This window comes from Dermacentor variabilis, chromosome 3 (genome assembly GCF_050947875.1).
Source record: "Dermacentor variabilis isolate Ectoservices chromosome 3, ASM5094787v1, whole genome shotgun sequence".
Taxonomy (NCBI): domain Eukaryota; kingdom Metazoa; phylum Arthropoda; class Arachnida; order Ixodida; family Ixodidae; genus Dermacentor; species Dermacentor variabilis.
Genome location: NC_134570.1, coordinates 141,523,572 through 141,630,266, shown reverse-complemented (window position 1 = coordinate 141,630,266; position 106,695 = coordinate 141,523,572). Strand labels below are relative to the sequence as shown.

Sequence of the window (106,695 nt, the reverse complement as noted above, 5' to 3'; positions counted from 1 at the left end):
TAGACAGTCTATAGACATTTGTCTATGAAGTCTATAGACTGTCTATAGACATTTCTTTAGACTAGTCTATAGACAGTCTATAGATTTATGGCCATACACTTTTTATAGACTAGTCTATAAAAAGTCTGAGTCTATAGACTGTCTATAGACATTTCTTTAGACTAGTCTATAGACAGTCTATAGACTTATGGCCATACACTTTTTATAGACTAGTCTATAAAAAGTCTGAGTCTATAGACTGTCTATACACAGTCTATAGACAGTCTATAGACTTATGGCCATACTTTTTATAGACTAGTCTATAAAAGGTCTGAGTCTATAGATTGTCTATAGACTGTCTATAGACTTATGGCCATACACTTTTTATAGACTAGTCTATAAGAAGTCTGAGTCTATAGTCTGTCTATAGACGGTCTATAGACTTATGGCCATACACTTTTTATAGACTAGTCTATAAAAAGTCTGAGTCTATAGACTGTCTATGCACTGCCTATAGACAGTCTAGAGACTTATGGCCATACACTTTTTATAGACTAGTCTATAAGAAGTCTGAGTCTATAGACTGTCTATAGACTGTCTATGGACAAGTGTATAGGCTTACAGTTCTACTTTTGTAGACTGAAGTCTATAGAATGTCTACAGATGAGATTTGTCCGTAGACATTTTATACACTTCAGTCTACAAAAGTAGAACTATATATACAGTTCTACTTTTGTAGACTGAAGTCTATGGAATGTCTATATACAAATGTATATAGATAGTCTATAGACATTCTATAGACTTCAGTCTACGAAAAAGAACTTTATAGTCCGATACACTTTTTTTCTATGACATTCTGCAGACATTTGTTAACAAATATGAATTTTTTTTTAATCTATAGGCACTCTATATACACAGACATCTTATAGACAAGTCTACAAAGAGTGTATAAGGCCATAACTCCATAGCGGCTATCTACAAGTTAGTTTACATTTTTGTTTACATGCGGTAGCAAAAAGTTTTGAATGTATTTATGCATGTGCACCTGTTCCTTTTCATCTGCACTTACGCATTACCGTTAGTAGATTAATAATGCTTTTGAACCAGCTGTACTTTCATATATGTTGCACAAACAGAAAGAATTTATATAGTGCTGAATCATGCAGTGCGAAAAATAAAACAAATGCGCCAGCAATGCATTCACCGTTTTTATTGCTCGATATAATAGATGAATTCCTTAAATTCATGTCCTATGCTATTATGGAAACAGATTAAATATTTACACTACTCCTTGGCAAGCATGGTCGCCAGGCTGGCCTTGACCTTTGTGTCATTAGTCCCAAAGGTGCTGCAGGTGTATGCTGCAAATAAGTAGATGCAGCAATATGAGGCAAAAATAACAAGTGTATATTCTTTGTGTGTTCATTAAGCAGCTTAATATATTTGCTCAAACCATCGAAGTCAATACTTAATGCGGTTTAACTATGACTAATGGCTGCTTGTCAATACAAATCAGCACCTTTATAGAATGTTTTATTGCATGGTATGGTGAACAATTAAACAGTCACAACTGCTGCTCGTTCCAGCAACAATATGTTCCCTTTTATGACACGTTCATATATGATGCATTATTGTACTTATCCCAAATGGTCTCTATATTTATTGCTGAAACGTTACCCAGTTGGGCTGTCTGTACATTTTTTTTGGCTGGTAGTTAAGTATGCCCGTGCAGAGGGATATTTTCAGAAGACGTGACTGGAATATTCACAGTATCATGCCTAAGATTGTAATTTATTTTGCTTAATACACATTTAAATGTCTTTCTCATACTTTTAAATGAATGGGTGATTGGCCATAACTTCAACGGAAGGCAGATGGGCTGATTGTATCGATATGGTCACTTAATTTGTTACAGGTAATGAGGCCTCTTGGGCGTGCTAACAGGTTTCCAAGTTAGGTATACCACATGAGCACCCGAAATACCACACGAGCACTTTGTGTCATGGCACGACAGATATGCACCTCCTAGGAAACAGAACTGATAGTATAGTTCGAATGAATTCTATTACAGTAAATTATTTAAGGTGCTTTGAAAGATTAAAATTTTTTGTAGGCTATCGAGGTTCAGGACGTTTAGTTAACGCAAAAAAAACACATATTGAGTAAGAAATGCCTTGTCAGTAAGCTTGACTTTCTTTTATTTTTCAATAAATGGAACCAATTTCCTTCAATTTTTATCAGGTGAAACGTTTTAAAAATATATTTAACTCAGAGATTCTCTGGAAACTTTGTATGACATATAACAAGACAGCATACCTATGTGGCCATTTTAAAATTTCCCGATCTTTTTCCAAGCCTTCCCTGGCTGTTCTCATGAAAATTTTCTGGCAATCTATGACGCCTGCAGCTTAAGTGCAATAAAAAAAATATTGTGGTTTAATGCTTGCCAAGTACTGCCAGTCCATAATATTTAGATAAAACGAATAACACGTCAGTCACTTGACATGCAGTGTTAGATTCAACTGACTTGAATCCCTTGATTAATAAAGCTGACAAGGGCTTCGGCAAGCTCGTAATTGATGGCCACACGAGTACAGCACGGAAGACACAGAGACACACGTAAAGCAAATGCAACAATGTGAGGAAAAACTATACAATGAGTTATACAATTAGTTATTTTTACGCTTCAGTAGTAGTTTTCAATATAATTAGCTCTCATCACTTATGCCTCTAGTTAACTTTGTTTACCTCTGACCACATGGGAATATTAATCAGTACCATTATGATGTTTCGTTATACTACAGTATGATAAGCAGTTAGACAACCGTAATGGTCGCCGGTGCCAGCAACGGTACGTTTCGTTTTAGGGCAGGTTCATGTGACACACAGTGTACTTATAAAAATAAAAGAAATGCGAGAATCCCAAACGATTCCTATAATAATACTTGTTGAAACAAAGATACCTGGCTGAACTGTGCACATTTTTCAGGTGTTAATACAATATGCCCGTGCCGAACGAACATGCTCAGCATACTGACTGCAGTTTTGAACAATCACGTTAAGATTTGCAATTTACTTCCGCTTAGAACAGTCTGCAATGTCTCTTTTCTCATACTTCGAGATGAATACATTTGCCACACTTTCAGTAGAATGCACATGAATGGGGTCGTACTGATCAGGTTACTTATCAACTAAAACATGTTACGATCTCTTAGGTGTGTTGATAAGGGTAGAACAAATGCAATGCCCACTGAATTATTTGAATAATCTGTGCGTTATCTACTTAGAAAAGACCACCAAATTGATAATCTGGCTCTTTTTTTCTTTTGTACAGAGCATATTGTATGCAGTCTGTCCAAGACGACGGCGCTACATGCAACAGTAATGAAAACCGGAACACTTATTACGCACGACGATGGCTTCATACCATGCACGATTAGCACAATGCGAATCTGCGCCAGCAGCTGCCTTGTGATTAAGAGCACGTAAACTACAGAACGCCGAAGCATCGGAAGCCGCTTAACGCTTTTCATATAGCTCGAAAGATAACTTCTGCTGCTAAATTGTTTAAAAAAGAGACAAAAAACAAATCTTCCAACTACCGTCAAACGCAATGCCTTCAGTTTGAAACGTGTAAAGGTGTTCCCGGAGCGACTAATTTATTGTTCTCTAATTTTTTCGGCTAAGTTGCGGAGCTGCAAGTGACTAAGCTTATCGCAGGTTTCATGCTCCAAAAGCGTTTGTGGTTGCATACAAATAGATTGGGTGAATCTAGAGATTTCTACTAGATATTTCTTCAAGTCTCGTGTTTTGCTTGCTGTAACTTCCCAAAATTATTTAGATTGGTTGCCAGGAACCTTAAAAATACTGCTACTTTTAAACTATGCGAAAACGGCAGCGCACACACTGCTGATGCATGCCCCGCAAACACGGCCTTTCATCCTAGTACGCTAGCAGTTATTCAACTATGCCTGTCTGTTTGAAAATTCTTGATGCTAACACAATTTCGAGATATATGCGTAAAGCGTGTCACGAGAATTTCGCTACACATACGGTGCAGCATTCCTCGCGGCCGGATCAAGCGCCACTAAATGAGATCTACCACACTGGCTGCCCAACACACACAATCCGCTTAGTGGTAGCTCAGTATCAAGTTAAAACATGGTGTACTTCCTTTTTTACGCACCTAAGCTATAATGATAAAATCAACAAGCACGAGCGATCGCTCGCCGTAAAACATTCCGTATAGTAGAAGCGAGAACAGGAGCGCGTTATCAAACCATGTCAACGACAAACCGACACTATACCCGAGTCGCCTGCGCTATGTGCAGCCGGTTCGCGCTACGAAATGCGCTCACATAATCATGAGGTATTGACGCAAAACGTCTTTGATAAAGCTTACCATTCAATGTAGTTGACTTGTGATGCCACAAAGAAGACACGCATACAGACACCAACGTTCAGGGAGACACCGCACACCGGTACAACCGTTTACGTGCCTGGCGCGCTCGTTGAGACGGCGCACCGCCGCGCATGCGCAAGAACTCCGAGCATGCGCAGGAGCTCCGCGCGGAGGGCGTGCGCGCTCGGAGGAGTGTGAGCGCCTTTTCCTCCTTCATTTTTTTCTTTGTCTCTTTCTCTCTCTCTGATGCGCCATGCGCGCCGGAACGGGTGGCTTTTCTTTTCCGTTATGCATTTTTTTCGTGGACGAAGGATATGCGCTGGCAGGTTGTAAGACAAACGCTGTGGGCTATCGTATCAGACTGGAACGCTAACATGAATGCGCTGTTTGTAAAAGCCGTTACGGTGCCCTTCAGACGTTTTAGACGCATTATTGTCAGCGTCGATGAGTAATACAGCGTATTTGTAGCATATCTTCCAGCGTACCGCTAAATGTGATGCCCGCACGTATGTTAGTGCTAATTTTCTGTTCCGATGATAGGTCAAAGCAATCAGTACAGCATTGAGGTACTCATATGCGTGGCTGCGCAGGCATACCGCCGGCGAAATACTGCGTGGGCTCAGAGAATTTGGCACCTATTTTAAGTGAATGAGAAACATTGATGAGTTTATAGTGCAGGATATTAGGCAACAAAAGTCGCCCGATGTTAGTGACGCAGCCGAGATATGAAGACAATGTGAAAAGTATCCGAGAATCGGACGACACACAACGCGAACACCACATGCGCGACATCGGTTCATGGCACATTCACAAAGTCCGCGTTGTCAGCTACAAACATTACGAATATCTTTGCTGTTAGCTTGATGCCTGTTTCGAATCCACTTGTATCTGAAGCTGGCGTTCATAACATATATTTTAACAATTGGATCGGCGTTTTGCTTCCGTTATTCTACTGCCGCAAAAGTGATGCGACAACTGTGAAGACTGTCTTGGGATTGCCGAGAGTGACTACGTAGATCATATGTGGTCAACAAATGCGGAGGTATACACTATGTGTATACTAAAGTCTACAAATAGGCTCTATAGCAATCTCAGCAGTATACAACTTTAGTGGCTTATATCAAATGCAGCTATGTATTATCCACCGGTACCTGCGCTTGGTTACAGCGTACACGGGTTGGGCCCAGATTAACGATGTTTGTCTATTGTTAATCTATAGACATGCAAGACCACGACAACTCAGAGGTGGTGAATTCACCACCTGGTCTGCGGGCTTTCGCCACTTATTCACCCCCTTTGCCACCTCTTCACCATCTGACCTTCACCACCTGGTCTTCGCGAAGTGTACGTCCGGGAAGCAGCCAGGTTTAGGGCCTTCGGGTGCCTGGAAGACCTTGGTGACTCGGACGGTGCCTGCTCCGCCGCGATCCTCGTTCGGTGCAGCTGCACCGAACGCAGACTAGCAGTCTGCACGGTTTGCCCACCGCGCCGGGGTTGCGGTGCCGTCGTGCATGAACCAGTGCCATATCATCGCGTTCGCAGAGGGCGGGGGGTATGGGAACTCGGAATTACATATTATCGACTTTCTTCTATAGACATTCAATACACCAGGAGTAGAGAAAAAAATAGAAACCTTGTCGACTATTGTCCATAATATAGAGAGTCAACAGACAAAGTATGGACAAAAATAAATAGAAACTGTATCGGCTTTCGCCTACAGGTAGCCCATATAGAGGGGAAGTAGACAAAGAAGAAACAAACTCCCTATCGAATTTTTTCTATAGACCGTCTATAGACTGCGAGTAGACAAAAAGAAATAGAAATCTTATCGACTTTCGTCTACAGAAAGTCTATATACAAAGTATATGGACAAAAATAAATAGACACTGTATCGACGTTCGTCTAAAAGTAGTCCATAGAGGGGAAATAGACAAAAAGAAACAAACACCTTATCGACTTTTTCTATTGACCGTCTATAGACAGCGAGTAGACAAAAAGAAATAGAAACCTTATCGACTTTCGTCTATAGAAAGTCTATAGACATAGTATGGACAAAAATAGATAGAGACTGTATCCACTTTCGTCTATAGGTAGTCCATAAAGGGGAAGTAGGCAAAAAAGACACAAACACCTTATCGACTTTTTTCTATAGACCGTCTATAGACTGAGAGTAGACAAAAAGAAATAGAAACCCTATCGACTTTCGTCTATAGAAAGTCTATAGACAAAGTATGGACAAAAATAGATAGAGACTGTATCCACTTTCGTCTGTAGGTATTCTATAGAGGGGAAGCAGATAAAAAGGAAACAAACACCTTATCGACTTTTTTCTATAGACCGGCTATAGACTGCGAATAGACAAAAATAAATAGAAACCCTATCAACTTTCGTCTATAGAAAGTCTATAGACAAAGTATGGACAAAGATAGATAGAAACTGTGTCTACTTTCGTCTGTAGGTATTCTATAGAGGGGAAGCAGACAAAAAAGAAACAAACACCTTATCGACGTTTTTCTATAGACCGTCTATAGACTGCGAGTAGACAAAAAGAAATAGAAACCCTATCGACTTTCGTCTATAGAAAGTCTATAGACAAAGTATGGACAAACATAGATAGAGACTGTATCCACTTTCGTCTGTAGGTATTCTATAGAGGGGAAGCAGATAAAAAGGAAACAAACACCTTATCGACTTTTTTCTATAGAGCGTCTATAGACTGCGAATAGACAAAAAGAAATAGAAACCCTATCGACTTTCGTCTATAGAAAGTCTAAAGACAAAGTATGGACAAAAATAGATAGAGACTGTGTCGACTTTCGTCTGTAGGCATTCTATAGAGGGGAAGCAGACAAAAAGGAAACAAACACCTTATCGACTTTTTTCTATAGACCGTCTATAGACTGCGAATAGACAAAAAGAAATAGAAAACCTATCGACTTTCGTCTATAGAAAGTCTAAAGACAAAGTATGGACAAAAATAGATAGAGACTGTGTCGACTTTCGTCTGTAGGCATTCTATAGAGGGGAAGCAGACAAAAAGGAAACAAACACCTTATCGACTTTTTTCTATAGACCGTCTATAGACTGCGAATAGACAAAAAGAAATAGAAACTTTATCGACTTTCGTCTATAGACAGTCTATAGACTTTATATCAACAAAAGTCCAAATCTATAGAAAGGAAAGGTCGTCTATGAAAAGTCTATAGACTTTCTATAGACAGTCTAAAGTCATTTTTGTAAGGGATGTTCACTCAGGTTATAGATTTATGAACTGCAGGAGGAAGCGTACGTGGTAAGAAACGATCGAGGAAAGATATTTTGTAAATAAAGCAAATATGTACATCTATTATGTACGCTGTCTGTTGTTTGGTTCTCATTACTGCACTTCTTTATCATCAATATGGGTGACGGGTGCGTTTGGATGGTGCCTGCTTCGTCGAAGATGAGCACTGGCCAATACGTGCTGTATAGCACGTGACGTAATTGAACAGCATCACGTTTGCTAGGCCTCGCACGTAGACTTGGTCGATGACGCTGCTCCCTCTCGATGCGAACCATTATCAACCGTGGTCAACAGTACTCCGGCAGCGGCTGCGTATGGCGGGGGCGCGTGGGCCCTATCTTGAAAGTAGTCAGCGATGGGGGTCAGAGTGCGCCGATTGCATATATCTTCGTGAGCGCTACGTTCTCACCGCTTAGTTCACGTTGAAGCGAGAGGCAGCACGAAGGCCAATTCGCTCGATACCACGGGCCCTATCTCGAAAGCGATCTCGTCTTACGTGACGGACGGAGGGACGGTTTTTTTTTTTTTTTTTTTTGTAGCGAAGCTGTCTATGGGGGGGGGGGGGGGAGGCTAGGCTCTGAAAAAAAAGAAATGTGTCCCCCGAGGTCTCTACAAAACAAAAAACATCATGTGGGTGGATCCTGGTGACAGTCAAGAAAGGGTCCAAGCTCAATGGCACATACCCCTGTGGGGTCGGGGACCTGTAACGCGCCCTTGAACTACCCTTGTCATACGTGGGACCCAAAGAGGTCCCAGGCACAAGGGTATGAACAAATGTTTCTTGAAAAAAATGTTTTGTACAGCTTTTTCAAAAAGTACTGTCAAAAAATGTTGGACTCTCTACTCAGGACGTCATGCTGCAAATCAAGCAGCAACTACTGGACAGTAAATCGAGGTCCACCAGAGCTATATTAGGGTTGGACCTCAAGAAAGCATTTGACAAAGCAGCACATTCAGCCATACTCAGTCGGGTCAGCAACCTAAACCTAGGAGAAAGGACATACAATTACATTCGAGACTCCTTAACGAATAGAAAGTCTACCCTCACCATGGGGGAACTCGGGTCTGAGGTCAGGGACATGGGCAGTTCGGGTACGCCTCATGGCTCCGTGATATCGCCCATGCTCTTTAAGCTCATTGTGATAGGGTTGTTGGAAGAGCTCGAGGACGTCGAAGGAATCAATCACTTCTTATGGTGGCGGTGGTACAACTTTATTTCCCAAAGTAGGGGTCCTGAGGGACACTCGGCTAGGTGCCAAGTGTACAGGGCACCTCCCACGACGGCACAGAGAGCCCGAAGCTCTCCGCCGCCGCGCGGACCTCCTGGACAGCCCGAAGTTGGTCCTGTAGTGAAGCACTTTTTAGCACTTTGTCCCAATGTTCCTTGTTCTTGGTGTCACTCGATGCACAACCACACATCCTATGGTTCAAGTCTACACGTTCACTGCAATGTTCACACACATGTTGTCCGTCGTAGTCTGGGTCGATGTGCTTCATGCGCCAGGGGTTGGGGTATGAGTTCGTTTGGAGCAAAAAGCGTAACGCGTGACCGACTGGCTGTGCGTTAATTTCTTATCCGGTAGGGGAAACTCTCGTCCGCCTCGATAAAAGTGCTCAGTCAGTTCGTTGTAAGTGAATAATCGATCCCTGTACACGATATGTGAGGTAGCGGCGGAAACCGGTGGGACGCGGTCGATGACACCTCGCGCAGCCTCGTGTGCGATCTCGTTGAGATTCCGCAGGCCGCCCCCTAAGCTGCCCATGTGTGCCGGGAACCATACGATGGAGTGATCGGTGATGTTACGTCCGCCTAAGATTCGTAGCGTCACAACTCTATACAGCGACTCTAGAGCAATCACTGCTTATACGCGGATGATATTACCATATAGATCTCGCAAGGCAGTGGTGGAGAGATAGAACAGAAATTACAGGAAGCGGTAGATAAAGTGGAGGAGTACCTTATAGGCACGGGGCTTGAATGCTCTCCAGAGAAATCAGAGCTTCTCCTTTACAGACCTACCCGCAAGGGCAGGCCGCCCCAGGAATACATCAAGGAGAGAGATTACGAGAAGATACAGATTCGTACGAAGAATGGCAGCGCCATCCCCATCGTTAAACAAATTAGGGTCCTGGGACTCAACATTGAGTCGAAGGGAACTAACGGCGAAACTCTTAGAAAGCTCGTAACCAAGGTCACTAACACCATTAAGTTGACCAGGAGAATCACGAACAGGTATCGGGGAATGAAGGAGGCTAGCATTGTTAGGCTCATTCACTCTTTTGCTATAAGCCGCATCATTTACGTAGCTGCGTACCTTAACTGATACAAGGCAGAAAATTACAAAATCAGTGCACTCGTAAGGGAAGCTTTTCAGCAGGCCATAGGCTTACCCGAAAGCACCTTAGAAGAATTGATTGAAGCTCAGCAGACAGCTCAGTTGGAAAGACTTGCCAGCACCCGGACTGGCAGAAGTATACTCGATAAATTACGAATTGATTACCATAACCACCAAGGACCCAAGGTTGCATGGCCAGAGAGATTAGAAGCAAGATTCCAATCCCAAATATACCTAAAAATATGCACCCGGAATTCAATAAGGGCCGGAGAACGAGCAGAGCTAAAGCTCTATTCAAACAGTATGGCAATGACGAGAAAGCGCTATTCGTGGACGCCGCGGAGTATTCAAATCACCAAGCGTTTACAGCAGTAGCAATTAATAAAAAGCAAAAAAGCATACGCACGTGCTCAATCAAAACCACGGTATCTGAGGTTGTGGAGGAGGTTGCCATCGCTGTGGCTATCGCTTCTCCCAAATATAGGTACATAATTAGCGACTCTCAATCGGCTATACGAAATTACGCCAGGGGACGGATATCAGCTGAGGCTGCAAGAACTCGAAACAATAAAGCTAAACTCATATCATCTGAGGAATTTCACGACAAGAAAATCATCTGGTTCCCCGCCCATACAGCGTGCGAATGCACCACAGCCCCCAACCTTAACCAGTCTGCCCATCATGTTGCGCGAGGACTCGTTAACCGCGCCCGATTAGGGGGGAGGCTCTGACCGAGGAGGAGATGTAAAGAAAGGATAGGGATAGACTATTCTCATTCAGTGACAGTACTCAATTATATAAAAAGACGAGGTGTATATATCCTTCTAGCCCAAAACTGGAAAGGTCTCACGCGGTTGACTGGGGGCACCTTCAAACTAGAACTTAGACGAACCCGGTACATCTTAACTGCATGTTTTCGGAATTATACCCTGATGCCAAATGTAAATTATGTGATAATAGAAGAGCCACCCTAGATCACATACTCTGGGATCGTGCAATAGTTCAGAGGAGAATTGCAGTCCTCCCGAATGGACTATAACAGAGGCGCAGTGGAGAGCCGCACTGACTAGCTCAGATCTTCAGGACCAACTTTGGGTCATCCGGCAAGCCCGGGAGGCTACAGAGAGACAAGGTCTCTCTGCTACCCTTGGCGCAGCCTAGACCCAGGCCATCAATTGCAGGATAATTAATAAAGTTGTCACACACACACATACAACCGCGCAAACGCGAAGTGCACTGCACGCGCGTTCGTCGTCTTCTTCCTTAGCTGGCTGCGTTGTGCAAAAAAACTATCATCATCAGCAAAGGCTCGAGCGTCGTCGTCTTCTACAGCTGATTCCGTTGCGCGGCGCATCATTCCAGCGTAGAAGGACGGAAGGAAATCAACATTATTCAAGGTCCTGCAGGCCACGAGAGCTTTGGGCTCTCATGGAGTGGGCGTCTCCCACGACGGAGCCCGGAGGTTGAGTTTCCTGGCGGCGTCGTGGACCTGCTGGACGGCCCAGAGTTGGGGAGCGAGTTCTTCGCTCCGGATTGCTTTTTCAAACTTGCGCTTGTCCGGTTCGGAGTTTATGTGAGCTTGCGAGCACGGCCAGAGTAAATGATAGACGTTAAGGGATGTATTGCAATTGCTGCAATAAGACTTGTCGTGGAACTCAGGCATGTAGTGCTGTAGTCTGTTTTGCGTGGGGTATCTGTCTGTTTGTAGCATTCTGGGTGTAACCGCTTGAGCCCGAGTGAGCGTGCGGTGTGGCGTGCTGTACTCTCTAAGTTGTAGGTAGTAGTGTTTAGTGATTTCATTGTATGTAGTGGGGGCGTCCTTGTTCTCCGATTGGTCGGGTGAAGCCGCGCGGTCTGTAAGCGCGCGCGCAGCCTCGTGTGCCGCCTCGTTAAGGTTGGGGACGTCGCCGATCTTTGGTCCTAAGTGTGCCGGGAACCACTATATGACGTGGCTCATAATCTGTTTCTTTGTGACAATTCTGAGAGCCTGTGCACAGACCGTGCCTTTTTGGAAGCTCTGATAGCGGATATGGAGTCGCTGTAGATGTGAGAAAGATTGTTGGTAGAATTTGTCTTTTGTCGTCGTAATGGGGAGGGGGGGGGGTCTGCGTTTACGGGGTATGAGCCATAGGCGGTATGAGCCATTGTCTTATGTAACGTACACATTTAATAACAGAGGTGATACGCGAATGTGTGTGCGTACCTATATCGCCACGACGACCACAGATTAGAACAATAAATATGTTCGTACCTTTGTCAGTATTCTTGTTTACCTCTGTGTCGTGCACTAAACATCTTCGCTGGTCATCAACCTTCAAAGAGTGTAATGGCTCGTGAATTTTTCTTTTTGTTGGGTAGGCATGGAAATACGTACTCATCAGTGACGTAGTAACGGGGTGGGAGGTTCCAGGTGCCATTTGAGGGGGGAGGTGTCATATATGTCTGAAGACCCGCCTCTTTCCGCCGGCTTGACTGGGCGTAAATGGTAAAGAATGCTCCGGTAACCAGCAGCCCGAGCTCATGTACCCGATGTATACTACATGTGCATAGTGCCGCAGAATTGTCGGCTACAGTTTACCAACATCCTACATAACAATTGCGCGAATGTGCGGCCTAAACAATTTTATTCGTTAAGTAGTCGCTAACGTTTCATGTGCCCGCTTGTGTGGTGCGCTCATGCTTGGAGCAGGCGTGGCTGAACATACAGCCGGCCGATGTGGCTCATAGTCCGCGCTGTGAAGAAGAACAAAAACAGCAGCAATAGAAGAGTCCTCCTGTGGGCGCTGAACGAGCGCGCCCGGCGCTCGCGTTTACGGCGAAGCGTGCCTCAAGAGCGATGGTGCAAAGTTAACAGGTGTGCCCGTCGACCGGCGCGAACGGACTGCAGTACTTTGGCACTGCGGGCAGCCCACTACGGCAGTGCCGAAACAAATATGAAAAAGTGCGCCAGTTACGTCGATCTCTCTATACTTTCCATTGCGAGTGCAGATCAACAGTAGCGCAAGCTTTCGCTGGCACGGGCTTCATTGCGGCCTTTTCATTTCTTGCATGGTGACGCCAGGAATCGACGCAAAGTGTGCTCTATTCCGTTTCCAACTTTGTGGTGGTGCCGCTACTCGTATAATCGCATTTGCCAATAGCAGGAGAAGAAGAAGGAAAAAGAGAGAGGTATTTATTATGATAGAAAAGCTGGGAGGTCACCTGATTCAATGTTCTGACCTGCTACTCGGCGTTGGAGGAAGGGGAAAGGGTGTAGGAGGAAATAAAGAGAGAAGGCAGGGGTGTTAACCAGGAATGCGTCTGGTTGGCTACCCTACTCTGGGGGACGGGAAAGGGGAAATAGGCAGTTCAGATAGAGGAGGTAGGGGAGAGGGAGGTCACGCAGAAGAGGCCCACATAGAAGTTCCGTGCAGCGCGCTGCGAAGCCACTAGCGGCGCACGTATGTTGAAAATGAAGCGCGGAACATATACAATTGTTAACCCCGGCTATTCAGAGAAGACCGAGGGTACGACGGCGGCGACAACAATTCGATTAGTTCCAGAAGCCCTGCCACTCCTTGAATAGCTTCGGGGTTAAACAAGTCCCGGCGTGCTCGGCCATGCTGTTGCCTGCTTCCGAACGCACATTTTTTTTCTAGACGTGACCAGTGCATGTAGTCTCAACGCTTCTGCTGTGCTTGCGATTGTGTGTACCGCGAATCTTCATTGCCCCGGAACGTGGAGTGTCATGCCAAGATATTCCTAATAAGTGTTGCGTGCCCGATTGCCGGTGCAATTACAAATCGGGGCATAAAAATCATGTCTTCAAGTTTCCGCAAGATGAAGAAGCACAGAGTGCCTGGATTAGGGCGATACCACGTGCAAACTTCATTGTATCGCCGCACTCCAGGGTAAGATGTTCAGAACTTCTTTAAATCGTTACTTTTGAAAAATACGGGCTATGCCGTCTACCCTACATTGAAAAAGCCAAACTGTTCGAAATGCAGGAACGCACTGACAGAAAAAGGGTACGACTTTTTGGACGGTACGACCTCGTGAAACAACTTGACAGGGGAGGACATCTCTATCCAGCTATATTTACCGTCAACGCTGTCGCACGCAACTACGTGGTTGTTAAGCAACTATCAGCGAAAGAGGAATTTATTAATCTTCCGAACCAACGTTGTTTAGTCACTGACCTCACGCTTGAACTGCTTGTCAGTGATGATTCCTCAGAGTTCGACGCCTGGGACGATGGACACAAATGTGAATTTGTGTTGAGGCACCTTTTGTGGTGTAGCACGAATATTTTATTGAAGAACTACTGCTGCAAGATGAATGACAAAATATTGGATGTCAATGCTCAGGCCAGGAATAGAAAATCTGAAACTCTGCACAATAAGGCAGCTGTTTCCTTGTAAATGGCTGCACGAATGTTTTATATCCCATATCTAAACTTATTTGAGTTGTTGTAAATTAGTGCACTGCGGTTATTAGTGCGTCGAAATCGAAATTATCAGTTTAAGCATAATCGAGATTGAGATAAGTACATGAGTCCCCAATAAAATTGTTCAGACGCAATTGTGAAGCTAATGGAGTGCGTTACATTCATTATTGCCGCGCCATAAAAAACATAAGTACAAAAATAAGGAAGGAAATGTTTTTATGGATTCAATTTATTCGAAGTAATAGGGATGAAGTATGTGGTTTAATAATAAATAACAATAATATCAATAATAATAATAATAATGCACAAAAAATGTACATTACAAAGACGACAAAGCGCGACGCTATAAAAAGCTGCTGGCATCAATACCTACACAAGCTTTACAAAGCTGCTTTCTATCTGTGCGTCTAAATAAATGCTTTGTAAGGTGTCTGCTGCTCATTCCGCAGTTCCGTTTCGACTAAAGAAAAAGTGTAGAGTAGTCAATGGAAGCATACTGCTGCTAGGTGAACCAAGCCGCCATCCCTTCTTTCAACCACTATCCCCAAGCGCGCCGTCGGCCTCTTCTCCGTGACGTCACTCGCCGAGCACTCAGGCCTTATTGTGTAGGGGTTGGATTTATGGATGGATGAAAGGTAGGAGCGCCCCTGGCGCCCCCTTTGAAACGGGGTGATGGCAGTTGCCACCATGCTCAGCTTATTATTTTTGTTTAACTGTGTTGTCAGTTATTAAAATTCGCCAGTTTCTTTAAATAAGTCTTCCTACACTTTTAACCTTATGCCACCTCTCTGCATTTGAGCCGCCAATCCTCCAATCGCTTTTTGCTAACTTCCGCCGCATATTTATTTACATGACTATTGTTATCTCTGAACCCTAGATCCTCAGGAAACGTGACTGTGCCCGCATCGACATCGGAATGGATACCATCCCATTTTAGTATGAGGTATTCTATTGTTTCGAGGTTATGTTATGAGGTGCAGCGGTGGCTCAGAGGTAGAACACCCGCCTCGCGTGCAAGAGGTCCGTGGTTCGAATCCCGGTGCCGCGCAATTTTCCACCGGAAAAAAAAAGAAAAAAATCCGCGTGTTGATAAAATTGCATAAACAGGCCTGGAGTGTCGCCTGATCCCGGTGACCAGAACCGGTAACGCACTCCCTCACCAGAGCAGGATTGGCCACCCTGGTGCAGTACTTGGCCACAACCTCCTATATGAACACGACAATCAAACCCCGGCCCTCAGTCCCCAGCAGCTGCGAAGCAACTGACCACGGCGGCGGTCAGACCTGCGACGCTGCAGAGGGTGCTAAGAATCCCTGGCTCCGGACAGGCCGCCATTGGAATATGAACCTGGCAACGTTTAACGCTAGAACGTTATCTAGTGAGGCGAGTCTAGCAGTGCTATTGGAGGAATTAGAGGGTAGTAAATGGGATATAATAGGGCTCAGTGAGGTTAGGAGGACAAAAGAAGCATATACAGTGCTAAAAAGCGGGCACGTCCTGTGCTACCGGGGCTTAGCGGAGAGACGAGAACTAGGAGTCGGATTCCTGATTAATAAGAACATAGCTGGTAACATACAGGAATTCTATAGCATTAACGAGAGGGTGGCAGGTCTTGTGGTAAAACTTAATAAGAGGTACAAAATGAAGGTTGTACAGGTCTACGCCCCTACATCCAGTCATCATGACCAGGAAGTCGAAAGATTCTATCAAGACGTGGAATCGGCGATGGGTAAAGTCAAAACAAAATACACTATACTGATGGGCGACTTCAATGCCAAGGTAGGCAAGAAGCAGGCTGGAGACAAGGCAGTGGGGGAATATGGCATAGGCACTAGGAATAGCAGGGGAGAGTTATTAGTAGAGTTTGCGGAACAGAATAATATGCGGATAATGAATACCTTCTTCCGCAAGCGAGATAGCCGAAAGTGGACGTGGAGGAGCCCGAACGACGAGACTAGAAATGAAATAGACTTCATACTCTGCGCTAACTCAGGCATCATACAAGATGTGGACGTGCTCAGCAAGGTGCGCTGCAGTGACCATAGGATCGTAAGAACTCGAATTAGCCTAGACCTGAGGAGGGAACGGAAGAAACTGGTACATAAGAAGCCGATCAATGAGTTAGCGGTAACAGGGAAAATAGAGGAATTCCAGATCAAGCTACAGAACAGGTATTCGGCTTTGACTCAGGAAGAGGACCTTAGTGTTGAAGCAATGAACGACAATCTTGTGGGCATCATTAAGGAGTGTGCCATAGAAGTCGGTGGTAACTCCGTTAGACAGGATACCAGTAAGCTATCGCAGGAGACGAAAGATCTGATCAAGAAACGCCAATGTATGAAAGCCTCTAACCCTACAGCTAGAATAGAACTGGCAGAACTTTCGAAGTTAATCAACAAGCGTAAGACAGCTGACATAAGGAAGTATAATATGGATAGAATTGAACATGCTCTCAGGAACGGAGGAAGCCTAAAAGCAGTGAAGAAGAAACTAGGAATTGGCAAGAATCAAATGTATGCGTTAAGCGACAAAGCAGGCAATATCATTACTAATATGGATGAGATAGTTCAAGTGGCTGAGGACTTCTATAGAGATTTATACAGTGCCAGTGGCACCCACGATGATAATGAAAGAGAGAATAGTCTAGAGGAATTTGAAATCCCACAGGTAACACAGGAAGAAGTAAAGAAAGCCTTGGGAGCTATGCAAAGGGGAAGGCAGCTGGGGAGGATCAGGTAACAGCAGATTTGTTGAAGGATGGTGGGCAGATAGTTCTAGAGAAACTGGCCACCCTGTATACGAAATGCCTCATGACTTCGAGCGTACCAGAATCTTGGAAAAACGCTAACATAATCCTAATCCATAAGAAAGGGGACGCCAGAGACCTGAAAAATTATAGACCGATCAGTTTACTGTCCGTTGCCTACAAAGTATTTACTAAGGTAATTGCAAATAGAATCAGGAACACCTTAGACTTCCGTCAACCAAAGGACCAGGCAGGATTCCGTAAAGGCTACTCAACAATAGACCATATTCACACTATCAATCAGGTGATAGAAAAATGTGTGGAATATAACCAACCTTTATATATAGCTTTCATTGATTACGAGAAAGCGTTTGATTCAGTCGAAACCTCAGCAGTCATGGAGGCATTGCGGAATCAGGGTGTAGACGAGCCGTATGTAAAAATACTGAAAGACATCTATAGCGGCTCCACAGCCACCGTAGTCCTCCATAAAGAAAGCAACAAAATCCCAATAAAGAAAGGCGTCAGGCTGGGAGATACGATATCTCCGATGCTATTCACAGCGTGTTTACAGGAAGTATTCAGAGACCTGGATTGGGAAGAATTGGGGATAAGAGTTAATGGAGAATACCTTAGTAACTTGCGATTCGCTGATGATATTGCCTTGCTCAGTAACTCAGGGGACCAACTGCAATGCATGCTCACTGACCTAGAGAGGCAAAGCCGAAGGGTGGGTCTAAAAATTAATCTTCAGAAAACTAAGGTAATGTTTAACAGTCTCGGAAGAGAACAGCAGTTTTCAATAGGTAGTGAGACATTGGAAGTGGTAAGGGAATACATCTACTTAGGACAGGTAGTGACTGCGGATCATGAGACTGAAATAATCAGAAGAATAAGAATGGGATGGGGTGCGTTTGGCAGGCATTCTCAGATCATGAACAGCAGGTTGCCATTATCCCTCAAGAGAAAAGTGTATGATAGCTGTGTCTTATCAGTACTCACCTACGGGGCAGAAACCTGGAGGCTTACGAAAAGGGTTCTACTCAAATTGAGGACGACGCAACGAGCTATGGAAAGAAGAATGATAGGTGTTACGTTAAGGGATAAGAAAAGAGCAGATTGGGTGAGGGAACAAACGCGAGTTAATGATATCTTAGTTGAAATCACGAAAAAGAAATGGACATGGGCAGGACATGTAGCGAGGAGGGAAGATAACCGATGGTCATTAAGAGTTACGGAATGGATTCCAAGGGAAGGAAAGCGTAGCAGAGGGCGGCAGAAAGTTAGGTGGGCGGATGAAATTAAGAAGTTTGCAGGGACAACATGGCCACAATTAGCACATGACCGGGGTAGTTGGAGAAGTATGGGAGAGGCCTTTGCCCTGCAGTGGGCATAACCAGGCTGATGATGATGATTCTATTGTTTCTACAGATTTACCACACAGACTACATGTGTCTTTTTCTTCGTTAATGTTTTTTTATAGCTCCGAGTTGTAAGACATCCTGACCTAGCTTCAAAGAGTAGGGCACTGCCTCTTGAGTTATCATAAAAGGCTTCCTTCCTGGTCTGCTCTTTCCAGTATCGATATAGTTCAACACTGTGCTTCTTTTCCATTAAATTTATCCGATTATTACCTTCCGCGTTTTTAACCTGTCGTTTAATGCTCTGTCTTTCTCCGTCCTCATGTCTGGCATAATTACTGGTTAGCTTCCTAGTTCTTTTCCGCCGTTGTGAGTCAACGCTCTTTCTGTATAGATATTTAAATACTTTAGCTGCCCACCTGTAATCGTCCAATTTCCTCAGGCGTTTTTCGTATAGGATTTTACTCTGAGCTTCCCGTGCTTCGAACGATGCCCAGCCCATATTCCCCTGTACTGCTTCGTTTGTGGTTTTCCCGTGGGCACCTAGCGCTAATCTTCCAACAGCTGTCTGATTTACTTCTAGCCTCGACTGAACTTCTACCCTTAAGCACAGGACCGCATTCCCGAAAGTAAGCCCTGGCACCATTACTCCCTTCCAAATACCCCTCAGTACTTCATACCTGTTGTACGCCCACAATGCCCTATGTTTCATTATCCCGGCATCTCTTCGCCCTTTTGCTATGAGAGACTGTTCGTGCTTTTCCGTGTACATCTTATCTTTGTTTACCATACCCCGAGATATTTGTATTCGGCCACTCGGGGTACTTCATGGCCTTGTATTGTAAGCTCCTGATCACTTGTACGTTGAAAAACGTCCCACCGGACTTAGCTGCACTAAAACAGAAACCTAGAATCTGCTTCGTCTCCACAGTAATTAACCAGAGTTTGCAAGTTTTCCTGGCTATCTGCTAACAGTACAATATCGTCCGCTTACATTAAACCCGGTAGTCGTTGCTAAACAATATTTCTGCCTAATCTGTACGACAGATGATATCCTAGATTGCTTCCTTGTAGCCTTCTTTCCATACTTATCGTATAAAGCATGAACAGCAGCGGTGATAGAGGACAACCTTACCTTAATCCTTTGTGTACCTCGACAGTTGTCGGGCTCTTAATTCCTTCCCATGTTATTTCAAAATTGTTTTCTCGATATATTTCCTGTAGGAAATCAATTACCTCATGACCGATACATTCAATTTTAAATATGTTACATAGGAGTTTCCTGTTCACGTTGTCGTATGCACCGCTTATGTCCAGGAAGGCTAAATACAGGTCTATTTTCCGCCTTAGCTATTTATATGCACTGGGTAAGCACGAACAGGCTATCATCTAAGCGCCTACCGCTTCTGAACCCGTTCTGAAGTTCTCCGAATATTCTATTACTTTCTACCCATGACTGCATTTTTAATTTCACCGCCTGCAACGCCAGCCTATATATAACTAATGTTATCGTAATTGGTCGGAAGGATTTTATGTTCGTCTTATGGCCTTTCCATTTATAAATCAAATTCATTTTACTCTGTTTCCAGCTGTGCGGAATTTGCTTATTTCTTATGACTGCCTTCAATGCTTTTATCAGCGTTTCCCTGTTTCTTGGGCAAAGTTCCTTAATCAACTTGATTGGAATTTCGTCTATCCCTGCGGACGCGCATTTTGGAACATTTGCTTCCGCCTTTTTCCAGTTAAGATTGGTCAGTTCTAAGCTGTTTTCTATTGTGCTATCCTGTGTTGCTACCTCATTTGGGGCGGTTACCCTATCGTATTTCCTAAATGACTCAGCTATAACTGAACCAATGTAGTTCACAGCATCATCTCCTCTAAACATTTTCCCTCGGCATCGTGAATCTGTTCCTGCTTTCTGTGATTCGCTTTACCCAGCCAGCCTATATGGTTCCAGAATTTTCTTGACTCCCCTTTAGTTGCATCGCGAACTTCAGCCAGCCAGCAATCAGAGGACTGCTTTATTTCAGCCTGGACGAGAACCTGCACTTGTTTCTTTTGTCGATAAGATTCCCATTTTTGGCCTATTTCCTCTTCGGATAATGCACCCTCTTTGCTTCTCTGTGTTCCCGTGATGCCAACCGTCGTTGTTCGATGGCCACCCTAATTTCCTTATTCAACCAACTTCGTGGCTTCCTCTTTCCTCTCCAGCGGTTTACTCCTTTTACTTCTTTTATTTTTGTACAAATGAGTAGTTCTAGCTGATTATAATCCCACATTTCCATGGGATGTTTCTCTATTGCTGCCTCTATGCCGGCCGCTATTTGCGCTATTTGTTCGTCATTTAATTGTGCGTACTCTTTTTGACTTCCCTGCATTTCTCTTTTGAGCAGGGCGCCCAGCTGTAGACTAATACGCTTATGATTACTTCCGAGGCTGTACTTCCCCTCTTCGTCTATTTCCATTATTCCGAGCTTGCTCCCCCTGCGACATTAAGCAGTAGTCAATGGTCATTTGCCTGTTACAGGATTCCCACGTGATTTGTCCCTCACACTTAGTTTCTCAATTTACTAACACTAGGTTGTGTCGCTCATAGAAGTCTAGCATCAACTTCCCGTAACAATCTGTGTATCCATCCAGATCCTCGATGTGGCCATTCATGTCACCCAGCAGAATAATATCGGCACCTTCTCCAAACTGCTTTATATCGTCACTGAGACACTTCACTAGATCCTTGTTCTCTTGCCTGCATTTGTCACCTGTTCCTAAATAAACTACTCCTAGCCATGTCTTTTTACCGGCAATTGTACCTGATACCAAGACATGTTCTTTGCAAGTTGACTTGCAAAGAACATCACCGGGTGTTGGATGAGCTCGCGCACGCACGCGGAGGGCCTGAGCAAGTCAAGGGCGTTCAGATAGGCCAGGCGCCCTTAAGAAAGACACAAGTGCCTTCACAGCTTTGTGGGTCGACGAGCGATAGGGGCGGTCTTCAAGTAGCACCTGCACGGACAACGGCCGATCGTCCAGTCGTCGCAATAGGATAGATAATGTTGCTCTTTCCGACTGAAATCGATGACAGTGGCACAATAAACGTACGATGTTCTCGTCGCCGACGCAGACGTCGCACGCAGCACTGTCGGTCATTACGATCAAAGTAGTGTACGTCTTCGTGAAAGCCACTTCCAACCACAACAGGTATAGAAGCGATGCGTCACGTCGGTGCAGCCCGGGTGCAGGTCGGAGCTGGAGCGAAGGGTCCAGTTCATGCAACCTGGTGCGCCTTATATTTTGAGTGTTCCACTCTGTTAAAGAGAGCTGGCGTACCAGGTGACGAAGCTACCTTGCAGCGTGTCCTGGAAAGAGGAATCGGTACGCTGTGTTGTTCTTGGCGTGCCTCTCGAGCAGCTTTGCTTCATCATTTCCACTGGTCCCGCAATGGCCAGGTATTCACTGGAAAATAATTTTGTGGCCTTTCTATTTGACGTCGTGATGAAGTTTGACAATTTTGTATGTTAGCTGTGCGTGAGCTCCACGTCGGAGAACTGATTGCATGCTGTGTAAAGCCGTCTCGAGTCGGAAAACAAGGCCCATGTACCAGGACTCTCTGTGTCAATAAATTGAAGCACTCTACGCACAGCCGCAAGTTCTGCAGCCATGGACGTCATGACATGTGACGGCTTGAACCGCATTGTTATTCCTCTCGTCGGTATAAACACAGCACCACCAGAACTGGTCGATGTAGTCGATCCGTCAGTATAGATGTGTATATGGTTACTATATCTCTCGCACAACAGGAGTAGGCTCAATTGCTGTAGTGCGGACGGTGGTAGATCGGACTTTTTCATGATGTCCTGGAATTATGAGGTGTGATCCAGGATGGCACAAACACCCTGGAGGCGACACCAAGCAGGCCACAGGTGTGTACCCTGATATAAGTGAGGCACGATATGCGCTGAGAGTTGTGCTAAATGACGTGCCGGGTCTTTCCATGGTCAGTGCGGCGGTGTGGTGGCAAGGGGCCCGGGCACTGTGCCTGACATGTGCACGCATTGTCTCGACTGCGAGGTGCGTCGTAATTGAATAATCTTGAGCAATCGCAATGGTTTCAGCCGTTGATGTAATTCGTGGTAAATCAAGGCATATCCTCAGAGCTTCGGCTTGAATGCACTGAATCGTAAGCAAATTGGTTTTGTAGGTGTGTGATATAACAGGTAGGCTCTACCGGAGGAACCCAACAAACAGCTGTAACATGGATTGTGAAAACACACTCCAGTTCTTTCCTGCAAAGAACCTGAACAGACGACAAATAGCAATCAGTCGCTTTTTCACGTGGTTCACGTGAGGAGTCCTGGACAAGTCTCTGTCAATCATGAACGCATGAACGTAGCTATAGCTACGAACCCAGAGGTATATCTTGCCGCCAAGTCCTATTGCTTCTAACGCTTTAAAGATGGCTGCAAGGGCAACGTTATCGTAACCTCCTTTAATGACTAGAAACAAGGAAGACAAGCGTTTACAGGCCTTCTGGAATTCGACGTACGTTACCAAGTCGACAACGTTGTCTACAAATGAACAGCCGCGCCTGAACCCTGTCAGTGTGTTTGGATAAATTTCACAGTGCTCTAGGTACCACTCTGGATGGGTTAGAACCCCCCATCCTTTCCATTACTTTTCCTACACAACTAGCAAGGGCGATCGGACGGTATGACATAATGTTCAAAGGCGACTTGCCAGATTTGAGAAGCGGAATCAGACGACTTGGCTTCCATTCCTGGGGAATCCGTGGCAGTCTGCCACGAGTTGTTGCGCAGGAACAGGCGTGCTTTTCGAGCTCGTTAACCAAGGTTGCACAGAGCGCCATATGCAATTCCATCTGGTCCTGGCGCTGAGGAACGCCTGCATAAAGCAAGTGCAGCCTCTAGTTCCTCCAGAGAAAAAGGGCACTCCATGCGGGTATCACGTTAGAATGTTGAATGGTCGTGAGCGTGCATTCCCGTGGAACTTGCTTCACCGGCAACTCTCCTATGGAAGGATTATGCGCCTTCACTCTCTTTGCATTGTAGGTAAAGAGCCAAGAAATTAAATGGCTGGCGCTGTCCAGGGGTTGCACGGAGACCACGAACAGTTCTCCTTATAAGACACAGAGGCTTTCGGGGATCCAGAGTCTCGCAGAAAGGCGTCCATCGTTGTGAAACCAGCTTGTTACGACGCTGTATTTTCTGTGTGCGTCTAGCCAATTTCAAATCATAAATGGACTTTGTGCGCCTTTATCTACGTTCCGCACGCCGGCGAATTGCCCGAAGTTTCTCTAACTCGATCCTGGTGTTCACAGCACCAAATGTAGACGGGAAGACGACACCGTAAGCGCTTGTGGTGTCGTCTTCTCGTCTCCTGTCTCGTCTACGTTTGGTGCTGTTAACACCAGGATGAAAAACCAACAAGCCCAAGCTGTTATACTAACTCGATGTCGAATTCGGTACGTGCGGGGCTATTCAAAATCGCATGTGTGGCATGCTGTAACGTACCTTTCATTGCATCCCCTAGGCTGACTGGAAAGCCACCTCGACAGCACTCTTTGAAGATTTATTTAACTGTAGGCCAATCGATTTATTTGACGGCTCCGGAGAACTTGTAAAGAAGTGCTTTATGGATCGGAATGGAAGGAGCTCTGTGTCATAGCATTGGGGCTTGCGCAGTGGGGAAGCGGTGGCATTTTCTAATAGGGTGGGGAGATCAGTGTCACTCACATGCTATTTACTGTTCGTTTGGGTTCAGGGCTGCCCACAGCTCAAATACTGCACGCCGCGGTAGTACCTGCGAGGATTTTTGTGAAGTCGTTATTGGGCATTATTAGACTGTCGGGCTTTGATTTTGCAAATGCAATCTTGCCTCTAAAATCGCTAATTGAAACCTCCTTAAAATTTATTTTGTTGCTTGACAGCCATATTTTCCACCTTACCACACCTGTATTGGCTACCGAGCGTCTGACAGCAGATGTACGAGTCCGCTTATCACAAATTATCAGCGCAGCACCCCGTGTTATTTGGTGCAGAAAAAAAGCAACCTGTATACCTGCTATATTCGTGATCTCTGGCAACGAAAGCGAAAGGGGGGGGGGGGGGGGACATGCGTGGTATCCAAGGCGGCTGTGCTGGTGCTGAAATATAACCCCTCCCCCTCCGGCCTTCCCTGGAAATTTGCGATATCCGGGCCTTCCCGACTACACCTGAAGGGCGGGGGGAGGACAGAAGACCTATAGGCCTCAGGTGCCAGACGACCTATAGCTACGCCACTGGTACTCATTTAAAAAATCGAGAATATATCCATTTCCTTTATTTTCCTCAATTACCTGTTGCATAACGAGACTCGACTTAGGCACCCCAGTTCATGCGATAAGACAGTACACAAGTTGCCTGCTCCTCAGTTCACGTAGTGTACGTACATGACACCTACACTTGGGTGTTCCACATTCACCGTCATAGCGGTGAATGGTGCCGTCTAGCTCTGGTGGCTAGAGTCTAGCTGTCCGAGGGCTACATCTAGCACAAATACACTACACCAAAGTATAGTGAACTAGAAGCCTTCTAGTTCACTGTAACCAGAGTACGGCCACCACGGCAGCCCGTATTACGTACGTAACGCAAATGGGCTTGGCTCCCACCTGCGAAACGTTGCCCGTTTGTCTCGTCCCTTATCACTTATACTTATTCTTTCCACATTTAAATTCATAAGTTGCAGCACCTTGTACTTTCCCTCTTCATTACCTTCATGTGGTTGTAAATAAAAAAGAAGAGCTCCTAATTGCCGTATTCCTCGCTCATACCAAGACTTTTTATTTTTACCTTATGAACTCCACGCAGAGCTTTTATTTTACTTTAGTTAGAAGTGGTGAAATGTTCAGTATTCAACTTGATAGACTGCGGTCGTCTTTCTCAAATATTTCTAGTCAATTAGTTTAAGAAATGTCGTTCTTCGAACACCTCTAAACAAGAAATAAAGAAAGACCAAAACAATCAGATGGTCAAAAGTTGACAGATAGCTTCGCAGTCAATTTGCAAAGATACTGCTGTTGGCGTCAGTGGGGAATGGTTTGCTGCATCAGTTAACGGTATAAGGCGTGTGGGTACCATGAGATTACATTGTCCCTAGACTCGGCCTACATTACAAACCGCATTAGAACCATTTCTAGAGACACACATCATGCACTACTACCAACATGGCCAAGTCACCATTTCTGGATAAGTTCTCCATGATCGGCCCAGTTTTAGTTTGTCAGACAGCTGTTCAAGCATATTAAGGAAAACAGGCAAATAAAGCAGTGCTTTAAATATTGTGCAGATCCAACACAGTGTGTAAATGTTACGTGAAGCATTCTGCAAACAGGTGGCTATCTAGCCTTGTTTCAATTTGAAGTGTGCTACAAGATAACATGCATCTGTGTAAGGCAAGTGATTGTGTGGCACAACGATGGCATGATAATGACCATCGAACGACAATAAAGGCAGCATGGCAACTACGCCCACAGCATGTCATCCGGGACAAGAACCTACCTACCACAAAGTGCTTGGCACGAGGCAAATAAAGCTTCACATTCAAATGAAACAAGTGCACAAGGATTGCATGGCACATTTTTCTGCTATACCAAATAATTTCTATGGGTGGGCAGCGCAACCCGGACGAAGGACGCCAGGAAGTACTCAACATGAGCGCAGACTAACAACTGGTTTATTATTTCAAGCAACGGACTATAATATACAGAAAATGTAAACACGGGTACAGTGACATTTGCAAGGGTGTTAGCCTATCTTGCCATTCAAAAAATCAGTTTCTTTACCCTGCAGAGTGATAGAAGCCTGGCTGACTCATGTGCCCGAGTTCACATGCATGAAGTAGGCCTCTACAATTTCGCGATTAATTTGATGCATATTTTTATACAATATTTCCGTTTGTTCAAACATGGGTTTGCATGAGCGAACTCTACAATGTGTGGCCAGATTAGAACCTGTTTCATTCCTGATCGCACCTTGGTGCTCCCTAAGGCGGATGTTAAGGCAGCGTCCCATCTGCCCAAAGTACATTTTGCCACATGAAAGTGGAATGACGTAGACAACTCCCACCGAGCATGCCACAAGCTGCCCCGAGCGTTTGACGCGGCATGTAGCTTTGGACGCCTGTTTAGGTCTATTGACAAGATTGCAAATCTTGTTTAAGGAGTTCTTTGCTGAAAAGATTACTTGAACACCATATTTCATGGCTGTCTTTTTTAACCCATGCCCCATATGATGTAGATAAGGGATGACTGCTCGGTGGGAGTGGTCTACGTCATTCCACTTTCGTGTGGCAAAATGTACTTTGGGCAGACGGGACGCTGCCTTAACGTCCGCCTTAGGGAGCACCAAGGTGCGATCAGGAATGAAACAGGTTCTAATCTGGCCGCACATTGTAGAGTTTGCTCATGCAAACCCATGTTTGAACAAACGGAAATATTGTATAAATATATGCATCAAATTAACCGCGAGATTGTAGAGGCCTACTTCATGCATGTGAGCTCAGGCACATGCGTCAGCCAGGCTTCTATCACTCTGCAGGATAAAGAAACTGATTTTTTGAATGGCAAGATAGGCTAACACCCTTTTAAACATCACTTTACACGTGTTTACATTTTCTGTATATTATAGTCCGTTGCTTGAAATAATAAACCAGTTGTTAGTCTGCGCTCGTGTTGTGTACTTCCTCTCGTCCTTCGTCTGGGTTGCGCTGCCCACCCATAGGAACATGTTCAATCACCAACTCGCCCAGCTTGCCGTCTTAAACCAATAAATTTTGTTGTCCAGCCAAAATGACTGCAGGGCAATTGCTTCTGCCAGCCAGTGAATGTGCAGAGGTTGCTTCAATTGCTTCATACTGCCACATCTGCACCAGCCTGCATTGCTTAAAAGCAAAGTGGGAGTGCTGAAACAGTTTCTGGAGCAGGCTGAAAGGTACAAATGCTTGTAGCTGGAACTCCAAATACAGAGCAGCCTAATATACCGAAGGATCTGAATTTTGTAGCAAAATTTTTACAATATGTTTTAGGATTAACTCCAGCAGTGCTTTTGAAAATCCCCGAAAGTTATAAAACCCAACTTCGCTAGCAATGCTTTTATATTCAATGATTAAGGTCCCGAAATGCCTCAACTCCTGTCGACTATAGTCTAAAAATCAAGCATACTGAGCCAAAAAAGAACAAACACAACCACTATTTACAAACAGGTATACGCAAGCCAGCTTTAATTATCATACAAGAGCGCCAACAAAATAGTAGCAGCAGCAACAGCACTACTGCCAGCAACAGAAAACTTTGTATGCATATATTACACTATGTACAGCTTTTTGCTTTCTGCTGAAAGTCCATAAATTAGGGGGTGCATGCTGATAGTGACAGAAAAAGATAAAAGGACACTGTCCACTTTCTCCATCCCATTTCCCACACACGTGCAGTCTTTTTCACTATAGTCCTCTTATTTTTACTTCACACCAGTGCCGGGAACAGTTCCGACAGGGGGTCCTCCCAAGGCGGAGAGTCGTCAAAAAGGCTGTCCTCCCGGAAGCTGCAGTCGCTCAGTGGAGACACTGCAGACTCGTAGCCGGTCTCTGTGCTGTGTGCCGATGGACTGGCAGCCATGCTCTTGAACATCTGTGGCGACAATGACAAAGCCTCTTGTGGAAGTCCAGGTCCCTGCGCGTCACTGCTCTCGTCACAAGCGAAATCCAGATTGAGGGGGACCGAATTGGGGCTTCCAGGAACCGGGGAAGGGCAATCGTCGATGACAACCACGGTGTCCTCAACCTCAATGACTGACGCGGGGGACACTGGGGCCATCACCGAGACTGGGGTGCGAGAAGGGGCAGCCAACGCTGTCACTGCTACTACAGTTGTTGAGGCATCTTCCACGGCAACATCAGCTGTGCCTGCGCTACTGCCATCTTCCTGTTTGTAGTAGACATGGTCGAAGTGGATCAGTTCTTTGATGGAGTCCAGCTCTTCTGGTGAGGCCCCCACCATACGTGAGGAGGCGCTCCGTTTTCGACCAGGCGATTGCCTGGGCTTTGTTGTTGTTGCTGCCGCCGTTGGAGCAGCAGCAGCAGGAACAGGCAGAGAAGGGACGTCCTCTGAGAGGGGCATGCCTCCTTCGAGCAGGTTCTGGCTGCACTCTTGGAGCAGGGCGAAGAGGTCATCGCACTCGTCATCAGCTGCCAGAAGCCGAATTGCATCATCCAGAGAGCAAGAGCCCGCAGCGGAACCTGGTCCTGCTGCAGAGGTCCACTGATGAGCGATGCATACTCAATGGAACCGCTGCTTGCTCTGGTCTCTGGTGATGAACACGGCTGCATTGACCACAACAGGTTGGAAGGAAAGAACAAAAGAGCAAAATTAGGCAACACCAAGCAGGTTAAAAGAAACTGCACACAACATAGCCGATCATGCCGCTATACAAGTTCTTAATGAGTTACTAGCATTGCTTCAATGCAGCTACCACAGTCCCTGCCAATATAAAGAATATATGATATAACTCTGATATGAAAGGCAGCTGAAGATTGAACTGCTTCCTCCTGTCCCTAACATAATTAAGATTGGGCAGCTTGGAGAGCCAGCTCAGAAAAGCATGCCAGGCCACATAAACTCAAGAAAGGAAGCTCTGATGTGCTGACCACACTATCTTATGACGAAGCAGGAATTTGTCGAAGCTCATTGCCACTTTTAGGAAACGACAATGACAACTCTAGTGTAGACTTGAAGAGACTCTAAAGAAATATTTTGGCAATTTGGACTGGTAGGTTCTTTCACATCACTACATGATTAAACAGAAAAAGTGTTACGTCCAAGTGAAAACACTAATGACAGGCGTTAGTGTGATGCTGCAAACTTCACAATATTTTCCCATAATTACATCCCCTTTGTGAAAGTATAGTCCAATGTTTTCCAGGTTAGAGCCTGCTTTGCGAGGCTGAGAATTGCTACAGCAGAAGTGCAACCTACTACTCTAGGTGAGATTTACGTGTTTTTAGTTGCCTTTCAAAACAGCACTTAAAACTGTCACCCAAAGTTCACCTTACTCAACCTGTCTGCACGATTCAATTTTATTAGGAAGCCGAAGGGCTCACTGTTACGGCACTATTTCAATGAACAGAAACAACAAGCTCGAAGTCAACTGGATTTTGTATCTTGGCAATTCCGTAAAAACAGTAACTGTTACCAACTCGCCTAAAAATGAGTAGACTTCTAAGCTGTGGCATCATTTCATTCCATCTCTATGGCGTTTCGTTGTGCCATAGCAGGCAATGACTACAACGATACAACCTGCACTATCTTGTACTGAATGTGAGCAAGCTATTACTTAATTAGCAGGTGTACTGTAATGACAGGCAGCAAAACTGCATCTACCTGCTGTGAGAAAGCCACGTCCCTTGCACAGCTCTAGCAACCACAACTAATGCACAATGTAGCTAAAAAGCATAAACGATAATGCCACAGCATACAGACAACCACACCATATCTAAGAGGTCACACTCCAACAACACTACAGTACCAGGCCTATCTGTCTACTCACCTCGACTTTGATAACTGGTGGAGCTTCAGATGAAGTGGTGGTGGTGGATGTGGAAATGGGTGCAGGAAGTTGGTTGGTAGGCTTTGCCTCGAGCCTTTCAACAAGTCGCTTGTTCTCCCTCTGGCATTCTTCCAGCCTTTGACGCAGGAGGCGGTTCTCCTCCATCAGGGCTATCCTCTGATGAAAAAAAAAAAAAGGAACATCAGTTTCTACAAGGGTAATTATTACCAAATATGAACTGGCACCCTCAATATCAAGTGGTGCAATAAGTATTAATTTCACTATGACCTTTGTAAAGCTTAATGCAGTGAAAATTTGGTGCATTATGTAGCTGTACACAGATTCTAAATGTAGGCCTATTACAACAGCATAATGAATAGTGGCACGTGAAATACAAAGTGGTGCTGCTATTTGCTGTCCATGGCAAGAAACCCTTTCCAAGTGAATTGAAGGATTGGTTGCTCAACATTTACGAACCACGTAATCAGACAGTAACCCAGCTGCACAAACTTCGACATGCAGATGAACTGGAAAACCGTTGTAGTGCTGCAGCACAAGCACAAAACCAAATGCACACATCTTAACCGTCGGCCTGCTCACCTTCACTAAGCTCAACGTAATTCACACAGGGTCATGTGAGCACTTACAATCCCTAAAAGGTGACAGTAAGTGCAAATTTACTGATGTGGAATGCGCGCTGAAGAGAAGAAAAAGAAAATCCACTTACGTCTGCCTGCAGTTGAGTGACCTGGTCCTCGAGTTCATCCATCCTTGCTTTTTTTCGGTCGCGTGCACTCTGCGCTGCCACACGGTTCTTGAGTTTCCTGGGGGCGGCCAAATTTGCATCGTTGAGCACTCAAGCATCCCTTCCGATATCCACCATAACAAAAAAGGAAACGAGAAGTCGGGGTGAAATTTCGCGTGTGCATAATGTCCAAAATGCTGTTACGAACAGACTAGCCAAGAGAGTGTTCACACTGCTGCGCGGTGTTTAAGATACGCGATTAGCTGCGTTAAATAATTATGACATTAAGGGATGGCACTGAATGCAACATCTCCCAACGCTCTTCGAACCGCACACATCGGATATTCGTAATGCAAAAAAGAATGAGGGACTTCACGTGCCAACACCACGATCTGATTATGCGGCACGCCTGAGGTTCTTTAACGTGCACCGAAACCTAAGCACACGCTGTTCTCGCCCCCATCGAAATGCGGCTGCCGTGGACGAGATTCGATCCCGCGACGTCGTGCTTAGAAGAATTAAGGACCTACGGCGGGCTACTCGTATTCTCGGATGTCTGCGATGTTAAACCATCAATATACAGGTGAACTACTGATGGCAAGCTACTATGAAAAATTCCCCTGGGAGTCAGCTGTGTTGATTTTATTCAGGCGATGAACTTGATGCAACGGTGTCCATTTATTCGTGCCGCGTAGCTAATCTTAATACGAAAGTCAAAGACCCGAGGCACAGCGGTTTCGCCATCTCGCGAATGTCAGGTAGCCCGCAACTACAGTGGACCAGAATGCTTCTAGTGCACTATACCCGCAAGCCTTCGCGTCAGAGACAAATCACGCAGCCTTTTCGCGGAACACAATCCGGCAGTAGCGGCGGAAGCGCCGACACACTGGCTGATGCAACAGCCGTCGGCGCTGTCGCCATGGTTACGGTGGTCACATAACAAACGCCGCTTGACGTCACAGATCAAGCCACGACCCCTGCCAACGCGGCTCTCTCCATATCCCGTCGACGTGGCGACGCCGAGGTAGGCGCCGACACAGCAAGCGATTAGTAGGCGGTTTAAAGCATACTCTGTTCGCGACGAAGTCTTGTGGATACGGCGCAGAAATCCGCAAGTGGAATAAGGACAGCATATTATACCGATCAAAATACATCGATCGAGGAAACATAGGCGAACAGGTTCGCGAAAGTGAGATGGAAGGGGCGCACTAGACTGCTGATGGAAGCGAAAGGAACGCTGGTAGCGCGCTTGTTTCATACGCCGTTTGGGAAAAGAGCGCTCCCTCAAACGGACCGGAAGCAAACATGTTTGTCGTAATGGGGCGGAACATTCCCGGCGCGGTCGCAAGCGATCACCATTCCCACGGCAAGGAAAGATCGCCACTCACCTTCTCATGATCTTTTCCTCCCGCGTCAAGTGGTCGAGCCGCTGCCTTTTCCTCACGGGCGCAGCGGTGACGACGGGCTCCGCGACTTCCATCTCGGACTTGACGTGCCAATCTCGAGGTGCGATGATTGTGGTAGCTGCTTTCTCCAAAGAACGGTCGCGAACTGCCGTGATCACGATTCTCTTGGGAACACCCATGTTGATGCGGGGTACGAGGTTGTGGGACGCAAGCACGTCGAACACGTCAGAGAGGCATCACTTCGAGTAGGTACGACACAAACAGAGCCGATCGCTGCATAGCCGAAACTACGCCAAAAGTCGTGAACGCCCTACGACACCATTCCGCTGCTTCGACGAGAACCGGACTGCCAGCAAAGCGGCGAAGGGATCGTGGCGTTGCCGGATTGGACGGGCCGCGACTTCTAGCACGCCCTCCGATTGGCTCGCGAGCGAGTGATGTCATGCAGCTGCGGAAAGTCGCGGTTTGTTTTTGTTTTTTCCGCGCTTCAGAGATCGAGTACCGCGCAGTTACTGAATTCTGCTGATGCAAGTTGACTGCGACAGTTGCTTCAAGTCGCACCGCATGCCATCGACGCAACATTCTGCATCCATGAATACGTGTTTGCGTCCTTGATAGCAGTAACACTTGCAGGCAGACAACAAAACACCAACAAACAACTTTTATTTTCATTTACGTGTCAGGTCACGGCTGACGCAACAGCTGTTGCAGAGAGGGGAGAAAGTTCACAGCCACGTGAAGCGCAGCTGACGAAATTCTGTGAAATATTGGTTCCGTATGGACAGACCGAGGCGATGTTTACCGAAGCTTAAACGTAGTCCAGTTCTTCCGGGATGCCGAACTGCTTGTTGAGCACCGACTCCTCGATGAAAAACTTGTTCTTTACCCAGGACTTGATTGAAAAGATGTTATCTGCAAATATACAGTGAAATGCTTAGGAGTACCTGGCATACGTATCACACTTGGCAACCCGCCCCAGAGGAGGCGTGCGAACACGACGATCTCATCTCACTCTGCCGGGTTATAACTTTATCGGCTTTAAACTGCGATTACGCTTGTAACTGGTTCTGCTCTATGTGACCGTCAAGTATTTATATGTGCCGTTCTCATACCTTTCTTCTAACAGCTCACACAAATGCGCTAAAAGCTCGCGCGCGCATATGTCGCATCGAGGCGAGATAGCGGACTTTCTTGTGCCGCGGGAAATATGTCGTCTTACGGAAATTGTTTATTCAGCCTACGAGCGGCACAGTTTCCGGCGCGCTTGAGCTATCCACGCATCCTCCAGGGCACTGGACCACGATTACGGAAGCGGAATCGCGCGTGCGTGCGTCATATCGCGGAGAGATGGCCAAGTTCCTCGTCTCGGGGGATGTATCGGCATTACGGAAGTAGCTTTGTCTCGGCCTCCTAGGGGAGAAGCTTCCGACGCGCGTCAGTCATTGGTCGGCAATCTACACGACTTCAAAACGGAATGAGCTGACGTGTTTTTAGCCTCTATGCATCCTCGTATTTTTCCGCTGTACAATAATTCCATAGCATTAATTACAGCTGCAACTAGTCAATCGAATGCAAAAATCAACCTTCCATCCTAGCAAAGGACATTGCGAAACATTCAAACAACAATTAATGAGCGAACTTCTGTGTAATTTGAAACACCACATAACAATGCATCAGTCAAAGCACTAGGCATTCACTGCTGCCCTATGGAACAAACTGCACAAAGGTTAGCTGAAATTGATTTATGTGTTTCCGAATAATTTCAAAACCTACTGACTCAGACTGCAGCGTAGATTGGTAGAATAAGTGGATACTCACTTACCAATATTTTTACAGGCTATTTACTGAATCGCACTTATGTGTACTCACGCTTACTGCTACTTGTGCCCACTTGTACTCTCCAACACTCACTAGCGGTGCTGTTCATATAATAGTTCAAAAATATAATGTTCAAAAACAGTTGACACTTACAGGCACCCACTCATGGTTATAGTCGCTTTCACTCAAACTTGCAGGTACTCAATTGCACCCATTCATTCACAGTCACGTCCATTCAGACCCTTAAATACTCACTAACACACTATCTCACACCTGTGTTTGGAGCGAGTATGAGACGGTGAACTTGTGAGTGAGAACATCAAATGGACCAAAGAAACTGCAGGTCACAAAAGAAAATACTGGCAATTAACCCCTGTAATTATGAACCAAAGGCGAGGGAGGGTATTTTGTTGTGTGTTAACCTAGTGGACTGTCAATTTCCACTACTGTTGATTGGCTGGAGCAGTACAAGCAAGAAGGAAACTGGATGGAAGTGTTTGCCTCGTTCTTGTTTGCACCCCCGCCAATCAGCACTTCAGCAGCAGCCAAAATGGACAGCTCACTGGGTGGACAATTACAGAGTATGGCCACACAGTGTCATTATTTGATTACTCTTCGGACAATGCTCCTCGAAGACCATCCCCTCATACCAGGCGCAGTTAATGTCTCTTTGCAGTGATTTTTATTGTGTGGATTACAGAGCAAATGGGAGTAGCTGGTATTCTAGCAGACGTGAAGAGAAAGAAAGGAGCTGTGCAGGCCATGTAATGCATAGAGCAGATAATCGCCTGTCTACTAGTGTTACAGAAGGGGTGCCATGGGAAGTGAAATGTGGTCACGGATGGCAAGAACTAGGTCGTGTGATGAAATCAGCAAACCTGCTGGCATCTGCTCAAGCCACTAACGCAAGACAGGGGTAACTTGAGATTCGCCAGGGGAGGCCTTCGTGTTGCAATGGGCATAAATTAGTCTGATGGTGATGTGAAATCGAACATGTTACATAATGGGAGTAGGTACCATTTTTGCACGGTGGTAGTGCCAACCTCATCTTAAAGCTTACATAATTTTTCACGCGCATGAAGTCTCTGCTCTTGGTAGATGTGAGGCTTTAGGTAATGCGGAACGACTCACTTAATCTCGCACCATATATTTGCACCAGCGAGAAAGTCTACTCCTAACCTAACCTTTTTCATCCGTATACCTGCCAACTTGTTAACTTTAAAATTCGTACAAAACTCACATTTATGACTAGGAGAACGGGCATGTAAAATGTAACTTGGGCATACACCTCTTGTGGGATCCATATGTACATATTTTATTAACAATGTTTACCTTTCAATGCAGCGTAGAAGCAGCAGCGAACTAGGAACAGCAGAGGCTGACAAGCAAGTCAGCGTTTTTGATCACAGTGACTTCTTTGGCGACTTTGCTGCAGCCAATTTCACCTGCTTCGGAAATTTGAATCAATAAACTTGCTCGAAGCAAGTATGCCTCTGGTATACGGTACCTTGTGCTGCTACAAAAAAGGGCAACACAGGTTCTATCACAATTGCTTCTATGCATCTTGCTCCTATTATGTGCAGCCTCATCCCTCAACATCTTTAAAACATTTCAGCAAGCATAATCTATTTTTCGTAAAACATGACAACATTCGTCAAATCTTAAAAATAGCCCGAATTCGTATAATATTTGAAAAAAAAGTTCAGGAGAGTTGGCAGGGGTGCATCCACGAAATCTGAGCACATGAGTACTTGCATGTTCCGCCCTCACTGAAATACAGGTGCCACTGCTGGAAACCAAATGTGCCAATTGTACAGTCAACCACACAATGCCAAAGCCACTGTGCCCAAAAAAAGGTGACTGACCCGTCCATCGGTTGGTGGCCTCCTTGGCTACGACTGTCTGCTTCTTGATCTCCTCCAGAACCTCGGGGTCGCAGTCTTTGTGCTTCTCCAGTTCAGCTGAAACCTCATCCCGGCTGCGCTCCAAGTCACTCAGTTTGGAAATCAGTTCCTCTCGCTCAGACTGCATTGATATTCCATGTGTCACTCGCTAGACCAAAGAAACAGCCTGATGATGCGAACTAAGACTAGGGCCGGTATAATGTAAGGATCGCATTCACTCAATTGCCACTCATGCACCACTCTCAATCTCCCAATCTTAACCTAATCAGAGCATGGTCAGACCATTGACGAGTAGAGCATGGTCAGACCGTTGATGAAGCACAAAAGGAAAAATGAAACAGAATGGTTGCACCTTTTTTTATTGGGGGGGGGGGGGGGCAGGGTAGTAGCGACTAGACTGTAATTGCAATGAAATCATTCTTGCGACACCTTGTGGTCATAAGTTCAGGTGCCTGTCGTACGTATCTTGAGGTCCTATTTAGGGGCCGTATTCTAGGCCAATGGCTTTTGAGGGTATAACTTTTAGTGAACACTAATTGGCTAAGCCTGAATGACTGTCAGTCGATGAGACATCATGCCGAATGCCATGTCATGTGAAAGTATCTGCCTGGAAGTGAGCAACCTAGAACGCAGCCCCTGTGAAGATGTTTTGTAAAGAATGTGCCCATTATTCAGACCTGCCAGAGACCAATTTGATTCACAGACCCTTAACACCTAAACAATCTGAACACACTTCAGATGGACACATTTTGTCTGTTCATTCAATATTTTAAGTGGTCACTAGTAGCTGGATACTGAAAGCACGCACTTTAATTCAAGTTGACTTGCCTGCGCTGCACCTAGTGGTTGGACATCCAATTATAACCACATGGTCTATTGTACGAGATTTATCAGTTTTTAATTACTCCTACTATAAGTATTAACATCTAACAATGCAGTACATGTGCATATGAGTTAATAATATTTAACAAGAAGACTTAAAGGAAATAGGCAAGTGTTATTCTTGCGTGCATGCTGCCACCAAGACAGCCAGTATCTCAACTAGGTCTGCAATACATCTAATCAGTATTATGAAGTGTTGTGAAATAAGGAAGTGGAAGTGAAAACAACATAAGAACCTAAGGCAATAAAAATTAAACAGATTGATGACCTTTTTTCATTTGCCCCTAAGAGCTCCTTTGATGCATGAGAAACCTCAGATAACATAGACTGCATCAATAACTGTTAATTAATTTAGTTGTATGGATTTACGTGCCAAAACCGCTTTCTGATTATGAGGCACGCCGTAGTGGAGGAAATTTCTACCATTTAGGGTTCTTTAACGTGCACCTAAACCTGAGTACAAGGGTGTTTTCAAATTTTGCCCCCATCAAAATGCAGGTGCCGTGGCTGGGATTCAATCCCACGACCTTGTGCTCAGTAGAACAACACCATAGCCACTGAGCAACCACGGCAGGTGATCAATAACTGTTAGAGGGACACTAAAGAGCAACACTAAATCAGTTTAAACTGGTAAATTGTAGTAAAAGCTTCATTTACATTTGATTATTATTAAAAAAAATGAAAGCCAAACTTCCCCTTTCTTTAATTTAAGAATAAACCATAGCTCTAGCAAATCAGTTTGATGATGGTGGAAAAGACACAAGACCATGTGAAGAAACGACGGGACAGGAAAGAGCATCTTTCCGATCCAGTTTAGTTTTTCTGCATGGTTTCATGTCTTTTTCCCTGCAATATGTAAGGACAAACCAGCCCAGCAACCAGCAGTGATCAGTCTAATGTCACGGAATTCGAAATATATTCTCCTAAATTTTAAGCCATTTCGTTGCCAAAAGGTTTTTGCACCATGCTGCATAGTCTTTATGCCTGTTAGAATGCACTGTAGTTCAGGTACCTTTTTATTTTAGCGGAAAGCAATTAGCTAGGTCCGAGTAGACTGTCAAAAAACAATGATGGCCTGACAAGCTGGTGTGGGAAATTCAAGATGGCATCACCACCAGTCTCTCACGTTTATGTATTTCCTGGGTTACCAGACCTCCTCCTGGAGAAAGAGTGGCTGCTTTACCATTGCAGAAGTGCAATTCATTATTACAGCTTAACTTTACACTTCTCTCTGGTGCCCCTTTAACTACCAGCAACTATTACCTCATTAACAGCATAGGAGGCCACATTGGAAGTTGCCACTCACCGAATCTTCCCTTCCCACTTGAGCCTTTGCCAGCTGATTCTCCACAAACTTGAGCTTCTTCTGCACATCGTCCACTTTTGTCTTCAGCTCATCTAATTTACGCTTTCTCTGGAAAGAAAATGTGCATTTTGCTGCTGTGAGCCACAGTTTATTTACTTGCTTTCACACTCTCCATTGCCCAAAGGCTTTTGAGAGAGGCGGCAAAAGAACAGATATGACAATTAAAAAATAAAATTATGTGGTTTTACATGCCAAAACTACAATCTGATTGTAAAATCTGAATCAAGCCGCAGCGAGCGACTCCAGATTAATTCTCACCACCTTAAGGGCTTTAACATGCACCTTGTTCTTGCATTTCGCCCCCTTCGAAATGCCGCCGCTATGCCCGGGATTTGATCACGTGACCTTGTGCTTAGCAGCGCCGCAACACCAAAGCCACTAAGCAATCATGGCAGGTAGATATGATTATTAGTGGCTGTCTTGAATTTCTTGGTGTTATAGATGGCAGTGACGGAGGCAGGGATGTGGTCCCTGCCTACTGAGGTTCTTTGTGCATATTAATTTGCTCCAGTCAGGTTGCAAACGTCTGAACACCCAAGCGACAGGAGCAACTGTGGCGTGGCCTTATTCAGTTTGCTTACTCAATATGCCAGGTATCGCTTGTATCTATAATTAAACAAGTTAGAAAAGGTGAGCCAGAAATGAGGTCTCAACAAGAAACATGAATTTCAGAAAAAAGTTAATTGTGACCAAAGTAAATGTCTAAAGTAAATAGCAAGGAAACCTGTGTTACACCTATTATTTTTTTTTATTTCCAACTAATGTCATTAATGTTGAACTTGTGTAGCCTTAAGTGCAAGCAATGTTATGCAAAGTACATTACTTTTTCACACCTTCTATCATCCCCCATACAACATGTCATCGAGAGTAGTGCTCTGCTGTAAATACTGGCAATTTCCCCAAGTTCAAGCTTTTTATTTTCATGCTGTGAAAGAGGCCAGACAAGTGCATTATTATCAAAAGACTGAAGCCAAGGTTCACCAAAGTGTTGCTTACATAGCGAATGAAAATGTCGGTAAGCACAGAGTTATCACTGGGGAGCCAAATACAGTCAAAATACATCACAAAGCCTCTCGCATTAATCTAATACTGGGACATATCACATTAGTGTCCCCAGAGCAAACCGGCAGCCATGTACTCCGAGTATCGCTGATAACTGTACATCATGCAATCACTACGAGTACATTCTTATCGAAATGCTTGAAACTGCAAAAATAAATCCCATCATCAAAGTGTTGCTCACACTATATAATCACTGACAGTCGCTTGATGTATAATAAAGCGACCACAGTTACTGTGAGGGTGAACTTACTTAGATTGGCTTAGGCAGGGCACATGAGATGTAGACAGGTACACTTTAGTAGAATGACTTAAGTATATACCTCACGGTCTCTACAGCACAATGTCACAGTTTACTCTAGATTAACAAGACTCACCGTACTGACAGCTTTGCTTGGGAACGACCAGAAGTAAACTGATGTGCCGATCTTTTCAGAGTCCACCAGGCCGTCATCCACTAAAGACTGAACAACATCTTTAACTGCCTGCGCTATGACGCCCTTTTCTTTGGGGCCAATCTTCTCGAGGTCTTTCAGTTGAAACACATCTTTCTGCAAAACAAAAATTAAAAAAAAACAAAAAAAAATGCAAAATAGAACGCCGGCCCAGAAACTACGCTTTTCAAGGCTTTAAACAAAAGCTAAGGTTAGCTGTGAAACTGCAGCTTTGAGAAACGTTATAGCGGGAGGCTTCGTATTAAATTTGACTACCTGAGGTTTGACACGCAGATAAATATAGTACACGAGCGTTCTTTTCCATTTCGCGATCGAAATGTGGCCGCTAAAATATGTAAATGTTCTCGTGCAAGAGACAGTGATGATTCAATTAACTTTCAAACAGCTGCTATCGACAAATAAATAAGCAACTGAATACCATGTTTCTAAAAGACCAAACAAAGTTAGGAATAGTAAATGTACGTACTTCTTGTGATCGTGATTAACTCAAACTGAACGTGCGTCATGAATGCGCTCACTTTTTCATAGAAGACTTGCAGCATCCGCTGTCTCTTTTCTTCAGCACTCACACCTTTTCTCTTGGACTGTAAAAACAATAAAAAACAATAGCAATGTGTTATAACATCGAAAACACTTTAGGTTTCAGAGTGCGTCACTACAAAACAGAAAATCACACACCTAAACGATAATAATAGAAATCACGAAATTTTTAATGAGCACTGCACTATCCTAGCAATAAACCTTACCATTGCAGCCGGCAAGAATGCAATTTTTTTTTTTTCCAGCACAAATGATGTCGTATCAGGTGCTGTCGTGTGAAACAAATTTACCGGGCAAGTCAAGACAAAGTGAACGTCTGCTTGCTCAAGCTCGGCGCGTTAACTGAACGCGTTATAATTAAATGGATAATATTCTAAATAACTCTTAATATTAATACACATTTACGTCGATATTGCTTTAACTTAGCTTATTGAAGAATTTTTGAACAAAGTATAATCAAACTTTGGATTGCAAAATACTTTAGAAGTCAGCCAAAGTCAACAACGTACCGCAGCTTTAAAAAATGGCGGCTCCCATGGTACACGCCGTCTGCACATGAGGAAAACGGGTTTGCAACATAACGGCGCTGGTTGAATAATCTATTCATAGAACACTGCCTCCTAAATATTCAGAAAGCTAAGGTAGCGTTTTGGCTAGCCTTGGATCATACACGGGCACTATGGTCGACGAGATAAGGCAAACTTTGAGGAGTCAGCAGTGCGGTGCGTTTTAACATTATTAGGATTACCTCTTTGTAATGTTGGTTTCAAAGCCCACTAAAACCATAGCACGCACTTTCATCAAGCCTTTGCTTTCACTTGCAGCTGAACAGAGAGAGCGTCGAAAAAAACTTGTGGACGACAGGCGAGGGGCATCAGTCCCTTCTACGAAAGAGTTCGAACCCGTAGCAATCGAAGAGGTAATGCATAACCGCCTAATGACGTTAGTTGGTCTGGCATATTTCTAGGCTACAAGCACCTTTCATGTTTCTCCGTCTTTGCAGTTTGAAGCAATGCTGAAGGATTTGAAAGCAGAAAGAAACAACACGCACTATTTTAGGAAGCTGAAGAACTCGCTGGCGGTGGGCGACGAATACGTCAGTAAGTTCCTCAGGTAAATCACCCCACAGGGCCCTGCGTTGCTGTGCTGTCGCACGAGGAATACGAGTCAGCTAAAATCATTACGAGCAGTACAGGAAAGTCAAGAGCTGTGTAATACAGTCTTTGATACACTTGGGGACAATTTAGCGTGCGCAAGGCCGTAGCACGATGGGTGGCCGAATGAAGGCATTGCGCCTTTTCTTGAGGTCACTGGGCATGTGATGTAGGCTCTGCCTGTGTTACGTGCTCAACTCTTTTGCCTGGACTCTGTACAATATTGTTTCGTATCTCAATACCGGGAGCCCCGTGTCAGTTTTGAACTCTGGGACCTATTTCTCTATTATTTTACCTGGCAGTATCACTTCTGCCAATTAGCCCACAATGCTAAATATATCATTTTTTATATGCTGAATTTGTTAGCTCAAAACTCAGATTTTAGTGTGGGAAACACTGCAAAACACATAGTAGTGTTCTTGACACACTGACGGGGTTTCATTTGCGTATAAGGGTGTTTCTCATAACTTGAACCAAAGATTTCAAAAAAGTGGTTAACCACAGCTGAGTGAAACTAACGGCATATGGTTTGCCGTCATGTGGCGCTCCTCAAGATACATACATGTGTGTGTGTGTGTGTGTGTATATATATATATATATATATATATATATATATATATATATTCTGCTTAATTAGTCGAATAACTCGGATCCATTGTTCAAAATTTTTAATATTCACTTTGGGCCAAATGCATTTCGTTACTTTGCAGAGGTGGTTCAGATACGACCAATTCAATTTCTTGTGGGAACATACATGCTGCGCAGTGTCTTTTTTTTTTTTTTCTGCGTTTAATGAAAGCTCGCGAAATATGAAATGAAACCACATAACTGCACTCGTGCGCTGTGGTATTGCAGCGCTCTCAACCGTGCTTCTAGCCTATCGCTTGACCGGGACGACGGTGCTTCCTTTTCGTGTGCCACCGTCAAAGATGCTGACGTACTGAAACCTGTGACGCCTTGAGTCCCGAACTCTCACTTCACTTCACTCACGTTTCTTTCGCTCGAAGCACAGTTGAACACGCAGCAATACGATAGCGCATGAGTGCAGCCACATGGTTTTATTTTATATCTCGCTGGCTTTCTTTAAACACCGAAAAAAAAAAATATCGCCACGCAGCATGTACAGTCTTCGTCAAAAAACTTGAACCCGCTCTGAACGGCCGGGGAGCAGCTGCGCCTCGTTATCGCGGCGCTGCCACCGTCGGCGCGCGCCGCTGCTCGCTTGCGTCGAGGACAAAGAAAGAGGGCAAGAGAAGCAGGTCTCTTACTCTCAAGCGTCGTTTGATAACATCGCTCGTGAAAAACTAGTGCGGTGAGCGCGGCGCGAACGCGACGGTGACGAAGCGGAAGCCACCCGACCGGCTAGCCTGCCGTCTGCAGCGTATGCTGGATGAGCGGGCGGGCGTCTCTGGCGACCGCTGTCAAACGCAATGGCAATGCGGTCAAATTTCGCAATTCCGAGTATCGTAGTCATCAGCTAATATTTTTCGGCACCAAATTAAAGGAACAACGCTACGAATAGTCCTGCGCATGCTCGAACACGGGCACTTTGCGAGGATCGTAGCCAAGATCTGTCTTCAGCATCATCATCATCAGCCTGGTTACGCCCACTGCAGGGCAAAGGCCTCTCCCATACTTCTCCAACTACCCCGGTCATGTACTAATTGTGGCCATGTTGTCCCTGCAAACTTCTTAATCTCATCCGCCCACTTAACATTCTGCCGCCCTCTGCTACGCTTCCCATCCCTTGGAATCCAACAGCTGAATGATAAATAACGTACCACAATGGCATCTCATATTTGTAATCATGAAAGTCACAAGTAGCAAATTAACCAAGAAAGCACAAGCTTCAGGGTGACATCTGCATCCCTCGACGAAATCACAGAGGGAGCATGCCTTCAAAGCATTGATTGTGGCTGGGTCTGTGGTTGCCCAAAACAATTACAGCTCGCCCATGTGTTGGACTGTAAACTAACCAAGGCTTCTGGTTGAAAGGACACTACATATAACCCATTTTTTTTAAACTGCCTGTGAAGCCCTTTCTCGTAGAGATGAATGATACCTCAGTAAACTATATCCACAATACTTCTTCCAGTGAACCAGTGACAGCGACAGGATTGCCGGTGTGACGAGAATGCCACTATGCGAGAATCCTATAATCTCGTGGCCCTGGTCTACTTTACGCATTTCAAACGCGTGATGCCCACTGCGAACTAGATGAACTCACACTGGCCTCATGTGTGCATGAAAGTGGGCCCTAACAACAATAAGGCATTGTGCACTGAGATATAAAAAAAGGCGAGGTAATGCGCATTTTCCAAAATGCCGAGAGAATGGGTCTAACCCAATTAGCTATGCAGGCAGGGCAAATTTCTTCTAGTCCCGAAAAGTTTTCATAATTTCGCTGTGGGTTTAATCAAAAAACTTCGACGCCAAACGCACTCGTGTGGTCATTGCTTAGCGGAGAAGTGCAGTCAACGTATTTAAAATATTGTAACGGTGGTTACAGGCCCTTTCCGAAGAGAGCCTTTGTAGTTGAAATTACTGTTTCCGGTCTTTTCTGAATGAACGATGATTGAATTGCCTGCATATTACAATAAAACCTGGAACAACGCTAGACAGCACTGAGAGGTGTCAGTTTATATTTTATCTTTTGTTTTCATCTCACTCCGAAACGCATTCAACACATTTATCTAAAAGCATAATGCAGAGGCCTTTGAATGTGTAGGATAAAATTGTAATAGGTAACTTCAATGATTAGGACCATTTTCATAGTATAATGCGCTGCATAGAAGCCGGGCAGTTTTACCCAGGCGAGCTCATTTACTCGCACCAAGCGCCGTACCACAGCGGCCGCAAGACGACCTCGCAGCTGGCAGAATGAACGACGCACTAGTTTTTCACGGGCACTGTTATCAAACAATGCTTGAGAGTAACAGACTTGCTTCCCTCGCCCTCTTTATCCTCGGCGCAAGCAAGCAGTGGCACGCGGCGGCAGCGCCGCGACAGCAGAGCGCAGCCGCTCCCCGGCCGTTCACAGCGGGTTCAAGTTCCTTTTACCAAGACTGTACATTGCCATAAAAAATTGGATCGGTTGTTTCTGAATCTCCTCTACAACTTAACAATGCACTTGGTACTAAAGGGAATGTTAAAAATTTTGCATAATCTATCTGAGTTAATTAATGAAAGTAAGTGGAATATAAAAATACTCTAAGAAGTACCACATGATGGCAAACCATGTGTCGTTGCTTTCATTCGCTGTGGTTAACCACATTTTTTTGAAATCCTTGGTTCAAGTTACGTAAAACACCCTGCATATCTCAGTAAGACACCTATTAATTAAATACTAAACTGATCCATTACTCAAAAACCATTCTTCTGTCACTGTGCTGCTGAGCTAGAGGTCGCGGGTTTGATTCTGGTGGCAGCGGCCACATTGCAATGGGAGTGAAATGCAAAAATGCTTGTGTATTTAGATTTAGGTGCATGTTAAAAAATCCCACGGGTTCAAAATTAATCCGAAGCACCCCACTACAGCGGGCCCCATAATCAGAATTAACTTCACAGACCATTTCATTTTTGTTTTAGTGCAAATGTACTCTCTATGACCACAAATTGAGGTGAACAAGTTGTTTTAATTTCATTTTATGTGGAATAGTGTTTGGGCTTTGCAGGATTAAAAAAAAGAAGTGAGCTTGTCATCAGAGAGTTGCAGTGGAGCCACGGATTTCCCTTCAATTTTTCATTTTCTGCTCGTGTGTGCCCTGTCAGCATGTTCCACAGCGCCTAAAAACATGACCACCATCACTTCCACCACATCTACAATTTTAGCCTACTGCGGCCTCGACTTGTTACCAGAGTACATATTTTCTGCCCCAATTCATGAAGGAACTCGTGACGGGGGATATTCTTGCGATCAGGCCCCTTGGAAATATTGATAGGGAAGATTAACATGTTACTTACTAATAAAGCATTTCTGTGGTTTATTTTCTACCTTATTATGCTGGATTTCTTTATGCAAATAAAGAAAAGGAAGAATTTTTGTGTTCCTGATTCGAAAAATGGCCAATCGGCAAAAGTTTAATGCAGCAGTCAAAGTCGGGCACCAATCTGCTTCTTGTGTGTGTGTGTAAGTGTCCGCTTAGTGGACATATCAATTTTGTCTGCCGCTGAAGTTCTGATTGACTCGAACTACACGTCAAAAGGAGGCAGGCGCTCCCAGCCAATCAGAACTTTAGCAGCAGACAAAATGGACATGTCCACTAGGTGGACACTTACAGAATACCGACCAGGCTTACATAAAAGCACACTGTAGTCCATCATTAAGTCAGGTTAGAACTGCAAAGTATTCCTTTAATATCCTGTTTTCATTCTTTGGTGGAAGAAGCTTAATTATTACTTGAGAAATAGAGGGCCAAACTTTCTTTTTGTGAATTTAGTGCTTAAACCGTGGTGTCAGTGTGAAATCTTTGATTTCAACATATTTTCCCCTATCTAAGCCATTTTGATGTGTGAAAAGTTCTCAGTACCTACAAGGCTGAGTGTTTTGTCCCTTCAGAATGCAATTTAGTCATTCTTCACCCACAAAATGTTACCTAGAGCTTAGCTAGTGCACTCAGAGTCCATAAAATCACAACAAGCTGATGTGGGAAATTCGAGGCAGTAGCACCACATGTATTTCATTTTTTGCATCTTTTCTGGCTTATACGATAAAAGTGGCAGTTTTGCTACCACAGAAGCATCATTTGCCAATGCAGCTTAGCCTAACATCGCTCTCTTTCATGAAAGGTATTATGTAAATGTTTCATGAAATACCCTTCGTGAAAGGTATTATTTATTTATTTATTTATTTATTTATTTATTTACAGATACTGCTGTCTCAATACATGAGACATAGCAGGAGTGGATACACCAGACACAAAATCAAAACAATGTACAATGAATTTGAAATGTAATTACAAAATGTGGTTAGACAATTCTTTCAGAAACTCTTCATTAGGTTTTTCCCGCAAGGAACCAGCTAGGTTGTTCCAAATTTCAACAGTGCTTGGAAAAAACGAATACTTAAAACAATTTACAAAAGACTGGAAAGGAACAATATTAAGTGGGTGTGAACCGGCGCGTGGCACACCCAGTGGGATGACTGAGGGAAGTCGGGGCATGAATGCAACTTTAGCCGTGTACAATCTTATGTAGCAAAGTGATGCGTTCAAGTGTGCATCGATGAGCCAAGGGTTCTATTGATAATGCGCATGTGTGAGATGAGGCAGAGAAGTTGCGGTCATATCGGCGAAAAATTTACCATATTGCTTTCTTTTGTATGGCTTAAAGCTTACTAATGTCAAGTGCAGTGTATGGTGCCCATACCACGGAGGCGTACTCTAGTAATGGTCTGACGAGGGATTTATATGCTGTTAATTTGCAGTCCTTAGTAGAGAACTTGAGGGTTCGCTTTAAATATCCCAGTTTCCTAAGTGCCCTAGCGCAAATTGTTTCAATATGAAGGTGCCATTTTAAATTTTGAGTGAAGGTAACTCCAAGGTATTTGAAGGCATTCACAGAATTTAGGTGGTGCCCATTGCAACTATAACTGAAACGTAACGGCTGCTTTTTACTAGTGAAAGTCATTTGTACAGTTTTTTGCTAATTAATATTCTTTTGCCACACGTTGCTCCAACCACAAAAGGACGAAAATACATTGTTAAGAACCTCTTGATCTCGTCTGCTGGTTACTCTGGTATAGAGCACGCAGTCGTCAGCGTACAATCGCAGTTTCACTGGTGTGTCCCTAATGACCTGTGTGACATCATTAATATAAATAATGAACAGCAGGGGCCCAAGGACTGAGCCCTGTGGTACCCCGGAAGTGACTGTGGTTGACGATGACTGCGCATGATTAAAAGTAACATACTGAGATCTTAAATGTAGCCAGTCAGCTATCCAGCCAAGTATTTTGTCATCTTTAATAATTTTACTGCGCTTAAGAAGTTTTCTGTGGCACACCATATCAAACGCTTTGCTATAATCTATGAATATGGAATCAACCTGACCTCGATTATTTAGAGCCGAAGCGATGTCATGAGTGAATTCAATGAGTTGAGTAGCTGTAGAAAAACCAGAGCGGAAACCATGTTGATTCTGCGACAATATATTATTAGTAGTGAAATACTGAAGGACATGTTTGTGAATTATGTGCTCTAAGAGTTTGCAACAAGTACATGTTAATGAGATGGGCCTGTAGTTGGGAATTAGTTGCTTATTACCCGATTTAAACACAGGAATTACATTGGCGATTTTCCAAATGGCCAGTACAGTACATGTCTCTAACGATTTACAAAAAATTATGGTTAGGTAATGAGCATCCCATTCTGCATAGCGCTTCAAAAACGTGTTTGGTATACCATCCGGTCTCGCACCCTTAGTAATGTCGATGTTCAAGAGAAGGCTATAAATGCCGGTATAGCTAATTTCAGTTCTTGGAAATGGAGCCATTTCCTGCATAATACCAATGTCGGGGGTGTTACCATTGTCATCTCGAAACACAGATTTAAAATAGCCATTAAATGCCTCCGAGATTGTTGAAGGGTCCGAACAGGACACTTCATTTATTATGAAGGATGATGGGCAGTAGGTAGCAGGGTTGGTGGTTTTCCAAAACTTCAGTGGATTATTTTTCATAAAAGTTTATATAAGTTTATAACAGCTGTGTCTTACCAGTAGTCACGTACGGGGCAGAAACCTGGAGGCTTACGAAAAGGGTTCTACTTAAACTGAGCACGACACAGCGAGCTATGGAAAGAAGAATGATAGGTGTAACGTTAAGGGATAAGAAAAGAGCTGATTGGGTGAGGGAACAAACGCGAGTTAATGATATCTTAGTTGAAATCAAGAAAAAGAAATGGGGGGTATGGGCAGGACAAGTAATGAGGAGAGAAGATAACCGATGATCATTAAGAGTTACAGAATGGATTCCAAGGGAAGGGAAGCGTAGCAAAGGGCGGCAGAAAGTTATGTGGGCAGATGAGATTAAGAAGTTTGCAGGGACAACATGGCCACAATTAGTACATGACCGGGGTAGTTGTAGAAGTATGGGAGAGGCCTTTGCCCTGCAGTGGGCGTAACCAGGCTGATGATGATGATGATGATGAAGTGGATTATTTTTCATAAAAGAGGATAATGTGGTATTGAAATAGAACTTTCTAGCTTCACTCATTTTGGCTTTTAGTTCAGATTTAAGTAATTTATTTAGGGACTCCCCGTCATTATTGTGTGCATTCCGTCGTTTTCGCAGTCGCTTAATGCGATGTTTGAGTTGTATAATTGGTCTGGTATACCATGGGTGTGTAACATGGCGTTTTATACTCTTTTGAGGAACAAATTGCACTATTACACTCATTAACTATACTATAAAATTGGTTAGTCAACATATCAACACTGTAGTGTTCACTACAAGACACAAAATCATCAAAACATGATGCAAGTTTAGCAATAATAGAAATGTCGTCAGCATGCTCAAAATTCAGGACAGTTTTAAACGTTGGTCGTGCTGGTACACAAGCAACATTTAGATGAACAATAACAGCCTTATGGTTAGAAATTCCGTCAACAACACGGCACTGATATCCATTCTTTACCAAGTCATCATTGACAAAAACAAGATCTAAAACAGAATCTTCGCGCGTTGTATCAACAACCAGCTGCGATAGATCGAAAGCTACTGACATGTTAATTAACGAATCACAAATTATCCTATCATGGTCAGTTGATGATAACGAATGCCAATCTATAGCGGGTGCATTGAAGTCACCGGTTGTACCAGTTTAGAACAGTTTAGCTTTTGTCCGACAATATAATCACTGATAGCCGAAAAAATGTCAGGCGCGGAATTTGGGGAACGGTAGATAGCACCGATAACAATAGCAAGACCAACAAGTTTTAGTTTACACTATATTGATTCAACATTTGGAAGTTGAGGTAGTAAAGAGAATTCAATACCACTTTTAATAAAAAGTGCTACTCCGCCACCACGGCCAGAAGACCTGTCTTTTCTTAGAACCGTGTAACCAGGAGGCAAGAACTCATGATCAAGAATGGATTGGTTAAGCCAAGTCTCAGTCACACATATAATTGATGGAATATGACATTCAATAAGCCAGTTAAAGTTTTCAATTTTATTAATGAGGCTACGTGCATTTCAATTCAAAAGCGTGAAGCATTGCGCTCGAAGCTGTCAATCATTGTCTACAGCGGTCAAGCGACGGCTTTCTCTTACGATAGCTTTTTTGCTATCATCCCAAGAGTACCGAACGTTGTCCACCAACAGGTGATCATAGTGCAGCCGGGCTTTTTGCGCTTACAACGACAGAAAGCTGAGCTAGTTGGCAAGGATTCATTATGCAAAAAAGTCAGCCTTCGATTACTTTCCATAAGGAAGAGATTAAGTGTCCTAACAGTTATCTCTCACGTAAACCGGCACGTGTACCCGACTGACACGTGGTGTTACCATTCCTGAGCATGCGCAGTTGAGTTTTGTGTCTTCTTCTTCTTTCGCCTCAGTGCTCCCTTCAGTTGATAGCCGGCGTTCGTGTTGTCCACTTCTCTACTCTTGTGTCCTGTCTGCACGCCTCACTTCTTTTTTTGCTTTTTGCGCATTTTTCCTTATTTCAGCTGAATTCTGCCACAGCTCCTTGCGCACCTGCCTCAGGCGAACAGAGAAGTCTTCATTTATAAATATTTTTGTGCCCTTTAACTTTCTTGCATTACTTAATATAGCGACCTTAGTTCTAAAATCTAGCAACTTAATAATTACAGCTCTTGGATTATTGCTCTTTCGCATTCCCACCCTATGACATCGTTAGATATCACTGCACTTAATTTCTAGTTTCGATGTAATCAGTTCAGTAACCGCTTCCAGCAACTCCTCTGAAGATTCGCGGGAGCCTTCAGCAAGACCGAATAGAAGCAAGTTATTTCTGCGGGACCAGTTTTCTAAATCGTCGTTTTTGCGATCCAATTTATTAACCATCTCTCGAAGGTCAGTTACAGCCTTTTCAAGCTCAGATACGCACACTGCAACATCAGCATTGGTGCAATAGACTGCTCTATACCAATTAATCACTCTTCGAAGGATGCAACCCTAGAGGAAAGACCCGCTAGCTCTTGGCTAATTTTTGTTTGTCCTGAGAGTAATTCGAGTAACATTTTTTCAATGTCGGGACCAGGGTTAGTTTCGACATTACCGCACAATAGCAACAGCATCTTTAAGGAATTTATGAGCGAAAGAAACACATTCATGAGGACTACAAGGGGGTCCGGCAGCAGCAATAGAAAACGATTGCCACTTCTATAGCTCTTGAAATTGTACTTCCAGCTTACCTGCAAAGCAGAGCATAAGATTTTGAAGCGAGTGCATTCCATACTGCTGCTGGACCCACTGAAGAGTAGCACACGATGCGATGCTTTTATAGGCTCCGGTGTGCTCATAGTTGTCCTGGTACCGTGCCACGCGCAGTTCGACCACGCATTGACAGTCCAGCAGATATGGTGGAAATCAGGTTTCTTTGCAGCATCCCTGCAAGTAACTTCGCCTCTCTACAGGCAGCCTGTGCCATGCCATTATGGGCCCTACACGGTGCGTTAAAGCTTTTTGAGGGTGGAAGAAATTTGGCGCACCCGCATATGTTTCAACCACATTAGTCAGCCTGCCACATATAGACTATTTTCATGGTTATCCTGTGGGCGTTGCCATGTTTGATCATGTGGTAATGAATCCATTATTTGCGTCAGCTGCCTCTGTTGCCTCCATGTTTACAATTGATGTGCATGATGCCTGGTGTGGCTCAGCAAACATCTGTTCTGGTGTATATCGTAGATGGTGAATGGATGGAGGACACAAAGCTTTGGCCACAGCTTCAAAGGACATGTAATCACTTTCAGAGCTCATTATGCCTTGTCCAAACAGCACAAGCAGCGTGTACGGGGCTTGTATGAGAAGTGAGGCTAGAATTTATTCCAAGCTTTATGCTTGTGAATTTAAATCAAAATTGGCGTATTTTGCTCTTCGTTCTTTGTTTGGCTAACACTTTGAATCAAGGGCTTGTCATGTCTCTGACTCGGTAAAGTTCCTCGGTGCGGTCACTATCTGATTGTTTTTCTGTCTAATCGCTCGTGGGTGCGCTCAGTTTGCGATAGATTTGTTCTTGCTGCGCACAAGGCTTCAAACATAGATGTTCTGTGCTTTGTAAAAGCTTGCAGCAAAGACATGTTATCGCTAGTCACTTGCTTACTTTGTGGACTGTCACAAAACATTCAGCTTCAAACATTTGAATGTTGTCTGTGCAGTTGCTGTCACCCATGCTTTCAGCACGTTGATTCAAGTAAGCACCCATTCACTTATTCTTGATAGGATGGTGATAGAGTGGGCACAAGCTTGTGTGTGAGTTGGGGTACTTGGGTGTGAACGGCACTGCTCCCTGTGTCGGTACTCACAACACAAGCAATTCTTTCTTTGGAGGTCAACGATACAATGCTGGCAGATGAGTGAATGCTTCTGTCCTCGAGGACAGTCATGCATCGTGAAGTGCCAGCAACGCAGGCACTTCTTATGTAGCAGCAGTCTGTGGACTTGGTGACACAGATTCATTCCATTCCTTAATATGCCAATCACTATTTTTACAACCAACTACTGCACACATCTTCCCTCTACCATTCTACATTTTGCAGCATAAATGGAATACAATGCATTAGGAACACCCAGTTGCATTTCCGACAGCTGATCACCAAGTCACAGGGCAGAAGCGGTAATGGTTTCGCATTCATACACTTTCGTTGAGGCAACATGGAGTACGCCGCCGAAAGCGCCATCTCGTTCCTCTAGAGCAAACTGTGCCATGAAAAGGGTCTATAGTCAGAACACCGTTCAAGAAATTCAAGCACAACTCTAATCCTTGCTATCGCAGCCAGTGCTTCGCCCTTTTGGCAAAACTGACAGTTCTTTAAATGAATTTTATTGATTTGTAAAAGTAAACCATCTTGAAAATTCCCTCCTGATTCTGGAAGGCAAACACGGCAGGTGCAATGCAACGCTTCCTTTCTTCCAATTTTATTCTGTTCTTTTTGCCCACAACCTGTGACTGGCTGATTTTATGATGTAGGCGGGATGCCACTGAAAGTCACTTAGAAAGTGCATGCAGGAATTTAAATGGAGCAGGGTGTCTGAAAGTACCTCTCTCCTGACTTCTCATCTCTTGTAACTTTGTATTGAAAACGATGTGCAGTGCGAAGATAGAAAAAAAAAATAGTACTATAGTGGTTCCCGGTCTATGTTGCATCAAATTTCAGCACATTCCTTATTTTCATGTGTGTGTTCGGTATGTTTAGTATATTCATTTCTGTAGACTTTTTTATGTGTTCATTATGGTAACTTATTTTTACACAAATTGCTCTCAACTCACTGTCAAATAACCACCTTGTGATTACTCAGTTTTTCTTGGTTAATTTCAGTATTGATATGTTGTTTGCATTAGCGCGTTTGAACCATCTACACCAAGTTAGACTGTTCAACCTTTTCTTTTTTCCTCTGCATTTACCTTTCTCGTTATTGTTGTATATAATGGGGACCATGATGTTTTGCTGATGTCCTTGGTCCCCCCTTATGTATTACTTTGCAAGGTGTTTTTAAGTGTTAATAAATGATGATGTTCAACAGCTGCTTAACATTTCTTTGAAAGTCACACCATTGAAAGCCCCCAGTGTGCATATTTAATGTTTCTGTCACTACTGCACTTTCCTGTCAACCAGGACCAACAGTGCCTTGGACCAACTTCTGTCGGTGGTCCTGCGCAGCTGTGAGGCTTCGTGCCAGCTGGAAGCCCTTGCATGCCTGACCAACCTGGCCTGTGGTGACCACAAGGCCACTTACCGAGTGTTGCGCTTGGCTGGCCCTTATCTGATTACATTCCTCAACGGTAGCAACCCTTTCCTGCAGGCAAGGTCCTTAGCATCTGAACTAGTACAAAGCTTTGTCCTTATTGTTCAAAATACGCATTTGCAAACTAGCATGAAACATGAAGTCAGGAGAAGCTCTTTTTGTTTTTGCATGTGTTGAGGTGAGTAAGGCCGTATTAGCTATGCTGGTTGAGGAAGCATCATGCATTAGATAGAATACTGTAGTGAAGAGGACCAGTAAGCCAATTACAAGTTTGGATAACAGATATACCTGTCGTGTTACCTTCTAAGCACGACCTTGAATGAGCATGAATGACCAGGACCCATAAAGGGCCTTTTCCTACTGCCCGTGGCCACATTCTATTGGGGTCAGAATGCAAAAGCGCTTGTGTACTTTGATTTAGGTGCATGTTAAAGAATGCCAGGCCCCTACTACGGCATTTATCATAGTTCATGAGTTGTGTTAGGACGTTTAGCTCCATAATTTAAATTGACTTTGATCCTGAAGATTGTTGCTTTTGAGATTTATGTGATGGTTTTTCTTTTTTGTTCTTGAACAACAAGCAAAGAAATCTGTATGAACCTCTCCCAAGCAATGCACCCCTGGAAAGCCAGATGCCTGGCTGGGGGATGGGGGTGGGAGCTGCTTGTACTCGTCTCATAGACTGGTGGACTATCATCAGTATCATCAATGTAATTTCATAAAACTGTCATTGGATGACGTTGCCTGTTGTAACTTTATAAATTTTTTTTTGTCTCTCTTTTGTAACATTTCAGGCATTGAGGACAACCGTAGTCCTAACACCATAACTTTTAAACCTTTCAGATGCCGTTTGCCATCTTCTACAAGACTTTTTCTTTTTTTCACTCTGAACCTCCCACGTGTGACCCAATAAGAGCAAATGTGACGGTTGCTGAGAAAAAAAAATGGCTCGGGCCCCGCCTGTATGGGCTGTGTTCAAGTCATTCTGACCTGTCAGGGAGGGATAATGGAAGATTCAGAACAAAACAGATTGGAATAGTTTCACGTGGTCCCAGACATGGTTTATTTTTTATGAGAGCACACACAACTGTGTATAATGCATATGCCACAGAGAGCTTCCTTATTCCTTGAGATGTGCTAATGATCTGGCATTTCTTGACTGTGTGTATGTTTGCTCCATGATGTACTCAAAACTAGACTAGGGCCTGTACCTTCAAAGTAAGTATATGAAGTACACGATTCCTCTGGCTGTCAGTGAGGCCACAGAACTCCATATTAGACAGGGAATGATATAATTTTTTTCTCAATTGGAAGTTCCTCTGTATGTTGTCGTAAGGAGGTAGTCTTTGCAATAATTCATCCGGCAGCTTCCTTTCATCTTTGCGAGCAGAAAGCTGCTAATCAGGTCAATCCGGCCAACCTCACCTTCGTCGCTTTTGCCAGCATCTCGTATGTTCCTGGAAGCAATGTCCTCTAGAAGTCTTTCTGCTGAATGTGAAACTTATTCTTGTAAAGTGTTGTGCAGAGCACACTCGAGATCTATGAAGCAGCACATGTGGAAGGTTATCTCATGAGGATCGGTGCCGGGTGTTACTGCAGGTTTGTTACCATTCTTTGCACACGATTGTGACAATGCGCTAATTTCACACATTTCACAAATTTGTTAACGTCACTGGACTTTTGAGAAAAGATACAGAAAGAATTTATTTGCACTTCCCTGCCGGCATGGCCACAGGCTCAACCATTCTATTCGTTTAGATGCATACTTGCTGCTTCTTTTGTCGTAGAGGGCTGTAGATGGGCACATTACAGAACAAATGCACAAGGTTTAGCGAAATAAAACAAGAAGGGCTAGTTTTGAACACATCTGCCGTAATTAATGCATTTGTAAAATGTACACAATTGTGTATATAGCATTCCAAAAGTTTAAGCTGCTTTGGTGGAACCTCTTTATTGGGCTTTTGCAGTACAGAAACGAACATGCAAAAATAAAAGAAAAAGTGGAGTAAGAATTAAACAGAAGTTGGGAGAAATTATGGTACCGCCAATTTGGGTATTCTGCATCTCAGTGGTTGTGAAACTAAAAAATGTAGTTGCGATTTTGAAGGCAGAGAGAAACTTCACACCTCATGCATATGTCCCTACTTCCGGTGTTAGAATGAATGTGCCCTGCTCAGCGATAGCAAACCTCACCAGGTTACACTGTCGCAATTCTTGTTCACTTGAATAGAGCACCATGTGCCAAATTTGATAAACAGTATGGCATTTATCACCTTGAAATGCAGCAGATAGAGCCTGTCTTTTTTTTGAGAAGCATGATCCTCTCACAGTTTCTTTGATATTCAACCTAGCTTTGTTATTCAACCAGTACAAAGCAAAGAAAACGTAGACAATTCTCAGCTTTGGCCATGAGGCAAAGCATTGGCAGTGATAGCAGGTGTGGGAGTGTCAGACATGCTCTTGGGACGAAGGAACAAGAACACATTAGTGCAAACAGTCACAATGGCATTTATTGCACCTTTTATACACTAATGCCTGCTAGCCGAGTTGCTATCGACAAAACATGCTGATGGGTGCACAACAAATAGAGGAACTCCTACTCACCGCGACCGGATAGCAAGCGGATATGTTCACCCCATGCTGGACACCAACACCTAGTCGTTCACGTGTGCAGTCACACGAACAATAGCACATTCGAACGAGGCCTTGCGAGGCGGTTTCGCAAAAGCATGGAGCAGTGCACACGCTGAATGTCCGCACCGCTTGCCGTCCCTGACAAAGAGGAAGAGCCTACTCCCTGTCACGCCCAACTAACCCCGCTGTTAGATGGTGTTAGCAGTGCAACACTTGTGCCATCTCTCGTAATGCGCTGCAACCAGACCGACTGCCGCCGGCAATAAGCTACACGGAGAAGCCGCATTACACAAGCCACGAGAGCCATGCAAGGAAAACAACATCAAGGGATGCGTGAGAGTCGAGCGCCACCACACAGGGTAGTATTAGAATAGTACATGAAGGCTGGTAGTTTAATGGATAGTATAAATTGCAGTAAACATTCAATTGCTAACTAGACATGCATGGTGTCAAAGAAACTGAAAGGAATATGATGTCACACAGCCGCCTTTCGCAAGCAGGCATTCCATGCTGCTGCTCTCTTTACCATTTCACTTTGCAGTGCCTCCAAAACTCAGCGGCTCACTAGGCCTCAAACACTTGGCATCTGGGAAGAGAGTGCAAATTAAGGCCTTCTCGCATTAAGTGCTTGCCTTCGCAGTATCAGTGGTGATGATGCTGGAACGTTTGGGTTAGGCCTGGAATTGGAATCTGGCAATTGCTTGGCCTATAGTGCCTCTTTCAAGGTGAATAATTTGTCACCACGTGTCTGAAGGTCCACTCTCTTCAAGAAATGCAAAGGAAGGTGCAGTATTTCTTTTTTGAAAATGTGGTGGCCTTTTGGAAGCACCAGACATACGCTGTTGTGGAGAAATCTTCTCCTCATGGCATCAAGTAGAACATTTAGCTCTGCAGTATAACATCGGCAGGACCATATAAAATGCTCCGCATCACCCAACTTGCTGCAGTCTGCACAAAGCAGGAAAGGTGAGATTCTGGTCTTAAATGGCCACGCTGGCATGTATGCCAAACCCATTCTGATTTGAAAAAGTAGTGTGAGCAGATTATTCTCTTGATCGCAGAGGGCTCATTCAATGGCATAAAAATTTTTCGAAAATAACAGTAAATGCCGTCATTTGTTAGGTGGAAAATTTTTAGGTAGTTTCACTTTCTTGGGGCTTGATAGCACTGCACTTGCGATGGAATCAAGTTTCTCATTTTCGGAAAAGGCATTGTGGGAACGTGTCCTCTAAAGTTTGACCATCAATTCCTTCTTTTTACGTCTCAAAAAGCCTAGAGATTGTAGGCAGACTTTGTTTGATGGCAGATCACACAGTAGCTGACAAAGTGCGTGCTTTGAGTTAGCAGAAATCACCACATTTTATGCAGGACATCTTTTCATTTTCAGAAGTGCAGCTGTTATAGCAGCTCCTTCTGTGATTGTCAATGAAACTTAGCTGTCTAGCTGTCCAGTCCAGCTAAAGCCGAGGGATGGAATACAAAATGGACCGGCACAACTACCTGCATCTATGCTGACTGACCTGTCCATGTAAACTTGCAGATGATTCTGGTATGCTACTTCCAAATGTTTCAGCACCAGTGAGCAAGCCTCCTCAGAAGGAGCAGATCGCTTAGAAAGTAGTGGAGGAACAGTGAGGTTACACATAATGTCTTCAAGTATCCAGGGTAGATCGATTCGCTGGGGTCAATTAAATTGTTGAAAGCCAAGGACCCCAACTGTATTCAAGGTCGTATAGAAATGCGAGCAAAGTCAAGCACAGACCCTTTAAAGCATGGCTGTTCCAGCGGTGGACTCATTCAACCGAAGGCATTGTTTTGTTAGGGCCCAAGAGGCTTGAAGGCAGAGATAAAGAGGCTCTATTTCATCTACTACTATTCTGCTTGATGCTGATATAAGAACACCTAGAAATGAGACCTCTCCTGTGGATAACTTCCAAGCATTGGTATTGGCTTTCCATCGCAGTCGTCTCCCGGCACGAGACAAACGCTGCCAGAGGAGACACCTCATCAACATTCAAACGCTCGTGGCAAGTTCAATTTGGCATGACTTCCTGCAGGATAGTCTTTTATTAATAGATATTCACATTAGGCATCATCTAGGGAATACTTTATACATAAAGTACTAGAAGAAATGTTCAAATTTCACTTAGGGGTGTTCGAATAGTAACACAGCAAAACCTCGTTAATTCAGATTTCACGAGACGGAAAAAAATTTTCAATGAGCGTATCAAGAATACAAGAAACAAATGCTTACTACGTCAACATGGTATTATTTACTGACTGAATGGGCAAATTCTCTTTCTATTTTGCACAAATGCAGTGCGAAAGCTGCAGTTCTCGTCATCTCCTGATTGACTAGTGCTTGCAGTAGTGAAGGCCTCGCGACTTCCTTGGCAGCATGGCTGTGTCTTCATCTGAAACATGCATTTCGGTACTGCGTGCACATCCTGATTATTATTTCGCCAGTGAGCTGGTCACGGATTGTCGGTCCATCGCGATTTATCCAGTGCTCTTCATCCTCAACAGCTTTGCACAAAGTTAAAATGAAACTATTGTTTGCTGCAACCACTATGGACGAAACCATGGTTGATGTCGGCGTGATCATGAATGGAAACTGCACCATTCTGAAGACACGTGACCATGGTGGTCTCTCATGAGCGGCGGTAAATGCAAGAATAAAGGCTTTAAAGGCACAAATAGGCAAGAAGCGTTCCAGTGTTGCGGTCATTCATGTACGATTTCCACTTATGACTATGGCGATGTGGACTCCAATTTGTTTAAGTTGTATGCTAGTGCCGTGGTTGCTCTTTCGCGTCACACATTTGCGGAGCTCCACACTTGCCGATCTAAGTTAACCAATGTGCGGCCAAGTACATCTTAATTAGCATGAGTTTGATTGCGTTAAATAATGCATATGCCTACTGGGATTTGAGGACAAGTCTGAATTATTCAATTTTCCAAATTAATGAGGGTCAAATTAATGTGGTTTTACTCCATTTAATACTGAATCGAATATGAATCAAATAGCACCAGAGGTAAATCATATTGAACATTGAATACCTTTTGAATATTTTCTGAGTAAAAGGTGGGCTTTTCCAGCTATATCGCAAAATTATGTTTATATTCTAATATATTAATAATATATTAGCAAGTTATTATAATATTGGTATTAATAATTAGTATATTAATATTATAATATTAATAATATTAGCAAGTTTCTGTCAAAGCATCGCACATTGTAACACATTGTTTATTAAAAGCTCTAATGGAGCATTCAGAACAAGTGAGCAGTTTGCTCACATACCCAATATTCTTTGGAAAGTGCAAATGATTGCAGTCCAGAAGGAAAGGTCTTGCTTCCTGAGCAGCGTATAGTGTGCTGTATAACTTCTTGCATTTTGTCTACTATGGTTGGCAGAATGAACTTTATTGCACTATTTATCTAATTTTATGTTTGATCGTGTACACTTGAGTATTTAAACTGTCAAAAGAATAGTCAAATTTATGAGTGCTGATCAAATGTTTTCACATTCCTAGTTGCGCTGGCTTTAAAACTAATTGGTTGTTCTGAGGAACATGCCTGTATGAAAACCCGTGGTTTGTTATGCAATGCAATGCAGGAACAGTCAGCCTGGTGCCTTGCCAACATTGCCATGGATTGCGACCAGTGTTGTGACCTGCTGAGGTGCCAAGGCGCAAGTCACGCCTTTGTCAAAGCACTCCAGGTTAGCCACTGCATACTGTCCACCTGCTTATAGTGAACCAGTTTCTGTTTTTGAGGAACTTTGCTCGCACACAGGACTGCTAGCTGACGGAAGAGTAAGAGCAGTGAAGACAAATACTTTGCTAAGGTTTTAACAGGTTTAGCTTGTGGTCTCCTCACTACACTCACGGCGCGCACGCTCCGATTCCGCGCGCGCCGGACGACCACCGCGGGTTCGAGCACTCCGAGCCGCCACGCGTGCAGGGCACCGCGTCCGCGCCCGCTCCGGTCCGCTCCATGTGCCGACGCGCAGCTGCGCGCGTACGCGCCCCGCCGGCCCCCAGCTTAGGGGAAGGCGAGACCGCGCGCGCAGCAAGGGAGACCCAAGGCAAATCTCTCTAGAAGTCAGAATATTAAGGTTGGACTCAATACAGACGCATGTTTTAACATCACGTCCGAATCTGAAGCTAATTAATACACAAAACATGGCGAAATGGTCGCCAGTGGCCGCTACCGGCGCACCGCGACAGAGAGAGAACAAAGAACCCCAGCAGTAAGAGGCTGCCTATCCTTCGGTCAGCGCCTGCCATCGCGCGCCCCACAGCAGAGAAAAGGGAAATAGAAAGAAACGACAGACGAACAGACGGGGGCACGATCGGCAGACGCTGCCTCAGGACATCGAGACGACGGAAGAGTGTGCGCGCCCGGCGAGGCCGGGACCCCGACGAGCCGAAGTAACCATCGGCCGGCGGCGGACAAAGGGGGCCGCCGCCGGCAGAGAGGAACACGGACGCACCTTCAGACGCCCCGATGTGTTCTCCTCGGGCCCCGTCTTGCGCGCGCTTACCCGGAGCGCACGCAAGCAGGGCCCGAATCCCGCCAAAATGTCGGCCAATATAGAAAGCCTGTTGACCTTCCCGTGGGCGGGATGACAGCAGAGTGACAGTGTTTTATGACCCGCTGCCACCCCGTCCAGGCAAGGAGGAGCGGGACACGGAGCCCCCGGCAATACAACGCAATAGACCTCAGACTCTGCCCAGGCGGCGCTGCGGAAAAACCCGTCACCAGCGCCCCCATCGCAGCCTCGGCGCTAACTGAGTAGTGCAAGGAGAGCTGTCCGCAAGCGAAGGTGCATAGGCCACAGTGGACTTTCATTTGTGTTGAGGCACGGTTTCCTAAAAATCAAGGACCTGGAAAGCTTCTTCCGCCATCCACGCTTCGGAAAGGAAGCTCAGCAAGGCGAAGTACGTGTACAATATAAAATAAAGTCTCAAGTGTTATTTCGGCGTGCTGCAAATCGCAAGTACAGAGAGCATCAGGTTTGTTTATAGGCATATCAGCATAAAAATCTAAGCATTTCAAATTGGTTTATATTGAATATGTCTTGAACACAACACTTAAGTATCTCTTATATTTTTATGCATCTTATCGTAATGTTTTTTTCTCGCAATTATTTACAGAGAGCAAATGCTTCCATAGCCTTTTCAGGGCAGCAAACAGAAAATGTTTTCCAAGGCAGCAAGCAGCGTGCGAACATAACGAAAGTAAGCTTCCTATGGTGCCTACGCGCTGCATCTTTCTTTCTCGCAGGAGCTACAGCATCGCTCAATACCTTAATTTGAACTTTTCACAGACGCTTCGAGCAACAAGCGCGTACAAATAAATGTAAATAAACGCGACATTATTTTTTCTTTGCACACGTGCGTTACTTCGCAATTACTCATCCAGTGCTCCTACAGCAACTTCATTGCTCACATTTGAAAAACGCAGTCGAGCAGGCTCAGCACGTGGCGAAGCGTGCTTGTTGTATCGGCGCAGAACATACAAAATACCGAAAGTAGAAATGAGCTCGCGATTACAACGATGCTCTAGAGCAGGATCTCGAATTCATAAACGAACCAAAATGTTTGGTTAAGCTGACCTGCCAAATCTCTCCGTTCCACTTGTTGAGTCAAGCGGAGGCGGACATCTGTTAAAACTGTTCTGTGGTTAAAAGGTGGAGATATCGATGGCACATAAGCAGGATGGTTCGCAACGTTGCTTTTTCTGTTACGAACAAAGTGGCGGCTGCAGATTCTTGAGTTTTGTTTACCACGGTCCTCCGTCAGGGCTACGCAACACAATTACAGAACAAAATTGTCGCACTTTCTCGTGCAAGCCGCTGTGTTGCGAGGAATGCAAGTAATCCGATTACACAACAGGTTGAACGGCGCGTATCCAGCGCTCTCGCCTTTCCCCTTCATACGATCGCGATGGAAATCGGTAAAACTGAACGTTGTTATTCCGTCCTTCACGTTCATGGCAATTTACAACACAACAGTAGCGTCGATTGCGGCGTTTATTCGTAGCGCGCGGAGCTATCGCGGTTGCCGTCCTTTCCGCCATCAGACTGAAGAGTGAGCCAGCAACCGTTTTATGGCAATTCGGCGGCGCGCCCGACTAGCGTAGAAATTCATAGCTCTCTGTCTGGGTGTTATATGCGCAGAACACTCGCAATATGGACCAGAATCGAGTTAAATCGTTGTTTCGCAGTCGCTAGCTGCATAGGCACCTTAGCAAGGGAGTCGGGCTCCGCACTACTCAATTACTGGCTCTTCGCAACGGCAGGTGGCGCTACGCGTCTTGCAAAACTCCAGAGTCTGACGTCCATGGCTCCACACAACCACCGCGAGAGCCCGAAAAACTCCGCGAGAGCCAGAAACCCCACATCGTTGAGGGGGGCAGCCGGAGTGACTGTCGAAAAGGCGTGCAAGACGCTTGTTGTGTTGTTCTTTTGTCGGGCTCGGCGACGCGGCCGCAGCCGCTTTGTGTGCGCGCGTCTGGCGGCATTTCTGTGAACGCGTTCCATTTGGGGTGGTGTGTGCGTGTGTGTGTGAGTGCGCCCGTGCCCGGGGCGAGTGTGCGTGCGCGCTTCGTTGGACGCACAAGCCGGTCGTGGTTGGACGCCCAAGATCGCCGGTGGCATCCCCGACTTTGTGCCCCCTACTCGCCCCCCCCCCCCCCCCGGGAAAGGCGAGCGAAACCCACTGTGGCCCGCGACGCGAGACCCACCTCGCTTCCCCCGGCTGTCAGGGGGGGATGTTTTACGGCATCGGACCTATCTAAGAGTAACGGGATAGGGTTGCGCCGGCGGTCCTGGCCCAATTCCCTGAGCGCAACTTTGGACCGCCGTTTGTGTGCGTGTACTGCCGTGTGTGCATTGGTGACCGCCTCGGTGGGGGTCGAGGCGGACGGGAGAATGGGGAGGCTTCCCGCGTTTTCCCGGGCGCCACCGTAACTCTTGCGCGTTGTGCGCGGGCACTTGTCTCCCTGACTTCGAGGCGCAAGGTGCACCATCGATGGCTGCGCAGTCCTCCACGAGCGGCGACCGTCGCGGAGACTCCGCTCTGCAGCATCTAGGGCCAAAGGCAAAAGAAAGGCTTGAGCTCGCAACGGGACCTGGTTGAGGCCGGCCCGGCCCCTCGGCGGAGCCGGACATCCAAGAGGAACCGCCGGCCGGGTCAGACGAGTGCTCGGCGGCAGGACCGGGCTGCGAGAAGTGTGGCCACCTGGACGTGCCAGCAAGATGGGGCGCCGCCCCTGACTTTCTGCAGCAGCGCCCCATGGAAAGCGCAGAGGCGGGTTCGCCGAGATCGGGAGGTGAGCCTGGCGCCCCATCCATTCCGCGGGCACACGGTGACCGAAACGAGCGGCTCGGCGGCGGCGCAGTTCCCCCTTCCGGACGGCGTCCGCTGTTGCCGGCTATGTGCCACGCCGGTCTACTCTCAGAGCCATTTCCGAGGTTCTCTGCACCGGGCTCGAGAAAGGGCCCTTTTCGAGGCTGGTGCTGGCGACCGCAATCCGGCACCAAGCGGCCCTCGGATTTGGCGGCCCTGTGCCGGCAACGCATACGGGAGAACCCTGGGTTCGCGGCAGTGGTCGGTGCGGCGACCCCGACGGCGGCTATCGAGGAGAATACGGCACCGGGCGTCAAGACCAAAGTGACGGGCTGCGGAGCTTCCCCCGCACCACCGCGTCATACCGAAGAACTGATGCACGAACTGGGGCGGCTTTCGTGGCCGTGACCGGGCGTTGCGCAGGGGAGCGTGGGCACGAACATAGCGCTATGAGACTCCCGTGAGTGCCGTTTTCCTTGTTCGGGCCGCCATTATTATTATCATTTTGTTTTGTTGTGTTATCATATTGTCTTTTGTGTTTAACTTTACTATAATATACGTGTTTCTTTGTGTAACTGTAAATAATCTTCGTTGGGGTGGAACATTATTACCGTTTCCCCCGCTCCTGTGTTGCTGTTTTTGTTTTTGTTTGTTTATTGGCGTGTGTGTTTTGCCTTTCGTGTATGCTGTGACTCATAATAATATTATACTGATGTAACTTTATAACATGGTTTCCGTTCGTGTTGTCTTTGTATCTATCAGTAATTATTCTTTTTTTTCACGGCTATATTAACATAGACATGCATTGCACTGGTTACGGGCAATTACAGAAATTTGGGCTGAGCTGAGGTTTGCACGCGCCCCGCTAGTCTGACCACGTCAGGCTGGTGGGAGGGCGATTTAGGAGGAGAGAGTGTAGGGACTGCGTAGCCCATTTCGTTGCAGCGCCATAGCGCAGCACATTTTGGACATAGGAGCCACAGCGCGGCAAGGTCGCTTTCGAACTTCGCGCGCGCTGTCCACCGCTTTCCCTCTCTCTCGTTCCTCCGAGGGCACCGAACGGCAGCGGGACCGTAAAACCATTGTTTTACGGTCCCGCTGCCGGGGAAACCGGGGCCCCCGAATGGCCCAGGGGCCGTTCGGGGGCGAACTCGGATTGGTCTGTTTGGGTGGGGACCCGCGTTCCCTCTCTCCTGGCGACTCAAGTCGACCGAGGAGCGGCAACGCAGGGAGAAGCTCTCGGACAGCGAAACAGTGCGTACTGACTTCCGATTCTCCCGGTCATCCCTTTGGTTGGCCTGTCTTGCCGAAGGTCCTCGACCCGAGGCGGTTGCGTGCCTATTCGCTGCTCCTGTTCTGAAGGCTACGCCAAAGAGACGCGGCTCACTTGACGTGCGCGGTTGTACTGCGCCTAGTCGCCCTCGGAGGCTACTCCAAGCTGAAGGAACGTTGCCCTGGTAGCACTGTTGTTGGGAGCCATCCTCCGTATAGCGGCGTGTTACCGCATTTTTGAGATACTGAGTGTCACCCCTTGACTTGCGGGAGCTTCGGCTCACGAGTCCCGCCCCGATACGGGTGTAACAGCTATCCTGAACGCCAAGGTGGTCGTATATTAAATGCCTTCCTTGTACTCTGGGCTTTCTCCTTGCGGCGCTCTGTTTCGCTCCCAAAGGAGACTGAATGAGCGCCTGCTTCGGGCACACGCAGCTGAGCTGATCGTCACTCTGAGGGGCTCGGATCCTCGGACCCGCGCGGTGGTCTAGGTGACTCCCGGCGGAGCACCGCTATAGGCGGAGACCACAAGCTGCACAAATATATACACAGACCTGTATATAACAAAGTTGTACTTGCAGCAACAAAAGTTATTAGTAAATCGCAAATTTGGTCAAGTTGAGGTTTCTGTGTTTTAGCAGTAAAACCTAGTTAACAGGTTCCTAGAACAGTCCCAATGATTGGCATCTTGTTAGTAAGCATTAATAGACAGAGTCCGGCAAGAAACTTGGCAGACTGGAACTGTGGGCTCAAAAGCACTCGTGCATGCAGTAAAAATCATGTCCAGTGCAAAATTTCGGCATGAACCATGGCCACTGTTAGCGGCTACCACCACATGGTGCCCTGTACACACATGTACCATCATGATCACAGCCCACCGTCACTAGGCTGCCATTTTGTTGGTTTACAATGGTGCAGTGGATCAGAAGACCAAGATTGCAGTAACCCCATTTGCCATATTTGTTTGCAATAATGACAACACATTGCAATGGTAGCGCGGTAGCACCAATTCTTTTTGTCATTCTCAAAGGGCTCATCATCTTGCTTTGCATTTTCCAGGGGCAGAATTCTCGAATTATCTCTTTCAGAGGTACAATCACTTTCACGAGATTTTGCGGGATTTGATATCGAATGTGTCGGTGTCTGTGGCCGTCAGTACTCTCCATTCAGCGACAAGCATGCTGTCTTGGCACTGTGCCAGGAACACTGTCACCAGCAGGCGATGATGTGTCGCGTCACGTGAATCACCGTACTGCATCAGTCGGGCAGTGGGCGCAGGAATGAGAGTGGTGCAGCACAGCACAGTGATCTATTTAGTCAGCTTTACTGCCAGCTCTGCAATTGTATATCAATGGAGTGGAGATGTGATTGCAATTACCTTTTGCAGGATAGCACAGGACTGTCATCAAATGCAGCAGGATTTCATTACACTTGTTTTTTCTGCGAATACACATAAGCTTAGGGGAATAACACCATGCATAAAAAGGAGGGACAGAAGTAAACATATAGCAGTCGATCGTGCAGCAGTAGGTGCATGTACAGCAGTAGCTGAGGGTTCTTGCTGTTCTTTGGCGAAATTATGTTGCATGGTGTCATTCCCGTGCATTGCAGTTTTCTTAGCTTAGTTGATCTCAAGTGTCACTCTTCTCCCAGTGGCACAACCTGTGAAAAGGGGACCCCCTCGGTGTGTCTTTCTCGCGTTCTGCAGTACTCAGGGTTTCTTTATTATCTATTATAATTATCAATACTTCGCAATGCAACACTTAATTTTGACACACTGGGCACAGTGTGACGCTCTAAGAATACTCTTTGTTTTTCCTTACTGCAAAAACTGAGGGACATTCTCAAAGAATCCTGAGTTGCACTTGTCTTTTGTGGACTGTGTTTAATGTGATGCAATCACCATGGTCATCAAGAGAGATGTAGACATATTATCTAATAGTCAAATAGACATGTTGTTTAGCATATTGTCAGCATTGTAAAGCACCTTTACTGCATGTTGCTGTGTGAGATGCAGAAGTCCCGTGTTCTAGAGTTAGAGTGCCAGCTTGTACGTCAAAAGCACAATTCAAATGGGTGCATTAAAAAAAAGTGTTTTGTTTTTCTTTCAATTTTACATGTTGATAGTAGAAATACAGTGAAATCCTGGTAATTCAAAATCTCATAATTCAAATTGATGGATAACTCTGACTGCTCTGTTAGTCCTGGCAGGTCTTACGTATTTGAATAGAGAAACACTGCCGCACAATTGATACATGTCCAAAAATTGCGCAACAGGTTATTTTTGAACAAAATTTGGCACTCCCAAGGGCTGCTTTTCAGACAAGCCTAAGCCAAATGCGTAGGTTCGATTTGGCATTAGCTACTGTAATCTCACATGCCATAAATATGATGAGAAAAGACGCGTGGGAAGCCGAGACCAAACCAGAACAAGCAGCGCAGCGGGCACCCTCCTTTTCCGTATGGCTTAAAGAAAGCATGGAGGAAATCGTAGCGTGTGCTTTGTCACATTACTGCGCGTGCTTGATCACATTACCACACATTTGATGACATCGTCTTCAAGATTGGGCATGCGGGACAACCGTGTGCATCCCGCCACTAACATTTGCTGCTCACCCTCGCATGTTTTCTCTTGCACCCACAGCAAACAGTGCACGCCACACAATCTTATCGCACTTGGCCTTTATACTGAACCTAGGCTTCTTCTGCCACATGTTATCGCACGCCGACGAAGGAAAGATAATGCTTTCAATATAAACCCAGTGACGGTTTTAGCTTTGTGCGCTGTACCGCACAATTGATTGGGCACTGTACTTAAAGGGGCTCTGTGAGGGAAGGTTCGAAAAATCACGGTAATGGAGGTGAAACCTTTGTTGCCGGGAGGAACGAGGCTCTTTGCACTTTGAGTCACTCTATTTTAACACAATGATGAGAGAAGTGAAAGCGACCAAGTTAGATGAACACTAGAAAACATGTAAGTACCGCATACTTGTCTAATACTAGCCAACCAATAAAGTCCCACGGGACTGTCCCACACCACGATAAATAATGTTTGTAAGCATTCACCCTGTGGATGTCATCGTACTTTCGGTGTGTCCGTAGAGTCTGCTTGACGATGACGGCAGGGACATGCATGGCATGGGCGGACGGGTCATGCGTAGACTAGGATCGAACAGCAGGGTAGGCCTGGCACAGTCTGTTCTCAGACAACCATTGGAAGCCCCAGGGCTGAAATTAATCTTGGTCAGAGTACAGCGGACCGTGGCTAGCCGAGGAATCGCCAGGTAAATGGAGTCGCCTGGCAGCAGCTGGGCTTTGGGACCCGAACCCTACGAGCTCTTGCGGCCTGGTACTGCTTGCTTCTCTCCTACTCCACGAGCTTCTCCCAGCACTTCCTTTTCCTTTTTCTAGTTCTTCACATGTTAGTTTGCTATTGGTAAAAATAGTTTGATTGTCATTTCCGGTCTTTTTCTTTAGCTTACGTTCACCACATGCCAGCATCATTGCCACTTCGTCTTTGTAGTGCTCGCGTCATTTCATCTACGCACCGCACAGCACCAACGACACTGCACACCACATGAGTATACCGTGCACAACATGACAAAAGCCCCCCCTGCCCCCTTTCGAAAGCTTTTTATTAAAAAAAACCCGAAAACTGCTTGAAATGTGTGCGAGACAGGGAACACAAATGTTTCAGCACCATGCAATATACGCAGAATGTCGCATAATGGCAGTATGTCAGTTCACTGCACTAAGCAAGCAAGATAAGTCATTTTGCTTTCCATCAGTTGCATGTTGTTGTCTTCTTGTTGATGTCTGAGGGAAATGATGGAAGTTGTGCCAGCCAGTCATTTTTGAGGCTTGATATTTAAATTTGCCTATCGGATGCTCAATATTGACTGTGTCATGGTATCTGAATGTTCTTTTCAAGTAGTTGTGGTGACCCAACCTTGTCTCTATAGTGCACTGCATTTCGGAAGCTCTGGAGTAGCGAACACTGCCGACAAGCGATGAAACCTGAGAAATTACTTGTATTTGACTCCCTTTGTATAGCTTCAGCATATTAATGTGAAACAGTCTTGTTTTGCCTCTCAGGACCAACCAGTAGTCGTGGTCATTCTTCTTTCCTGTAACCTTTCCAATGCATAAGTAACTTGTTTTTGCTGGCTGAGAGTAGTACGAGCGCCCAGTCACCAACTTTGAGTTGTCGTGTCTTGGCACTTCGGCCAAAATACTTTTGCGCATTTTCCCCGCAGGGGCGTCTGCGTCAGCAGGCGTTTGGTGTGTTGCGACACCGTGTAGCCGTGCACGGCTTAGCCGTGTCTGGGGAAAGGGGGATCCTGGGGGTTGAGCCGATGCTGGGAGTTTGGACCTTTAAGGCCCCCCGGCGGAGGCAACACACCCCTTTGGCCTCCGCTTCGCACAGACGGCACCACCGGACTGACCCACCCGGGGGAAATCGCTAGTTGCCTTTTCCTGTCTCTCTCTCCCTACAACCTTCGTCTTTTCCTTACTTTCCACCTTTCCTGTCTTCTTCTGGCTTCCTTTTATTCCAATTTTTTCAGGCAGCAAGGGTTAACTTTGTGTGAATAGCCAACCTAGGTTATTTCATATTTGGTTATAGTGGTAATGTACAGCTGGCATTTGCAGGCTGTGTTTGACAGGTCCTGCAGCGTCCCCTTGTAGGACTCCACAGTGGGTGGCTGGCGTTACTGCCGAAGTATCACATATATTTATGGATAGCTCCTTTCCTCAACTCCCTGATCGCCCTCAGAAAAGAGGGCGTACCGATGAAGTTTTTCAGTTTTTCGGACGCCAAGTCCACAACTTCCCACGTTTCCATGTAGTTCACTCGGAAAAACCAGGCAAACCAGTGCGCACCATTTCACCTTTTCTTGTATCGAAGACTTTGACTGATGATTTTGGAGCCGGTTATAAGGCGACCAGGATGGCAAGCGATGATCTCCTCCTGGAGCTCCACGATAAGAAGCAATACGAGAAACTGCCTAAGCTAGTGTCATTTGGGGATAACCAACTAACAGTAACCCTGCACCGTACTATGAACACCACCCGCGGCATTGTGTCGGACGATGACTTGCTGGAGCTGACTGAGGCTGAACTCTTGGAGGGCTTCAGTGAACAGAATGTAATCAATGTCAAAAGAATTAAGATGAGGCGAGATGGCAAAGAAATCCAAACCAAGCACTTGATAATCACCTTCGGATCAAGTGTCCTGCACGAGTCAATCGAGGCAGGGTACATCAAGCTCCGTGTTAGGCCATATGTGCCAAATCCGCTCAGATGTTTCAAATTCCAACGTTTCGGCCACAGTTCGCAGAGCTGCCGAGGCCGTCAAACCTGTGCCAAGTGCAGTGCCCATGAACATACTTCTGAAGCTTGCAAGAACACCCTCCATTGTGTAAATTGTGAAGGGGAGCATGCCGCATACTCGCGGTCGTGCCCATCCTGGAAAAAAGAAAAAAATTGTGACGATAAAAGTAAAAGAAAATATTAGTTTCAAGGAGGCACGCAGGCGGGTATCCTACCTGCCCAAAAACACATTTGCCGAAGTGGCGCGTCAGAGGGCAGTGCCACAACAGTCTCTGGCGGCTGTCCGACTCACACCCAGTGAAGCGGCAGAAACGCCATCCGCCCCCCCCCAGCGGCTGCAGCTAGCGCTGCTACACCAACCCAGCAGAAGGTGCCATCTACCTTCGGGCAGGTGACCTCAAAGGCCTCGTCCAACATGCCGAGGCCTTCACGCCAAACAAAGCGCTCGGAAGAGCGCCTGTCCAGCGCCTCGCAAGAGGCGATGGACACAACCACCAGCAAGACGGCGCCACCAGAGCCTAAGGAGCCGCGAGGCACTCTCAACAGCTCCAAAAGAGACAAAACTCCCGTCACAGCGCCTGAAAAAGGCCCGTGAGCTAATCCTTCTCTCTTAAACACACAACACCCAACACATTTATCATAATGGAAACACAAATACTACAGTGGAATGTACAAGGACTTTTACGTAACATCGACGACATTAACGAACTGTTACACAAACATAATCCAAGGTTGCTGTGTATTCAAGAGACACATCTGAAACCTACAAACACTAATTTCCTTCGTAATTACTATATCTTTTGAAATGACCGCGATGAGGCTACCGCCTCTGGCGGTGTAGCAATAGTAGCCCACAGATCTGTCGTTTGCCGACCCGTTGCCCTTAACACGCCCCTTGAGGCAGTGTCAGTTCGGGCCATTCTTTTTTACAAATTAGTAACAGTGTGTTCCATTTATATAGCGCCAAACCAGCATCTCGAAAAAACAGACTTTATAACCTCATTGACCAGCTCTCCGAGCCTTACATACTCGTGGGAGATTTTAACGCCCATAACCCGATGTGGGGAGACTCACGATGCGACGCGAGAGGTCGACTCATTGAAAATTTCCTTTTAAACTCCAGTGCATGCCTCTTTAATAAAGAATTGACCTGCTATAATCCACAGCATAATTCCTACTCCTCAATAGACCTGTCTATGGGTTCTGGTTCTATCTTCCCTGATTTAGAGTGGTCTGTAATTAAAATCCATTTGGAAGTGATCACTTCCCATTAACTCTAAACCTAGTAACACAACATGACTCCCCTCCGCCTGTTCCTCACTGGAAACGAGCCGAGGCTAATTGGGAATGCTTTAAGGCATCCACCTACATATTACCAGATTTTATAAGTGATTTTAGCATAGATCATGCCGTATCATATTTTACTGCTCTTATCATTGATGCAGCAGAGAAATTCATCCCTCAGACAAACGGCACTTCATTGAAAAGACGGGTCCCTTGGTGGAATAATGATTGCAGAGAGGCACGGAGGAAACAAAATAAAGCTTGGGGCAAACTACGTGAATGCCCTACCGCCCAAAATTTTGTAGAATTTAAACGGATGAAATCCCAGGGAAGACGAACGCGATGACAGGCAAAGAGGGCAAGCTGGCAGAGGTTCCTTTCAGCTATAAATTCATATACTCAAGAGGCGAAAGTGTGGGACGGGCTTAGAAGGCTGAACAGACAAGAAATTCATCCGTTGCCCCTAGTAAACGATGAAGGCAATAGCTTAGAAGATCAAGCTGACGCACTCGGGGAACATTTTGAGCAGATTTCCAGCTCAAATCATTATTCCAAGGCATTCCTAAAGCATAAACAAATAGCAGAAAGTGAGGCCATCAACTGCAAATGCAGACAGAACGAATTATATAACCAGCCTTTTAACATTGCCGAATTGACAGCTGCTTTGGCTGCATGTCGGAGCTCTGCACCTGGACCTGACAGGATCATGTCCGATATGCTTAAACATCTCCACAACGATACTCAAATAACGCTACTCGCACTTTTCAATGCTATATGGGCTGCCAGGTACCTCCCATCTAAATGGAAAGAAGCTATTGTTATCCCTGTTTTGAAGCACGGTAAAGATACATCACTGCTGACCAGCTACCATCCTATAGCGCTTACGAGCTGTCTTTGCAAGCTTTTTGAAAAAAATGATGAATCGCCGTCTCGTACATTTTCTAGAGTCCAGCAATATGCTTGACCCACTTCAATGTGGCTTCAGGGAAGGGCGATCTACAACCGACCATCTCATGCGCATCGAATCAAACATTCGCGATGCTTTCGTACATAAACAATCCTTCCTATCCGTATTTCTTGACATGGAAAAGGCGTACGATACAACTTGGCGGTACGGAATATTGCGCGAGCTGTCGGCGCTGGGCATTCACGGCAATATGTTAAACATTATCGAAAGCTACCTACAAGACCGTACATTTCAGGTGAAGATAGGTAATGCACTGTAGCGTACATTCACACAGGAAACTGGTGTACCCCAGGGAGGCGTACTCAGTTGCACTCTCTTTATCATTAAGATGAACACGCTCTGCGCTTCATTACCGCCAGCCATTTTCTATTCTGTTTATGTAGACGACATACAAATAGGTTTGAAATCCTGCAACCTTGCAGTGTGTTAGAGGCAAGTACAACAGGGCTTGAACAAAGTATCTAAATGGGCAGACGAAAACGGTTTCAAAGTGAACCCAAACAAAAGTTCTTGTGTGCTTTTCACAAGAAAGAGAGGGCTTGTTGCAGATCCCAATATCGAAATGTATGGCCAGCAAATCCCTGTGGACAAAGAGCACAAGTTCTTAGGTATCATACTTGACTCTAAACTAACATTTATTCCACACATAAGGTATCTCAAGGTGAAATGCTTAAAAACAATGAACTTAATGAAAATTTTATCCCATACAACATAGGGCAGCGACAGAAAATGTTTGATGAATCTTCACAAAAGCCTTGTTTGATCACGATTGGACTACGGTGCCATGATTTATCATTCTGCAGTCCCGAGCGCTTTAAAGATGCTAGATCCGGTTCAACATTTAGGAATCCAGCTGGCCACTGGCGCTTTCAGAACAAGTCCCATTGAAAGTTTGCATGCAGGATCAAATGAGTGGTCACTCCATCTCCAGCGAACATACATCAGCCAAACATATTTCCTGAAAGTCCACTCTAATCCTCAACATCCGTGTTTTAATACCCTTAACGATTTGACAGATGATACATTCTTTTGTAATCGACCCTCTGTAAGACAGCCCTTTTCACTTCGTGTGAGGGAGCTTAGTGTTGAAATGGATGTCCCAATCCTCAAACATCGCCTAATGCCTCCAGCTAAGCTGCTACCTCCTTGGAAGTGGCAAATGATACAATGCGATATATCTTTCATGCAAGTTACAAAACGCGCTCCAGAGATTGAAATCCAGATGCATTTCCGGGAACTCCAATACAAACACTCCTGCACGGAGTTCTACACAGACGCATCGAAGTCACGCGAGGGGGTGTCGTATGCAGCCGTCGGCCCATCCTTCTCGGAATCCGATGTACTGCATCCAGAAACAAGCATCTTTACGGCTGAGGCCTACGCACTATAGTTGGCTGTAAAGCATATAGGAAAACGAAACTAAAGAAATCTGTTATATATCCCTAAGTTGTGTGACTCCCTAAGCGCTGTGAAGGCTTTGATGTCATTTTGTAAGCACAAAAATCTAGTAGTCAAGGAACTATATTCTGTCTTATGTAAAGCGTATCTATGTAACCAGCATGTCATCATATGCTGGGTGCCGGGTCATAGGGGCATCGAAGGTAACGTTCTGGTGGACCAGATGGCCACATCAATTGCATCGTATTCTGTTCATCCTACCACTGCAGTCCCTGTCACAGATCTGAGGCCCTTCTTGCACAGGAAACTGCAAAACTACTGGCAACGCTTGTGGGACAGGGAAACAAATAATAAGCTGCACAAAATAACGCCACAATTAGGGTTCTGGCCTTCTGCAATAAAATCACGCCGGACAGATGTCCTATTCTGTCGTCTTAGAATAGGACACACATTTGGCACCCATAACTTTTTACTCACCGGAAATGACCCTCCAACCTGTGGCAGATGCGGAGAGAGGCTGACCGTTCTCCACGTCCTCCTGGAGTGTGGGAAAGCCGAATCTGAGAGAAGGAGACATTTTTCCTTAGCATACCGTCAACACATTCCTCTTCATCCTGTAATGTTTCTTGGTCCAGAACCGCTTTTTAATACAAACACAGTCCTAGTTTTCCTCAGAGATGTTGTCCTACATATTATTAGTCCCATACATTCGTAGCGCTTCCTCTCTTGAGAGGATGCCACTGTGATAGTCATACTGTATAGCACATGCCTCCAGGCCCTTGTGTTTCAAGGGCTCTGGCAAGGAAGTAGTGCTCCAGGTAATTTTACTATCTCGCATATCTTTTATAATGCATCATTCTCTCACGATTCATTTTATTGCTCATAGAACATGTCATTATCATCGACATATTCTTATAACAGATAGATTTTACGCACTCCAGAGCAACTATCTTTAAGGCCCCTTTACAGCCACGTCACATCAACCTCATTGAACTCTTAACTACACTGCGAATTCAACAACACTGGCTTGGCGCTCTTTGGCCATACCTGGCCCTTGCGCCAATAAAAACCGCGCGCACACACACACTTTTGAGCATTTTTAGCTCGTAACAGATTTTCTTGCGCCAGCCTCAAAGTCTGTTCAAGACGTTCTTTCAAATCAAGCATTCCTTGTCATGATGCACTGTTTTGTCTTGCCTATTTATCAAAGCTTCCCTTACAGCAATTCGAACAGTGTGTGGAATCTGCACAACTTTTTTTTTTTTTTTGCCTTTACCTGTAGAGCATCTACCCTCAGGTTGTCGACATGGCAGTCCTCGCACTACAGGCTTACGTGCAGTCCTCTCCAGACATTGTGCAGTAAGTTCCTGCTCCTTCACACCCTTTTGTGCACCTTTTCATTCTGCGCTGCATGCTGTTGGCCAACAGGCTTGCCAAACAGTTTGATAGGCTTTTGTTTGCCAAGAGCCCAATCTGTTAGTTCTTCCTTATGGGTCTTAATCAGACCTGTGCTGTTCCCAAAAGGTAAAATAAATATATCTGCCAGTATGAGTCAGGTTCTGGGGGTTCTGCAAGCTTTTAAACAAAGGAAAAAGGCACGAAGTAGTATGCACAGGCCTGCTTTGCAGGAGGGGGGGTGCTTTTAATCTTATTGGAAGCCTTTCTTGACTATATACATTTGAAGCATTTCTGTGTTCACATTAGAACTGTCGGGCCTTTCGTCCTTGTCTGCTGTAGTCATGTTTGACTGGTTCCCAATATGCGCTCTTGCAGCAAAATTAATGGAATACCAACTAGACAAATCAGCAACCCATCTTTGAACATAACGTAGTTGGGTGAACATCCTAGGATATCAACACCACAGCTACCATTTGCAAATTTGGGGTTCATTCATGCAGAGCAACACCAGAGCTATGTTAATTCACTTTCTAGTGCATTAAACTGCTGTTTACATGGCTGCTTACATGTACGTGAAGCACAGGAAAGGCAATGCAATAGCTATTGCCGTATTTATGCTCATGCAGCTTCTATAAAAGCAACAAACTTTCGTCCACCCAAGACCGGCAGTTACTTGAGTCTTAAGTGAAAATAAGTCATGTGATATACTGTATTGATCTGTTAATAATATTAATATGCTATATCTTGACTGCATACACACAAAAGGTGGGCAGGGTCCATTAATTTTTTAACACCTGCATTTATTATTATCCTTTAAGAAAGAGCAAACTTTGGGGACAACTGGGTATAGCCCGATTTTCATAAATTGTTTTTGTGGTTCAAAAATTGGGAATTATTGTGTTTTACCCTAAAATGGAGGACCCTATGTATATCCCATGTGGTAAAACGGGCAAAGGTGGTATAAGTGATGCAGTAACACTTTAGTAACCCAAAAGCATGATAACTCCTTATGTGACAGCACCAACATTGCAATGCTATGACAGATTACGACATATGTCTCGCTTCTGATATTGCCAATGCTGTGTGTTGGTTTTGTTCTTGTCTTACTGCAACAGCAGTTCTAAAATTGAAACTGGGTTTTCTGTGTCCAGCCTTTCTGTTATGTCATTGTCATGTGGTCATCATCAGGCCACATTCTCATCCTCACTTTCACGTTCATCACGTGGCAAAAAAAAGAAACAATACTTTGCCCTCTACCACCACAGGAGATCGAACTCGCATCCCTTTGGCAATATGTAATTGCGAGCTGGATGTGCTAACCACAAAGCTATGATGCTTTGAAATTAGCACAGTTATGTTAGTACGAACATATTTATATTAAAATGCTGGCCTCTGGGCCTAGGTTGGTCTTGCACCTCTTACATGATATAGGAGAGGCGTGAATTCAAATGGGGACTGTGACCATGTACTGCCACCATGAACTTGTATGTTCACTTGAGTCACACAAAGCTGTGATAGTAATAGTGTCCACTGAGCATGTCCTGTCTCTGGAGATAGTATGGTACGCACTCTGGGTGCACTAAGCCTCCTAGTAGTCTTCGAACTGTAAAGCATTAGCACACTTCAGTTTGTGACTTGTAGCACAGGGTAGATTTGTTGCTGACTGTGTTGCTGTGTGTCCATGATGGGCGATGCTACAGTGAGACAGTCTCCTCAGGTGTCGGTTGCATTCCATGCTAGCACACATGTTTTCATCTACTGTGGTGCCAAAGCGTGCCCTAGGTTGGAACAAAAGGAAGATGTTCCAAACTGAATGGGAAGCATATGAAGAGACTGGCGTTGGGAGTAGAGGACGGGGTAGGCTTGTTTGCCCCTTAGCAGCCACATGCTATCGCGGGATGGCCCAGAGCCCTGCAGAAGCGGTTCACGTTGACTTTGTCGACCACGGCCGTCATCGCTTTGCAGGCATTCAGTGCCCCACACGAATGCATGTTCGTGGAATCAGGGTGGCGCACTCCACAACCACCTGCTGTTTCGGTGCCTTTACTTGGCACTTGCGCACTGCCTTGGGGCCACGCAGGCATTGTCAATGTTCACTTTCTCGTCTGCTGTTATGTGCTTGTGCGGGCGTTTGCCATCAAGCCATTGTTGCTGTTTACTTTTGCGGAATACAGACTAATGTAGTCCACGACCATGTCCTGCTTCTTAGTTCTCCTAGCACTTATGGGACGGCTGTCCATCAGTCACCTGATAATCCAAATAGCCATGCCTTCTTGGAAGCATTGTCGCAGCTAGCATGCTGGTTTGTTGCCGAAGATGGTCACCCTGCGTGCATGTGCAAGTGCAAACGGGGATGGCGGGGATGGTTTATTGACACATTTGAGAGCTTGCATCCTTAGAACCCACAAGCAAGGCCTAGGCTTAGTGTCGAGGGTTCAGAGTGAGACGTGTGTCGTCCAGTGAGCCTTTCTTCTGTGTGCTCCACGTTGTTTTACTGTTGTGACCAATGCCATGTCTGTTGCAAGAGCTTTTGTGGATGCTAGAGTAGGAGTTGTCATATATGATAGGCTGGTGTGCCAGCCTTTGTGCCAATCAAGGGTTTAAAGATGAAAGAGTGGTGTTCTGTTGTGAGAGAGAGAGAGAGGATGGTTCAGGCTTGGTCCCTGACTAACACAGTGGTTTTTGTTGGAATAAAGCATCAACAGCTCTTAACTCGTGCTGCTACCTTGTGCTCGAGTCATTGAGGGGCCCAGTCGTCTAACCTTGAAGCCAGTGGAGAACAAAGTAAATTAACTGGAACTGTACGCTAATTTCCTCCTGCATTCTCTGTTCACTCTAGTGTGGACCACAGAAACCTCAATATGGCTGTCAGCACATTGCTGTCGACACCAGCTGACGCGATGATGAACTTCTGTTTCTTTAATTATACTATGAATTAGGTTATACAGTTCAACCCCTATATAGCAAACTTCAGTATAATGAAATTATCGATATAATTTAGTATCTAACTTTTTATAACTTCTTGTCCATAGAACACCATGCAATTAGTACCTCTGTATAACAAAGTGTGTCTATACATGATTTCAACATAATGTAATTTTACTACCACCGCAAAGGAATACCGAAACAATAAGTGAATACTTCTGTGGATGCAAATGATCAAGTGGCTGAATTACAAGCGGCTGCTTGCGAATGCACCTCCCAAATCGCACGTCGTGTGACTAAGAGCGACCACCAAAGCGGAGCAGCGTCAGGTTCCAAGTAAAGTTCAAGTGCAATAAAATCATATTGTTCCCCATATGCTGTATGTTTTGGGCGTGAGGGAAAGCGTGCTAGAGCTAACTGAGAAGGATAAAGGTTTGTTTAGCGCCATCTTCCAACGCGTCTTCCCGCAGGAGCAAGGGAAAAGGGGGGGTTTGAGTGGAGCACGTTTACGGTAATGCGATCAAGCACACTCGAGGGGAGGAGGGTGGGCGCATGTCTTCTTTTCTAGTGCAGTTATGGTGTGTCAAAAGCAGACGACGGGCCGATATGGTAGGGCATCATGTGCTCTGTCTTCCCGCATGTATTCGAGGTTGCCTAAGCTCAAGTTTCAGAGACACGTCGACGCAAGAGGCAGATGAAGCATGTGGTTCCCACTGCCTGCGCTCTTTGTGATAGCATCATTCTACTGTGACCGACACTATCAGCTGTGGAGGCAGAGTGGATGCTAAACTGTGGCTGACTTTGCTTCATGCCACTGATGCGAAGATATTCTGAAGGTATTGCTATTTCCTCCCGAACGACCGCTTGTATAAGGGAGATAGCGGGCACGCCTTCCCGACAGTCGGAACGAACTGGAGTCGGAGCCATGGCCTCAAGCTCACAGCAAACAATGCACATGATACCTTCCGGTCCTGTGGGCTGAACGAACCGCGGCTCTTCACAAGAAGATGTCGTGGCGGTATCGGGCAATCGGTCGAAAGTTTGAGTGACACGGTGGCCCTTCGCTTGTTCGAAGCGCCGGCACTCATGTATAATTGCATCCACAGTGGCACGATCTTTACACATCAGGAGATTGAAGGCATCGTCTGCAATACCTTTCAGTATGTGACCAATCTTGTCTGCCTTGGTCATGTTGTTATCAGCCTTGCGACAGTGGGCCAGCACATCCTGTATGTACATAACATAGGATCCTGTGGACGTCTGAGCGCAACACTCAAGTTCTTTTTTTGCTGCTAGCTGACAACCGACAGGTCTGCCAAACAGGTCTCGCATTTTTTCTTTGCAGACATCCCAGCTCGTTAGGTCAGCTTCGTGTGTGTCATACCATTGCCTCGTAGTTCCTCTTAGGTAAAATATGACGTTTTCTAGCATCATTCTTGGATCCCACCTGTTGTTGTCGCACACTCTTTCGTACCTGGTAAGCCAGTCCTCAACGTCGGCGTTGTCCGTGCCACAAAATGTCCCTGGGTCCCGCGGATGAGTGAGGATAGCCGTTGGCACGGGCTGCTGAGGCGTTGTCACTTGTTTTGGTTGATTTGCCGTTGTGACGGCAGTTAGATGACGTCCGCTGCGAAGTTCTGTGATTGTACCCCGCACCTCCACCAAAATGTTGCAGCAAGAAAGCAGGCCCACGAGTGTAAAATAATGTATATTTACAACTGGTGTATATGGCGTTCAGGCAACTGCCAGCCTTCGTCTTCCTCTAGTCCGATTCAACTTCTTCCTTCCCTTCACCGTAACAATATCGTCGACACGGCTTGAAACTATGTTTCCTCACCGACTCTCAAATTCAACAAAATGAATTATTTTCTTATTCCAATTGGCGTTTCACAATCGCCCAATAATTTGGAAGATATTGTGGCCCCTTCCTCTAAGAAAAACTTGTTTACATAAAAGGTGTAATTTCAATATAACAAAGCAAATTGCCGATTTTACAGACTTCGTTATATCAAGGTTTGACTGAATTGTCAATGCCCTCAATTTAGTAACAAATTGGAAAGAACAAAACTATGCTGGAAAAGCAAGGGCACTGCTTAATTTAATAAAGGGTGCCAAATTTGTAACAACTTTCAGCCTCTGTGATGTTCTGTCCGTAACATTCCCTCTGAGCCAGCTGCTCCAGAAACCAGATGTGGACATACAGAGTGCTTGCAACAGTGGAAAGGACACAATGTCAGTCCTTAGAGGGAAGATGAGAAAAGGTGAAAGGTGAAAGAAGTATTTCAAGAAGTTTTTGAACCAGTTGGAAATGTTGCTGAATGCTTAGAACTAGATTTGTCTCTTCTCGTTCAGAGACTAATGGAAACTGGTAAAGTGACTTCCAGGAGTGTGGAGCTACTTCCGATCCACTGTACACATCAGGCACGTACCCAAGGGGGGGCCCGGGGACCCCCCCCTGAAATTGATGCATAACCTCCCCCCCTCCCTCCCCGCCCATGCCACCACTTCTCTACAGTTTGCTGCCTTTTTCACTCCTTTCGTATGGCGGTAGTTATCAGCACCTTTGGGGTGTGAAGGCCAGTTTCCTCATCAAATTCGGTGCCCAAGCGATTAACTCGAGGTGCATTCAGTTGTCACCATCTTTTCGACCGTCACGCGCTTCGCTGTTTCTTCGTTAGTGCAACCTTCTTCGTTTAGACTGATCCAGGGACCAAGAAAGGGATTCGGTTCGTGCTCAGCTGGTCTGTATGTAGAACGAGTTGCGGCCAGAGAAAACGCCAGTTGGGTTTAACTTTTCCTTTTGCTTCATTATTTCCTCGAGTAATGGCTCACCGCGACGCTGAGAGATTTTCGGAACCATACACCTGCAATATGGGTTAGATAAGATGAAAAATAAAAGGATGCGAAACAGCGTCCATCACCAAACCCTGCAATAATCGTTAAATCCATAAGCAACATGAATGTCATCCGTTATCTCGTCTGGTTTTTGCCTAATTGTAGAGCACTTTTTGTGCGAAATTGCTAACTGGAAACAAGAGTCGCAAGGCGTTGAGAAATTCAGCAATCTACTAAGGAATCTATTGTCGGCAACCGAGGCAACAGCCAAACAGGAAGACAAAGCGAAAGTTAAGAAATTTACCCATTGTTTATGAAAATATCTATAGATCAACATCTTTTTTTGAAAGAGTAAGTAGAGAAAATGGCGCTGGAAGTGGAGAACAATTCCGTGTGTTTTTAATGACGCTTCTACAGTTATCAGTCAAGCCGCTTGACGTAGCCACTTCTCTGCTGTGCTTTTGTAAGTGTCTTTCTAAGCTTCCGCGGTGGGCGTAGTACGTATATAATCGCAGCGTCCTGCGCCCTAAGAGATTGTAATGAATTGGCAGCCACACATCGTTACGTAACTTCCCAAATAACAATACGAGTCGTTTGCGGCACTTGGTAGAGCATAAACGAGGGATCCAAAAGAACTGTGACGGTTCCGCAAATATATATTTCTCTATAGTTCTTTCAGAGCTAATTCAAAAACGCTACTCTAGTCGGATACAAATTAAGTCTGCAGTGAAGCCGCGCCCTCATAACCGCCAGCCATTGTTCCTCCGGGATGCTGCAAATAATTCGTACTTCAAACTTTTTCTGTTACCCAAATAAGGTGGCGACCACAAAAATAAAATTATTGGTGCGTAATTTTATACCTTTTGCCTCGCCTATTATGTGGAATGGCCAAACCCTAATTATTTATTGAACTGAAATAACATGCTTTCTTTGCTGCAACTATTTATTGTCAAGTTTCACTTTAGTTGGCAGTGAAGTTTCATGAGTAAAACGGGTTCAGCAGTGAAATTAACAGCACCGCAGACTTTTGAAGAGTGAAATGCTCAGACTCCATACACTTTGTCCGTGTCTGTTGCACACCTCATTGCCTCCACCGATGAAAAGACTATTCAAGAACAGCAGACACTCCGGAGGTATCAAGTACGACACCATTTTGAAAAGGCCGCATGACGACGATACTGTTTGCTTCTGTGATGGGCTGGATAAGTAACACAACCCCGCGCGGTTTGTGTGCCTTGGTTGCCAACTGCTGTTTTTTTAAGTTGTATTCTACTAAAGTAATCTTTATTTTACACTTTGGCTTCTTTACTTGTCCTTGGCAGTGTTCTTCCTGCGCTTCTTTCCTGCACAAGTCCATTTGACGTAGTTCCTTGTTTGCCAAGTAAAGGAGAGGTGTATCGCGCAGGGCGTACCTGTAAAATACACCTTATTTCATTTCTCTTTCTTGAGTTTACGCATTTTTATGGCGAATGGTGGACGTTCACATTTGGACTAGTAAAGTAGGTCCCCCTCTTTTGCATAGAAGCTATGTTGTGTTGGGCGCCCCCAGAAAATAAATCCTGCGTACGTGCCTGGTACACATGTTTCATAATAGAGTCTGTTGTAGAATATCTCAAACATAGGCTGTTGGAGGAAGCACTTGATGTTTATTATTTATGCACGCTCTTGCCAAGTCGCGCAAGTGACAGCAGGAACTGCAAACTTCTCTTTATGCTCTCTTCTTTTTTGTGATCTGCAAAGTGGGAACAAGAAAAATATGCAGATCCCACACACTGTGGGAATTGATGTAAACGAAGCTTTCTGGGCTGTTTGTGCTCATTGACAGTGTTTGGTGGTGATGTTGATAGCATTTGACAGTGGTGATGTGACGTAAACTGTTACCTTGCCTGCACCACTTGTGTTTTTCCATGTAATACACAGAACACACAGAGGGATGTGTTTGCTTGAGACGTTGTTGTGTGCCATTGTTCATAGCCAGCGAGACGGTTAGAACTGTCATTGGCTCACACGGCGCATCACATCTTGGCAGAAGTGTTGATATGCGAAACGGCCACTTGCATAGTGTCATGCTGATGCCGCGATGTCAGTAAAATGGTAAGCAAGGGCCCATGAATGAAGAAGTGCAAAACGTACTGCTGAACGTTGATCGTCTGAATTCCCTTTGCAAAAATGTGATCGATTGCACCACCAGCTCTGGAAGTTGGTAGGGGTGTGGTGGAGTCGTAGCTCACGAGGCGCACACCGAAAATCTCTAGCATAAACGTTGGCAGCCAGTAGTTTTCAGCTTTCCTCAGATCGATGTTGAAATCTCCAGTGAATACCAATGGCATTGTATTTACATTGGTGCTGTCATAACCAGGGATCAATGCTCCGGGTGCATATTGAGCGAACCTGAGTGCAAAGAAGTGTTTGATTTCTTTTTGCGTCACCGAGAGGCTAGACACCGACCAGTGCAATGTTGACATCCTGTTGCTTGAGTTGCACAACGCATGCTTTAGCAGTGCCGTCAATCAGTGCGTGCCTACCTTTGCAATCTGGCGGTAAGACAACATTTCTGGTCCAGTGGATAAATGGACAGCCATTTCATTCTTTCAATGGCCACTCCAGTGCACCTGACAGACTGTTGCTTCCAGTGGCACACTTGTTGGAAACTGGTGATGGGTTATGGGTCGGCACTCCATGTTTCCGACAACGCGATGATGTCCACACAATCCGCTTCAGTGACCGGGACGTGGCCGTGTAGACTTTGAACATTGAAGGACATGATTGAGATGTCTCCGTTTCTTGTGGCTTGTTGCAGCCTGTCGATCTTGTAATCAAGACAAGTGCTTAAATGTAAAGTCATCGTTTCTATTTGTTAGGTACAAGCCTTCAACAGCAGTCGCACACGATGGTGTGACGTACATAAGCCGCAAAGGGGGCCACTTACCATAGTCGTACGCAACCTGTGCATACATGCCACCCTCTGATTTGTGGATGGTCATTGCATTAGCTTGAACTACGAGAAGAAAGTTGACCTTCGTACAAGTAACGTTATCGCGCTTGTAAACAGTTACAGTCATATTACACTTGTCTATGGGCACCCACTGGGGTTATATTGCAGGCTGGTGCAACCTGGCATTTTTTGCCTTGGTCTCTGTGATGATACTGACCGACACATTAGGAAATTCGAGCCGCAGACATTGTGAATCGTCGTTCTCATTGGTTTCCATGTACCTTAGTAAGCCAACATTGCCATTGACTAAGCCATCAGAGGCATCTATGCTGGCTGTACTCGTGTAGGGTTGGCAGTGCTCAATTTAAGTTCTCTGGGCACAGAACACAAAGAGGCATGTCATTCATTCACTCATTCCTTTACAGAAAAGAGCCCAAATGAGCAATGCTTTCTCACGACGGATTTTCTTTCTCCCGTGTCATGTTATATGAACTGCTACCAGCGCAGAGGGGTAAGGTTAATCACCCATTTCCTAACCGTGTCGGTACGGGATCTGGCTGTACCGATTCCCTGCCTTCTCTCCCTCTATTCCCTCTCTAACATTCTCCCTCCTCCCTGGACTGTCGTTGCTATTGCGTGTGAGCACGGAGGCAAGTGCGGCAGCTCCTGCAATGCTTTTGCGGGGGATCACACGGCTAATACAGCTTCCAGAGGGCATTGTGGATTCCTCCAGGGCGCGTCGGAAGGTATTGTCGCCCTACTCTACTGAAATGTTGTTGACATTGCCTACCTTGTCTCCCACACTCCACCTGTGAGCTCTCATCCACCTCCCAACATGGCATGCAAGCAGCAGCAACAGTGGAACAGTTGAAAAAAAAGGCAAAGAAAGCTTCGCTTTAAAAAGTGAAGGGCATTCTTCTGCTACCAGCAGCTATGGCAGCTTTTGAGTAATTTGATGTCAAACTGTATCCAACCATAATGACCCTGTTGCAAATCCTCACTGCACTGTCAGTTAGTGCAGCCACAGCTGAGCGCTCTTTTTCTACCCTCCGACGATTCAGTATTTGGATAAGGTCATAGGGTGCAGTAAAAAAAGGTCTCGCCTTTCCCAGCATTCAACATGATAAAACGGTAGACTAGCAGAAAGTCATCGATAGCTTTACACTAGGGACGCAATGATACAAGAACTTGTTTCTAATCTAAAACTGTACCTGACATTAGGTACCAAATTGTAGATATGCTTTAATAATTTTGAGCTTCAAATATGAACACATAATAAAATAGAAGCATTTCACTCGTAAAAAACCCAACATCCAATGTTTCTTTTTTTTTATTACTGCTTTATTTTAGTGCCTCGCATTGTTTCAGAGCTCATAAATACACACATTTTTTTGCAGTTTCCTTTCTTATCACTAGCATTTGTGATTGTTAGTGTAATCACTGCAACCTTCGTCTTATATACTTGCTACAATAAGGATACTTCGTTCCCACTAAATGTCAAGCCACTTGTCATTTAGTCCACTCTTGAGGTCCAGAATAAATCTCGAGCTGCCTGGTTAGATTTTAGAGAGCCATAGTTCCAGGATACAACATGTTCAGCACAATTTGGTGACTATGCATACATAACATGCATTGTCGGGAGCTACTGGAACAGCTGTCTTCTGAGAAGACTGGCTATGCCCTAGTGAGCACTGCTGTCACTGTGACAGATTTTTCATGCACCAAAAGTCCAGGGACGACAGAACCAACATGGACAGGCACACCTCTGTCAGGCCTGGTCTGCTGCTGCGCCACAATTTTGGCAAGAAGTCATTCACCAACTAGCCCGGTAACATGTTTTAGTGAACATTGTAACAGAGCTCTGAGTCATTGTAATACTTTTGCAGATTGCTTAGCTGAATCCGCAGCCCTGTAACAGAGCAACAGTTTCTAGACCTTCAAGTACTATATCTTGCGCATGATGTGTTATTTTTCTTCTTGATGAACTATGATCTTCCAACTTTTCTAAATTCTGGGCATCCTTCAACAACATTTTATAAGAAAACTCTCAGTTAAACAAATGTTATTAATGCTTCCGTTCTTGGATATACTTATTGTACAAAACACGCAAGATGCTTGATATCATTGAAAAAAGTATCAGAATTGTATCAGTCAGGAACGACTGATACAATTTTTTATGGCAATGTACATGCTACGTGGTGATTTTTTTTTTTTGCGTTTAAAGAAAGCCCGCAATATATGAAATAAAACCATGTGACTGCGCTCATGCTCTATTCTATTGCCGTGCTCTCGACCATGGTTCCTGTGAAAGAACCATGCGCTCGGACCGTGGCAAAGTGAGCGGCCGCGGCTCTAGCAATCTGCTTCACAGTGCGCCAGCACCTATGGCGATGACACATGCAGAAAAGCACCGTCTTCCCTGGTAAACGACAGGCTTGACGCACGGTTGCGAGTGCCACTACGTAATCGTTCCAGTCAAGTACCACCAGTGCACCACATTTGTCCATTGGCTTAATGAAAATTGTTTGATAGCCCCACAGCGTTCGCAACGCTTCCTCATCCTCTTTAGAGAGGTTACTGTAAACAGGACAGTGTCTCTCCTACTCTCCTATAATGCCTTCTAGAACTGCGCAAATATACATGACCAAGTATTTATCGCATTGCTCACCAGGTGTCCATGATTTATCAGAGAGTCCCAACGTGGGAGTGGCCCGCAGCGCGCTGAGTCGCATACCTCAGGACATTCATTAAAGTTTTGCATCCATCCATCCGTCCAGTCATTCCTGGACCCCCTCTACAGCGCAACGAAACACACTTGGCCCTAAAGTAAATATTAAATATTTTGCATAATTGACCTTAATTAATTAGGCAGTATATAAAAAATACTTTGAGGAGCGCCACATAATGGCGAACCATATGCTGTTAGTTTTATTCAGCTGCGGCTAACCGTTTTCTTAAAATCCTTGGTTCAAATTATGTGGAACAACCTGTGTGTATTTGACTCCACGTGTTCCTTTTCACAAGCTGCCACCTTTCTGTCTTCCTTCTGAGCTCCGTCTCTTGTGCTTCCCACTGCCTTAACTAACTTGTGCTTTCCTCCTACAATGGCAGCATGCGCACTGGTACAGTGGGGCATCCGTTTCCTCCCTGCCTCATTACAACAGGGATAGCTGCTGCTACGCTCTGCCCCTCTCCTTTTTCTCCGACTTATATCTTTTCGCTTTCACTGTCATTGCCCTACAAACATGGAACTTAGTGTTCCTCCTGCCCTGCAATGTTACTGATAAAGCTGCTGTAAAGATGTCAAAGCGCCTAGAGTCTATCACTGTCAGCACTGTTCTTTTTGCTTTGATGTATCTTTTGCATGTTTTTCTACTCTTTTCCCCCTAAGGATGGCTAAGCACACTGTCTGCTTTTGTTCACTATCAGTGCCAAAGTGCCACTTTTTTGTAAACCCTGATGAAGACTGGTCGACCAGTCAAAATTAAATACTTGTTCTGTTTACCTTGTAGCATCACTGATGTTCTTTGCACACGCACACACACACACACACACACAAAAAGGTTGACAGTGCCCCTTAGATGTCTCCTTCTCTCTCTCTTAGAATCATATCATGCACTACCAGCAAGACCACATTGCACTGCTGTCAACTTTCTGTGAAAACCTGCAGATTAATTTTCTGCATTCTCATGTGTGTGACTTAAGTTAAAGATTCAAGATGCTCTGGCACAAAGTGTTGACACATATATTACATCCAATTTATCTCCTTCACTGAAGCCTCATGGCCGCACGCTTGTGCTTGCTGTGAAGGCTTATTAAGATTCAGCGGAGGGAAAGTTGCAAGGGCGGTTATGACCAAGGCTGCAAAGTTCATTCTACAGCGAAGGCATTACAGGATGTTCCGCAGCCGTTTTTTGAGCAGCGGTGAATGCCGGCGTGCAATGGCATAGGCAATCATCATCATCATCGACCTAATTTTATGTCCACTGCAGGAAGAAGGTCTCTCCCTGCGATCTCCAATTACCCCTGTCCTGCACCAACCGATTCCAACTAGCACCCGCAAATATCCTAATTTCATCGCACCACCTAGTCTTCTGCCATCCTCTACTGCGCTTCCCTTCTCTTAGTGCCCATTCTCTCACCCTAATGGTCCAGCGCTTATCTAACCGGCGCATTACATGACCTGCCCAGCTGCATTTTTTTCTCTTAATGTCAATTAGAATATCGTCTATACCCGTTTGAATGGCATGGGCAATATCAAATGTTAATTGAACCGTCACAGTCCCGAATTATTCCTTTGAAGCACAGTTATCAAGATTATAAAATGAATGTTGCCTTGAATTTACCTAACTCAAATAGACAACTTATTTCCATAGCTTTTTTATCCAGTAATCTCTTATTTTTGTATCTCACATTGCGTTTTACCAGCTCCATGTTGGAAGTCAGCATGGAGCTTGTTTGGCAGTGTTGGTGAAAGCTGCTATATTGGTAGGCTTGGTGCTGCAACACAGCATCGCTGATGCACTTGAGTGTGGCCATGGCTGGCTGTTTTTTGTGATGGCTATGATGCAGAACGCATAGTGAGACGTGTTGCTGCAATGTAGTCTGCGCGGGAGGCGTCACTAAGACCAGCCACGACCTGCTCGAACACAGCCAGTTAACAGACACCTAGTACTCTGCAAGGATGCGAGTAAACACTTATATACAGCTTCACTGTCTTTGATATCTCAATTGTTAGAGTGGCACACATCTGTGAAGGATTTTTTTTAAAAGCTTTTCTGAACTCTTTACATTCACCTAGTTGGTTGAAGTACAGTCTACTCCACTGTTGTGTTGACTTGTGACTTGTGGTGTGTAGGTTGGGGGTGGAGGGATCACACTTCAAGCTTTCTTTAATAAAACAAAAATGTAATTTGATGTATATTCTTACATTGAAACATTGAATTCGTGGCGGTGCTGAAGCTTTGCGGGAAGGCAGCTTTCATATCCTATGACCTGTATTTTTTTATGGCAGACTGTACAACTACAGCAACACATTGCTTTGCTCTGTTGCAATGGTGTTTATGCACAGATAAAGTACAGAAAGAAAGAAAGCGTCTGCTATCGCCCGCTGTGGGTCTTCTGCATTTTGATAAGCTTCAATGGGTAATTTGCCTCAGAGGAACACACCTGTTGAAAACAAGCCACCAAGCAAGCAGCCCAGAAATGAGAAGAAATGCATGTTAAGTTCCATGGAAAGGATATGAACTTTAAAATAAAAATAATGTGACATTCCTCTTATAAATCTACAATCTTCTGGACAAGTGGACAACTTGGGTTTCTATAGTTCAGTGAAGCTTCTTTGTTTCAGAGATGTGGTCACCCGGGGCCTGCCCAAACACCTGCTCCCACTGTTTGACCAGGACTCGGCAAAGCCTGACTTCATCGCTCAGCTTGGGTGGATCGCATTTTACATCCATAGCAAGTGAGAAATCCAGCATATCGATAATTACATCCGTGTCACAGAAATGGCATTGAACTGGTATTCATTATGCAAGAATTTTACTGTGCATAGTTGCTATTTGTGACATATTTTCTTTTCAATTGCCTCTTTTTTTTTTGGGGGGGGGCAGCACCACAGCTTAGTTAATTGTTTCCGCTACATAAATATTTCCATGTTACTCTTAGACTGTTTTGACTTTTTAAAGCCTCTCTTTAGTTTCCTTTGCTATTGTGCCTTGCTATGAAGCTTAATATGCTTGCTCCTCATATTTGTGCCACATAAGTACAATTTTAGGCAATGCACCAATGGACTGCCAACCTAAGCGTGCTTAGGTTAGGCCTTCACATTGTCATCGCTGTATGACATGGCCTGTAACATGTCGCTATACAGATGCTGCCAGCCCTCTGTTATCTTTCGGTCCAAGGTAAATAAGCCATGTGCGTTTGCACTTTAAGTTTTTATCTTCTTTCTTTTTCTTTTTTAAAAAAAGTTATAGTACCTAGTTTTGCCTAAAATGCAGCTTCCGCATCTATATTTCGCCCTTAAAGTGCACATATATTTTACTGCCCAGAAATTCGGCTTCTATTAATTGCTAATTCCTCTGTAGTTTTTATTGTTATATGCTGTGATCCTCCAGAGAATATTATAAAAAAAGCTAGCAAGTGCTTTAGGGATAATGTTGGCACACCAAAACAGCATTTTCTGCAATAAATTTCTGTGCTCCCCTCATTTTCCTCAAGGTTTGATGTGCAGTGCTGCCGATATTGTTTCTGTAGTCTTGCTTCCTTCCATTCAGTTTACTGTGTGTGTATATTTTTTTTTCCTTTTCAGTGACAGTGCTCAAATTGAAAGCATGGACTGCACAGCAAGACTGTGCCACATAGTAGCTAGCAGGATGGTTCAGTACAGCTCTGCAACTCAAGAAAATGCCACTGTAAGTAGCATTTGTCTCTGCAAGAGAAAGCCACACGCTGTATTCACTCTGAGTCTTTTTAAAGGATGCCAAAAGTGTAAACAGCTTTAGCGCCTTATACATTATTGCGGCAGCAATTCGTATACAGACACTGGAGGCACATTCGCACCATTGGTGCCACCAGTGCCATGCTGTCCTCGAATCAGCTGTGCAGGCGCGACCCACGCGTGGAGGATTACTGGGTCTTTAGAGATGCGCAGTGCATCTTGCTTGAAAATCATCGACGCCAAGTGGACGCCGTGCAACACTCAGTTGGTTCTGCCAGAGCCAGAACAGCGTTCCAGCTTCTGCTGCTGGCAAGAGCATTGTGCACACATGCGTTAGCATTTAGCATTGCTGCCAGAATGCTGTTTCTGCTGCGCAGTGGCTAGAAGTTCTATTGCGTGCTCTGTCGCACCTTTTCACCTCCGCAAATTGTTAGAACACTAAACTAGAAGCATGAGCACAGCTCGGTACCTTGCTATTGCTTTGAATGCTTCGCCTTTGGGTAAAACTTCCTAGTTTGTTTGTTTGTTTTTCCCCTTATTTTTATGTTATCCATTTCTTTTCTTCTTCATATTCTTTTTTCTCTTTGACTCTCTTTATTTCACTCTAAGTTACTGTGTCAAAATTGTGATGAAGAGGCAAGGTAGTCACTGCAGATTAAGCAGTTTGACTCGCCCCTCCTCCTTGATCACTTGACAGCAAGTACCAATGCAGCTTAGTCAAACGCATGTACTACAAAGATGTGCAGCAATGAGAAGAAAAGGGGCTAACCGAAGGGCCTGTTTTTTATTAGCCATAACGTAAGAAGCCAACAAACACTGACACCAAGAACAACATAGAGGAAATTACTTGTGCTTAATAAACGAAATAAAGAAACGATAAATTAATGGGGAATGAAATTTCCGCTATGTTGTCCTTGGTGTCAGTGTTTGTTGGCTTCTTACAATATGACTAATAAAAATCGGGCCCTTCGGTTAACCCCTTTTCTTCCCATTATTACATAATGAGGGTCTTAAATCTGACAACATTGATGCAGGTAGCATGTTCAGGTAGCATGATGCAGGTAGCATGATTCAAGTAGCATGTGTGGATTTATTGACCGGTTGCCTTCACCCAAAAAGATCATGTTCTTGTGACACCTGCGGCAAAAAGGATGTTCCACATCCGCCGCCAAAGTCTGTGAGTGGTGGTGCTGGCTTCCAGGGTTCTACTAGAAAACATAAATACCAAAGAAAGTGGATGGGGAAACAGCGCCATGGTAGCTCAATTGGCAGAGCATCGCACGCGCAATGCGAAGGTGGTGGGATCGTTCCTCACCTACGGCAAGTTGTTTTTCCATCCACTTCAATTTCCACTAATTTATTGTTTCTTTATTTCATTTATTAAGCACAAGTAATTTCCCCTATGTTGTCCTTGGTGTCGGTGTTCGTTGGCTTCTTACAACATGTGCATCAAGTAACACGAGCAAGACACATGTGAGCAAGCAATTTTGAACAAGCAATAAGAGACACCTAGACATTGATGGCATTACACATAATTAATAGGTCCCTCTTGACATAGCACAGATGAGCAGTTCAGTTAAATATTATTAATTGATTACACGTAGCAAGATATTCTATATACTGATAGCTGCAGTTGATATGTATCCCTGGAACATGCTAATATTCACTGTGTTGCTTCAAGCAAATGAATTCCTTTTTGGTAAATTTGCAGTGGTTGACAAGTTTGAACAATGTTTATGGAGTTCAACCTTATTAATAGACAATAGTTGGTAGTTGGTGGTTATAGACAGTCATAGGTAGTTATAGCCAGCAGCATCTAGTGAATATTATGCCAGAAATGTCATCTATTTTGCATTCTAATGTCAGTCAAAGCACTTGATGCTTCTTTATTACCACAGTCATGCACATTGGAAAAAGATTACTTCCCAGCAGAAAAAGAAAGGAGGGAGGTTTCTCCTTTAGGTTTCGTTCTTTAACTGAAGAGCTCATGACATTGTTGTGAAGCGGCAGATTTCATGGTATTTGTGTTTCATACTTGGCTCTGTTCTTGCACAGGAAAAACAATTAAAGGGAAACTAAGGAGGAAAGTTGGTAACTGCTAGATTAGTGTTCTGGAATAGTCATACCTTGGCATAACAAACCTGCGACTGACGTGAAGGTAGCTTAGTTATATCTCATATCCAATTATAATTATGCAGTATTTGTTACATGCTGATATCGGGGATAAATATTTTATGCCCCGTCATATCTGATAATTTGTTATACCCATGTTCTCCATATAAAGGCTTGACCATGCTGAAAGGATCAGTCTTACCATGAGCAGAGGCTTGATGAGCCAGAGAAAATGAAAAAATTATAGATAAGTGGGGTTGCGGCACCACTTTGAGGTTAATGCACCAGCCGAAATCACTGCTTATAGTATGTTTTTACATGCTGTCTCCTGTACCAAAGCCTTTTACTGCAGTGAAACTTCACAGGACCCACGTACTGTCTGCAGGGCTCACACATGGCCTGCTATTGTGAGGGACATTGTGGCATGACCAGAGCTGGGGAAACACGGAAGGCTAGACCCATACACACCTTCTCAAATACAGACAGCGTGAACAGACAAAGGCAGAGCAAGGAATGGGACAGTGAACTGTCCTGTCTTGTTCTTTGCGCTGTCACTGTCTGCTCCCTCTGTCCGTACTTGCAATGTCACCACCAACTGGCCTAAAGAAACACGTTAGCTGCAAACATATCCTCATAAGCAGGCAGTGGAGCCACATAGATCAGGTCGCACTGCCATCAGCATTGTCTGGTCATCAAATATGTTGCACCTATTCCCCCAATGCTAGGCCAGCCCAGCACTGGTGGTCAGAATTAATCCGGAGTCCCCCACTAGGGCATGCCTCATAATCAAATTGTGGTTTTGGCACGTAAAACTCAAGAATTCAGGTTTTCCAAGTCCACGCCATCCACCAACAGCATCTAGATCAGCAAATCCGGACATATGTGTAACAAATACATTCGTCACTGCCTTTGGACATTTGGGCCAGTGTGAAACCGTGGTTCCTTTTGCTCGATTCTATTCCTCACTTATCATCTGCCACTCCTTATTATGTGATCCCTGTGATAAATGTATCCGTGGTGCTACCTGGACCACTGAGAAAACATGAAAAGGAACAGAATCGAAACAAAATCCTTATGTTATCCGAGCCCTGCTGCATTTTGCTGTCCCTTTTGGATTATGGAATGTGCAAGGCATCTTTGGCAGCATTATGAATTCCCTTCCTAACAAGACCTGAGAGCCAAGTCTTTTCTTTCTAGGCAATAAATTTTAATTCATGCTCACTGGTTCCTTTTGTCCCTTTCTTTCCTTGTTTTTTCGTTTTTAAGAAACTGTGCAGAGGAAACTGCCTCCCATGTTTTCTCATCGCAGTAGCCCAGTGGCTACAGTACTTCACTGCTGAGCTAGAAGTCATGGGCGTTGCTCAGTGGCTATGGTGTTGGGCTGCTGAGCACGAGGTCGCGGGATCGAATCCTGGCCACGGCGGCCGCATTTCGATGGGGGCGAAATGCGAAAACACCCGTGTGCTTAGATTTAGGTGCACGTTAAAGAACCCCAGGTGGTCAAAATTTCCGGAGTCCTCCACTATGGCGTGCCTCATAATCAGAAAGTGGTTTTGGCACGTAAAACCCCAAATATTATTATTATTAGAAGTCATGGGCTCAGTTCAGGTCTTGGCAGACACATTTTAATAGGGATGAAATGCGAAAACGCTTGTGTACTACTTCGATTTAAGTTCTCGTTGATGAACCTGAGGTGGTCAAAATTAATCCTGAGCCCTCCCACTATGGTGTTCCCCATAATCAGATTATGATTTTGGCACTTAAAGCCCCAAGCTATAATTTAATTTTAATTCATTGCTGTTTTTATTGCAGGCCCTGACATCCCTGCTGGCATGCCTTGCCAACTGGAGCAGCCGGTGGGGTGACCTGGCCGGGGAAGTGGCTGCCACGCCCGGTATGGTGGGTGCACTGGGTCACCTTCTGGAGGCGCCGTATTTGCACCTGCGCAGGGAAGCCCTCTGGCTCATCCAGTGCCTCTCAGGTGAACCATTCTTGATTGCGTGCCTTAACCCAAGGTACATGGTGTTTCAACAGTGATTTGTACCCAGTTGCTTAAAAATGAGAAAAGACTACAATTTTTCCTGGGCGGGACGCACAGCTGTAGCAGATACAGGCTATGTTCATTACAACGGACCCGCCTACAACAGACTTTCGGATATAACGGACCTTATTTCAACCTTAGTTTGGTTGGCCTATTTTACGAAGTTCACTGTTAACGGACCACATTACAACAGACTGTTGACTACAGCTCACGAAATTAGCGGCAATTTCTGTCAAAATCGGGTGTATAAAATGGACTTTTGCCATGTCGACAACTGGCAGACAACTGACTTGCGAGGGTCAGCCGACAATCGTGGCTCAAAAATATCGTGCGAACCAGGGAGGAAGGAAAGCGGGACGGAAGTACGCCGTCTTTTGCTCACGAGGCATGGGATAGGAGCTGAGGGTGGGGGAGGTCCTTCTCCGGTGGCTACTGTTAACAGCACGGCTACCCGGGCGCCGTATCTTGAAAGCGATCTGCAATGTGAACAAAGTGCACGCCCCTGTGGGCGCCGTGAAAGCGATCTGCGATGTAGACAAAGTGCACCCAGTGCCGGTAGCTTTGTATGCACTGTGCTTTCCACGTTTAGTTAACGTTGAAGCGAGTGACAGCATATAGGTCAATTCATTCGCTGTTGCTGCTACGCTTCCTCACTCCAATGTTTTGACAGCGACTTGCTACGGTCATCAAGCGAGATGTGTTCATGTTTACCTATGCACATGTTACACGGTGCTTGTTAATTTTGTTACTAAGTGAATGTTTACAACTTCATACAGTAAAAAAAAAACAGTATCCTTACTTTGCATAGCTGTCTACTAATTTGCTATCACAACCGATGCTTCACCTTTCGGGTGAAACTGCGACTTTTTTTGCTTGTTTGTTTTTTACTCTGGACGTTCATCACTCACTCCTTGCAATAATGGTGTTACATGTTGCGACCAAAGTTTTAGAAGTGAGGCATTTCGGATATTACAGATTTCAGATAAAACGGATAATTTTCGACGGATTACAGTCGCCAACCGTTTATGTGGACTTCACGGGGACTGGGGAAATGTCTGAATAAGCAGGTGTCCGAAAAAGCAAATTAAGAAAAATAAGAAATCCTTTATTTCCACGCACTTATTCGGGCAGGGCAGTAGGCTTGAAGAAATTGTGAATGCGCCGTTGCACGCTGTTCCGTTTACGCGCAGTCAGATAAGCCTGAATCTCTGGGAGGGTCGTACGGTCACTATAGGCGGCTGAAAGCACAGTCACTGCTTGTGCACGCTCCACATGCGAAGGCAGCATAGCACATGGTGCGTCATCTTCCGACTTGGAGTCATCGTCCGGCGGTGCAGCAGAAACCTGACGAATGATCTCGCCGTCATCAAGTTCTGCGCATGTCAGTACAGCAGCGTGAGCACCTGTGACACGGTCAAATGAGACGGTGTCCGGAACCACTGCACAGGTCTCTAAAGAACACTTTCGGCGTAAGTAGGGTGCACATCGGAAGGTGACCAATCCTAGGCTCCCGGCACCCGCTTGCCAGCATTCCCCAGCGCAGTCTGCACGGGCACTGTCGGTGCCATTAGACACTTGACGCTGTGTTTCCGTATGCCACGTTGCATCACCGCAACCTCGACACAGCACACAAAGAAACATCACCACGCCGTCATGCTGATACCAGTCGCACAAACGAAAAACGTGGCCTACTCGCAGCGTCGTGCGCAAAGAAACAAACAAATCAGCTGCTGGATTGTCTTGACATGGCTTACTAAACTGAGACTGGAACTGCTGTAGCCACGAACCAGGCAGAAACGATAATGATGAGCAGGGATTTGCAGTAGCGCCACTTCATGGGGCAGCAAGGAGGCCCCGTTCAAAACAAAAATGGCGTTCAGCAAGTCGAACCATGCACTGGTCAGAGTCGGTGCATGGTGCTTTCGATCGAGTTGGCTCAAGGAGTGTCCGAAAAACCAGGTTAGAGGTTGCAAGGTGTCCGAACTTTTGGCAGTTGTTATACATTATGGTCTATGGGGAGAATTGCGGCGCAGCGAAGCAGACCGAATAATTGAGCATGTCCGAAATTTTGGAGCCCGAAAAATCAGTCAGCAACCGTATTGAGTTTCTAAATACACGCTGTTCTGTGGACAAGAAGTTATAAGAGGTTAAATACTTCATTATATTGAAAATTTCATTATAGTATTTAAATTTGTTATATCGAGGTTTAACTGTATCTGTGTTTGTTATGTTGAGGTTAAACTGTACAAAAAAAGTATACTTTGGAGTCTCTCACATCACGGTTACATTTCAGCATGCACTTCAAGAGAGTGAGCTTTAGCCTCAATGAATGAACATAGAGTATGGAAAGGTTACTGGACCAATTTAAACTGATTCTATGTGCCTATTTGTCGTCCACGAACAAAAGTTTTCTGTGTCTGTGCGCTTTCCAGGTGTCTTGGCTCGGTATGACCTCACCGATGTCACTGCTGCCACTAGCGGCATCATTCCCTTGCTGACACCAGGAGCTGCATGCATAAATGAGGTGAGTTTGCAGGCTACTCATGGTTATTGCAGCTTGCTTATTAGACAGCTTTAGTATATAGCAGGTTCAAAATGCGCATATGCCGAACACAGTGAAAAACTTGCAGGTTACGTATGTGTGCTAACTTTTGGATTTTGCATTATGGTCTTTGAATGGCCAGCATATCAAAATGGCAGTGCCGAGGCTGCCTACCTCAATCCCGATTTGGCTATGTTACTAGCTCTTCATAGTGACAGCAAAACAAGAATGGTAAAATCGGCTTTCACTTAGTCTCATCTCTCTTTGAGTATCATATATATTGGCGACATTTTGTCGTCATAATAAGCTGTCTGTTCTGATGATGACAGGTTTACAAAAGACCAGAACATGCCAGAGCATTTGGAATTCGCTATCTGTTTGCCATGTGGAGCGCTCTTCTAAAGGTCTCACTGAGGACATGTGCATAGCGAGGTCATAGTCGTTTTGTGTGTGTCTACATAAACAGTCGAAACACTATGCTAAATCTGTCTATTAATACAGCCTTGAGGATGCCTTTTACATCTTGCATTCTTCGCAGCAGGCAATTTAGCACACATCACAGCTTCTCTCTACTTATGTATTTTCTAACTTCACCAACGTAGTATCTGCATTAGCATACCTGCCAACTTCCACGATTTCACTGTAAAATGTCAAACTTTTATTGCTTGTTCACGATGGTATCGGAATCCATATTTTCGGGATTGCTTTATGAGGGTCTAGTTTAGGGCTAAACTAATTTCAATAGAATGCAAGTACAAATGCCAACCGATTTTTCAATTCCTCTCAATTATTCGGACCTAATGATAGAACCGGTGATAATGGTAACCAAAATTTGGCTGCTGTTATACATGCATAATTAAAAATAAACTTCATGAAAATTTGTGTTTGTGGCGAAGATAATACTTGTTGCGACTGTAGCGCAGTGTGCCTGTTCACAGCTCCTCTACAGAACAAAGTCTGCGAAAACTCAACGTCTTGAGCAATACAATAATTTTTAGTGCTTTTCACCAAATTTTAGTAATTTTTCACTTTGACTTTAGCCTATTTGAAATTTCAAGGTTGGCAGCTCTACTGTAGTTTTGACAGTTTGAAGCACCCAGAAATTTGAAGAAGAATATCTTTCAAATTAATTGTATAGATTTTTTTTTAGAAGTAACCTTACAGGCCTTCGAGGAGAAGGCATTGTGTAAGGGGGGAAATACATTAGCATATTTGTAAGGAATTAGGAAGCAAAAAACAGGCATCAGTACAATAAAAGGAATATTCACACAATGCAGCAGAATATTCAAGCAGCAACACTAGCTCACAAGACCTATTGCGGTATTTACGCAACTTTTTTTGACCGAAGATTGCCTGCACAGTGCAGTCAGATACATAACCAAAACAGTGTTCGCGGCACGCATATGCTTTGCTGTATAACATGATTGTATTGCAGAGAAGCTGGCTTTATGAACCCAGTCGCCATTGTGCAAAACATACTAGACCCTTGGTCATATTTGTTGCCAAAGACTAGGGTGTGCATTAAATTTCTACCATGTTTAGGAGCTTCAGTGGTATTTCTACGTTAGTTTTTACTTTGGACACATAGTAAGTGAGCGTGCGTGCAATTGGGAGGAGGGAGGGGGGTGTTCAGGCAAATACTGCCAAATGAATCAGCAGTTCATTGTGATATTGTCTCGTATGTGGTGTTTTTGGCACCTGTGCAATTGTCGGGCCTGTGCAAAAAAGCGAATGGTGCAGAAACACAAACGGGTCCCTGTGCAATCAACCACTGAAACTCCTACATCACGTGTACAGAGGGAGTAGTTTGTAAGATCCCTCTTTCGTGTAACAAGGTATACAATGGGCAGACGGGCAGGTGCTAGAATAAGAGGCTAACTGAGCACAATTATCACTACACGGCTAAAGATTCAGGTCATTTAGCCTTTCATTGGAGGAATTGTGGCTGCAAACCTGTCCTGAAAGATACGGAAGTTGTGCGCAGGCAACACAAAAAACAAACAAGGGAAATTCTTGAAGCATAGAAATTGACAAATGGAAACTGACAAATGGAAACTGACAAATGGAAAGACAGGTGTATCAGTTGCCCCTCGGTATCATTCTCCGATAAAGTGTGCCACTATCTTGGACTTTGATTATTCCTAGAGTGGGAATCTGAAAACTGCTATCTTTGTTTTTTGTGTTTTACTCTGTGTCTTGTTAATGCCTTACTGCCATAAGAGCATGTGCACTTCTTAAGGGATGCTACAAAAGGCAGGTCTTTGGGCGATAAAGCAATTGTTGCAGTCCAGCGCCTGTGTATGTCCTTTTTATGTGTGTGTGCATATGTCAGAGTTAAGTGCACTGATTCAACATCATGGCTCACCAACTAGCCCATCAATATCTATTTAGCAGTTTGTGTTGGCACTTTTCTGCAACTTGTTGAATTCGGTCTGCCCAATAAGCCCTTCAATTTCGTTGATTGTGTCAGGATCGACTTAACGGAAGTCGACTGACCTGTGGACAAGTAAAGGCTACAACACAACTAGAACCACGAGGAAAAAGGTGCAGTTTCACCTGAAAGGTGAAGCACCGATTGCTATACAAAGCAAGGATAGTAGCTTTATTGGCTGTATTAACTCGGAAACATTCACTTACTAAGTGAATTAGCAAGCATGAACACATCACACTCGAAGGGCGCGGACTCCCGCTGTCAAAACGCCGATGTGAGCAAGTGCGAGAGCAGCAGCGAGCGAAGTGACCGTTGTGGTGTCCATAGGCATATCTACGGGAATGGGGGGGGGGGCAAGGGGGTCACTTGCCTTCCCCCCACTCTCAGAACTGGGGGGAGGAGCAAAGTAAGTCATTTACACCCCCCCCCCCTCCCCACTTTCGATACCCGGATATATATGCACCTAGAGTCCCAACCAAGATCACTCTAGTCTATAGAAAGCGGCTTGAAGTACTGGTAATGGGGGTCTGGCCTCTCCACCAGCTGCATGTGGAGTCTTGGCCAAATTGGTTCTTCAGCGCACTCATCACTGGTATTTATATAGCACACAGAGTCTACTTGTTAACAGTTTGTAAGTTTCCCCACCTCTGCAAGTCTGCAGTAGTCTTTCAAGTCTTGATCTAGACATTGATTCAGGCTACTTGGTCTGTCCATAGTGCAATTGAACCTCAATAGTGCAAGGTTCCCAGAACTTTCAAGACTGCTTTCACTTATTTGGTCGTGAAAGGTGTTCTCGCGGTGAAACTGAGGCATCACGAAGCGTTCGCTTCTTGCTGCCGGCGGTCTTCATGACGTCAGCGTAGTGACAGTGAGCGCTCATGGTCATCAAGTGAGATGTGTTTATATTTGCCTGCATGTGCGTGACACCATGCTTGTCATAGGTGTATCTACCAGTTCAGGGAGAGGTGTACCCCTCCCCCCACAGTCAGAATTGAAAAGGAAAAGTAGGCCATTTATCCCCCCACCCCCCTCCTATGCACGCACAATTGTGAAAGTTGGCACTGTCGGCTGCACACTGCACAAATACAACAAAACAACAGCTGAGGCCAAGTTCTCTCACAGAATTGGGCTCACATAGGTACGATTTATTTATTTACATATCCCCTGCTTTCAGGCCTTGCCTCCACGTGCTGTAGCAGATTACACATTACTCCATACTTCGCAGTGCAGACACCTGCGGGACCTGCCTTGCAAGCCTGCATTGCTGAGAAAGCTATCGCTAGGCTGTCCAAAACAAGTTTAGTCTACCATCAGTTGCATCCTCATCATCATAAAAGTGTAACAGCCCTGAAAACATCGCTCCATCTCCCACCTCTGGTCATGCGCAGCAAATTCAGCCGTTTATCCTTTTTCCATACTCTCTACCACAGCAACACACCATTTGCAAGTTCACATCTTCTCCCGGCGCCGCACACATCGGCTCTTGTAGATCATATGAAGAAGACTAAACCCATTTTCGCTCGGACAGAATGATTCAAATACTCACCTTTAGTCCTGGCTATCGAAGAGTGGAATTCGCTTCCTTCTAGGATTGCGGCTATCGCTGCAACATCATCATTTCAAACAGCTCTTTGGTCATACTTAGAAAATTCCAATGTAAACTGATGTGCGCTTTTTTTTTTTTTTTTTTTTTTTTTTTTGAGTGTGTGCATGTTGGCTGTATCCTTCCGTGAAATGTTAGATGCCATGTTTTGCACCTTCTGAAGGTGCGATTTTTGTTTTGTCTTGTGGGATTGGCTACATGTGCAATTTTCCAGTTCCTGTTCCTAGCCATTTTTTCCTTATTAACTTGTACCTGGCTTCTTAACTTGTTTATTTCTGTCTTCAACCGTTTATAACCTGTGTTGTATATTTATAAGTTTTCTTTGATGAATCCCCCCCTATTTAATGCCCGCATTGGGCCTTTAGGGTATTGAAATAAATAAATGAAATCATCCCGTGTTTGTTGGGCCATCTGACCTAACTATCTTTGAAAACACAAAATCAAATTTGCTTTTGTAAATTACGGGTATTTTATCAGTGTTACCGTTTTAGCGATTTTGACATAGATTTAGTGACTTTTGTGCATGTTTTCGCCAAAGTTTGCTATTTAGCAATCAGTGCCATTTTTAGTGACTTGAATGAACAGTTGGCAATATTTTAACGACTTATAAGTTAGAAAGATTACTTGGAAAATGTCCTATAGGAACGCGCTTTGATATTCAAAAGCCATATGCGAGTGTCCAAAACTCGAGGTACAATGCATAGGCTCCGTGACTGTGATGAACAAATGGCTGGCTTTACATTGTAATAGTGCTTCACAGCACAGTGGTCACCACAGCCTTGAGATTGCATCACGAAATTGAAGGTTATTTATAATTTACAAAACCTATGTGAACCCACAGCATTTAAACGCTGCGGGTTCAGCGGCGTCACTATATCAATTCAATTGGTAGACGCTTGGCAAGTGTGTCAGAGAACTAACTTACCAAAACCAAGTGGAATAAACTTTCTGTTCAGATTTAGAACACAGCAGATGAATAAGACACATTGACTTCGTAAAAGTGTAAATATTCGAACGGCTTAGCTCGTTCATGCGCGGCTGAACAAATCGCTTCCATTTCTTACGCCTTTCGGACCAGTCGGTACTTCCTGATGGCTTTCAGCTAGATCAAGGGCGAAGATATGGTATTTAATTTGTACAAAGCTCGGGTAATTATCATTGCCATGTTAACAGCATGCGGCCAAGTGCATTCCACAGAATCTAGTTCTGCTACCTTGAATGCCAAGAAACACCAAAAATTTAGGCATAATATGCAGACTAAATGTATTTTCATGCTAGGAAAACTATGTTGCTTGTGTTCTTTTGAATCGTGCTATATTTGTAACCTCCAAATCTGAAGATAATGAAAAATTTAAGCTCTCATAATCTATATGTAAATATTAGAGGTAGGCGATCGAATATAGACTTTTTCAAATGCGAATAGTAAGTATCGAATATCGAATAGACAAACGCAGATGCATGTATATACAGCAGGAATATTTGTTTTAGTATAATTAGGAACATGCTTGTACAGAATAGACAGTCAACTATCACACACAATTAAGGTAGTTTTAAACAAGATCACAACACTCATGAAAAGAAATACACAAATAGTCACTTGACACCTTTAAGCCTGGTGGCAAACAAGCTTTCCAAGAATGACAGGCATTTGAAATTGACCAACTTTTCAAAAACGCATAATAAATAGTTGCTGAAAAAATATTAGAAGTTATGGAAAAGGAAAATAAAATGCTAAGCAGGTATTTCTGTGCCCTAGACAGAATACAGAGCAATTTACCAAAAAAAAAACATCACTGGTTGTAACGTAAGAGATAAAACTCCTACATGACTAGGCTGCAAGAAAGACTCATTCGTAGGTGATAAGAACAATATAGCCGATTGTCAATTATTGGGCGAAAGGAAGGGGAACCGAGGGGCCCAGTTTTGCAAGAACGCTCGAACGTATCTTTTAGAATTATATGAAAACAACAGATAATGAAGAAACGGAAAGCATAGAATAAATTATTTGTAGCTTCTAATTGAAGTGCAAAAATGAGAAGCTTATGGGAAATGGAGGGAAACTCAACTTGGCTGACGGTGAGAGTCGAATCCACAACCTCTGCCTTATGCACACGTTGCACTTCAAATTGTGCTAAGGCGACGACGTCAGTCGCCACGTCCATGTCGTAGGTATTTATGTATGTATACAAGATCTAACCCAATGAGTGTTTAACAGCACAAAACTTCCACCATCAAACAAAAAAAATTAAATTCTAGGGTTTTACATGCTAAAACCACGATCTGATTATGAGGCATGCCGTAGTGTTCGGAAATTTGAGCCACCTGGGGTTCTTCAATGTGCACCTAAATCTAAGTATACAGGTGTTTTCACATTTTGCTTCCGATCGAAATACTGCCACAAAGCCGGGATTCTATCCCGCGACCTCGTGCTTAACAGCCCAACACCATAGCCACTAAGCAACCACGGCGGGTCCCGCAAAACCGAAAACAAAGCTTGTATTACTGATCTACTTTCTGCATTGCGTCAGAAATCTTGTCGCTGCATTACTTCTGATAATTATAATTTGTGATACTTTGTTCAGCAAGTGGAGAACAGTCACCCAATTTGAACAGTCAGTTGTTGCAAAATATTTGGTTAGTTTGGATATTCGAAAATACCAAATAGTTAACCAACTATTCATATCCGAAACCTCGATATTCGGCTATCCTATAGTACATATACATTACTAAAGCTAAAGCCCTCTATACTCTGTTGGTAAATTCACTGTTTTGCTTCAGCTGCACGAACATTAGACCAACATGACACGTCTAGGTAAATTATTTACTTTATGCTCGCTTATGTTATAGTGTTTCAATGTACCTACATTCTGCAAATCCACTTCACAGTTGTAGCGAGAGTTTTAGTGACTTTTTTGTCTAACTTCAGTGACACGCTTCCTAAGATGTTGGCAACACTAGACTGTAATGGTTCATAATGTACGATTGAAAACTAGATCTGTTAATGACAAAAAGAACTTTCGCTGACACATTTTTCAGCCTTTCTTTAATGAAATGGCAATCAGATAATCTGCAAGGGAGGCAAACTTTACAGTATACGTGCCACCTGGGCCCGCTCTGAGTATGCATTCTCCGCCCAGTCGTGGACATGAACTTCCGTGTAACCTCCAATGAATATTTTCGAACAAGTCAACATGTCATTGACACATTAAATAAAAGAATGTGTCATTGTTTATCGGTCTGTGGCCGCTAAAGTGGCATCTACCTTCCCTCCCTTCCGCCCCGAAGAGGTGGGAGAGAGGTTAGGTATATGCCGCTAACCTAACCTCCGGTCCCCTTGGAAGCAGCCCTCCGTGTTGGGCTTTGTGGTAAAGCACACGAAAAATGAACATGTACTGCAAATTAAGGGCAAATTATATGCAGGGTAGCGCAGCTGCCGTTGTTGGCGTGGAGCATCAATGCGGACAGAGAGGCAGTGGCAGAGCGATCCCAGGTGGCACATACTGCAAAGATCACTTTCCAATTTATATATATATATATATATATATATATTTAGCGAGAGAGAGAGAGAGAGTGGTGACTTGCCCCCCGCCCACTCGAAAAATAGTTGGTATGCCACTGGTGTGGTCTAATAATGCTTCAACGCCAGAGTGGCGAGAACACAGCGCGCACGAAGGTATGAGCCATCTGCAAATTTCTTTCGACATATGGCGCACGCGACCACGTGAAGCCGTTTAAAATACGCACTTGTTGGCAGAGTCAAACCGGTCCCCTCCCTCCCGTGCTGCCTCCCCGTTTTCCTCTATATGTGGCGCGCAAGATTGAGCTACGATCCTGCGACTGCCGAAAAATGCTTCGGGCAGCCAGGCCCGAGCTTTCGGGTCGGCCCGGGCCGGTGCAGTGCTCTACTTATCGCCCTTGGACTTTATACGGAGCATCAGGGTGATGGCAATGGCAAAAATGCGTCTGGAGTGTCCGTATAATTGCTACCACAATAAAGTGAAGTCACATTTATTTATGACAACGGAACAGAAGACAAAGGAAAAGAATGTGCAACCGAGCTAGCTGCCAACTAATTTAAAAAGCAAACATAGTCTCTTGATTGTTATGTAGCAGGGGAAAAAGCTGAAGTTGGGACATTTGGCCATCCCAACAAATCGACAGAGTCAAATAAACAGTCAGCAAGTCAGGATTTGGGACATTTATTCAGAAGTTGGAGCTGTTCTGCTAAATTTGGGATGGTTGGCAACCCTACGTACAAGAGGGAACCACTCAAACTTTGCAGGACCGATAGTGGGTATTAGTGAGAGCACAGTATCAAAGCAGAAATCGCAGCTTCAAAAATTCTTTTTTCAGCAGATATGTATGGAGATAGCTATTTCTGCGTCAAAACAAACAGTTGTTACTCTTATTTAAGAATTGGGAATAAATGAGAAAACATCTGGCTGGAGCTCAGATGGAATGACCCTTATGCTGTGACTTTTTTGGAAGCTCTACAACTTGTCATATTTATTTGTGCCTCTGTGTGTACATGTGTGTGAGAAGGCATATGTGCAAAGCGCTTACATACATAAAATTAATCATCTTGGCCATTCTTCTGGCTAACTCCTTATACCATATAATGTTTTCACCTGTGAACTAGGTGCTCTTTTCTTGTGCCATCACCTTTGAACACAGTTATGGGGTTTGCCAAGGCTCATATTCCTGGTAGTGAGAGCTCAAAGCAATGAATCACTCATAGTCACCATCCTGCCCTTTGTATAGGCAAGTTGCGTGCATCTAGACAAAAGGGAGTACTCTATTGCATAGTGTAGAAGTGTGCAGAGTTGAGTACAGCAGTAGCTTAGGCTAAAAGAGCGTATGATTACACTGGCTGACCACCTCTTTTTATTTATCCAGTGCACTTAACACTGCTATTTCACAGAAAATCTCAAATGCAAGCACAAATATGCCCACAAGCTCATACACCGATGCAGCTTTGTGTGACTGGCAATCTCTTATACCTATGGCAATTACGCTGGCAGCAGACTGCATCTTCGTGACATCCTACATCGCAATTTGGCTATATTAACCTAGCGCAAAAGCAAGCTATCTCACGAGACCTGTTCTTACCTAATGCCTGTTAAGGGAGACACATTCATTTCTACTGTGTGTAAATGCAAACAAGTTCTCAATGCTTATTGCACCTTGCATATTGTTACAGGTCCTCCTGCTGCTTCAAGGCATTTCCACGACACTACCAGCCATTAGACACAGTCTCGCAAGAAATGCAGCAGTTCTTGCACAGCTGCAGCAAATGACTCCCGAACACAGTCATGAGTGTCAGAAGCTTCAGGCAATACTCACCCATCCTTAGTATGTTTATAGTATGCTTTTACTACTGGTGATAATGATCGAGTGCAGGCAGAGCATGTCACAATCCACAAGGTGTGCCCTGCAACTTTAGTGCTTTGCTCCCTTTCTTGTACATACATCAACACATTCTTTTTGTACAATAAAATACTATATGTAGTTGAAGTTCAGGGAAGTTGTTCACACTAGTGGAAATCAGTCCCACACTACAGAATTTATCGACAAAGTATCCAATTGTTGCTTGTTCTTGCTGCGCATTGGCAGTTAGCGGCATTTTTGTATATTCTTATTTCTTGTTTGCATGGTACTGTGACTCAATGAAGTCACCTGCGAAGACAGAAAATCACCAAATGGTTGTAATAGGATGTTTTCAAGTACTGCAAAAGGCTGGTTGCTTCTTGCAGTCGCACTGCCTTGGACATAATGTCACAGTCACTCGCGCCCCACATGTG

The 106,695-nt window shown here is 44.8% G+C and overlaps 3 protein-coding genes across 4 annotated transcripts; 1 reads left to right on the top strand and 2 right to left on the bottom strand.

Moving 5' to 3' along the window:
• Nucleotides 1-28,393: 28,393 nt before the first annotated feature.
• LOC142576341 (X-box-binding protein 1-like) lies at nt 28,394-32,643 on the bottom strand. Its single transcript, XM_075686438.1, has 4 exons — nt 32,261-32,643; nt 30,855-30,951; nt 30,128-30,304; nt 28,394-28,904 (listed from the first exon to the last, which is right to left on the bottom strand). Exons 1-4 carry the CDS (start codon nt 32,455-32,457, stop codon nt 28,536-28,538), a joined length of 840 nt encoding a protein of 279 aa, XP_075542553.1. The 5' UTR covers nt 32,458-32,643; the 3' UTR covers nt 28,394-28,535.
• Nucleotides 32,644-32,924: 281 nt separating this feature from the next.
• On the bottom strand, nt 32,925-40,890 carry LOC142576342 (meiotic nuclear division protein 1 homolog). 2 transcript variants are annotated; one of them, XM_075686440.1, is made up of 6 exons: nt 40,812-40,890; nt 40,281-40,346; nt 39,685-39,858; nt 38,189-38,296; nt 35,962-36,121; nt 32,925-33,190 (listed from the first exon to the last, which is right to left on the bottom strand). In XM_075686440.1, the coding sequence occupies exons 1-6, from the start codon at nt 40,857-40,859 to the stop codon at nt 33,087-33,089; spliced, it is 660 nt and encodes a 219-aa protein (XP_075542555.1). In that variant the 5' UTR covers nt 40,860-40,890; the 3' UTR covers nt 32,925-33,086. The 2 variants fall into 2 exon arrangements, with proteins under 2 accessions (XP_075542555.1, XP_075542556.1); XM_075686441.1 differs by lacking the exon at nt 40,812-40,890 and adding an exon at nt 40,509-40,652.
• LOC142576340 (uncharacterized) lies at nt 40,885-106,476 on the top strand. Its single transcript, XM_075686437.1, has 11 exons — nt 40,885-41,024; nt 41,127-41,221; nt 41,306-41,415; nt 53,256-53,442; nt 59,640-59,744; nt 74,913-74,989; nt 89,074-89,187; nt 90,037-90,139; nt 94,090-94,258; nt 96,751-96,842; nt 106,095-106,476. Exons 1-11 carry the CDS (start codon nt 40,982-40,984, stop codon nt 106,245-106,247), a joined length of 1,248 nt encoding a protein of 415 aa, XP_075542552.1. The 5' UTR covers nt 40,885-40,981; the 3' UTR covers nt 106,248-106,476.
• Nucleotides 106,477-106,695: the final 219 nt, after the last annotated feature.

Bases quoted from the DNA above. Each gene is read 5' to 3' on its own strand.
- LOC142576341 (XM_075686438.1), bottom strand. From the start codon at position 32,457: ATGGGTGTTCCCAAGAGAATCGTGATCACGGCAGTTCGCGACCGTTCT. The intron at 30,952-32,260 runs GTGAGTGGCGAT...GGCCGCCCCCAG, and splicing joins GAGGAAAAGATCATGAGAAG to GAAACTCAAGAACCGTGTGG. The intron at 30,305-30,854 runs GTAAGTGGATTT...TTTTTTCATCAG, and splicing joins TCACTCAACTGCAGGCAGAC to AGGATAGCCCTGATGGAGGA.
- LOC142576342 (XM_075686440.1), bottom strand. From the start codon at position 40,859: ATGTGCAGACGGCGTGTACCATGGGAGCCGCCATTTTTTAAAGCTGCG. The intron at 39,859-40,280 runs GTGAGCGCATTC...TTTGTTTTGCAG, and splicing joins TGCAAGTCTTCTATGAAAAA to AAAGATGTGTTTCAACTGAA. The intron at 38,297-39,684 runs GTGAGTCTTGTT...TTTTCTTTCCAG, and splicing joins CAAGCAAAGCTGTCAGTACG to AGAAAGCGTAAATTAGATGA.
- LOC142576340 (XM_075686437.1), top strand. From the start codon at position 40,982: ATGGTCGACGAGATAAGGCAAACTTTGAGGAGTCAGCAGTGCG. The intron at 41,025-41,126 runs GTGCGTTTTAAC...TTTCACTTGCAG, and splicing joins TTTGAGGAGTCAGCAGTGCG to CTGAACAGAGAGAGCGTCGA. The intron at 96,843-106,094 runs GTGAGTTTGCAG...ATATTGTTACAG, and splicing joins GAGCTGCATGCATAAATGAG to GTCCTCCTGCTGCTTCAAGG.